This window comes from Cherax quadricarinatus, chromosome 14 (genome assembly GCF_038502225.1).
Source record: "Cherax quadricarinatus isolate ZL_2023a chromosome 14, ASM3850222v1, whole genome shotgun sequence".
In the NCBI taxonomy this organism is placed as follows: domain Eukaryota; kingdom Metazoa; phylum Arthropoda; class Malacostraca; order Decapoda; family Parastacidae; genus Cherax; species Cherax quadricarinatus.
This window is the reverse complement of record NC_091305.1, coordinates 12708527-12852705: the sequence shown is the minus strand read 5'-3', so window position 1 is coordinate 12852705 and position 144179 is coordinate 12708527. Positions and strand designations below refer to the sequence as shown.

At 42.3% G+C, this 144179-nt stretch overlaps 1 protein-coding gene across 3 annotated transcripts; it reads right to left on the bottom strand.

The window, feature by feature from the left end:
• Positions 1–71723: 71723 nt before the first annotated feature.
• On the bottom strand, positions 71724–104869 carry Sbp2 (SECIS-binding protein 2). Of its 3 annotated transcripts, none has more exons than XM_070084861.1 (9): positions 104664–104805; positions 95196–97586; positions 94866–94973; positions 87104–87236; positions 76568–77240; positions 75897–76013; positions 75119–75216; positions 72711–72865; positions 71724–72233 (listed from the first exon to the last, which is right to left on the bottom strand). In XM_070084861.1, the coding sequence occupies exons 2-9, from the start codon at positions 97581–97583 to the stop codon at positions 72039–72041; spliced, it is 3867 nt and encodes a 1288-aa protein (XP_069940962.1). In that variant the 5' UTR covers positions 97584–97586; positions 104664–104805; the 3' UTR covers positions 71724–72038. The 3 variants fall into 3 exon arrangements, with proteins under 3 accessions (XP_069940962.1, XP_069940964.1, XP_069940963.1); XM_070084863.1 differs by lacking the exon at positions 104664–104805 and adding an exon at positions 104829–104869 and having other exon boundaries at positions 71897–72233; XM_070084862.1 differs by having other exon boundaries at positions 71897–72233; positions 104762–104857.
• Between the last annotated feature and the right edge of the window lie 39310 nt (positions 104870–144179).

The following is a 144179-nucleotide window of genomic DNA, read 5'->3' as shown; positions in this document are numbered from 1 at the left end:
TGCCACTTCTCCGACCACTGCATCAGTCTATTCAAATCTTCCTGGAGTGCTCGAATGTCCTCGTCAGAATGAATTCGACGGCCTATTTTGGTGTCATCGGCAAACTTGCCGATGTCGCTCTTTATGCCCTCATCTATGTCGTTTATGTAGATTGTGAACAGCAGGGGGCCCAACACTGACCCCTGTGGAACACCTCTCGTGACGCTTCCCCACTCTGATTTCTCCCCATTTATGCAAACTCTCTGCTGCCTATTTGTCAACCATGCCTCTATCCAGGAAAAAATTTCTCCTCCTATTCCATGTGCTTTAATTTTCCTCAACAGAAACAGCAAACAGACTCAATGATTTCTTCTCCTCTATAGGACAAAACCTTGCCCATAAAATCCCAAGCTCAGATACCCCACCAAATAACTACCTCACCGGCAACTACCCGAACACACTGTTCCTAGCTCCGACTAACCCATACGAAGTCTCCCTTATTATCAATGCACTAAAAAACAAGGCAGGAGATTTAAGTACCTTACCACCCTTTATATATAAAAAAGTGTCACAAGTGCTATCTCCAATCATTGCAACACTCTTTAACAAATCCATTGAATCCTCCACCTTCCCTACAGTACTCAAAATAGCAAGGGTCACCCCGATCCACAAAGGAGGAGACCAAACAGAGTTGAATAACTATAGGCCAATATCCAACTTACACCCTCTCTCAAAAATCTTTGAAAAACTAATTCATAAACGAATCTACTCCTACCTTATCTCCCAGAACATACTCAACCCCTGCCAATTTGGATTCAGGCCTAATAAAAATACTAATGATGCTATTATACACATGCTAGAACATATATACACTGCAATAGAGAAAAAAGAAGTCCCACTGGGGATCTTCATTGACTTACGTAAAGCTTTTGATACAGTTGACCATGACTTGCTCCACGTAAAATTGTCACACTATGGTATAAGAGGGCACTCCCTCAATTACCTCAAGTCATACCTCAGCAACAGAAGCCAATATGTGTACGCAAATGGGGCAAACTCTTCTGCGCAACCAATTACAGTTGGTGTCCCACAGGGAAGTGTCCTTGGCCCTCTTCTCTTTCTCCTATACATAAATGACCTTCCAAATGCTTCGCAATTACTCAAACCCACACTATTTGCAGATGACACTACATACGTCTTCTCTCACCCGAGCCCAGTCACACTAGCCAATACTGTAAATACCGAATTACAGAAAATATCTACCTGGATGAGGACTAACAAACTTACACTAAACATTGACAAAACCTACTTCATTCAGTTTGGTAACAGAGCTACAGATGTCCCTCTTAACATAATGATAAACGGATCACCTATCACAAAGCTAACAGAGGGAAAATTCTTAGGAATCCACCTTGATAATAGACTCAAATTTCATACACATATACAACAAATTTCTAAGAAAATTTCCAAGACTGTAGGCATACTATCGAAGATACGGTACTATGTTCCACAGTCAGCCCTCCTGGCCCTATATCACTCTCTTATTTACCCCTATCTCACCTATGGAATTTGTGCATGGGGCTCAACAACAGTTAACCATCTCAGACCACTAATTACCCAACAAAAGGCTGCAGTTAGAATGATAACAAATTCTCACTACAGGCAGCACACTCCACCAATATTCAATACACTAAACCTACTCACCATACAAAACATCCATACTTATTACTGCACCTATTACATACATAGAACACTTAACTCTGATATTAACCCTCCCCTCAAACATCTCCTTGCCAACCTCAACAGAACACATGACCATAACACAAGGCACAGATCACTCTTTGATGTTCCTCGTGTTCATCTCACACTATGCAAAAACTCAATGCACATAAAAGGCCCTAAAATCTGGAATTCATTACCTGTAAATATAAAAGAAACACTACCTGTTTATAAATTCAAGTCTCTACTCAAAGATCACTTACTCACCCAAAACCAAATAAATACTGAATAACTGAACCTTATAAATTGTATATCTTAAATGTTTCTCACAATTATATCACATAAATGTTAAACCTAAAACCCAATCTAACTTTATTATTTTTTAAATACACTACCTAACAGAATCCTTCATATGACCTGTCTTTGTAATACTCACTTGTGCTTTATAGTAATCTGTTTACATTAATGTTTTATCACTGACTTCATCATTGCTTAATTAATCTTAAGTTAATTTTAAGCCAGCCCGTAATGCTATGCATAGTATAAGTGGCTTTGGCATACTGCTCTTATCTGTATTTTTTTGTACCTCTGTATGTGTGCACAAATTTATAATAAATAAATAAATAAATAAATAAATAAATAAATAAATAGTCTCTGATGTGGGACCCTGTCAAAAGCCTTACTGAAGTCCATATACACAATATCATATTCATTACCATGATCTACCTCTTCAAATGCTAAGGCTTAGTGAAAAAAGTTAATAAATTCGTAAGGCAGGAACGCCCCTTTGTAAAACCACGCTGAGATTCGTTGATTAATTTATGCTTTTCAAGGTGGCTACGAACTGCCTCGGCAATTATTGATTCCATAAATTTTCCCACTATGAAGGTTAGGCTTATTGGTCTATAGTTCGAAGCTAAGGACCTGTCACCTGCTATGAAAATAGGTATCACATTTGCCATTTTCCACTTATATCGCACTATGCCAGTTTGTAGTGATATGTTGAAAAGATTATCCAAAGGTTTGCTAAGCTCCTCTTTACATTCCTTTAGAACCCTTGCATACAGTTCATCAGGGCCTGGGGATTTGTTAGGTTTTAATTTATCTATTTGCCTAAGGACCATGTCACTTGTGACCCTAATCGTGCACAGTTTATTATCGTCCTGTTCTACATAATTTATCATTTCTGGAATATCGCTGGTATCCTCCTGTGTAAAAACTGAGAGGAAGTATGTATTAAAAATTCTACACATTTCCTTATCACTGTCAGTGAGCTGACCCGAGGAACTTTTGAGTGGGCCTGTCTTGTCCCTGATCTTACTTCTGTATACCTGAAAGAATCCTTTTGGGTTAGTCTTCGATTCTATATATATATATATACATATATATATATATATATATATATATATATATATATATATATATATATATATATATATATATATATATATATATATATATATATATATATATATATATATGTATGTATATATATATATATATATATATATATATATATATATATATATATATATATATATATATATATATATATATATATATATATATATATATATATATATATATTAACACATCGGCCGTTTCCCACCGAGGCAGGGTGACCCAAAAAGAAAGAAAAAACTTTTATTATCATTCAACACTTTCACCATCACTCATACATTATCAGTGTCTTTGCAGAGGAGCTCAGATACGACAGTTCATACATCCCACCAAACTGCCAATATTCTAAACCCATCCTTTAAAGTGCAGGCATTGTACTTCCTATATCCAGGACTCAAGTCCGGCTAACCAGTTTCCTTGAATCCTTTCATAAAATATTACCCTGCTCACACTCCAACAGCTCGTCAGGTCCCCATTCGTCTCCATTCACTCCTATTTAACACGCTCACACACTCTTGCTGGAAGTCCAAGCACCTGGCCCAAAAAAAAACCTCCTTTACCCCATCCCTCCAATCTTTTCGGGGCCGGCCCCTACCCCGCCTTCCTTTCCCAATAGATTTATACGCTCTCCAAGTCATTCTACTTTGTTCCATTCTCTCTAAATGACCAAACGACCTCAATATCCCCTCTTCAGCCTTCTAGCTAATACTTTTAGTAACTCCACACCTCCTCTTAATTTCCACACTACGAATTCTCTGCATAATGTTTACACCACACATTGCACTTAAACACATCACTGCCTCCAGCCGCCTCCTCGGTGCAGCATTTACAACCCAAGCTTCACTCTCATATAAGAGTGTTGGTACCACTATACTCTCTTACATTCCCTTCTTTGCCTCCATGGATAACGTTCTTTGTCTCCACAGATACCTCAATGCACCACTCACCTTTTCTCCTTCGTCAATTCTATGGTTTACCTCATCCTTCATAAACCCATCCACTGACAAATTAACTCCCAAGTATCTGGAAACAGTCACTTCTTCTATACTCCCCCCCCTCCCAATTTTGCTTTATCTAAATCGTTTGATACCCTCATCACCTTACTCTTATCTATATTCACTTTCAGCTTTCTACCTGTACACACCCTCCCAAACTCGTCCACTAATCTTTGAAACTTTTCTTTAGAATCTCCCAAAAGCACAGTATCATCAGCAAAAAGTAAGTGTCAATTCCCATTTTGTATTTGATATATTTACATATATATATATATATATATATATATATATATATATATATATATATATATATATATATATATATATATATATATATATATATATATATATATATAAATGCTTTTTATGCTAATGTTTTCTTCATTAGCAGTTTTATATAACTTATAAAGTATATTAATTGCTGTATAGACTCTTGTAATTAATATATTTCGTGACACGACAAGACACGGAATATTAAAAACAAATTAAGCCAAAAAATGATAAAACAAAAAAAAAAAGGCATAACTTTCCTTAAAAGGCTATTTGAGAATTGAAATGAGTGAGACGCATCTTTGAAGATGGTCAGATCTCCCTTCTAATTTTCAGGAACCTTCAGATATTACTTCATCAGCAGTGAAGCGTAGAGTGATGACCCTCTAGCCGCTCCCACACCACCTGCTGTCTGTCTCTCTCTCTCTCTCTCTCTCCCACCACCAAGGGCACCTCGTCCTTCCCTCTCCCCCTTCCTCCTCCCTCTTCCCTCCCCCACACACCGCTACCCCTCCCCCACGCACCCCCTCCTCCCTCCACCTAACCAAGGAGCAAAAACTCTCACAATTGTCATTCCAACTTGTGTGGCAGCAGCACCACGTTTAGGCAGATTGTCCCCGGCCAAGTTTCCTGCTTACCCGAATCCTCCTTTACCCCCCCCCACCTTCCTTCTTCCTTCCTCTCTTATCCGGACTCGTCGTTATCCGAAATCTCCGTCATCTGAACCCTGTCCTATGGCGGGGGAAGGTGGCGGGGGAAGGTGGCGGGGGGCGGTTCCCCCTACCTCCCGATACTTCAAACCTTCCGTTATCCGAACACTCCGCTTGAGACTTAGTACAAGTGGCCGATTACCACTAAACCCACAAGGGAAGAGAGACACCCATACCTAGCCTGGGGAACTGGAGGTAACCAGGTTCGATCCGAGGAAGGGAAAGGGTAGCTCCATCTCAAGCGTTCTTCTTGGCAAATCTCTTCCAAGCCTCCGGTAATCACCATCCTCTGTTACCCGTCTGTCCCTATTATCCGGATATCCTGCTATCCGAGTGCTCTTCCAGCTTTCCCATCACCCAGGCCTTCTTGTGTTATCCTGTTGCTATGTGTCAGGATTCCCCGCTATTCTGATCTGTTATCCACATCCCTTGTATACCGAATTTCTTGTTATCCAGTCGTCCCTATTATCTGTTTCCCAATAGATTGGTTAATGGGTGCACCTTTAGTATTAGTCTCTCTCTCTCTCTCTCTCTCTCTCTCTCTCTCTCTCTCTCTCTCTCTCTCTCTCTCCATTCATTGCAGTGTTCCTTCCTTCCCCTGCCTCCTACACACTGTTTCTCACGTCTGGTTTAATTAACCGGGTTATCCTGGGGTTTAATTAACCGGGTTATCCTGGGGTTTAGTCAACATAATGTGCCATTTCATTACAGTTAATTGCCCTCAGAACCATTGACAATGTTTTGTACATTAAGGTCGCAACATCTAAATAAAAGTTTTTGCCTCTCTCCGTGTCCCTCATTTCTCACATATCTTTTTCTCCCTCGTATTCACAAAACCGTTATCATTATCTTTAATACCACCATCAATTTCTTTTACACCACCATCAACACCTTTAACACTACCACCAATACCTTTTACACCACCATCAATACCTTTAATACCACCATCAATACCTTTTGCACCACCAACACCTTTAACACTACCACCAATACATTTAAGACCACCATCAACACCTCCTTTAACACCATCAACACCTCCCTCAACACTTCCCCTCGCTCCCTCCAGCATCACCTACTTCCCTAATCTCAACACTTGCCTACTTCTTACATTCGTCGTCAAACTCTCTCTCTGTCTCGTATCATTTCAATCTCTTCCTCGTTTTTTCCTTCCTTTTTCTCCTCCCTTCTTTCCTCACAAATATCCCATTTCTCGCCCCTCCCCAAATATGGACCACCCTTCTAAGCACCTCGAATCCTTTCCCTTATCCCTTCTCATTACTCTTCTGTCTCCTTTCTCCCTTCATTCCTCCCTGCCCTCTTCCCACTCTCTCTCTCTCTCTCTCTCTCTCTCTCTCTCTCTCTCTCTCTCTCTCTCTCTCTCTCTCTCTCTCTCTCTCTCTCTCTCTCTCTCTCTCTCTCTCTCTCCTCCCTACCCCCTCCTCACTGACCCTTCGTCACCCCTCCTCCTCCTCCTCAATCCCTCTCTCCTTCCTGTCTCTTGCTTATGAGAGTGTTTGCAGTGGAGGGGATGGGGGAATCCCTCTTCCAGTGGAACGAGGCTCCCTTTTCCTTTCCATGTCGGGATGTGGACTTCCCACTTGTATTGTGAACTGAGTGTAAGATCCTGGCTCAGGTAATGCCACTGTTAAACGTTCGAGGCATGTTTCTCCTCATGCTTCCAGGATCCAGGTCTTTACTGGCGGGTCGATAAGCGATGGTGAGAGTGAGTTTTGCGGTGATCATTAATGAGGACTCATATTGTTGCCGGTCACTAGCACACTCTGCCGACGGTGTCATAGGGAAGACACACATTGCAGAAGCTTTTTATTAGGACAGTGTTTAGCTCTCTTACGGCTTTATCGCGAGTCAATTAAGCTTTTTCGTGAGTGAATAAAGCTTTATCATGATTCAGTAGTTTTATCGTGAGTCATTAAGGCTTTAACATGAAACGACGTCCTAATGAAAGCTTGTTTAGTAATGTGTCTTTCCTTCACTACAGTCTTCGGTGCTCATTGTAGCGTTTCAACCTTCTTTTGTCCTGGTCGCCAATCACCGCCGATTTCTGGTCGCCAACCACTGCTGTTTTCTAGTCGCCCACCACTGCTGTTTTCGAGTCTCTGTTCAAACTCATAGAGTCCTATGTTAGCTCTGGCTCAATATACTCTAGTTCGCCCTGTCATTCAGAACCTCCAGTAGTGGCTTCCAGATCTTCCCTGCCAGGAAGACGAAAGTGCAGTCCTACAGGCAAATGTGGAAACATGTAGAGCACTGTTCAACAACTGACTACTTGTTAACAACCCAGCGGACCCTGCAGACAAGAAATAAGTTGTATGCCTTGTCAGGACCTGTTTGTTTGACTCACTATCTCGAAAGTCATCATAGTATGACTAGGACACATGCTTGTAATGCATTTTAATAATGATAACATCTTTATTTCTACAAGTACATGTACAAGGTAAACAGACCTAGCTGACATCGCTTGTTATACAGAGCATTTCGGGTAAATTAGGTCGGTTTTATCCCAGGATGCGACCCACACCAGTTGACTAACACCCAGGTACCCATTTTACTGATGGGGAACATGACCAACCGGTGTAAGGAAACATCCCGTGTTTCTACCCTCGCCGGGAAACGAACCCGGACAATCACCGTGTGAAGCGAGAGCTTTAGCCACAAGGCTGTTATTCCTTTCATTTAAATTTTAGTGGAGACTTTAGGACTGCTTGGGTACCTGCAGGGACCTCAACGAAGTTTCAGGAAAATCTTTTAAGTCAATCAGTTGATAAGTTTTTAATTGATGCAAGATACTTAGTGTTAAGGGTATTTATATTTTTCTTGAGTACATGTATTATTGGTTTACATTGTGAAGGTTTAATTTTAACTTGTTAGTGTTTAATGCACGCGACTGTATATACTATTTTATCAGCAAGTGCTGATCTTATAGGCCCAAGTGCATTATAAATATCAAAATGACCATCCCCACTGACCATTCATTCCTCCCTCCTCCCTCAAGTCTACTCCTTTCCCCCCTCACCCCTCTCAGCTCCCTCCCTCTCTCCCTCCCCTCCCTTTTCCCTGCCCCGACACTCCCGTAGCGGTGGGGGGGCGGGATCTCACTTCGCCCTTAGGGACACTTTAATGCAATTGAATTTTCGCGCGCCACCGAACACGACTGATGCTGCCGCGTCTTTTGTGACGGGGCCAATCTGGCCCCGTGCCTGAGTTGCTGTGTGGGGGAGGACGATGCTCCTTGCCCCCACCCCTCACATGCTGTGTGGGGGAGGACGATTCGCCTTGCCCCCTCCCCCTCATCCTGCCAGAGTTTCTGCGTGGAGGGAGGGAGGAAGGGGAGGGGAGACGCCTTATTTATCCGTTTGTCACGCAGGGACCCGCCTCTTTTGTTTTTGGGAAGTGTAGAAGATAGAGAAAGAGAGGTAGTGGAATAAAAAAGGATGGAATTGGATAGTTTTATAGTCGTATATATGCATCTCGTCCCCAGTCTATGGTCAGCGGGAAAAAAACGTTAGAGACATATAATGGGACGAGGGTCCCCCCAAAAAAAGAACATACGTAGGAGAAACTTGAAGAACAGGAGAAGAATGAGGTAATCAGTCCCTCAACCTTGAGTCGATGTGTTCAGTCCATCAATCTTGATGGACTGAAGTTTCTCCTAAGTATGGACTGATGAAGCCACTGTGTGGCGAAACGTTTCCTCAATAAAGATACCCAAGAGTTGCACATGTGTCTAATTTATCAACATGTCGGTTCTCTGAACCATTCATCTACAAAAAAGAACACTTTAGCCAGGGGATGGCTCATTGGCAGCGCCTTCGCTTCACAACTAAAGACCCAGGTTGTGGCAGTGGTAGTGCCAGAACCTCGGCCAGTTTGTTTGGCTTTCAGGTTGGGTTCCTATGATTTTTTACACACGATGATAAAAGATTGTTTGTAGTTTAAACTTACCTTCTCTCTCTCTCTCTCTGTCTCTCTCTCTGTCTCTCTCTCTCTCTCTCTCTCTCTCTCTCTCTCTCTCTCTCTCTCTCTCTCTCTCTCTCTCTCTCTCTCTCTCTCTCTCTCTCTATCTATCTATCCATTTTTCTATCTATCTATCTCTATCTCTCTCTCTCTCTCTCTCTCTCTCTCTCTCTCTCTCTCTCTCTCTCTCTCTCTCTCTCTCTCTCTCTCTCTCTCTCTCTCTCTCTCTCTCTCTCTCTCTCTCTCTGTCTGTCTCTCTCTCTCTGTCTGTCTGTCTGTCTGTCTCTCTCTCTCTCTCTCTCTCTCTCTCTCTCTCTCTCTCTCTCTCTCTCTCTCTCTCTCTCTCTCTCTCTCTCTCTCTCTGTCTCTCTTTCTCATTCTCCTTTCTTTCTTTTTTTTTTTTACACAGGGTTTGACAAGGTTAAGGATCCCTAGCTTTATTGACAAGCTATTTACAGGTTAAGGATTCCTAACTTTGTTGACAAGCTAAGAGCTGTTACCTACATCAGCTCATTTGAAAGCATTTTTATTGTTATGAGACATACAAGTAGGGAACAGGATGAAGTTGGAGCCATCTGTGGGCCAGCATTTTCATCTGATCAACTGACTTTATCTCATTGACATCATAATGCTGTACGAATGTGTTCCATACTCGAGTCATCCTGGGAATAAATGATCTCAGATGAAGTGATGTTCTGGAGAAGGGTACAGCCGGAGTGAAGTTGCTGCTTTCTGCCCGTCTTGTGGTATAGAAACTTGCTTCACGCTGTCCTCGAAGTAGATCCAAGTGTGGGACTTTTACAATATTTTCCTTGTACATAACAGTAAGGCCACCCACATCCCTCCTGTCTTGAAGGCTCTGCTGAAATGACAGATCTATCCAGGATTGGTCCAGGCGAGAGATGAGACTTCTTGCTCTGCTCTCTACTCTGTCAAGTAGTCGCAGATGAGAAGGGGGCAGGCAAACCAAGAAAGTGGAGCATACTCAAGGTGTGAGCGTACTTGTGCCTCGTACGGCGAGGTGCTGTAAGCTTCCTGGCTGCCTTGTTTGCAAGATTTACAACGTGGTTTTTCATGGTCAGTTTGGACTCAAATTTCACCCCAAGGATATCAGCTTCTTCCCCAGGTGCCAACACCCTCCCATTCATCCTTACTACTGCACCGGCATTACCGTCTTGGTGCTTAGAGATCATCATTTGTGTTTTCTCAGGTGCAAATGTTACTTTGCCATCTATTTCCCCAAGCTAATATAGCTCTGAGCTGGTGATTGATGTAGCTTAGAGCAGCTGGCATTTCTTCTCTTGGATAAGTGAATGTCAGTGTACAGTCATCTGCATATGCATGGGATTTTTGGGTGAGGGACTGAGACTCTCTCTCTCTCTCTCTCTCTCTCTCTCTCTCTCTCTCTCTCTCTCTCTCTCTCTCTCTCTCTCTCTCTCTCTCTCTCTCTCTCTCTCTAAATCTAGCCGTCTGGAGACTTGCAGTCTGCTTCTTGTTGGTCGCTTCTTCCCTACACCTTCGCATCGCCAGTAAGAAAACTGAGAGAGCCGGAAGTTCAGGACGGTGTGTGTGTGTGTGTGTGTGTGTGTGTGTGTGTGTGTGTGTGTGTGTGTGTGTGTGTGTGTGTGTGTGTGTGTGTGTGTGTGTGTGTGTGTGTGTTATGGATTTAGATATTTGCCACATAAGCTGCTAGTTTCTTATACACCCAGATGTATCCATCGTGTGCAAATATGGATACACAAAGGCCCAGGTGTCACCAGGAGTACAGTTGGATATGTATTCACGATTTATGATCATCTTCTGCGAGGAAACTTGGGTTATTTTCGTAATATGTTTAGTATTTAATTTTAATATCTAGATATATCACAGGTTATTATACTGTCTGTATTCCTCAATTAATGGACGTTCATGACGTCACTAACATAGTCAGCAGCATCAGCCAGGTGACGTCAGTTGTGTTATTAACGGGTTTAGCCACTCTCCCTCCACCAGTCATCTTCCCATGAGCCATAGTGATGACGTCACGCATGTCGAGGAAGAGGGTACTCCCGCTGATTGGAGGCCGAAGTGGTGACGTCACGTGTGTAAACAAGAGTGACCCCACCCCTACCGCTGGTCATGGTGATGACGCAACACTTGTAAATACAGGCAAGGCTTCGCCCATAACAACTATGACACTACATTTTGATTAATTATTTTTGATTAATTATGAAATTTGTAACTTTAATACATATAATTTAATATATATATATATATATATATATATATATATATATATATATATATATATATATATATATATATATGTATATTTCGCCTGCTCTTGCGAATTCCTTGCATTGCTAATATCTCTAGTAAGGCTGATGCATGCAGGGGATGAGATGAAAAGCTGTAAGCCTTCTCCATGAAAGCTGGCTGCCTTGGATCAAAAGTCTAGTGCAAGCTGGATTCCAAGTGGCTTTGGCATGCTGCTCTTACCTGTATTTTTTTTGTACCTCTGTATGTATGCTCAAATTACTAAATAAATAAATAAATAAATAAACAAGGTATTGGTCCAGTGTGGGTAGATTGGTAAAGCACTGCGTACCTTGTTCCAAGGTTCGTAGGTTCGAGTCTCCTTCAGCCAGAGATCAGTGTTTGTTTTATATATATATATATATATATATATATATATATATATATATATATATATATATATATATTTAACTACAACCAGGCACTTTAAACTAAGCTTTACGTTGTATAATTATAGTTGTTTGCCATATTTTGTCTACGTCATTTAACGCGGATTGAAACGCAAACTTTGATTTATATTTTCAGGTACTTTTTTTTCGCTTTAAAAAAAATATTCCATTGCACCTGGCTGAAAGTGCCGTTCCGTCATCAAGATAATAATGCCTATTATAGCAAAATGTTCCAACGAATGGGTATATTTTCAAGATTACCTCGTTGAACTGTTGCACATCCTCGTTGAGCCGAAATGTTCAGGTACCGTGCGATGATTCCTTTAAAAAAGCAGTTAGGATTTATTTCTATTTAAGCACATTTAAATGCTCAACGTTTTTATATTTCTGGTGATTTATTCATTGGCTGATTGACCCCTTCAAAGGGGAAGGGGACCCACGTTGTTGCCAGCGAGGGGCTCTTCATGCACGGAACTGGAGCCATCCTCCCCTTCCACGCATGTATCTTAGTTTTGTGTACTTACACAAACATATTTCACGTTTTCTACAAATTTCAATCAAAGAATATTGGGTGTTACAGGTGTCCAAAAATATTTAAGTTTCGACACTCTTACTCGAAGAAAACATGGGCTATAAAACCAGTCTGTAGACACGAATGAAACCCAACTGACTCAAGAAATCGTAATGACACGATTGCAAATAAACCATACCCCCGGCCGGGATTGAACCCGCGGTCATAGAGTCTCAAAACTCCAGCCCGTCGCGTTAGCCACTAGACCAGCTAGCCACAATAAGATTCATCCAACTAGATATATTTCTACACCATAGGAAAGTTAGCACAGGCACCTCTGTGACCACAAATGCAAGTTTTTACAGACGAATCTCCAGCTAGCGTGGCCGTGACGAACTCTAGCTCAAGTCCCTTCACTGCCGTCAACATGAAGGGACTTGAGCTAGAGTTCGTCACGGCCACGCTAGCTGTAGATTCGTCTGTAAAAACTTGCATTTGTGGTCACAGAGGTGCCTGTGCTAACTTTCCTATGGTGTAGAAATATATCTAGTTGGATGAATCTTATTGTGGCTAGCTGGTCTAGTGGCTAATGCGACGGGCTGGAGTTTTGAGACTCTATGACCGCGGGTTCAATCCCGGCCGGGGGTATGGTTTAATGAAACCCAAGTCAGTATACGTCTCTCTCTCTCTCACTCTCACTCTCACTCTCTCTCTCTCTCTCTCTCTCTCTCTCTCTCTCTCTCTCTCTCTCTCTCTCTCTCTCTCTCTCTCTCTCTCTGTGCTGCTGCCAAACATGGTTGAGGTTGCTTGGAACAAGCAACTAGAGCTGCTCTCCTTCCTGGACTCGGATCTGACTTTCTTCCATTCCTCCTAGCTCTGTTTCACCACCTGCGGGCTCAGCGCTTCTTCCTCAATGGGTATTGAATGGTCTTTGATTTTGTGAGAGATCTGGAGACCTCCAGACAGCAAGCTAGAAACCAGCAGTCCTCCCATTTCCCCCATCCTAGGAAACACCATCAGACAAGCTGGGACCCAGCAGTCTTCCCAGCTCCACCATCCTAGGAAGCACCATCAGACAAGCTGAGACCCAGCAGTCTTCCCAGCTCCACCATCCTAGGAAGCACCATCAGACAAGCTGGGACCCAACTGTCTTCCCAGCTCCATCGTAAGGAACACCAACAGCTCCTAGGAAATACCATCAAACAAGCTAGCAGTCTTCCCAGCTACCTCTGGAATCATTCAGTCTCTCTTCTCTCTCTTCCCGTTAGCTCTGAGACTAGTCTTGTTATAAACTTCTGTGTTTTTTTTCTTTCCAGTTTGACGTGCTTTATATCTGTCTCATATAGTCTCGTGATTGACTGTTGAGAATTCCTGAAGGCTAATGTTAAATTTGCCAAATTCGCGTTAGTTGCGAAGGTTGTTCAGCCAGGTGATGTATTCGGTACTACGTTCACCCCGAGATCCTCCTTGAATGAGGTTCTCACCATCTGAGAGGGAATTTAGAAGTCCCACTCAGATAAACCATATCACAGGCGGGGATAGAACCCGCGATCAGCCATAAAACTCCAGACCGACGCGCTAGCGGGTTCTGTCCCCGCCCCTGGTATGGTTTGTTTGCAATCGTGTCATTACGATTTCGTGAGTCCCACTCAGATTACTACACAGGTAACCCAAACTTCACAACACAGTCGGGTAACGCTACTAAGTGATGCCGTGACGAGTTGTAAACAAAATGTCTCTACGCTCATTGGTGTCTTCAGCGATGACGTCACGCATGTAAACACAGGCAGCGGCCCCGCCCCCTGAATGGGTGACATTTCGTTCACGTTTACCATTAACGAACCACATCATCCGTAGCTGACTCTTGCTCAGCAAGTATTAATCAGGAGGCGGACCTAGAATGATCTCATTTTTTTCCCCGTTGTGTCGCTTTGATTCTCATTTTTTGAGATCAAAGAAAATATTAGCAGTTACATTTTTTTTTAAGCCTCGCTTGTACAACATCTGCCAATTTTATTTGTAGACGCTTCGCCGTCCAGTGGCTTTATCAATACAAAATCAAGGAGATAATGGGAAGACTGTAGAAATATGACTTAAGACGCTTCACTAAACTAATATTCCTCTGAGTGACGTTAAACAGGACTGTATTACACTTGTTTTCTTGTCTTTGAAACTCAACAACGTTAGAAGTAAACAAGAAGATACACTACATTAGTCACACCAGAAAAACACAACGACGCTGCAAAAACTAAACACCACAAACAATATAGCTTTTCTTCCTCCTTCCTGACCGGATAATCTCCTTTGTGTGTTGTGGGTGGGGGGATGTGGGGAGGGGTAAGTGGGGAGGGGGAGTGGGGAGCGGGAGGTGGGGTGGGGGACTAAGGGAGTAGGATAAGACAAATCCATGCCTGTTCTAGCCCCTTCTTCAGCTTTCTGTCACTTGTGTGTGTGTGTGTGTGTGTGTGTTTGTGTGTGTGTGTGTGTGTGCGTGTGTGTGTGTGTGTATGTACTCACCTGCTTGTGGTTGCAGGGGTCGATTCACAGCTCCTGGCCCCAGTGTGTGTGTGTGTGTGTGTGTGTGTGTACTCACCTAATTGTGGTTGCAGGGGTTGAGACTCAGCTCCTGGCCCCGCCTCTTCACTGATCGCTATTAGATCCTCTCTCTCTGCTCCCTGAGTTTTGTCATACCTCGTCTTAAAGCTATGTATGGTTCCTGCCTCCACTACATCACTTGCTAGACTATTCCACTTCCTGACGACTCTATGACTAAAGAAATACTTCCTAACTTCCCTGTGACTCGTCTGAGTCTTCAGCTTCCAATTGTGACCCCTTGTTTCTGTGCTCCCTCTCTGGAACATCCTGTCTCTGTCCACCTTCTCTATTCCCCGCAGTATTTTGTATGTCGTTATGTCTCCCCTGACCCTCCTGTCCTCCAGTGTCGTCAGGCCGATTTCCCTCAACCTTTCTTCGTAGGACATTCCCCTGAGCTCCGGAACTAGCCTTGTTGCAAACCTTTGTACTTTTTCTAATTTCTTGAGGTGCTTGACCATGTGTGGGTTCCAAACTGGTGCTGCATACTCCAGTATGGGCCTGACGTACACAGTGTACAGTCTTGAACGATTCCTTACTAAGGTATCGGAGCGCTATTCTCAGGTTTGCCAGGTGCCCATATGCTGCAGAAGTTATCTGGTTGATGTGTGCCTCCGGAGACGTGCTCGGTGTTATGGTTACCTCAACATCTTTCTCCTTGAGTGAGGTTTGCAGTCTTTGCCTACCTAGCCTATACTCTGTCTGCGGTCTTCTTTGCCCTTCCCCAATCTTCATGACTTTGCATTTGGCGAGGTTGAATTCGAGAAGCCAGTTGCTGGACCAGGTGTCCAGTCTGTCCAGGTCTCTTCGTAGTTCTGCCTGATCCTCATCTGATTTAATTCTCCTCATTCACTTCACATCATCTGCGAACAGGGACGCTTCAGAGTCTATCCCTTCCATCATGTCATTCACATATACCAAAAATAGCACTGGTCCTAGGACTGACCCCTGTGGGACCCCGCTCGTCACAGGCGCCCACTGTGATACCTCATCACGGACCATGACTCGTTCTTGCCTCCCTGTCAGGTATTCTCTGATCAGCTGCAGAGCCCTCCCTGTTATATGCGCCTGATCCTCCAGCTTCTGCACAAATCTCTTGTGAGGAACTGTGTCAAAGGCCTTCTGCAGTCCTGGAAAATGCAATCAATCCACCCCTCTCTCTCGTGTCTTACTTCTGTTACTTTGTCATGTGTGTGTGTGTACTCACCTAGTTGTACTCACCTAGTTGTGGTTGCAGGGGTCGATTCACAGCTCCTGGCCGCGCCTCTTCACTGGCTGCTGTGTGCGTGCGTGCGTGCGTGCGTGCGTGCGTGCGTGCGTGTTTGTAGGTGTGTGCGTGTGCCTGTGTACATAGCAAACTCCACTAGCGCCCCATTTATGTAACCTTGGATAACGCTACAGTGTAGCAAACATTGCCAGTTAACGCTACAGTATAGCAAGCCTCGCTACCGAGCGCTAAATACAAGCAATGATTCGCTCAATGGTAATGTTTTTGCTCAATGGTAATGTTTGCACTTTTCTCGTTCCATGTTCATCATGTTGACTCATTTTGCAACTTTCTCCTTCAGTCCTCTCAGCTGCTGTGTCTGACCAGTTAGTTGAGAGACTCTAACAATTCCGGTGTTTCCTGCTATTGTGAATATAATTAAGTGTGTGGCCTTGTAAGTGTGCAAATATTGATATGCACAAGAACTGATTGAAAAAAAAAATAATCATTTTAAAGTCTCTCTCTCTCTCTCTCTCTCTCTCTCTCTCTCTCTCTCTCTCTCTCTCTCTCTCTCTCTCTCTCTCTCTCTCTCTCTCTCTCTCTCTCTCTCTCTCCATACTCTCCCACCCTTAAACTGGAAGGAATTAGATACTTTATATATTGGGCTTTACATCAGGGCTGCTGCCAGACTTACGAGCTGACGTAAACTCTGCCAACAATTCCCGAAAGAGGATTTAGAAAAAAGAAACAAAAAGAATAACAGATCGACAACAGCAGCAACAACGTCCTTTCTCTCGCCGTTAACTCCAACAGTTTGGATTACACGTTATTGACGCTGTTGATAACGGTGGGGGTGTGGAGGGGGAGCTGATAAAAGGGAGGGGACGGGAGGGGGGTATGAGGGGGGTTACGTGTGTGTGTGTGTGTGTGTGTGTGTGTACTCATCTGTATGTGGATGCAAGGGCTGAGTCTCAGCTCCTGGCCCCAACTTTTCTCTGGTCGCCACTAGGTTCACTCTCCTATGACTTCGAAAGATTTATCGTACCTCCATCATAAAGCTGTGTACGAATCCTGCCTCAACCACATCGTTATAAAAGTTGTTTAACTTCCTGACTACTCTAAGGCTGAAGAAATACTTCCTAACGTTCGTGTAACTTATCTTCGTTTTCAATATCCAGGTGACAGATGTACCCTCGTGTTCCCGCTTCACATCTCTCAAACAGTCTCTCCTTATTCACCCTATATTTTGTACGTTGTTATAATCCTTCTCTCCTTCAGTGACATCAAGCTGAGAGTGTGAGAGAGAGGGGGTGATGAGGCGAACCACTGAACTATCTCCAGCTTCCTGATGTGTTTGGCTAACCGTGGGCTTCACACTGGTGCTGCACACTCTAGCGTTTGTCTTACATTCGTGGGATTAATATTTTGAAAGATTCCCTACCCAAGTTCCGGCAGTAAAGTCTTATATTTGTCCCCAAGAGTGTAGTTCGTAGTTCAGGAGTTGTGTTCCGCTCACAGTTGAAAACATCACAGATAAATCCTTGGCAAAGCAAGATGGATGGGAAGGTATCCTATCACCTGCTGCCCCTCTTCACCAAGCAGTAAGTACCATAGTTACCTATAAAACAGTTAGTTGACAGTTTTGGATATATATAAGAACATAAGAACATAAGAATGGAGGAACACTGCAGAAGGCCTACTGGCCCATGCGAGGCAGGTCCTTATCAAAACGACTACTGTGATGAATGGTTTGAAAAACCGACAAGTTGAAGATTGAGACACTTATGCAGCATATGGCAACCTTTATTCAGGAAACGTTTCGCCACACAGTGGCTTCATCAGTCCAATACAAAGAGGAAGGCGTAAGGAGAGGAGGAGTATGAGGTAATCAGTCCCTCAGCCTGGAGTCGATGTGTTCAGTCCATCAATCTTGTAGAATGTACAGCATAGGGCCGTAGACGTGGCTTATATACTGTAGTGAGGTGAGGTGAAGCAGGCGGAGGCGGGGTCATAGTGGTACCATCCACTAGTCGAAGTAGGTCTTCGTCCAAAGGTAGAACAAGTGTTGAAGAATTCTTTGTAACAAGATCCCATGATGCTGCAGTGTCTGACAGTTGTGATGAATGGTTTGAAAAACCGACAAGTTGAAGATTGAGACACTTATGCAGCATATGGCAATCTTTATTCAGGAAACGTTTCGCCACACAGTGGCTTCATCAGTCCAATACAAAGAGGAAGGCGTAAGGAGAGGAGGAGTATGAGGTAATCAGTCCCTCAGCCTGGAGTCGATGTGTTCAGTCCATCAATCTTGTAGAATGTACAGCATAGGGCCGTAGACGTGGCTTATATACTGTAGTGAGGTGAGGTGAAGCAGGCGGAGGCGGGGTCATAGTGGTACCATCCACTAGTCGAAGTAGGTCTTCGTCCAAAGGTAGAACAAGTGTTGAAGAATTCTTTGTAACAAAATCCCATGATGCTGCAGTGTCTGACAGTTGTGATGAATGGTTTGAAAAACCGACAAGTTGAAGATTGAGACACTTATGCAGCATATGGCAATCTTTATTCAGGAAACGTTTCGCCACACAGTGGCTTCATCAGTCCAATACAAAGAGGAAGGCGTAAGGAGAGGAGGAGTATGAGGTAATCAGTCCCTCAGCCTGGAGTCGATGTGTTCAGTCCATCAATCTTGTAGAATGTACAGCATAGGAACGAACGAACGAACGAAAGTTCAGGTAAGATCCCAAATGGGATGAGCGGGGAAGACGGGACAGACGAAGTATAGTGTTGGAGAGGAGTGTTCTTAGTCGTAGAAATAGAGCCAGGGCTTAACCCAGCAGCAAAGGCGATCGTGGGACAGATATTGAAAAGAGAAATTCAGGTTCTTCTGTTGGGACTCCGGTGGGGTGAGCTGGGAGTAAGGGACATGCGACGTTTAGAGCTAGAGAGGAGTGCAGAACTGAGTCATGTCTTAACCCAAAAATGCTAAGGCTAACGTGGGTCAGAGAATGGTACCTGTCTTAGAAGGTACCTGTCAGCGGAAATAAGGTTATTTGTAAGTAGGGTTAGGAGCAGGATCATGCAAGGAGTAGAAAAGGTTGTGTTGGTTTGTGGGTCTGCGAATGTCTTCGTCAAGGAGAGAGGTCCAGTAGTCATGTCGTGTCTCAAGTTTGTCTATCTGTCTGTCACTGAGCGTCTTCCAGTACAGATTCAGCGCAGGGACGTCTAACTGGGCATGGAGAGACTCGCTTGTGGCGAAGTCCTCCCATCTGACATCAAGCACCCAGCGCAGCGCCTTGTTCTGGACACGCTGCAGTTTAAGTAAGTTTGTTTTTGCTGCAAGAGAGAGGGCTAGAGGAGAGTAAGTTATCAGAGGACGTATTAGGGATTTGTAGAGGTGTAGTTTGGTGCGTTGAGAGGCATGTTTCAGCTTGTAGAGGCCCGCAAGGGCCTTACTAGCTATTGCATGCCTTGAGTGAATGTGTCCGTGTAAACGAAGAAGGTAGTCAAGATTAACGCCAAGGACAGTGACAGATTGTGTGATGGGGATGTAAGTGCGGGTGTCAGCTGTCAGGTAATGGAGGATCACGTTTCCTGTAGTTAAAATACGTAATGCTGGATTTTGCTGCATTGGTTTTGATCCTCCATTTTTGTTCCCAGATGGCTATCCTGTCAACCTCATTTTGTGTTTTGTGTGTGAGTGTATCTATATTGGCATGAGTGATAAGTTGTGTAATGTCGTCTGCATAGGCTAGTGTGATGGAGTTGTGGTATACAGGTGTTGGAATGTCGTTAGTGTATAAAATGTAGAGGGTAGGGGAAAGGACAGATCCCTGGGGTACTCCAACCGTTCTCACTAGATTTGAGAGGGGCCTGACCTCCCAACATCTGCGTTCTACTAGTGACCTACGTCTCACCTCCTGGCGCTATATAAGGCTCCATCCTGTCACTTCAACTCCATATTGTTTTAAACTTTGGAACAATGCTCTTCTCCAGACTGAGGGACTGACCACCTCAAAACTTTAAGGGTGATGGACTGATTACATCGTCTTCAAGTCTCTTCTGCTTCTATCAACTTTTCTGTACTCGACTGAAGAAGCCTACTGTGTAGGCGAAACGTTTCGAAATAAAGATACCTAACTGTTGCATATGTGTCTTACCTAACACATATGCAGTATAATGTGATCCTTTATTGACTACGTTTCGCCCACACATTGGGCTTTTTCAAGTCACAAACAGAACTACCTGGGGTGGAAGGAACGCGAGTATTTATAGTCAGGTTCAGAATGCTGAGGTCAGGTGGAGAATGCTGCATCTGATGATGTACCGAGTGGGGTTATAGAGTCTATAACCCCACTCGGTACATTAGAACCTGTCACACTAGCACTTGTCACACTAGCACCTGCCACACTAGCACCTCTCACACTAGTACCTGTCACACTAGCACCTGTCACACTAGCCCCTGTCACACTAGTACCTCTCACACTAGAACCTGTCACACTAGCACCTGTCACACTAGCACCTGTCATACTAGTACCTCTCACACTAGCACCTCTCACACTAGCACCTGTCACACTAGCACCTCTCACATTAGCACCTGTCACACTAGCACCTGTCACAAGTACCTGTCACACTAGCACCTGTCACATTAGTACCTGTCACACTAACACCTGTAACACTAGCACCTGTCACACTAGCACCTGTCACACTAGCACCTGTCACACTAGCACACATCACACTAGCACCTGTCACACTAGCACCTGTCACACTAACACCTGTCACACTAGCACCTGTCACACTAACACTTGTCACACTAGCACCTGTCACACTAGCACCTGTCACACTAGCACCTCTCACACTAGCACCTGTCACACTAGCACCTGTCACACTAGCACCTCACACTAGCACCTGTCACACTAGCACCTGTCACACTAGCACCTGTCACACTAGTACCTGTCACACTAGCACCTGTCACACTAGTACATGTCACACTAGCACCTGTCACACTAGTGCCTGTCACACTAGCACCTGTCACACTAGCACCTGTCACACAAGTACCTGCCACACTAGTACCTGTCACACTAGCACCTGTCACACTAGCACCTGTCACACTAGCACCTGCCACACTAGTACCTGTCATACTAGCACCTGTCACACTAGCACCTGTCACACTAGCACCTGTCACACTAGCACCTGTCACACTAGCACCTGCCACACTAACACCTGTCACACTAGCACCTGTCACAGTAGCACCTGTCACACTAGTACCTGTCACACTAGCATCTGTCACACTAGCACCTGTCACACTAGCACCTGTCACACTAGCACCTGTCACACTAGCACCTGTCACACTAACACCTGTCACACTAGCACCTGTCACAGTAGCACCTGTCACACTAGTACCTGTCACACTAGCATCTGTCACACTAGCACCTGTCATACTAGCACCTGTCACACTAGCACCTGTCATACTAGTACCTCTCACACTAGCACCTGTCACACTAGCATCTGTCACACTAGCACCTGTCACACTAGCACCTGTCACACTAGCACCTGTCACATTAGCACCTGTCACACTAACACCTGTTACACTAGCACCTGTCACACTAGCACCTGTCACACTAGCACCTGTCACACTAGCACCTGTCACACTAGCACTTGTCACACTAGTCTCAGTAGTAGTAACCAGTTACCAGTAACCAGTGTACCAGTAGTTGACTCACTACCAACCGTCTCTGCCTGAGTCACTGTCTATTCATATTGTGCTGACCACAGCAGTATTCAAAGACCCCCTTACATATGGGTACTGTGGGCGGCCAGTCAGTGTTACGAGAGTGAGCAAGGAGACAAGGTTACGGCTGTTAGGGCGCTCCCCACATTATCCGTAATTATACATACTTCCAGCCTACGTGAGTATTACTTTACCCTATCCACGTGTTTGAACTCCCACATGATAAATGGTGGCAGCGGTGGGATGCGTGGATTTATTTTACGGGTAATTCAAGACGTTAGAAGACTGTTTGTGAGTAGCCGGCAGGGTCAAAGGTGAACCGTTTCACCCACCAGCTACTCGCTCCCCTTCACAACCTGTAGCCTGCAAGCCTGTTGCAGCCGTTTCAAGCTTCCTGGCTTAGTTCGTGTGCTAATTGCTTCAATCTCCGAGGGGTTGACCCGGATTTTGCAATTAAGCCAGTCAGTAAGCCAGACTGTGGAAGTGAACGCCAGTCAGCCTATCATCCAGCCTGTCTTCTGTCATCCACCTGCTCCTCCGTGCTCTGTGCATCGTTACACATCTTCCAGTCAGCCATTCTCGTGGGGTAAGCCAGTCAGCCAACCCAGCTTCTAACCCAGCTGAGAGAGAGAAGTAAGCCACGCAAGTTCAGAGCCTCTGAAGTATCGTCTCATGTATCGCTTTGTGCTCCCAGTTGGATGCTAAGCGTGGTTTCACCATTCCTGTGGCATAGTGGCTTATCAAGCCACCTTCGTGGGTAGAGTGGAGTGCACGCCAGAGCGCCAGCGAGAGTCATCTCACCCACCGCTATACCCTCTCCCTCCACCAACCACCCACCACCAGCCACCCACCTCATCTACCTGTGGCTGTTTGCACCCTTGTACCGGGTCCTAATACTGTTTTGGCTCACATAATTGGTCAAGAGATGTAGCTGAGCGCCGACGATAAAGCCAATTATGCGAGGAGTTCACCGAGAAAGCGCATTTCACGACGACAGTGTGAGTGTCGGCGTCATCACCGCGCAGGACAACCTTCCTCATCACCAGTCATCCTGTCTACTACTCCAGCCTTCAGCGATAATTTTCTGTTTAGAGACATTTTTCTTGCATTTAAAGACATTTGCGTGTGTGAGACATTTATAGTGAATTTCTTGTGTACTCTAAACCTTGTGTTTTCAGTATAGACTCAGTGTTTCTTTGACTCGTTATTTTTACAATATTTTTCAGTGTTATCGCTCATCTTATATTTTTTTTTATCTGTGTTTTTTTTTTACTCTCTGTCTGTAATAAGTATAAGGTTAGAGAGATTAGTACTGGTCAGTATAAAGAATCGCATTTAGATCATATGAAGTTAGTATGTGATGATAATGATGTTCCAACCCAGACTAATGTGACAGACTCTAACAATCCTCCTGATCCTGTACTCTCTTCCTCTGATACTCAATCAGACGATCAACCTGAATGTCGTTATTCCCTACGTACACGACAGGTATTGAGAAATCCTCAAGTATCATTTGTTACTTCCAATTCAGATTTGCCTCAAATACAGCATGAGTTAGCCAATGCTACAGAGTTTGATCCTCCCAGAGATGACACCCATTCTGCATATGTCAATCTTACCCTAGCAGAGTTGGGGTTAAATGTAAATAACCTGTATAGATGAATAATTACAGTATCAACTTATCAGTATTCAAGAATTTTTTTTTGTTTTCATGTTCTCTCCGCATTCTGAGAGTTAACAGTCTAGATTTGAGTGCACCGAATCTGCCTTTCTGTTAAACCTTCTTTGTATATATTCCTTCCTCAGAATTTGAAGATCACATGAATACAGATCGATCGATCAAATTTTTTTTATCACTTCCACTGTGTAATCCCAACGTTGAGTTTCATTCGATGAGTTGTGCTATATTATACCTTGTATTGCATTACAGTTTCAGTTACGTAAGCTTCCATTCCAATGTTCTACTTATGTATGTTATAATGTTTAATTGTTGTGTACTTTGACATTGTATAGAATCAGCCCAAGCCGTACACCTGCCATCTCTAGTTTGTATTAGTTGTATGTCGGGACGACATACGTTAGCGTCACCGAGCTCTCAGTAGTAGTAACCAGTTACCAGTAACCAGTGTACCAGTAGTTGACTCACTACCAACCGTCTCTGCCTGAGTCACTGTTTATTCATATTGTGCTGACCACAGCAGTATTCAAAGACCCCCTCACATATGGGTACTGTGGGCGGCCAGTCAGTGTTACGAGAGTGAGCAAGGAGACAAGGTTACGGCTGTTAGGGCGCTCCCCACATTATCCGTAATTATACGTACTTCCAGCCTACGTGAGTATTACTTTACCCTATCCACGTGTTCGAACGCCCACATGATACTAGCACCTGTCACACTAGCACCTGTCACACTAGCACCTGTCACACTAGCACCTGTCACACTAGCACCTGTCACACTAACACCTGTTACACTAGCACCTGTCACACTAGCACCTGTCACACTAGCACCTGTCACACTAGCACCTGTCACACTAGCACCTGTCACACTAGCACCTGTCACACTAGCACCTGTCACACTAGCACCTGTCACACTAGCACCCGTCCATCAAGTTTCTAAAGCGACCTTAAGTAAGTTCGAATAACATTTAATGACAATACTTTACTTTTAATCCCTCATGATAGGATACTATTAGGAGGCCTGGTCACAGACCGGGCCGCGGGGGCGTTGACCCCCGGAACTCTATCCAGGTAAACTCCAGGTAAACTATATGACAGGTTGGCACGATAGACGAGTTTTCACTTTCATTGCGCGACAGTATGTCAGTTCACCAGTACAGAACAATAATCTATGTTAACCTCCTCATGGAATAGGTTATTAGGGTTATTGATGTTATTTACTTGCGTAGCTTTAAAAGTTAAACAAATAATTGAGAAGGTACTGATGAATGTGAACGGGACTTATGTAATGTTCTCATGTAATATTAAGAACAACTTCATCCCTTAAATAAATATTATGTATCAAGGATGGATTTAGTGTTTTCCTGGAAATATAAAACCTACCAGTAAGATATTAAATACTCGGTGGTGTATCACGTCACGAATCAGAACAAGGAATTTGATAATTTGATAATTCTGTACAACATCCATAACTCGCCCGTCACCCACACACTGACGGGACACCAGTGGTAGATTTCAACACTGTTTACGAAACCCATTGTATGTGATGTATAATAAGAGAACAAAACAATTAGCTTTAATTCTCACTGTGTAACTACCATACAGGATACAGAAGCAGAACATTGTGGATGTAGCCAATTTTGCTTACTAAAACAAGAACTTAGACAAACATTTGCACACAAACACACACACACACGCAGGCCAGGAGCTAGGACTCGGTCCCTGCAACCTCAACTAGATGAGTACAGACGAAGAAAGGTTAAGGGAAATCGGCCTGACGACGCTGGAGGACAGGAGGGTTAGGGGAGACATGATAACGACATACAAAATACTTCATGAAACAGACAAGGTGGACAGAGACAGGATGTTCTAGAGATGGGACATAGAAACAAGGGGTCACAATTGGAAGTTGAAGACCCAGATGAGTCAAAGGGATGTTAGGAAGCATTTCTTCAGTCATAGAGTTGTCAGGAAGTGGAATAGCCTAGCAAGTGATGTAGTGGAGGCAGGATCCATACATAGCTTTAAGATGAGGTATAATAAAGTTCATGGAGCAGGGAGAGACAGGACCTAGTAGCACTCAGTGAAGAGGCGGGGCCAGGAGCTGAGTCTCGACCCCTGTAACCACAATTAGGGGAGTTAGGTGAGTACACACACACACACACACACACACACACACACACACACACACACACACACACACACACACACACACACACACACACACACACACACACACACACACACACACACACACACACACACACACACACACACACACACACACACACACACATACACACACACACACACACACACATACACACACACACACACACACACACACACACACACACACACACACACACACACACACATACACACACACACACACACACACACACACACACACACACACACACACACACACATACACACACACACACACACACACATACACACACACACACACACACACACACACACACACACACACACACACACACACACACACACACACACACACACACACACACACACACACACAAGAATCACAGTGATGTCATGAAGTATTTCTTCAGTTATAGAGTTGTCAGGAAGTAGAACAATCTGGAGAGTGATGTACTGGAGGCAGGATCCATACAGAGTTTTCAGGAGAGATACGGTAAAGCTCACGGAGAGTGGACCGAGTAGCAACCAGCTAAGGGGCGGGGCCAGGAGCTGTGAATCGACCCCTGCAACCAAAAACATGAGTAAAAATAGGTGATATACAAACATACATTCATACTACTACTACTACTACTACTACTACTACTACTACTACTACTACTACTACTACTACTATTATTACTACTACTACTACTACTACTACTACTACTACTACTACTACTACTACTACTACTACTACTACTACTACTACTACTACTACTACTACTACCACTACTGCTACTAGTGCTGCTGCTGCTGCTGCTGCACGGACCAGTTAAGGTTCTTCAATTCTAATGATTTTTTGCCTCGTATTGCTATGTATACGTATCCTCTATTTCCGTGTATTATTAACTATATGTATCCTCTATGTCCGTGTATTATTAACTATATGTATCCTCTATTTCCGTGTATTATTAACTATATGTATCCTCTATGTCCGTGTATTAACTATATGTACCCTCTATGTCCGTGTATTATTAACTATATGTATCCTCTATGTCCGTGTATTATTAACTATATGTATCCTCTATGTCCGTGTATTATTAACTATATGTATCCTCTGTGTCCGTGTATTATTAACTATATGTGTCCTCTGTGCCCGTGTATTATTAACTATATGCATCCTCTGTGTCCGTGTATTATTAACTATATGTATCCACTGAGTCCGTGTATTATAAACTATATGTATCCTCTGTGTCCGTGTATTATTAACTATATGTATCCTCTGTGTCCGTGTATTATTAACTATATGTGTCCTCTGTGTCCGTGTATTATTAAATATATGTGTCCTCTGTGCCCGTGTATTATTAATTATATGTATCCTCTGTGTCCGTGTATTATTAACTATATGTGTCCTCTGTGCCCGTGTATTATTAACTATATGTATCCTCTGTGTCCGTGTATTATTAACTATATGTATCCTCTGTGTCCGTGTATTAACTATATGTATCCTCTGTGTCCGTGTATTATTAACTATATGTATCCTCTGTGTCCGTGTATTATTAACTATATGTATCCTCTGTGTCCGTGTATTATTAACTATATGTATCCTCTGTGTCCGTGTATTATTAACTATATGTATCCTCTGTGTCCATGTATTATTAACTATATGTATCCTCTGTGTCCGTGTATTATAAACCATATGTATCATCTGTGTCCGTGTATTATTAACTATATGTATCCTCTGTGTCCGTGTATTATTACCTATATGTATCCTCTGTGTCCGAGTATTATTACCTATATGTATCCTCTGTGTCCGTGTATTATTAACTATATGTATCCTCTGTGTCCGTGTATTATTAACTATATGTATCTTCTGTGTCCGTGTATTATTACCTATATGTATCCTCTGTGTCCGAGTATTATTAACTATATGTATCCTCTGTGTACGTGTATTAACTATATGTATCCTCTGTGTCCGTGTATTATTACCTATATGTATCCTCTGTGTCCGTGTATTATTACCTATAGGTATCCTCTGTGTCCGTGTATTATTACCTGTATGTATCCTCTGTGTCCGTGTATTATTGCCTATATGTATCCTCTGTGTCCGTGTATTATTACCTGTATGTATCCTCTGTGTCCGTGTATTATTACCTATATGTATCCTCTGTGTCCGTGTATTATTACCTATATGTATCCTTTGTGTCCGTTTATTATTAACTATATGTGTCCTCTGTGTCCGAGTATTATTAACTATATGTATCCTCTGTGTCCGTGTATTATTACCTATATGTATCCTCTGTGTCCGTGTATTATTACCTATATGTATCCTCTGTGTCCGTGTATTATTATCTATATGTATCCTCTGTGTTCGTGTATTATTAACTATATGTATCCTCTGTGTCCGTGTATTATTAACTATATGTGTCCTTTGTGTCCGAGTACTATTAACTATACGTATCCTCTGCGTCCTTGTATTATTAACTATATATCCTCTGTGTCCGTGTATTATTACCTATATGTATCCTCTGTGTCCGTGTATTAACTATATGTATCCTCTGTGTCCGTGTATTATTAACTATATGTATCCTCTGTGTCCGTGTATTATTAACTATATGTATCCTCTGTGTCCGTGTATTATTAACTATATGTATCCTCTGTGTCCGTGTATTATTAACTATATGTATCCTCTGTGTCCGTGTATTATTAACTATGTGTATCCTCTGTGTCCATGTATTATTAGCTATATGTATCCTCTGTGTCCGTGTATTATAAACCATATGTATCATCTGTGTCCGTGTATTATTAACTATATGTATCCTCTGTGTCCGTGTATTATTACCTATATGTATCCTCTGTGTCCGTGTATTATTACCTATATGTATCCTCTGTGTCCGTGTATTATTAACTATATGTATCCTCTGTGTCCGTGTATTATTAACTATTTGTATCTTCTGTGTCCGTGTATTATTACCTATATGTATCCTCTGTGTCCGAGTATTATTAACTATATGTATCCTCTGTGTACGTGTATTAACTATATGTATCCTCTGTGTCCGTGTATTATTACCTATATGTATCCTCTGTGTCCGTGTATTATTACCTATAGGTATCCTCTGTGTTCGTGTATTATTACCTGTATGTATCCTCTGTGTCCGTGTATTATTGCCTATATGTATCCTCTGTGTCCGTGTATTATTACCTGTATGTATCCTCTGTGTCCGTGTATTATTACCTATATGTATCCTCTGTGTCCGTGTATTATTACCTATATGTATCCTTTGTGTCCGTGTATTATTAACTATATGTGTCCTCTGTGTCCGAGTATTATTAACTATATGTATCCTCTGTGTCCGTGTATTATTACCTATATGTATCCTCTGTGTCCGTGTATTATTACCTATATGTATCCTCTGTGTCCGTGTATTATTATCTATATGTATCCTCTGTGTTCGTGTATTATTAACTATATGTATCCTCTGTGTCCGTGTATTATTAACTATATGTGTCCTTTGTGTCCGAGTACTATTAACTATACGTATCCTCTGCGTCCTTGTATTATTAACTATATATCCTCTGTGTCCGTGTATTATTACCTATATGTATCCTCTGTGTCCGTGTATTATTACCTATATGCATCCTCTGTGTCCGTGTATTAACTATATGTATCCTCTGTGCCCGTGTATTATTACCTATATGTATCCTCTGTGTCCGTGTATTATTACCTGTATGTATCCTCTGTGTCCGTGCATTATTAACTATATGTATCCTCTGTGTCCGAGTATTATTAACTATATGTATCCTCTGTGTCCGTGTATTATTACCTATATGTATCCTCTGTGTCCGTGTATTATTACTTATATGTATCCTCTGTGTCCGTGTATTATTACCTATATGTATCCTGTGTCCGTGTATTATTACCTGTATGTATCCTCTGTGTCCGTGTATTATTACCTGTATGTATCCTCTGTGTCTGTGTATTATTACCTGTATGTATCCTCTGTGTCCGTGTATTATTACCTGTATGTATCCTCTGTGTCCGTGTATTATTACCTGTGTGTATCCTGTGTCCGTGTATTATTACCTGTATGTATCCTCTGTATCCGTGTATTATTACCTGTATGTATCCTCTGTGTCCGTGTATTATTACCTATATGTATCCTCTGTGTCCGAGTATTATTACCTATATGTATCCTCTGTGTCCGAGTATTATTAACTAGATGTATCCTCTGTGTCCGAGTATTATTACCTGTATGTATCCTCTGTGTCCGTGTATTATTACCTATATGTATCCTCTGTGTCCGTGTATTATTAACTAGATGTATCCTCTGTGTCCTAGTATTATTAACTAGATGTATCCTCTGTGTCCGAGTATTATTAACTAGATGTATCCTCTGTGTACGTGTATTAACTATAAGTATCCTCCTTGTCCGTGTATTGTTTGTAATAACTTGACAAAGCTCTGGAACGTTTTTCTGTAACTGTACATTCATGCATTTACGTTTCGCTCAACACTGAGCAATACGTAGTGACAGTAAACACCTCTTATTTTTCGTATTGTGTCTTAAAATCCAGACGCACAGTGATGATGTGTTGGTCTGTTGGTGATCCTTCTCTCTTTACTGTCTCCTCAAGATCACTTCCTCTGACACAACATGTAGAGCACTTTCCATGGAGCCTGTGTGTACTGTCCATGGAGCCTGTGTGTACTGTCCATGGAGCCTGTGTCTACTGTCCATGGAGCCTGTGTGTACTGTCCATGGAGCCTGTGTGTACTTTCACCCATCTACACCTGACAATTGTACACTCTACATTCCATCATTCATGATCTATTCCATTTGTTCAATCCTTATAAATCTTTTTTTCACGTTTAGTCGTTTTAGCATATATTTCACTTACAATACACAAATAACCCTCACGTAGTAGAGAGAGAAGTCTACAACGACGTTTCGGTCCGACTTGTACCATTTACAAAGTCACACTAACTACTTTCTACTACCACTACTACTTTTACTACAACTACTACCACTACCAGCATTACCACTACCACTACTTTTTCTTCCTCTCTCGGTCCCGTCCTCTATGTGTGTGTGTGTGTGTGTGTGTGTGTGTGTGTGTGTGTGTGTGTGTGTGTGTGTGTGTGTGTGTGTGTGTGTGTGTCAGTGTGACTTTCCAAATGGTCCAAGTCGGTCCGAAACGTCATAGTAAGCTCCTTTCACCTATCTGTGGGTTATTTGTACTCACCTAGTTGTGGTTGTAGGGGTCGATTCACAGCTCCTGCTCCCTCCTCTTCACTGGTCGCTACTAGGTCACTCTTCCTGCTCCATGAGCTTTATCATACCTCTTTGTGTGTTGTTCCACTAGGAGTATTGTGCCGTTTTGATTTTTATATTTTAGTTAATCTGTTAAATAAAATTTTATCCAATAACTTTATTCATTATTCCTATAAATCTTTATTTCCTCTTGGAATTTTTTGTTTAACAGATTTAAAGAATTTTTGGTGCAACTGCTGATTTATGTGTTGTCTTACAGGTGACACTGCCCCATGACACTGATACTTGTGTCATACCACTAGTAACACTGCCCCATGACACTGATACTTGTGTCATACCACTAGTAACACTGCCCCATGACACTGATACTTGTGTCATACCACTAGTAACACTGCCCCATGACACTGATACTTGTGTCATACCACTAGTGACACTGCCCCATGACACTGATACTTGTGTCATACCACTAGTGACACTGCCCCATGACAGATAGCTGTCATACCACTTAGGTGACACTGCCCCCTGACCACGATTGTATGACACTGACACTGCCCCATGACACTGATACTTGTGTCATACCACTAGTAACACTGCCCCATGACACTGATACTTGTGTCATACCACTAGTGACACTGTCCCATGACACTGATACTTGTGTCATACCACTAGTGGCACTGCCCCATGACACTGATACTTGTGTCATACCACTAGTGACACTGCCCCATGACACTGATACTTGTGTCATACCACTAGTGACACTGCCCCATGACACTGATACTTGTGTCATACCACTAGTGACACAGCCCCATGACACTGATACTTGTGTCATACCACTAGTGACACTGTCCCATCTTATCTTCTTCATCAAGTGGCAAGTGTCTTAGTGGACCTGGTAGTTGTGCTCCGGCCGCTGCAACTGATTAATAATAATAATATCTAATGTTTTCCAGGCGTACCGGAGGAGGCTCGAACTCCGGACCTGAGTGTGTGAGGTGAGTGCGCTAGCGACCGAGCTACGGCACACCTAGCACTGGAAGTAAAAATTTAGTTGCAGTTTTGTCTTGGTTGATTTATTCAAGAACTGGAGATGAAGTTGTTGTTTGTGAGAGACGAGACTGAGATGACAGCTGAAGGTGTTACCTCCCTCTCTGACTCTCTCCCTCCTTGACGACACCCCCACTCCCTCCCTCACTCTAACTCTCTTTCTCTCTCCCCCGGTCTGACTCTCTCTCCCTCAGTCTAATTCCCTCCCTCAGTCTAACTCTCTCCCTCCCAGTCTAACTCTCTCCCTCAGTCTAATTCCGTCTCACAGTCTAACTCTCTCTCTCTCAATCTAACTCTCTCCCTCAGTCTAACTCCCTCCCTCAATCTAACTATTTTCCTCTCAGTTTAACTCTCTCCCTCCCAGTCTAACTCTCTCTCAGTCTAATTCCCGCCCTCAGTCTAACTCTCTCCATCAACTTAATTCCCTCCCTCAGTCTAACTCCCTCCCAATCTAACTCCCTCAGTCTAACTCTCTCCTAGTCTGTCCTTTTTCTTTATTCTCTTCCCTCCCTTTCTTATCTCTTTCACTTTCACTTCCTCCGTTTATAGTTTCTTTGGTATTCCACCTATAGTTATAGCGGCATTTTCTTTCTCTCTTACCTATGCCCCTCCAGTCTTTTTTTCCTCATTCTTACATTTCTCATCTTTCACTTGTTCCACATCCCTCTTATTTCTAGTCTCACTCTCCGTTTTTCCCCCTCCCCTCACTTCTAGACTCTTTTCCATCTCCCTCACCTTTCCATCCCTCCCACTCAACCTCTACGATCTCTCTCTCTCTCTCTCTCTCTCTCTCTCTCTCTCTCTCTCTCTCTCTCTCTCTCTCTCTCTCTCTCTCTCTCTCTCTCTCTCTCTCTCTCTCTCTCTCTCTCTCTCTCTCTCTCTCTCTCTCTCTCTCTCTCTCTCTCTCTCTCTCTCTCTCTCTCTCTCAGGTCTTCCCTGGTGTCTCAGTTTTGCCTCTCCAGTTGTCACCTTCCTGCTGAGATATATGCCTAGAGAGGGTCACTCTTCACCCGACACTGAAAGCTACATACCTCTGCTCTGGCTATAAGGAAGCGAGCGAGCGAGGGAGAGAAAGAGAGAGAGAGAGAGGTAAAGAGAGATGAAAGGGACGACCAAGAAGGGATAACACCCTGCAAATCTTTCTTAATAAAAACTTTTATTTTTTTTATTGCCCCGGATAGATTAAAAAAAAAAAAGAAGCGAGATAAGATCTGTCCCACGCAACCAAACCTGGGACCTGGTCTGGGACCAAGTAGCCCGGGTCAAGGGCGCTGAGTAGAGGGGGTGCTGACCACGGGAAGCATCCTTCAGATAACCTTCCTCACAGCAATATACACACATGTCTAATATATACACACGTGTCTACAATATACACACGTGTTTAACATATACACTTGTCTGATATATACACGTGTATAATTCATAAAGGTCAGGTGTGCAATCAGAGCACCAAAGGTCAAAATTACTTTCCATTTCCCACCTTCTTTATAGGTTTAGCACTCTGACAGGATTCACTCTCCCATGATACACTCTCCCATGATACACTCTCCCATGATTCACTCTCCCATGATTCACTCTCCCATGATACACTCTCCCATGATACACTCTCCCATGATACACTCTCCCATGATACACTCTCCCATGATTCACTCTCCAATGATTCACTCTCCCATGATACACTCTCCCATGATTCACTCACCCATGATTCACTCTCCCATGATTCACTCTCCCATGATTCACTCTCCCATGATACACTCTCCCATGATTCACTCTCCCGTGATAAACTCTCCCATGATACACTCTCCCATGATTCACTCTCCCATGATACACTCTCCCATGATTCACTCTCCCATGATTCACTCTCCCATGATACACTCTCCCATGATACACTCTCCCATGATTCACTCTCCCATGATACACTCTCCCATGATTCACTCTCCCGTGATACACTCTCCCATGATACACTCTCCCATGATTCACTCTCCCATGATACACTCTCCCATGATACACTCTCCCATGATTCACTCTCCCATGATACACTCTCCCATGATACACTCTCCCATGATTCACTCTCCCATGATTCACTCTCCCATGATACACTCTCCCATGATTCACTCTCCCATGATACACTCTCCCATGATACACTCTCCCATGATTCACTCTCCCATGATTCACTCTCCCATGATACACTCTCCCATGATTCACTCTCCCATGATTCACTCTCCCATGATTCACTCTCCCATGATTCACTCTCCCATGATACACTCTCCCATGATTCACTCTCCCATGATACACTCTCCCATGATTCACTCTCCCATGATTCACTCTCCCATGATACACTCTCCCATGATTCACTCTCCCATGATACACTCTCCCATGATACACTCTCCCATGATTCACTTTCCCACGATACACTCTCCCATGATACACTCTCCCATGATACACTCTCCCATGATACACTCTCCCATGATTCACTCTCCCATGATTCACTCTCCCATGATACACTCTCCCATGATTCACTCTCCCATGATTCACTCTCCCATGATTCACTCTCCCATGATACACTCTCCCATGATTCACTCTCCCATGATACACTCTCCCATGATACACTCTCCCATGATTCACTCTCCCATGATACACTCTCCCATGATTCACTCTCCCATGATACACTCTCCCATGATTCACTCTCCCATGATTCACTCTCCCATGATTCACTTTCCCATGATACACTCTCCCATGATTCACTCTCCCATGATACACTCTCCCATGATTCACTCTCCCATGATTCACTCTCCCATGATACACTCTCCCATGATACACTCTCCCATGATTCACTCTCCCATGATACACTCTCCCATAATTTACTCTCCCATGATTCACTCTCCCATGATTCACTCTCCCATGATACACTCTCCCATGATACACTCTCCCATGATTCACTCTCCCATGATACACTCTCCCATGATACACTCTCCCATGATACACTCTCCCATGATACACTCTCCCATGATTCACTCTCCCATGATTCACTCTCCCATGATACACTCTCCTATGATTCACTCTCCCATGATACACTCTCCCATGATACACTCTCCCATGATTCACTCTCCCATGATACACTCTCCCATGATTCACTCTCCCATGATACACTCTCCCATGATACACTCTCCCATGATTCACTTTCCCATGATACACTCTCCCATGATACACTCTCCCATGATACACTCTCCCATGATTCACTCTCCCATGATACACTCTCCCATGATACACTCTCCCATGATTCACTTTCCCATGATACACTCTCCCATGATACACTCTCCCATGATACACTCTCCCATGATACACTCTCCCATGATTCACTCTCCCATGATTCACTCTCCCATGATACACTCTCCCATGATTCACTCTCCCATGATTCACTCTCCCATGATTCACTCTCCCATGATTCACTCTCCCATGATACACTCTCCCATGATTCACTCTCCCATGATACACTCTCCCATGATTCACTCTCCCATGATTCACTCTCCCATGATTCACTCTCCCATGATTCACTCTCCCATGATTCACTCTCCCAAGATACACTCTCCCAATTCACTCTCCCATGATACACTCTCCCATGATTCACTCTCCCATGATTCACTCTCCCATGATACACTCTCCCATGATTCACTCTCCCATGATTCACTCTCCCATGATTCACTCTCCCATGATACACTCTCCCATGATTCACTCTCCCATGATACACTCTCCCATGATTCACTCTCCCATGATTCACTCTCCCATGATACACTCTCCCATGATTCACTCTCCCATGATTCACTCTCCCATGATTCACTCTCCCATGGTACACTCTCCCATGATACACTCTCCCATGATTCACTCTCCCATGATTCACTCTCCCATGATTCACTCTCCCATGATACACTCTCCCATGATTCACTCTCCCATGATACACTCTCCCATGATACACTCTCCCATGATTCACTCTCCCATGATTCACTCTCCCATGATACACTCTCCCATGATTCACTCTCCCATGATACACTCTCCCATGATTCACTCTCCCATGATTCACTCTCCCATGATACACTCTACAATGATTCACTCTCCCATGATTCACTCTCCCATGATTCACTCTCCCATGATTCACTCTCCCATGATTCAGTCTCCCATGATTCACTCTCCCATGATACACTCTCCCATGATTCATTCTCCCATGATTCACTCTCCCATGATACACTCTCCCATGATTCACTCTCCCATGATTCACTCTCCCATGATACATTCTCCCATGATTCACTCTCCCATGATTCACTCTCCCATGATACACTCTCCCATGATTCACTCTCCCATGATACACTCTCCCATGATTCACTCTCCCATGATTCACTCTCCCATGATACACTCTCCCATGATTCACTCTCCCATGATTCACTCTCCCATGATTCATTCTCCCATGATTCAATCCATGATTCTCATATATCCCCCAATGCACCAAAAGTTACATATCCTCGTATATCCCCCCAGAGCACCAAAGGTCACATATCCTAATATATCCCCCAGAGCACCAAAGGTCACACATTCTCGTATATCCCCCAAAGCACCAAAGGTCACATATCCTCATATATCCCCCCAGAGCACCAAAGGTCACATATCACCGTATATCCCCCCAGAGCACCGAAGGTTACATATCCTCGTATATCCCCCAGAGCACCAAAGGTCACACATCCTCGTATATCCCCCAGAGCACCAAAGGTCACATATTTTCGTATACCCCCAGAGCACCAATGGTCACATATCCTCGTATATTCCCCCAGAGCACCAAAGGTCATATATCTTCGCATATCCCCCAGAGCACCAAAGGTCACATGTTCTCGTATATCCCCCCAGAGCACCGAAGGTCACATATTCTCGTATATGCCCCCAGAGCACCAAAGGTCACATATCCTCGTATTTCCCCCAGAGCACCAAAGGTCACATATCCTCATATATCCCCCCAGAGCACCAAAGGTCACATATTCTCGTATATTTCCCCAGACCACCAAAGGTCACATATTTTCGTATATTCCCCCAGAGCACCAAAGGTCACATATTCTCGTTTATCCCCCCAGAGCACCAAAGGTCACATATTCTCGTATATTCCCCCAGAGCACTAAAGGTCACATATTCTCGTATATTCCCTCAGAGAACCAAAGCTCACATATTCTCGTTTATCCCCTCAGAGCACCAAAGGTCACATATCCTCGTATATCCCCCAGAGCACCATAGGTCACATATCCTCATATATCCCCCCAGAGCACCGAAGGTCACATATCCTCATATATCCCCCAGAGCACCAAAGGTCACATATCCTCATATATCCCCCCAAGGCCCCAAAGGTCACATATCCTCATATATCCTCCCCAGAGCACCAAAGGTCACATATCCTCATATATCTCCCCAGAGCATTAAGGTCACATATCCTCATATATCCCCCAGAGCACCAAAGGTCACATATCCTCATATATCCCCCCAGGGCCCCAAAGGTCACATATCCTCATATATCCTCATATATCCTCCCCAAAGCACCAAAGTCACATATCCTCATATATCCCCCCCAGAGCACCAAAGGTTACATATCCTCATATATCCACCCAGAGCACCAAAGGTCATATATCCTCATATATCCCCCAGAGCACCAAAGGTCACATATCCTCATATATCCCCCCCAGAGCACCAAAGTTCACATATCCTCATATATCCCCCAGAGCACCAAAGGTCACATATCCTCATATATTCCCCCAGAGCACCAAAGGTCACATATCCTCATATAGCCCCCCAGAGCACCAATATCACATATCCTCATATATCCCCCCAGAGCACCAAAGGTCACATATCCTCATATATCCCCCCAGGGCCCCAAAGGTCACATATCCTCATATATCCTCATATATCCTCCCCAGAGCACCAAAGGTCACATATCCTCATATATCTCCCCAGAGCATTAAGGTCACATATCCTCATATATCCCCCCAAAGCACCAAAGTCACATATCCTCATATATCCCCCCCAGAGCACCAAAGGTTACATATCCTCATATATCCACCCAGAGCACCAAAGGTCACATATCCTCATATATCCCCCAGAGCACCAAAGGTCACATATCCTCATATATCCCCCCCAGAGCACCAAAGTTCACATATCCTCATATATCCCCCAGAGCACCAAAGGTCACATATCCTCATATATTCCCCCAGAGCACCAAAGGTCACATATCCTCATATATCCCCCCAGAGCACCAATATCACATATCCTCATATATCCCCCCAGAGCACCAAAGGTCACATATCCTCATATATCCCCCCACAGCACCAAAGGTCACATATCCTCATATATCTCCCCCAGAGCACCAAAGGTCACATATCCTCATATATCCCCCCAAAGCACCAAAGGTCACATATCCTCCTATATCTCCCCCAGAGCAACAAAGGTCACATATCCTCATATACCCCCCAGAGCACCAAAGGTCACATATCCTCATATACCCCCCAGAGCACCAAAGGTCACATATCCTCATATATCCCCCCAAGAGCACCAAAGGTCACATATCCTCATATACCCCCAGAGCACCAAAGGTCACATATCCTCACATACTCCCCAGAGCACCAAAGGTCACATATCCTCATATACCCCCCAGAGCACCAAAGGTCACATATCCTCATATATCCCCCCAGAGCACCAAAGGTCACATATCCTCATATATCCCCCAGAGCACCAAAGGTCACATATCCTCATATACCCTCCAGAGCACCAAAGGTCGCATATCCTCATATACCCCCAGAGCACCAAAGGTCACATATCCTCATATACCCCCCAGGGCACCAAATGTCACATATCCTCATATACCCCCCAGAGCACCAAAGGTCACATATCCTCATATACCCCCAGAGCACCAAAGGTCACATATCCTCATATACCCCCCAGAGCACCAAAGGTCACATATCCTCACATACCCCCCAGAGCACCAAAGGTCACATATCCTCGTATACCCCCCAGAGCACCAAAGGTCACATATCCTCATATACCCCCAGAGCACCAAAGGTCACATATCCTCATATATCCCCCAGAGCACCAAAGGTCACATATCCTCATATATCCCCCCAGAGCACCAAAGGTCACATATCCTCATATATAAACCCAGAGCACCAAAGGTCACATATCCTCATATATCCTGCCAGAGCACCAGAGGTCACATATCCTCATATATCCCCGCCAGAGCACCAAAGCTCACATATCCTCATACATCCTCCCAGAGCACCAAAAGTCACATATCCTCATATATCCCCCCAGAGCACCAAAGGTCACATATCCTCATATACCCCCCAGAGCACCAAAGGTCACATATCCTCATATACCCCCCAGAGCACCAAAGGTCACATATCCTCATATACCCCCCAGAGCACCAAAGGTCACATATCCTCATATACCCCCCAGAGCACCAAAGGTCACATATCCTCATATACCCCCAGAGCACCAAACGTCACATATCCTCATATACCCCCCAGAGCACCAAAGGTCACATATCCACATATACCCCCAGAGCACCAAAGGTCACGTATCCTCATTTATCCCCCAGAGCACCAAAGATCACATATCCTCATATATCCCCCCAGAGCACCAAAGGTCACATATCCTCATATATCCCCCACAGAGCACCAAAGGTCACATATCCTCATATACTCCCCAGAGCACCAAAGGTCACATATCCTCATACACCCCCAGAGCACCAAAGGTCACATATCCTCATATACCCCCAGAGCACCAAAGGTCATATATCCTCATATATCCCCCCCAGAGCACCAAAGGTCACATATCCTCATATATCCCCCAGAGCACCAAAGGTCACATATCCTCATATACACCCCAGAGCACCAAAGGTCACATATCCTCATTTACCCCCCCAGAGCACCAAAGGTCACATATCCTCATATACCCCCCCAGAGCACCAAACGTCACATATCCTCATATACCCCCCAGAGCACGAAAGGTCACATATCCTCATATATCCCCCGAGAGCACCAAAGGTCACATATCCTCATATATCCCCCCCAGAGCACCAAAGGTCACATATCCTCATATATCAACCCAGAGCACCAAAGGTCACATATCCTCATATATCCCCCCAGAGCACCAAAGGTCACATATCCTCATATATCCCCCCAGAGCACCAAAGGTCACATATCCTCATATATCACCCCAGAGCACCAAAGGTCACATATCCTCATATATCCCCCCATAGCACCAAAGATCATATATCCTCATATACCCCCCCAGAGCACCAAAGGTCACATATCCTCATATACCCCCCAGAGCACCAAAGGTCACATATTCTCATATACCCCCCAGAGCACAAAAGATCACATATCCTCATATACCCCCCAGAGCACCAAAGGTCACATATCCTCATATACCCCCCAGAGCACCAAAGGTCACATATCCTCATATATCCCCCCAAAGCACCAAAGATCACATATCCTCATATATCCCCCCAGAGCACCAAAGGTCACATATCCTCATATATCCCAGAAGAGCACCAAAGGTCACATATCCTCATATATCCCCCCAGAGCACCAAAGGTCACATATTCTCGTATATTTCCCCAGACCACCAAAGGTCACATGTTTTCGTATATTCCCCCAGAGCACCAAAGGTCACATATCCTCATATATCCCCCAGAGCACCAAAGGTCACATATCCTCATATATCCCCCAGAGCACCAAAGGTCAAATATCCTCATATATCTCCCCCAGAGCATTAAGGTCACATATCCTCATATATCCCCCCAAAGCACCAAAGGTCACATATCCTCATATATCCCCCCAGAGCACCAAAGGTCACATATCCTCATATATTCTCCCAGAGCACCAAAGGTCACATATCCTCATATATCCCCCAGAGCACCAAAGGTCACATATCCTCATATATCTCCCCCAGAGCACCAAAGGTCACATATCCTCATATATCCCCCCAGAGCACCAAAGGTCACATATCCTCATATATTCCCCCCAGAGCACCATAGGTCACATATCCTCATATATCCCCCCAGAGCACCAAATGTCACATATCCTCATATATCTCCCCAGAGCACCAAAGGTCACATATCCTCATATATCCCCCCAGAGCACCAAAAGTCACATATCCTCATATATCCCCCCAGAGCACCAAAGGTCACATATCCTCATATATCCCCCCAGAGCACCATAGGTCACATATCCTCATATATCCCCCCAGAGCACCAAAGGTCACATATCCTCATATATCCCCCCAGAACACCAAAGGTCACATATCCTCATATATCCCCCCCAGAGCACCAAAGGTCACATATCCTCATATATCCCCCCAGAACACCAAAGGTCACATATCCTCATATATCCCCCCCAGAGCACCAAAGGTCACATATCCTCATATATCCCCCCCAGAGCACCAAAGGTCGCATATCCTCATATATCTCCCCCAGCGCACCAAAGTTCACATATCCTCATATATCCCCCCAGAGCACCAAAGGTCACATATCCTCATATATCCCCCAGAGCACCAAAGGTCACATATCCTCGTATATCCCCCAGAGCACCAAAGGTCACATATCCTCATATATCCCCCCAGAGCCCCAAAGGTCACATATCCTCATATATCCACCCCAGAGCACCAAAGGTCACATATCCTCATATATCCCCCAGAGCACCAAAGGTCACATATCCTCATATATCCCCCAGAGCACCAAAGGTCAAATATCCTCATATATCTCCCCCAGAGCATTAAGGTCACATATCCTCATATATCCCCCCAAAGCACCAAAGGTCACATATCCTCATATATCCCCCCAGAGCACCAAAGGTCACATATCCTCATATATTCTCCCAGAGCACCAAAGGTCACATATCCTCATATATCCCCCAGAGCACCAAAGGTCACATATCCTCATATATCTCCCCCAGAGCACCAAAGGTCACATATCCTCATATATCCCCCCAGAGCACCAAAGGTCACATATCCTCATATATTCCCCCCAGAGCACCATAGGTCACATATCCTCATATATCCCCCCAGAGCACCAAATGTCACATATCCTCATATATCTCCCCAGAGCACCAAAGGTCACATATCCTCATATATCCCCCCAGAGCACCAAAGGTCACATATCCTCATATATCCCCCCAGAGCACCAAAGGTCACATATCCTCATATATTCTCCCAGAGCACCAAAGGTCACATATCCTCATATATCCCCCAGAGCACCAAAGGTCACATATCCTCATATATCTCCCCCAGAGCACCAAAGGTCACATATCCTCATATATCCCCCCAGAGCACCAAAGGTCACATATCCTCATATATTCCCCCCAGAGCACCATAGGTCACATATCCTCATATATCCCCCCAGAGCACCAAATGTCACATATCCTCATATATCTCCCCAGAGCACCAAAGGTCACATATCCTCATATATCCCCCCTGAGCACCAAAGGTCACATATCCTCATATATCCCCCCAGAGCACCAAAGGTCACATATTCTCATATATCCCCCAGAGCACCAAAGGTCACATATCCTCATATATCCCCCCAGAGCACCAAAGGTCACATATTCTCATATATCCCCCCAGAGCACCGATGGTCACATATCCTCATATATCCCCCCAGAGCACCAAAGGTCACATATCCTCATATATCCCCCCAGAGCACCAAAGGTCACATATCCTCATATACCCCCCAGAGCACCAAAGATCACATATCCTCATATACCCCCCAGAGCACCAAAGGTCACATATCCTCATATACCCCCCCAGAGCACCAAAGGTCACATATCCTCATATATCCCTCAAGAGCACCAAAGGTCACATATCCTAATATACCCCCCAGAGCACCAAAGGTCACATATCCTCATATATCCCCCCAGAGCACCAAAGGTCACATATCCTCATATATCCTCCCCAGAGCACCAAAGGTCACATATCCTCATATACCCCCCAGAGTACCAAAGGTCACATATCCTCATATACCCCCCCAGAGCACCAAATGTCACATATCCTAATATACCCCCAGAGCACCAAAGGTCACATATCCTCATATATCCCCCCAGAGCACCAAAGGTCACATATCCTCATATATCCTCCCCAGAGCACCAAAGGTCACATATCCTCATATACCCCCCAGAGCACCAAAGGTCACATATCCTCATATACCCCCCAGAGCACCAAAGGTCACATATCCTCATATATCCCCCCCCCCGGCCATGACAACAACACGGTACGATACTCATTCAGTTATCCGGTTTTCTTACGAGAACTTTTTTAATGAAAAATTTATATATTTCATTAAATGGTTCTCAGCAGGAGCAGCAGCTGAGCCAGTCCGGCTCAGCAGGAGCAGCAGCTGAGCCAGTCCGGCTCAGCAGGAGCAGCAGCTGAGCCAGTCCGGCTCAGCAGGAGCAGCAGCTGAGCCAGTCTGGCTCAGCAGGAGCAGCAGCTGAGCCAGTCCGGCTCACCAGGAGCAAGGTGGCTGGGTCTCACAGTTCAGTTAGGTTCTCACCAACATTATCCTTCATTGATGGTTCTGTGACTAGTATATGTTCCGCTAAAACGCATTCCGCTGGTTGTAACTGACCTGCTTCTTACTGACCTGGTTGTTACTGGCCTGCTTGTTACTTGGCTGCTTGTTACTGACCTGCTTGTTACTGACCTTGTTGTTACTGACCTAGTTGTTACTGACCTAGTTGTTACTGGCCTGCTTGTTACTGACCTTGTTGTTACTGACCTAGTTGTTACTGACCTAGTTGTTACTGGCCTGCTTGTTACTGACCTACTTGTTACTGACCTTGTTGTTACTGACCTAGTTGTTACTGACCTAGTTGTTACTGGCCTGCTTGTTACTGACCTTGTTGTTACTGACCTAGTTGTTACTGACCTAGTTGTTACTGGCCTGCTTGTTACTGACCTACTTGTTACTGACCTGCTTGTTACTGACCTTGTTGTTACTGACCTTGTTGTTACTGACCTAGTTGTTACTGACCTAGTTGTTACTGACCTGCTTGTTACTGACCTCCTCTTACTGACCTACTTGCTACTGACCTCCTTGTTACTGACCACCTTGTTACTGACCTTGTTTTTACTGACCGAGTTGTTACTGACCTCCTTGTTACTGACCTCCTTGTTACTGACCTCCTTGTTACTGACCCTGGTTTTCAGTACTCGCTGTCCGTCGGTGAGCTGCGACGGGTAAGTCCACTTACTTTACCTTGCAAACTTTACCAATCGATAAACAATTAGTAATGTAGCAGCAATAAGAGGCATTATAAAGTGGCTATTACACAGGCTAGAAACACGGACATAAAGATGTAAACAGAAGATGTTTTACAAGGAAAAACTGGTGTGTTTGTCTCACCTTGTACCAGGACCGGGAGCAAGGTCCTAGTAACACCTGTAAAAATTACTAAAATGACTAAGGAAAACATTTTAATGGTGGGCTGTTTGAATGTGCGTGAATGTTGTATGAATGTAAAATAAAAATTATTCATTATGAATGTTATGAATGAAAAGAAGCTGGATGTTCTGGTTCTAAGCGTCACGAAGATAAAGGGGGCAGGAGAATTTCAGTGGGGAGGTGTAAATGAGATTATGTCAGGTGTATCTGAGAGAATCAGAACTAAGGAAGAAGCAGCGGCAATATTAAATCATCTGTTATGGAAAGAAGAGAGAATGTAAGTGTATAAATGCAAGAATTATGTGGAATGAAATAAGGGTGGGATGTGAGAAGTGGGAAGTAGTAAGCGTTTATTTAATTGAGGACGAGAGAAGTGTAGAGGAGAGAGAGAGAGAGATTCTGGGAGAGGTTGAGTGTTTAAGAAGTTTTGAACCAAGTGGCAAAGTAATTGTGATAGGGACCTAAATACTTAAGCTGAAGAAACTGTTGTACAGGTGTAGTAGGGAAATTTGGAGCGTCGAGGGTAAAAGTTTATTGGGAGCCTCTAATTGAACTATGTATAGAAAGAGGAAAAGGATAAATAAATATAAGAGATACGATGCAAGCCTGAGAGTTATAACTCAACCCTTCCTCTCACCGAAGTCCAGGAACTGGTTTAATCCTAGAAAGTAGAGAGTAGCTCCAGTTCCTTGGGTCAAGATCCCTTCACTAGCATCAATGTACCCCTTTAAACGGATAAAACGAGATCGTTATTATTATTAGATTTATGAGAAGCGCTAAATTTGTATGTCATACAGCGCCTGGGTAATGAGAGGCAATCAATTTCGATCCGAGGAAGAGGGCAAATCTAGTTCTTTGGAAGGATATCTGATAAGAATGGAAGAGGCTAATCACTAAAGTTGAAATTCGCCTACATTACTGGATCAGGTAGAATACCTCAATTACTACACCAGGTTTGTGGTCTACAGACGTCTGAGTGACGCCCAAAGCTCAACTGAACGTACAGTGTCCAGGCCAGCTCTCTACACGGTAACTTCTCTTATTAACCTGTGTTGCAGCTCCTAGACGTGGGCAACAAGAGCCATGGAAACACGACTGTAAGAAAAACATTACAAGGAGGAGGGCAAGAGAAGAGGGAGGAACGAAGAAAGAAAGGAGCAAGAGAAGGATGGAGGGAGGTAGTTGGAAAGAAAGGAAAGAATTGGGGAGGAGGGAAGGAAAGAAGGAAGGAAGAAATGAGGGAAGGAGAAAGGAAGGATTAATGGAGGGAGGGAGGGAGGATTGCAGCAGCTGGTGCTCAACGGGACATGAGTAATACCTTGTACCGTCACAGCGCTACTCTCACCACATCCATCTTAACCATTAATAATATATATTATTTATATATTTATATACGTCAGCGTGAAGCTCCTTCACCCCCCCCCCTCCTCAAAGGAGGTTCCTTGACGCTGGTGAGGGGCTCTTGATCTAAGAAATTTGATCTGTGCTCCAGTTCCCTGAATTGCTTGTGAATACCTTCCATCCCTCCCCTACAGGCGCTGTATAATCCTTACGGGTTTAGCGCTCCCCATAATAATAATAATAATAATAATAATAATCCTTCACCCACCATTGGTGGGGGAAGGAAAGATTATGAGGGCACAGAGTAGCTAGGAAAAGGGAGAGTAGGTATGAGGTAAGGAAGAGAGAAAGGAAAAAATAAGAGGGAGGATAAGGAGAGAATGTTCACACACGAAGAAGAAGGAAGCAATGTGCTGGAGAGAGATGGTAAAGGTACTCTAGATGATAAAGGAAGGAAGGAGTAAAGAAGGAACGAAGAGAGTGCAGAAAGGTTGACCCCGGCAGAAGTGGCGACGGAAAGGTCGGTAATGGCTGTCAAGAGAGACGATCTTCCTACGGAGGCTGGAGTGTTGGGTGTCGGACCCCGGCTCCGATGACCATTACCCTGGCATTTCTGTAATGGATTACCCGACCACCTGACACACCTCTCCTGCGCCACCAGGCATACCATTTCTGCCTTCGGGAATACTTCTCAGTGACTCCAGATCCACAAGAAACCATGTATACCTCTTGTGGCTCGGTTAGTAACACTCGCCTCACACACTGAATGTCCGTGGTTCTATCCCGGCACGGGTGGAAACGTTGGGCATGTTTCCTTACACCTGTTTCCTCTGTTCACCTAGCAGTTAGTAGGTACCTGGGTGTTAGTCAGCTGTTCTGGGGACAAGATTGAAGGACCAAAGTGGAAATAAGACAGACAGTCCTCGATGTCGCACTAATTGTCATGGGTTATCCTGAGTGGCTAACCCTCTTGGGTTAAAAATCCAAGCAAATCATATCTTATCTTGCCACCGGGTCACTCCTGACAACTAGGCAAACTATAAACCCTGTTGGGTTTTATATTTTGAGCGTAGGTGAGAAAACTCATGTCATGTAACCTAACAGTGAGAGACGACCGCCAGGTGTACTGTCTTGACATGTCTGGTCTCGTTTACTTTGTGTTATTCCCGACGATCTCATTGAATAAAGCGACTTTATTCTGATTATTCACTCCAAGCTGGAAGTTATTAAACATTCATAAGGAAGCACTAAACCCGTAAGGTTTAGTGCTGCCTCAAAGGGAAGCAGTCGGATTTGATACGAGGAAGGAGAGGGTAGCTCAATTTCCTTTTATCAAGAGCCTTTCACTGTGACAGCATCCATACTCCTTCGTGAAGGGACCCCTGGAGAACATTACGTATCCCTCGACCAGGGATACCTATAAAGTCAAACAGTTTTCCTACAAGAATTTTGTGAGATAACTTGAGAAAGCCTCGTCTGATCGGCTTCACAATTTCAACACTGGTGTATCTCAGAGTAAAGTTTGTATTATTATTGCCTAGTGTAGGTGGCAGTAGGTGCTACTCGGTATTCATTTATAGAAAACCGAGTAGCAGTTCTCATGAGATAACATGAGAATGTTTTTTTTTTTCTGAAAGGTTTCAAAGTTACACTTCCGGTGTAGTGAGCCCACATATAGGTTCAGTTCAGCTTCAGTTTGTGTAGGTGCAAAGTCGTCAATTTTAAACCGATTTAAAAAAGTGAGAGTTACCTGGAGTATACCTGGAGGGTGTTTCAAGGGTCAGTGCCCCCCCTGGGTTCGATCAATGACCAGGCCTCGTGGTGGATCAAAGTCTGATCAACCAATCTGTTACTGTTAGCCGCACGTAAGCCGACGTACGAACCACAGCCCGGCTGGTCGAGTACTGACTTTAGATAATTGTCCAGCTCCCTCTTGAAGACAATCAGGGGTCTATTGGTAATCCCCCTCATGTGCAATAACAGGAGAACGTTTAAACTTCTGATGTTAGGTTATTTTACTCAAAGAAAGAATCGCATCGTTATCATATTACAAATCTTAATAAACAATCTGGGATATTGATTTATAAGGGATAACTATATTAACAGTAGTAATACTAAATCTTTATTTCCACAAGTACATGTACAAGGTAGTCATAGCTGACATCAATAACATGCTACTGTATAGAAAGCCGCTTGTTATGCTGAGCATTTCGGGCAAATTAGGTCAGTTTTGTCCCGGGATGCCACCCACACCAGTCGACTAACACCCGGGTACCTATTTTACTGAAAGGTGAACATGATCAGCAGGTGTCTTAAGGAAACACGTTCTAATGCTTCCACTCGTACCGGGGATCGAACCATGGACCTCAATGTGTCAGCCGAGTGCGCTACCAACCGAGCTACGGGACACCTCAGAATAACCTGTTAGCTTATTGATGCCGTTGTATCTTTAATGGAATGTTAAAATTAGTTGTGGACTTTAATGGGCGCCAATTTTCCAGTTTTATTGAATAAACTGGGATATTGATTTACTGGGAAATGCCTTTTCATATTGGTTTCAAACTTTCAACACTGGTTAGTGCTCTTTACAAATATATTTAAGAGGAAGCGCTAAACCCAGTAGGGGTCACACAGCGCCTGGGAAATGGAAAGTAGTTTATGTTTTATCCGGAGAAATTGTCAGATTGAGGAGCTCTAAACTCGTAGGGGCTCATGCAACGCCTGAGGGAAAGGGAGGTCATCAGGTTCACTCCAGGGAAGGCGAGTCTAGGTCCAACTCCTCGGATCAAGAGCACCTGACCGGAGTTTTATACAAAAAATAGTAGTGTTATCGTGGCTGAAAATCGAGTCATCGACCTTAACACGGAACATCATTATGATAATGATGATGCGAGGCGGCGGAGGTGACTCAGCCGCCGGGGACGGTAAGCAGGTTCGATCCAAGGGAAGGGTGGGATCAAGAGCCCCTCACCAGCATCAAGGACCCTCCCTCTAGATGTGTCTTCCTCAACGAGACTTTCTCCTCGGCCTTTAAGGGAAACATTAATTTTTATTTAAAATCTTTAAACAAATTTTTAAAAAATTAAGCCTAAATCTTTTTTTCTTTTTTTTTTGCAATGTTATGCTCTAAAATGTCCTCCGCCCCATATAATTATTGTTATTATTATTATTATTATTATTATTATTATTATTATTATTATTATTATTATTATTATTATTATTATTATTATTATTAAGCAATTTAAACATTACTCTAATATTTTACGGGTGAGTGCTAAATCCATAGGGATTATATAGCACTTGAGGAGAGGCACTCGATTTCCATCCAAGACAAAATAGTTCCAAATCCTTTGATCAAGAACCCTTCACTGGTATCTAAGCCTCTATCTCCTTGGGTCCTCACCTTATAGAATAATAAACACTGAGTTTCCTAGAGATCAATCTGCTGGTTTCTGTGGTCAATCAAGTGGTTTCCATGGTGATCAATTAAGCAGTATCTATGGTATGGCAGCAAGACTTCCCTTCCCGTCTTACGTGAAAAAAGAATTGTCAGGCTGCGTGTGACGTCCTGAGTTAAACTCGACGGACTTGACCAACCAAGTTTCATTTGGTAAGTCTGTATTGACTTGGATTATTATATTCATGGGCGAGCACTAAATCAGAAAGCGGGAGGCATTTATGTTTGATCCAAGGAATTAAAGCACAGGTTCGATTTCTGGTTTGACCTCTAGCTCCTGGGACTGTTTGAAGGTGTTGATCTACAGTTCTTGGACTTCTTGATCAAAGTGTTGGTCTTTAGCATCTGGAGTTCTTGAACGAGATGAGCTACAGCTCCTGTGCCTCTTCAGAGCTTTGAAATATTATATTTATGAAGAAGCGTTAAACCCGAAGGGGTTGTGCAGTGGCTTGGAAATATGTAATGAGAGAATCAGGTTTAACCAAAGTTGCTTCTTACTTCTTACACTCGTGGTGGAGCACTTAACCCACAGGGGTGATGAGTGCTGGGGAATAGGAGGCATTCAGGTTCGATCCAAGGAAGTAGAGGGTAGCTTTAATTCAATGGATCAAGAGCCCTTCACAAGCAACAAAACACCTATTTATTTGTCTTCTAATCAGGGGGAAGCCACTACCCGGAGTATATCTGGAGGGGGATTTTGGGGTCAACGCCCCCGCTGCCCCGTCCATGACCAGGACCTGAACAACCAGGCTGTTATTGTTGGCCGCACGTAAACCGACGTACGAACCACAGCCCGGCTGGTCGGGTACTGACTTTAGGTGCCTGTCCAGCGTCTTCTTGAAGACAGTCAGGGGTCTATTGGTAATCCTCCTTATGTATGCTGGGAGGCAGTTGAATAATCTTGGGCCCCTGACACTCATTGTTTAGTCTCTTAGTGTACTCGTGGCGCCTCTGCTTTTCACTCGGGGATATGGCATCTCCTGAAAAGTCTTATGCTTTCGTAGGGAGTGATTTTCGTGTGCAGATTTGGGACTACTCCCTCTAGGATTTTCCAAATGTATTATGATCATGTATCTTTCTCGCCTGCATTCCAGGGAGTACAAATCAAAGGACTTCAACTGTTCCCAGTAATTTAGGTGCTTTACTGTGTTTGTATGTGCCATGAAAGCTCTCTGTATATTCTCAAAGTCTACAATTTCGCCTGCCTTGAAAGAGGCCGTTAATGTACAGCAATATTCCAGCTTAGAGAGAACAAGCGATTTGAAGAGAATCAAGGGCTTGGAAACTCTAGTTTTGAAGGTTCTCATTATCCATCCTATCATTTTCCTAGCAGATATGGTAGATAGTGTTGTGACCTTTGAAAGGGAGATTCTCTGACATTATCACTCCCAGGTCCGGTTCTTCGCTCTCTTGTGTGGTTGGAATTTGTTTTATACTCCAATACAGTTTGAATTTCCTCAAGTTTTCCATGGTGGAGTAATTGAAACTTGACTTCATTGAACTTCATATTGTCTGCGGCTCACTTAAAAATATTGTTGATACATGCTTGGAGATTTGCAGTGTTTTCGATGGATGACTGTCATGCAAATTCGGGTGTCGTCAGCAAATAAGGACATGGTGCTGTGGCTTACATCTCTATGTCAAATATGAGGATGAGGAACAGGATGAGAGCAAGTACTGTACCTTGTGTAACAGAGCTTTTCACTGTAGCCGCCCCTGAAGTACTGTGTTTACTATTAATCTGTGTTCTATTTGTTTAGAAGTTATAGATCCATCTACCCACTTTTCCTGTTATTCCTTTATCACGCATTTTGTGTGCTATTACACCATCATCGCACTTACTGGAGGCTTTCGCAAAGTCTGTGCATACTACATCTCCATTTTATTTTTCCTCCAGAGCATCCAAGACCCTGCCATAGATAGTGGTCCAGTAGTTGGGATAGGCAGGAGCGACCTGTTCTAAACCCATGCTGCCCTAGGTTGTGCTACTGATGGGTATCTAAGTGGGCTGGCGATCTTGCTTCTTAGAACCCTTTCAAAGATTTTTATGATGTGGAACGTTAGTGGTAACGGTCTAATTTTTTTGCAGTTGCTTTACTGCCACCTGTATGAAGTGGAGCTTTGTCTATTGTTTTTAGCAATTGTGGGATGGCCCATGTCCATGTTCCCTCTCCATAGAATACTTAAGGCACGTGAAAGGGTTTCTTGCAGTTTTTGATGAACACAGAGCTACAAGAGTCTGGGCCTGGGGCAGAATGCATGTCATTTACTGATTTTTCAAAGTCTTGTAGTGTTAGAATAATTGAAAATTTTGAGTCTCACTCATAAAAAATCCATTCAGATTGTCGATCCTTAGTCTGATTATTATTATTATTATTATTATTATTATCAAAGAAAGCCCTAAACTAACAAGGGTCATGCAAGCCTTAGTCTGATTAACGGAACCTCTGTATCTCACTCGTTGCTTTACTGTCATCTGTGTAAGTCCTGTCTTACTTAAGCAGGGGTCTAATACTGGTTGCTTTTGCCCTAGATTTGGCATAAGAAAAGAAATATTTTTTTTTAATTTCATTTATGGCTTTAAGTTCTTCCTGTGTTTCTTGTCTCCTGTATGATTCCTGAAGCTTAAGTTCGATATTTGCTATTTCTCTGTCCAGTCCCTCTTTTCGTATTTCAGATTACTCGCCCCTTTCAGCAGCTCTGTGATTCTTCGCCTTCTCCTGTATAGGGAGCGTCTCTTTTTAGTTTATTTTAGTTTACATCTTCTCTTTTTCTTAAAGGAATGTGCCTTAAGCATACCTCATGTGCCACATTATTATTATTATTACAATCAAGGGGGAAGCGCTAAACCCGGAGGATTATACAGCGCCTGGGGGGGGGGGATGTGGAAGGCATTCAGGCTTAATTTGGGGAACTGGAGCACAGATCCAATTCCCTAAATCAAGAGCCCCTCACCAACATCAAGGAACCTTCCTTGAGGGGTCATGTGCCACAGAGTTAATTCTTTCTAGGCAAAGGTTCGGATCCGTGTTGTTTAGGATATCTTCCCAGGACATGCTTTGATCCCACTGTATGTTTTTGTTATTGAAGTTGAATTTCGTGAAGGCATCCCTCATAACTGACCTTATACTGATCCGGACCCCTGTGCATATGTCTAACTCTTATTATGTTATGATCCAAGTGTATTGTCTTTGATACTGTTATATTTAGTACCAGGTTATCATTATTAGTGAAGATGAGGTCGAGTGCATTTTCCTTGTTGGCTCCACTATTTGCTGGCTTTGGGTGAATTTTTTGCAGCGATTTAATAGCTCGTGTGTGAATTTTCATCGGAACAGTGTCCTGGGGTTATTTCTACTACATTTTTTTAAATCACCCAGCAGCAAGAAGTTTGAGGGAGGAGTTAGATTTTCTAGACAGTGGTCACTTTTCAAAAGCTGTTCCTGGAATTGTGAGGAAGTTGCATGAGGAGGCCAATATACAACCACAAGACAAGGTTTTGGTTTTCAATCTTTACTGACAAAACTTCAACATTATTTGTGTTATTTAGCAATTCTGAGCAAATGAGCGACTCTGTGACATACAGGCCAACTTGCGTTTTTTTCTGTCGCATCTGAACAAGTTATAACCTGGGATCCATATTTCCTTGTCAAAGTTATCCTTTATGTGGGTATCTTTGAAAGCTGTAAACACTGCATTTGACTCTGTGAGCAGTCCATTGATGAAATGTATTTCGTTGTTTGTTAAATTATTATTATAATCAAAAAGAAGCGCTAAGCCACAAGGGCTATACAACATTGTTTGTTAAAGGCTTTAGACCTTTGTATGTCTGCAAAGATAAATGTTGTCATATTGATGGTATATAGTGAAGCTTTGTTTGCTGGCACTTATATCTTTGTTCTGGAGTGGAGGCCACTGACTGTGTTCCCACTCCAGCAGTGATCAGAGGTGTAGTATTTCAATAAACTCTGAGGGGTCATACAGTGAATTATTTAGAAAAAGTGCTAAACCCATAGGGATCATACAGCACCTGGGTAATGCGAGACAGTCAAGCTCAATTCAAGGACGGAAAGGCAAGGCTAATTCCTCAGATCAAGAGCTCCTCACCAACATCAAAGAACCTCCCTCGAAAGGAAGCAAAGCAACTAGGCCTCTTATGTGGGTTGAAGTATGGGGAAATTGGGGATATATGATATAGGGGTATACAGCTTTTGGATCACACCAACCTCATCATAGAAGCATCACATTAATTCTAGCAAGGGCAGGCTCAGTTGCTAAGCTAGTCTGGCGGAGTGGTGGGTAGAGAGGGAGGTGTAAACGGAAGGACACTGGCTGAGAGGATGGCAGTTACAATTTATGAATCAAATCAAACGATGTCAGCACCAAAGAAACTCCTCATCCATTACCACCAATGGATGTACTTTTGTGACATGATGATGATGCCATGGGGGCGATGACCTCAGGAACATCCTTCAGGTATTCCACACAATGCTTTTACTCCATAATTACCATGTCAAATGCTTAATTAACTTAATTAACCTTCACCCTGACTATTACAAATCCTAATTATGGACATAAGGGAATGCTAAACCCATAAGGGTCAATGCCTGGTGAATGAAACAATCAGGTTTAATCCCAGGATGGGAGCAGCAGTCCTAAATATGTATGTACTTGCAAAAAAAAAAAAAACAATCAAGTGCGTACTGACATACAACAATCAAGTAACTACCTTCCTGAAACACAATTAGGTACATACATACCTTTTTGACACATAATATTCAGATACAAACCTTTCTGACACAAAACAAAAAACTACCTACATTCCTGACACAACAATCAGGCACCAACCTTCCTGACACAACTAGGTGCCAAGCTGACATAACAGTCAGGTAGCAACCTTCTGGACACAGTTACCAGGTTGAAAAAAACCAGCTCAAACTCAAATTTTTAATTGATACATTGTACAAAGCACAATGCTGTGCAGTACTCGCATTAAAGTGCTTATACCTTTATACCCTTGATGCTGAAGGGCATTTGATCTAAGGAATTTGAACTGCCCTGCCCCTTCCTTGAATCAAGCATGATCATTTCCCATTACCCAGGACCTTTATGAACTAGAAGTTTAGTGCTTCCCCTTGAATATAATATTAATATGAAGTTATTCTAATATTTCATTTAACTTACAATTAATAATACATAATGTTAATAATGGGTTAATAATACCACTACAGTAAAATGAATTCTGTACAACTCTCTTTACACCTGTACCATACTCTTCCATACAGACGTGCAGAACTTTAATATAAATCTGTACAGTTACCCTTCATAACTTATAAAAAGTACCATACAAAAAATTCATACAAGACATTTACATCAGCAATACGAAGTACTGAAAATATTTAAAGTTTATACAAATTCAATATTAAGAAGATTGTAATGCTTGCAAATGAATTCCTGATTTCAACATGACACTATTTCCCTTCTGTACTCAATATTATGTGACTTAAATTTAGGTTTTCATTTCCAAAAAGAGGTGCACCCATTTCCACTAAGGCACGTGGGAGCAGAATTCATTTCCATTAAGGGGCAGCAAGGTAGGCAGGTCTGAGACCTCCCCAATACACATTAGGCAACTCTATTGTCTTAACACTGAAGGGGAGGGTGTAACGGAAGGTAATGGGATGTAAACAAACCTGTAACCCATGCAGGTCGGTGTATCTGGATGAGTACAGTATGATTTTAACTCGGTGAATACTGCTCAGTTTTTCCATCTTTTCATCACTCCATCTCGTCTCTAGATACTTATCATGGCTTCCAAATGAAGTGCAGGTGAAGCAAGATAGAATATTAACCCTTTCAGGGTCGCCAGGCCGTCTCCGAGACTTGTTCTCAGGGTCATCAAATTTTCAAAAAAAATTATTTTTTCTTATGAAAAGATAGAGAATCTTTTCCCCATCATAATGACACCAAAAGTATGAAATTTGATGGAAAACTTACGGAATTATGCTCTCGCGAAGTTAGCGGTCTCAACGATGTTTACGCATCGGCGATTTTGCCCACTTTGAGCCCTATTGTCGGCCAATTCCAGTGTACTAGTCGACAAAAATCATAACTATTTCAATAGAACTCCATTTTTTCTATCGAATGGGTACAAGAAACCACCCATTTACCGATTTCAACCATCCAATACAGTGGTCAGAATTTAACAATTTTGCCAATTTCACACAAATTTAAAAAGATGCAAATTTCCAAATAGGGTCCAGAATAAACAAGAAAGACATTCCTGGCACTAAAATAACATTTCCTCTGTTCATTAGTCACGTCCACACGCCCCTCTTACATTCTTTTGCTTTCCACTTTGAATTTTTATTCTCACAAAAAATAGAAGATTTACTGTTATGCAGACTACTGCATTAGTGTAGAAATGGTATAAATAATATCGGCGCACTTGTGAAAGAATATTAGACTCACCAGTTGACGTGTATTGGACGCGTGACATGATTTGTTTACTTTTGAACTTTGGTAAAAATCGAACATTTCTGCTACTTTGAGCTCAATTTCAAGGTACTTTTCATTGTAAAACCCATCAAAATCATCTCAATTTCTGTAATATGTCTTCCATTCTATAAAATGAGACCAGGAAAACTAGAATACAACAATAAATACAATACGAAAATGCAGTGCAAAGTCGCTGTTTTAATCCAAAAACACGGTCAGTTTTTTTTTCTCATTACGCTTGCAGGATTTTTTTTTATACTACGCACACTGACCACATAGACCCATTCTTTCATATGTAAGCCTACCAGCTTTCTCTCACTAGATTTGAGGGCGCTAGAATTTAGGCGATTTGGTATGTCAAAAACCCTGGTGCGTAAGCCGTACTAGTACGTCGGAAACCCTGAAAGGGTTAAGAGTGAAACTATTATCTATTACAAAAGAATTGGAAGTATTTGAGATGAAGGGTGGTACATACAACACGGAGATGGCACGAGTGTATGGTGTTAGAGAATCAATGATTTGGTCAGTTTGACACAATGAGGCAGAAACAAGGGCTTGTGCAATGAACAATCCTAGGTGTGACACAGTGAAAAGAATAAGGAATAGGTCCTCACCCACCCTTTTCACACACTGCAACATGTTAAGCATCCTGAATTCAACTTGAAGGTAACAAATAATATGCAATATTAATGCACCCATTTTTTAGTTAATGTACTTTCTTTTAAGTACATATCTAAAGCCCACTAGAGTTCAGGTATTTCATAGAACATCATCAACAGTGTAAGATAAGAAAGTTATTACTTTTATGACACTTAAAAAATTTGTTATAGCTCTCTTAGAGGTTTGAAGAATGCATCCCTATTTTTCCCATATGTTTTCCAGTCTGTAAGTTGCAGAAATCATTATTAGCACAGTTTTCAGGAACGTAACCTGTGCAAATTATGATTGTCCACTGTATAACAAAAAACTTTGTACATATAGTGCATGGGAGATTTGTATAATAAATGTTTGCAAGGAATGACCCAATAAAATTCCACTTTACTATTTCATATACAGAATAACACATACCTAACATTAAAAACTTTACAAATCTTCCATATTTACAATGCCTACAAGCCATACTGAGGAGTCATACCCAAAAACCAAAATTCCACTTCACTAGAAAAGTTGACATATGAAAAAGTTGCTATAATACTCGTCATTAAATAATAACACCCTGGTAGATAAGTCAGCAAGACAAAAAAATTCATGCTGGCCTTTCAACCCAAAGCAGAATATCTCAGGATTCTCCAGGGATACTGTCTGTATCTTAAGTGCCTTCTAGGCTTGTGTGGTGGACAGTTTTGGGTCCATGGTACCCCTGAGCCTTGTGATCTTGACGGCTGAGTTTTTTGGACAATTTTGTCTATTAGCAAATATAGGCAGGAGTAAGTCACTAACACAAGAGACAACTGCAAAGATCATCAAATTACATAAGGAAATAGAAGAAGCCACCAATGTGTGTGAGCATTCAGTGAGTATCTGGTTGTGTCAGTTCCTTGAGGACAGTGTGAATGACACAGCAAAAGCACGTCCAGGAAAGCCTGCAATAACGTACCTAGAAATGAGGCACCAAGAAGAAAACAGACACTTTCCAGTGAGCAAAAATTGTGTTTTCTATAACAAAAATTTCATCATTTAAGCATCATATACTACAACATTTAGAATAACGAGTTTGTCACTTTTACCCTGCCGTTTTCCATTCAAAATAAAGTGATGTTTGCCCGTCATGCCCAAAAATTTATTTGACTCCCAAGAAAACGCACAAACTCGGCATGCCAGCTTAAAGCTCATTAAATTTGCTTTAAAATGAGCCCATTTTCATCAAAACTGTATGACTGGTTATCACAAACATGTTCCAAAAGTTTACAGGTGATTTTCTCGAGTGACATTTGGTGAATTCATTGGTTTTCTTCTCAGTGCCTCAATTGCTCTGTTATCATTTGTCCAAATGTTTCACAGTGTGGTACAAGGTTTTTAAGCAAGACAGTGCTCCTTGCCAAACAGCAAAATCTGTTGTTCAGTTGCCTTGTGCCTGCAAGGTATCCTTCTTCAGTGACTGGCCAGGATGCCATCCACAAGTTGTGGAGGAATTTACCCCATGAAACAATGAGGAATGAGTGTTAATCACTTCCTAAATGGATGAAGGATGAATTGAATAGCAAGTGATTTCCTATTGTGTTCCTGGTTTTAGAGAGGGCCAGCATACTTTAATGACAAGTACTGTGGTCACATACACAAAATATCTTTATCGTATCTAGGTACAGTACAGCCTCTCCTCACTTAGTGATGTACTCGTTTACCGACAACTTGGACTTACGATGGGCTCTCTGACAAGTACACATACCTAAATACAATGGACCCCGCATACCACTGGCATCACATAACATTAAATCCGCATACCGATACATTTTATCGCTAAGATTTTGCCTCGCATACCGCTAAAAAACCCGCTCAACGCTATTCGTCTGAGACGCGTCTAATGTGTGGCCTGAGCCAGCCTCACATGTTCCGCCGGTGGCATTGTTTACCAGCCAGCCTCCGCGGTAACATCCAAGCATACAATCGGAACATTTCGTATTATTACAGTGTTTTTGGTGATTTTATCTGCAAAATAAGTGACCATGGGCCCCAAGAAAGCTTCTAGTGCCAACCCTACAGGAATAAGGGTGAGAATTACTATAGAGATGAAGAAAGAGATCATTGCTAAGTATGAAAGTGGAGTGCGTGTCTCCGAGCTGGCCAGGTTGTATAGTAAACCCCAATCAACCATCGCTACTATTGTGTCCAAGAAAACAGCAATCAAGGAAGCTGTTCTTGCCAAAGGTTCAACTGTGTTTTCGAAACAGAGATCGCAAGTGATGGAAGATGTTGAGAGACTCTTATTGGTGTGAATAAATGAAAAACAGTTAGCAGGAGATAGCATCTCTCAAGTGATCATAAGTGAAAAGGCTAGGAAGTTGCATGAGGATTTAATTAAGAAAATGCCTGCAACTAGTGATGATGTGAGTGAATTTAAGACCAGCAAAGGTTGGTTTGAGAGATTTAAGAAGCATAGTGGCATACATAGTGTGATAAGGCATGGTGAGGCTGCCAGTTCGGACCACAAAGCAGCTGAAAAATATGTGCAGGAATTCAAGGAGTACATAGACAGTGAAGGACTGAAACCTGAACAAGTGTTTAATTGTGATGAAACAGGCCTGTTTTGGAAGAAAATGCCAAGCAGGACCTACATTACTCAGGAGGAAAAGACACTCCCAGGACATAAGCCTATGAAAGGCAGGCTTACTCTGTTGATGTGTTCCAATGCTAGTGGTGATTGCAAAATGAAGCCTTTATTAGTGTATCACTCAGAAACTCCCAGAGCGTTCAGGCAAAAGAATATCCTCAAGGTTAATTTGTGTGTGCTGTGGAGGGCAAACAGTAAGGCATGGGTCACTAGGGACTTTTTCTATGACTGGTTACACCAAGCATTTGCCCCCAATGTGAAAAATTACCTAACTGAAAAGAAATTAGACCTTAAGTACCTCCTGGTGTTAGACAATGCCCCTGGTCATCCTACAGACGTGGCAGAGCGACTTTATGGGGACATGAGCTTCATTAAGGTGAAGTTTTTGCCTCCTAATACCACTCCTCTCCTGCAGCCCATGGACCAGCAGGTTATTGCAAACTTCAAAAAACTGTACACAAAAGCTCTGTTTGAAAGGTGCTTTGTAGTGACCTCAGAAACTCAATTGACTCTAAGAGAGTTTTGGAGAGAGCACTTTAATATCCTCAATTGTGTAAACCTTATAGGTAAGGCTTGGGAGGGAGTGACTAAGAGGACCTTGAACTCTGCTTGGAAGAAACTGTGGCCAGAATGTGTAGACCAAAGGGATTTTGAAGGGTTTGAGGCTAACCCTGGGAATCCTATGCCAGCTGAGGAATCCATTGTGGCATTGGGAAAGTCCTTGGGGTTGGAGGTTAGTGGGGATGATGTGGAAGAGTTGGTGGAGGAGGACAATGAAGAACTAACCACTGATGAGCTGCTAGATCATCTTCATCAGCATGAGGCCAGACCTGAGGAAACTGCTTCGGAGGAGGGGGGAGAGAAATTGAAGAAGTTGCCTACTTCAAAGATTAAGGAAATGTGTGGAATGTGGCTTAAAGTGCAAACCTTTTTTGATGACACTCACCCTAACACAGCTATTGCAAGCTGTGCTGGTGACTATTACACTGACAATGTTGTGAACCACTTTAGGAAAGTCATAAAGGAACGGGAGGTACAGACCTCTATGGACAGATATGTTGTGCGACAGAAGTCCAGTGATTCTGAAGCTGGTCCTAGTGGCATTAAAAGAAGAAGGGAAGTAACCCCAGAAAAGGACTTGACACCTCAAGTCTTAATGGAAGGGGATTCCCCTTCTAAACACTAAGACTCTCTCCTCCTCCCATCCCATCAATCATCACCAGATCTTCAATAAAGGTAAGTGTCATGTAACTGTGCATGTCTTTTTCAGTTTGTGTGTATTAAAATTAATATTTCATGTGGTAAAAATTTTTTTTTTCATACTTTGGGGTGTCTTGCACAGATTAATTTGATTTCCATTATTTCTTATGGGGAAAATTCATTCGCATAACGATAATTTCGCATAACAATGAGCTCTCAGGAACGGATTAATATCGTTATGCGGGGTCCACTGTAATGTATATTAGAGCTGATTTCCTCTATTCTGTTTATTACAGTACAGAGTATACTACTCTATAAACATTTAAAAATATACTAAATATGTTATAAATGGTGCAAAAGTAACATAAAAACAATATCAAAGATGGTTGACACAAATCCACTACCATTATAGTATGTTCCTTGCTTAGCGGAAAATTCATTTACCGACGTGGTCTTAGGAACGGAATTACGTCATTAAGCGAGGAGAGGCAGTACTAATGAACATAAAAAAATCAACGTGGAAAATTTTACTGTCTTTATAAAAACTAGTCCATCACTAAAAATATTTCACTACGATATATTACAGTATAAAGGCAAAGGGGATAAAAGAGAGTGCAAAAATTATAGGGGGATAAGTCTGTTGAGTATACCTGGTAAAGTGTATGGTAGAGTTATTATTGAAAGAATTAGGAGTAAGACGGAGAATAGGATAGCAGATGAACAAGGAGGCTTTAGGAAAGGTAGGGGGTGTGTGGACCAGGTGTTTACAGTGAAATATATAAGTGAACAGTATTTAGATAAGGCTAAAGAGGTCTTTGTGGCATTTATGGATTTGGAAAAGGCGTATGACAGGGTGGATAGGGGGGCAATGTGGCAGATGTTGCAGGTGTATGGTGTAGGAGGTAGGTCACTGAAAGCAGTGAAGAGCTTTTACGAGAAAAGTGAGGCTCAAGTTAGAGTATGTAGGAAAGAGGGAAATTATTTCCCAGTAAAAGTAGGCCTTAGACAAGGATGTGTGATGTCACCGTGGTTGTTTAATATATTTATAGATGGGGTTGTAAGAGAAGTAAATGCGAGGGTCTTGGCAAGAGGCGTGGAGTTAAAAGATAAAGAATCACACATAAAGTGGGAGTTGTCACAGTTGCTCTTTGCTGATGACACTGTGCTCTTGGGAGATTCTGAAGAGAAGTTGCAGAGATTGGTGGATGAATTTGGTAGGGTGTGCAAAAGAAGAAAATTGAAAGTGAATACAGGAAAGAGTAAGGTTATGAGGATAACAAAAAGATTAGGTGATGAAAGATTGGATATCAGATTGGAGGGAGAGAGTATGGAGGAGGTGAATGTATTCAGATATTTGGGAGTGGACGTGTCAGCGGATGGGTCTATGAAAGATGAGGTGAATCATAGAATTGATGAGGGGAAAAGGGTGAGTGGTGCACTTAGGAGTCTGTGGAGACAAAGAACTTTGTCCTTGGAGGCAAAGAGAGGAATGTATGAGAGTATAGTTTTACCAACGCTCTTATATGGGTGTGAAGCATGGGTGATGAATGTTGCAGCGAGGAGAAGGCTGGAGGCAGTGGAGATGTCATGTCTGAGAGCAATGTGTGGTGTGAATATAATGCAGAGAATTCGTAGTTTGGAAGTTAGGAGGAGGTGCGGGATTACCAAAACTGTTGTCCAGAGGGCTGAGGAAGGGTTGTTGAGGTGGTTCAGACATGTGGAGAGAATGGAGCGAAACAGAATAACTTCAAGAGTGTATCAGTCTGTAGTGGAAGGAAGGCGGGGTAGGGGTCGGCCTAGGAAAGGTTGGAGGGAGGGGGTAAAGGAGGTTTTGTGTGCGAGGGGCTTGGACTTCCAGCAGGCATGCGTGAGCGTGTTTGATAGGAGTGAATGGAGACAAATGGTTTTTAATACTTGACGTGCTGTTGGAGTGTGAGCAAAGTAACATTTATGAAGGGGTTCAGGGAAACCGGCAGGCCGGACTTGAGTCCTGGAGATGGGAGGTGCGGTGCCTGCACTCTGAAGGAGGGGTGTTAATGTTGCAGTTTAAAAACTGTAGTGTAGAGCACCCTTCTGGCAAGACAGTGATGGAGTGAATGATGGTGAAAGTTTTTCTTTTTCGGGCCACCCTGCCTTGGTGGGAGTCGGCCGGTGTGATAAAAAAAAAAAAAAATTACAGCATGATGCTGTGAATCAGAAAACAAAGAGTGCACAAGTCTGCATGTGTTTACAGATGAAAAATGTTTACAGTAGCAACTAATTACAATAGAGGTAACCCCCTCTTAGTGACAGTGATGTACAGTGGACCCCCGGTTTACGATATTCTTTCATTCCAGAAGTATGTTCAGGTGCCAGTACTGAACGAATTTGTTCCCATAAGGAATATTGTGAATTAGATTAGTCCATTTCAGACCCCAAACATACACGTACAAACGCACCTACATAAATACACTTACATAATTGGTTGCACTGGGAGGTGATCGTAAACCGGGGGTCCACTGTATTTTGAAAAAATCTCATTTTAACAGTCTCCCAATATAACTGGAGATTTGTACTTGAATAAACTTCAGTACACTTTTTATTATTAAAACAATGAGACTGTCATATATGCACCAGTGGTAAGATATACGTATAACAAATACATAGCATAAAGCCTCCTCCTCCTCCTCTCTCCTCAATAAATTAACTAAGGACACTCACTAACAATCTTCAGTCACATCATTGACATAATTAGATGTAAAAAGTATTCTTCTTCCTTTTATCATATTTTTAAGATTATGCAGTGAAGCATGTAGAATTTCAATATTAACTTATTTAGTGCTATTTAGGGAAATAAGGCCGTGTGAACTTTTATTCTGCTCTTCACACTATAAAATAAAATCCAGCCATAGAATGTTCCTAAAAACAGGTTTAATGAATTTCTTAGATCAACCCTACACTCTTGTCTTAACCCTTTAAACTACTGATGACGTAAATTTATGCCAACCGGAAAATTACAGATGCCGTAAATTTACACCAACTAAGAATCTACAAATGACATAAATTTATGCTAACCGGGAAGCTAGATGACATAAATTTAAGTCTAAATTCTAGCACCTCCAAAATGGCTACTATTGGCCAGGTTAGGCCTACATCTAAGAATATGGGTTTGCATCATGGGTGTGTGTAGAGATTGTGGGAGCTGGTGGAAACCATTACATTGTTTACCATGTCATGCTGTCATGAAGTGTTCACTCGAAGCAGGATTAACCACATAATTGACTTATGAGTTTAATACTCATGTGGGTGAAAATGACACTGGAAATGTCTTTAGTAATGACCCAAATGCTAACAACCACATGCCTTCCAGCTCTGGAGTCCCCCAACCAGCAACCAACCAACAACAATGCAAGCAGAAATTGCCCAATATCTAAGTACAGTGGAACCTCAAAAATCAAACTTAATCCGTTAAAGGAGCTAGTTCTAAATTCGAAAAGTCTGAAATTCAAAGCAATATTTCCCATAAGAAATAATGGAAATATAATTAATCCGTTCCAGAAACCCAAAAATATTCACACAAAAAATACATTTTATAGAGATTAATTACAGTTTTACATACAACAAATACTATAGTTTATAATTATGTATAGTAATACATATAAAATAACATTTTTACTTACCTTTATTGAAGATTGGTGATGGCATCTGGAAGATAGGGAGGAGGAGAGAGGGAGTTGGGGTTAGTGTTTGGAAGGAGAATCCCCCTCCATGAGGACTTCAGGTAAAGCCCTCTCTGGGGTTACTTCCCTTCTCTGTCTTTTAATGCCACTAGGACCAGCTTGAGAGTCACTGGACCCCTGTCTCACAAAATAACTGTCCACAGTTCTCTGTTTCTGGCGCCTCTTTAATATTTCCCTAAAATGGGACATGGTCCTGTCACTGAACTTGTTGCAAAGATGGCTTGTTTCAGCTTGCTCAGGGTGGTACTTCTGCACAAACATTTGGACATCATTCCACTTGGCAGAAATCTCCTTAATCTTTGAAGAAGGCACCTCATCCACTCCCTATATTAACACCTTTCACATCAGCTTCCTTGATTTGTTCTTTCTTTGACAGGATAGAACCGATGGTCGACTTGTTTTTCCCATACATCCTGGCAAGCTCAACAAGTCTCACACCACTCTCATACTTCTGTATTATTTCCTTCTTCACATCTATGGTGTTTCTCACTTTCTTTACCAAAGGGGTACCACTAGCAAGTTTCTTTGGGCCCATGGCAGCTTATTTCACAGTCCCACAAGCACTAAACACAACGAAATAATCGTAAAATGCATGAATGAGAGCGCAGGTTAGTGTTCACTCAAGCATAAACAAAGCTAGACTGCTCACGGCGCCTGCGCGGGGACGCGGACAGAGTGGGCGGCAGACAGGTCCCGTACCCGGCGGTCCGAAAATAGGGGCACGTTCGATAATAGGGACACAGTTTGCCTGAAAAAATGGTCCTGTTTTCGAAACGTTCGATATGTGATACGTTCAATTTTTGAGGTTCCACTGTAGTGAGGACGAGTGCAGTGGCGAGAACTACTGTGCTGTTGAGGTGAACGATGATTCCAGAGAGAATGACATGCAACATTCACCAGTGAACCAGAAATGTGTGTGGTAATGTACCAGGTTGGAAAGTGCACAACATGCCTTACCCAGTACACAGTTGCCATGCACTTCACAACCATATAACAGCAGCTGCAGCTACAGCTGCTCCACAGTCACCCCCACCAGAAAGACAGCACAGTTGTTTCCATTCCATGTCATATTGATGACACAAACAGTGAAATAAAACCACACCGTACTTTGACCAAGCACTCTCACAAACTTACTTTCTTTGAATTGTTCTTTGATAATGCCCTGATGCAGCTTACTATGCAGTAAACAAATGATATCACAGGTATACAGTGGCAAATACAAATGCTTCAACATGATCGCACCTGCATGAATGAAAAGATACTACTGTGGCAGAAATGATTCTGTTCTTTGCCACAATCATGCTCATTCCACGTACATGAGAATAATTTTTTTTTCTTTTTTTTTTTTCAACAAGTCGGCCATCTCCCACTGAGGCAGGGTAACCCAAAAAGAAAGAAAATCCCCAAAAAGAAAATACTTTCAACATCATTCAACACTTTCACCTCACTCACACATAATCACTGTTTTTGCAGAGGTGCTCAGAATACAACAGTTTAGAAGTATATATGCATAAAGATACACAACATATCCCTCCAAACTGCCAATATCCTAAACCCCTCCTTTAAAGTGCAGGCATTGTACTTCCCATTTCCAGGACTCAAGTCCGGCTATATAAAATAACCGGTTTCCCTGAATCCCTTCACTAAAAATAAGAATAATATTGCTAAACATTACACAACAACTCATACATACTCCAGCATTTGTTGACCTTATTCCTCAAAACAGATTCCTGTTGCTGTTGTGTATATTGCAATTCTCTTACAGGGCAAATTCTGTTCAAAATCAGCAAAATTTTCATGTATAGCCTCTCCTCACTCAGCGATGTACTCGTTTACCAACGCCTTCGACTTACGATGGGCTCTCTGACCAGTATTTATATCTAAATAATGTATATTAGAGCTGATTTCCTCTATTCTGTTTATTTCAATATACAGTACACTATTGTACAAACATTTAAAAATATACCAGAAATGTTATAAATGGTGCAAAGGTGACATTAAAACAATATCAAAGATGGTTGACACAAACCCACTGCCATTATAGTATGCTCAACATATGGTGTGGTCTCAGGAACGGAACTCCATCTTTAAGAGAGGAGAGGCTGTATTTGAAAAACAAGTTCTGTGAGTTTTTTTCGCCCTTTCAGAAATTTTGTGATTAACAAGTCTTTGATACTGTTCAAAGGATAACTATCTTTCAAACAGTACATATTAAGCAACTAAAATCACTCTGTTTTCAAATTGTTCATCATGAGTGATTGCGAGTGGGGCATTGTCAGTGATCCGATTTTCTTCATAGGGCGGACAATAGTAAAAAAAATACCCAAAAATTTCTCAGGATCTCTGGTGATGTAATCAAGAAACTGATGGAGCTGTACATTGGTAAAGAACATACATGTACACTGTTCATTGATAGCTGGCACACAAGCCCTTTACTCTGTAATTACCTGCAAGCAAATGATATGGATGTTTGTGGTTTAGTTCAAAGATCAAGGAAGCATATGCCCAAATTCTATGTGCTTACCTAGGAAAAATCAGGTGCAAGCTTTTGCTGACAACATTTCAGGTGCATGATAAGCGGGATGTGACTATGTTGACCACCATTCACCCGAATGAAATGCAACATACCGCCAAGACAGAGAGAGGGAGAGAGTTGAACCCATTGTGAAGCCAATTGCTGTGATTGATTTACACTTACATGCATTTGGTGGACAAATGTGGCATGCAAATTGGTTTTTATGAACTGTGTGAGTGGACATGTCAAGTGGTACATCAAACTGCTTTTCCACCTTGTCAATATTGCCATGCTCAATGCATAAACTGTAATAAACAGGGTAACAACCGGCAAGAGACCAACCTATGAGCAATTCAAGTTAACCATTATCAGCCAAATCACTCCTAAATACCAGGTTTTACCAAATGTACCACAGCACCACCACATTGACAGCCATACATATTCATCTGTAACCTGTTAAACACTACCTAACAACAATTCCAGCCAAGAGAATAAAGCTACATGCCCAGTAGAGGTATTGTGAGTGTGCTAAGCTGACGAAAAGACCACCAACATGCTGGGACAAAAGATAAGTATGGGCAGACTGTGAAACACCATGCTGCATAAAACTCTGTTTTTAGGAATTTCTTCAGCTTCTTCACTTCTAACATCTTAGTGAACAGTATATATATCTAGTGTACATAGACTATAAGCAGTGAAAGAACAGACAAGAGTGCACTCAGCTCACATAATGAGTGTCCATGGTTCAATCCCTGGCAAGGGTGGAAACACTGAGCATGTTTCCTTACACCTGGGGACAGCAATGAACCTTCTTTTATACCTCTATCTGTACATCAGAGAAAAGGTTTGGCCGCTAATCAGCTGCAGCTCCAGAGGTAGGCTCAACTTCAAGAGAAGCAGAAACAAAAATTCCATGCAAACACATGGGAGCAGCACTCTATAAGTCTCTGTAGCCATGACTGCACTCCCACAGGAAGCACCATTCAGTATGACCCACAGCATCAATGGAGACCTGAATCCCCAACATGAACAGTGCCTAGTGGAAAACATCTGTAATAAGTAGTGCATAACAATCATCAATCTGAGAGTTTCGACTGTAACCTCAATCTTTAACATACTGACCAAAAACCAAGATTTATCTGAATGCAAATCCTCCAGCGAGGAGGCGGTTGGAGGCAGTGGAGATGTCCTGTCTAAGGGCAATTTGTGGTGTGAATATTATGCAGAAAATTCGGAGTGTGGAAATTAGAAGGTGTGGAGTTAATAAAAGTATTAGTCAGAGGACTGAAGAGGGATTGTTGAGGTGGTTTGGTCATTTACAGAGAATGGATCAGAGTAGAATGACATGGAGAGTGTATAAGTCTGTAGGGGAAGGAAGACAGGGTAGGGGTCGTCCTCGAAAAGGTTGGAGGGAGGGGGTACAGGAGGTTTGGTGGGCAAGGGGCTTGGACTTCCAGCAAGTGTGCATGAGCATGTTAGATAGAAGTGAATGGAGACGTACAGTATTTGGGACCTGACGAGCTGTTGAAGTGTGAGCAGGGTAATATTTAGTGAAGGGATTCAGGGAAACTGGTTATTTTTATATAGCTGGACTTGAGTCCTGGAAATGGGAAGTACAATGCCTACACTTTAAAGGAGGGGTTTGGGATATTGGCAGTTTGGAGGGATATGTTGTGTATCGTTATACATATATGCTTCTATACTGTTGTATTCTGAGCACCTCTGCAAAAACAGTAATTATGTGTGAGTGAGGTGAAAGTGTTGAATGATGAAAGTATTTTCTTTTTGGGGATTTTTTCTTTCTTTTTGGGTCACCCTGCCTCAGTGGAAGATGGCCGACTTGAGAAAAAAAAAAATGTAGAAACCTAGGCAGTAGGTTGGTAGACAGCAACCACCCAGGGAGGTGCTACTGTCCTGCCAAGTGAGTGTGAAACGGAAGCCTGTAATTGTTTTACATGATGGTAGGATTGCTGGTATCTTTTTTCTGTCTCATAAACATGCAAGATTTCAAGTATGTCTTGCTGCTTCTACTTACACTTAGGTCACACTGCACATGCATAGACAAGTATATACATGTATATACACACATGCCCCTCTGGGTTTTCTTCTATTTCCTTACTAGTTTTTTATTTCCTCTTCTCCATGGGGAAAGTGGAACAGAATTCTTCCTCCACGAGCCATGCATGTCGTAAGAGGCAACAAAAATGCCAGGATCAAGGAGCTAGTAACCCTTTCTTAGGGATTTTCTTTCTTTTTGGGGTCACCCTGCCTTGGTGGGAGACAGCCGACTTGTTTTAAAAAAAAAAACTTTCATTTTTCCTTTTGGGCCATCCTGCCTTGGTGGGATATGGCCAATTTGTTGAAAGATAATGTAGAAACCACAACATGCCTAACATTTTGGAAAATGCTTCCATAACTGTGATTTACTAAAAGATTTCCCACTTCTACTTAGCCACTGTGTTCTCAATAAATGTAACAAAAACACTGATAGATAGGTATAGATGTTTAAAAATGATGGGCATATACAGTATTCCAAAAATACAAAAAAAAATATTTAACATTTGATGAGCACACTTCCACCTTTCATTTACCATTCATACAAGAAATAACTGTGAAGACATAAATGGTTACAGGAAGAGTGACAAGATGTCTGAGCAATCATTTTAAATAAGAAATCAAGTTATGCAAAAGTTTGCCAGAGCTGAAGTACATACTCAATTTGAATATTTTTCTATACTGCACAACTTTTATGGGTGTCGGCAATTACCAGTGATGATCATAATAAATATTTACTAATTCATTTCAGCACTGCATAATGTATTTCAGCCTCAAGAAAATTCAGAATGGTAACTTATCTCTCAAAATAATTTCACATAATACTTAAGTCTAAATTGGTCTTGAGCAACCTTAAATGAGGTATTTATAAGTAATTTAGGAAACATTTCAAGATATACTAACATAAATACAGTAAATACTGTAAACTACAAGTTAGTGATTGACTTAAAAAAAAATTTCATTATAATGTTACTGTTAGAATAATACTTCTATATGAAAGAAGAAGATGCATAAATTATATTTTTCAAATGTTTAAATTACCAGGGATAGCAAATTATGCAAATTATATAATTAAAATTACAAATTAAAAAATTTTCCATCGAACCAGCCACCTCCCACCAAGGTAGGAGACTCCCAAAAAAAGAAGGAACACATTCTTCATCCATCATTCAGTTTTGATCAAATTTTATGTACTGACATCATGCCTCAAATAATTCCTCCTTTCCCAAAACTGCAACATCTGAATGGTGATGATAGCAACGGAATGAACGTTGGTGAATGTCTTTCCTCTTTTCTTGGGCCACCCTACATTGGTGGGAGACAGCCACTGTGTTAAAAAATAACTCTTAATTTTGTTTATATAATCTTGCATAATTTGCTTGGATAAATAAGTTACATTGCTCCCCAGCTAAATCTTAAGCTCTTGGAAAATGTACATTAGTGGCATAATTATAACCTCGTGTACACTTCGTAATTATGTTAAAAATACTGTGCTACAGCATGCAAACTTTGCAGTGCAAACTGAACCTCATTGATAACATTAATAAAAACATGTATATTTAGTGTTGTAAGTATTTGCTGAGGCTTAACATGGTTTAACACACATTCACTTTTATCTCAGTTACCCCTTACAAGCATACAAAATTTCTTATAATATTCTTCCTACTCCTTTCCCCAAGTACTAAATGTAGCTAAATTACTGAATTATTCAGTATATCACCATTTTAATTTATACTATACAGCTTATATGAAGTGGCTTCTCCAAACAGAAAGTTCCATCACTCAGCCTCTGTTTAACAAAAAATTATAAAATATTCTTAAATGTATAAAGTAGCATTTCATGTGCTACTTCAAAGAAACTCAATGTAAAATGCCACTGCAAATATGCAGTATTTAAAACCCATTCTATTCCATAACAGTAAGATAAACAAATACACTAAATGTTTTATGACAATGATAGTGGCATCATTACATTTCCATGACGAGCAACGTCCATCTTAGTCTCTCAAGGCAGAGCAACATTTTCACTGCTCTTGCTGGATGATGTAACAGATATAATTACCTCTGTTTTCTTTTCATATATAGGTAGCATTTTAAATGAAAAGAAAAATGTCCATGATGCAGGTATATGCATGGCAGAGCTAGAGTTAGGTATCTGCATCCCCTAAGCACTCGCTCTTCATCGGCAGAGAGTATAAAGCCCAATATTCACAACACTTTAAATTCACATTGTTATAGCATCTCAGGTCTCCAAATATCAAGGGAAATCAATCTGGGTAAGGAATTTTTGTTTAGAATAATTTTTTCTCTAACAAAATTATGTTTTAATCTGAAACATTATTTTCCATACCATAGCATCCATAGTATGGGTGGAAACAAGTCACTTACTTTGCTAATTATTCTAGCATTTTTATTTACTTTATCACTGGTACATTTATACATGTACTCTGCAGACCATTAACACACAGTATTTGCCCAAAGCTAAGACAGTCAAATGGGTGACTGTTTTAACAAGCCTTAACAGTGATTGTCTGACATATGTTTTTCTAGTGTGCCTTTATCTTCTATTTTACTGGATGGCATTGTCAAATGTCACAATTAATTAATATTACTGATAGAGGATAATCTAACCTAACTAAACTTAACCTAAACAAGAAAAATAAAAACAATTTGATGCAAACACTATGTAGGAAATCCACAAAGATAGGCTGGTACTCTGACAAAAGGTAGATTTTTAGTTTAATCAAAGCAGATTACTATGTTAGATTTACCAGTTTACGTTTTAGTTACCTATGAATTTTTGGCGTGCCCTAAACTTTTCAATAGGCCTTTGATAATGTGATCTACCGTAGGCGTTGTGCCTTTTGTGCTCAATGGATAATGCAGCAGTGAAGTGCAGGGCAAAACAAACTAAAAGATTTTTTCAAATACTTAAATTATTAGACAAATATATAGGTACTTATTTAAATTTTGTATTAAACAGCCCATGTAAACAATTAGTCCTAAATTTCAATGAAATACAACACAGCAAAATGAAATAAATCTATAATACAATAAATGACATTAAAAGTTAGCTTTACTTTTCAACTGGCAAAATATTTTTGTTACATTCACAGCAAGTTTGGTGTAGATATAATTATCATCAGTACATCATCAGGAGTTTGCAATGTTGCAGAAACAGACTAGAAAATCCAGGTAAATTCTGGATAAAGTAATTTCCCTGAATCAATCTGCCTGAATTTCCTGTTTCTGCAACTTTGCAAACTCCTGATGTGTTGACTGCAACATGAAAGGCCTATCACTCAACTCCCTGGTGGTTATTTTGCATCTTTTATCACCTGTTCGCAATTATTGCATTTAATTATCGTTAAATATTCTAAATCCTGACTACTACTACTAATACTACTACTACCATCCAATCTGCAAAACAATGAAAATTCACCAGCAGGCCTAAATTACAAAAGAATTCTTAATGCTGGTTTGTTATGAACAGGAAACAAATATATTACCCCAAGCCTCCATTAAGACTCGGGAAGCGTCAAAACAAGTAGTGAAATATTAAAGATATGAAATGTGTTTTAAGAAAATATACACAATAAAACAGTGCACTGTCATTCTTCAATAATAGAAGAAATAATTGCAGAAGTTTTAGCAATTACTTCTTGTGTAACATCTAATTTTGCTGGTTCAGTCTCACTGTTCAGCTCCTCGTCATCCACCGGGACCGACCGACTGCCACATGCAATCAATTCTTGATACTTTTTCCTGGCTTCTGGCACCAACTGCATCAACATTTGGAATTTGTCCTTAAATACAGAAAGAAGAAAAGATGAATAGAAATGTCAATGTTGAAAACTTTTTTTTAATTACACTGATAAATATGCCGCTCAATTACTTCTTTGTGTAAACTCCTTCATTGAGAAATAATCCAAACTACATACTGGTACACATTACAAAATATCAATCTAATACAAATATACCTCCCTCATTTGATAGTAATTTACACCTTTAACAAGCTTGTGCTAGTTATAAAAATCAGCTAATTATATAAGAATAAATAACTGCCACATTTATCTGAAGTGTTTTTGTAAGGTCTGGTGATTGTAACAAAGTACTCCGAGAAATATTTAGAAATATACAAGATTAGTACAAGTACCAGTAACAAAAGCACACTCCTCATGCACACAAATACAATGTAAAAAATCAGGCAATATCCCTAACTCATAAAATTATAAGACACAGCACTACATTTTAAAATGGGAAAAACTTCCATTAAAATTTACCTGAGCACCATGATAGCTGATTATGCCAAAACAGCTCACAGGGACCTTCTTCAGACAAAGTCTACCTAGGCGTTTACAGGAAAGAGCAAATATGACAGGGACACCATGACTATGAGCTTGGCCAAGCATCTTCTCAACAACCTCATCCAAGGCACCTGGTATGTAACAATCCATGAGTAAATTATTAAGGTATGTTTTTCAAACCACAGGAATATCTTATAAAATGTATCCAGAACAATATTCTAACCTACAGTTACAGATTAGTCGATACAGAGACTGCACATAAAGTATACTACACATTGCTTAGATTAATTAGTAGCTACATGTATATCTAAAATTCTTTGCTTCCTCTGTAGACTACATTAGGATTACTTTCAAAATATTACTAAATACATGCAACAGGATTGAATTCAGCATTTCTTCTGGAAAATATGTCATTATGGTGCCATCTGACATGTCAAGCCTTGTTGCAGATATGCAAAAAGTTTACTAAATATGAACGCCATCTTATGGAATTCATTTCATTGTTACTTGTTTGACACCAAAATGGGTAAAGGTTGTGAAGATACAGGTGACCATAGATTAGCACGGTAGTTATGTTCCTGATAATAGAATGTAAAAAACAATTGTGTAAGACGAGCTGAAGAACATATAGGAAAAACAGGGTTATATTCCTCAACACCCCAAAAAGGGTAATTTTTTCTTTAGGCCTTATAACTGTAAAAAAAGTGATAATAATGTAATGGTAGTTTGATGTAGTGATGTATTATATTTAATAAAATACCATTTACAGCTACAAAGCCTACAAAAATATTATTTCTTACCTTAAATTCTGGTTACTGGTGTATGTCAATTATTTTGAAACAAGTGGAGAGGGATGGTCTGGCCCTACAGGGCTGAGGTGGAAGGTTACAGATTATTGGCTGAGGTGGATGGATGAGGTTCGTACACTGATGCCGATGCAGTGTTGTCATTTGGTGATAGTTGTACTGAGGTATTCTGTATTGCATCTTTGGTCTATTTACTGAGCAGTATTTTATACTGTTGATGGTAAGGCATCATCAGTTGCTCCAGACCCCCACTTCAGAGTAGTGTTTCTGGATGCGTCAGGATCTTGTTAAGCAAAAAAGTATGCTAGATTAGCAGCAACATGGAACTACTCACATAACTGTGGCAGTGTTAATTTTTGTTTTTTTTCAGTCTCTTCCTTATTTTCATCTCTTGTCTGCCTCCCTAGTATATGGGCATTGATCTCTGCCAACATTTCCTCTGGACTTCTTTCTCCCTTATCTTCTAAGACAATAGTAATAAAAATCCTTATTTTTACAAATAATTTCTGGGGTTAGGAGGTGCAAAAATAAGAAGTGACCTTAACATGTACTTACATGTCCTTATTTGGATTTTTTGTGAACGAGGAGGAAAGTCTTGTGCACTGCAGGTGCCCACTTATTTGGGATCTAGTAGCTTAGAAGCAGTGTCAAATATATCACCAAATGTGTTCTCACTTCATATGTTGTGTAGTTGTGATTTGCTCCTTAAGCAGGCTCTTTTTGAATTGTTTAAAATAATGAGGTTAAGAGTGAAAACTAGTTTTTCAATTTCTTGTTTAAATAAAGAGGAATATTTTAAATTTAGAATTTTATATGAAGGAAGGAAGGGGTGTGGAGATGAGACAAACTGCAATATAAGGCACAACCCAAAACAGGTTAAGAACCACTGTTCTAAGAGCTCACTTACATCTAGCATATCTTCAAAGCCCTCACCTGGATATCTCCTTGCCAGTTTAACAATTTACTAGACCTGACTCTCAACAGAGGAAAAGTCTGTGAGGTTATTCATCACACACCAGACTACAATTCTCCCCAGCCTGTATTTAATCCCCATTGGGGCACTCCAAGCACTGAGTCAAGTGTCCATCGCTCCAATGAGTTCCCACATCACTTTTTCATCTGTACAGACGGGCCCCACTTTACAGCACTTCACTTTACAGCATTTTGTTAATGCAGCAGTTTTCAATTATACCCATTCTTCACTTATTCAGACTTCCTACAATAAATATATTCGCCACTCACTATAAGCTAAGGATGAAAATATTTTAGGGTGAATAATTTGTGCAATCTATGTACATTTTTTAGACCTAGTTCTACTGCTCTCTTAATACATGATAGTGTAAACATGTTATCAGGTTTCTATGTGCATTTGAAAGTGAAAAAGACCGTTACATTGATTTTCGCTTTACACCAGTAGCCCAGAACCTTACCTGCTGTATAAGCAGGACTCTCCTGTAGATGCACTTATTTGTCTTAACAAGTCCTCAATTGTTTGGTGGTGAAAACACAACCTTTAAATGTGGGTGCACATCTTCCAAGAGTTTTGGGTGAGCACAAGAATTAAAGATACTAATTTACCTGGTCCTTTGCTTCTTTGAATGTCAGGCGCTACGATGATACATGACATTTTCCCCATCAGTTTGGTTGTTTCCTTAAGACCACATACAAATCTTCGTCTGAAATTTGTTTAATTAAAGAAAAAGAAAGATATTAGAATAAAATTAGACAAATACTTGAAAATTAAATGTGTGGAATGACTGCAATAAGGGTTCTGAATGATTATGAATTTTCAACAGATCATTATAAACCACAAAGGAAGTGTTCATTAAGCTCCTTAATGAGTAACAAACCAGCCATTATAAATTAGTACAAATAAGTCATTTTGGATAGCTTTTTGGGGTTATCCAGGGTAATTTACACACGTTAGACTAATTTTTTAATTTATACGCTGGGCATTTCCCACCGAGGCAGTGACCCAAAAAAGAAGAAACACTTTTATCATCACTTATTACATCACTGACTTGCCAGAAACATGCATACACTATAATTCAAAAGCTGCAACATATCTCCACTCCTCTTCAGAGCACAGGCACTGTACCTCCCAGGACTCAAGTCCAGCTAACTAACTGCAAGTTAATTTATTTCGTTCCAGCCTATCTACATGTCTGAACCAACTTAACAATCCCTCCTCAGCCCTCTAGATAATACCTTTAGAAATCCTGCATCTCCTTCTAATCTCCAAGCTACAGATTCTTTGCATAATATTCACACCACATATTGCCCTCAGTATGTATGATAATTGTACTTATGTGTACCTGTACCTAAATAAACTTTCTAACAATAAAGGTTAACTTACCTAATACGAGCTTTAGTTGGATCTCGTTTATAATGACGCTCCTGGAACTTCACTAAACTTTCCACCAACTGCTGAGTAACCCGATCTACATCTTCAGTGATAACATGATCACAGTACCTAGAAATAAAAATTACAATATTTTATTATTATTATTGCATTCATCGCAAGCACTGAAACCTTAAGGAACATACAGCACATGGAAAACAAAAAGTAATCAGTTCTTCCAATTCAAAAACAACAGACAAAGTTTGTTTTTCTCTGAATTGTCCTTTACTGTTACAAATGGGTCATAACAATCTCCTCTTTATTTACCACAACTGTAATTATCAGCTACCAACCTCTTCCCCCGGCCTTCCTATTAGTCCATTAAATCAAAGGTTTAATGTACTTCCAGTCAGGATTACCTGACTCAACTGTTATTAACCCTTAAACGGTCCAAACGCATATATACGTTTTTTCAACATCTGAAATTATGTAAAAAAATGTAGATCTTCTTTTTTGTTTTACATTTGAAAACATGTAAAAAACTTTTATCTACATTTTTTTTGCTATATTTGAAAATATGTAAAAAAAAGTAGATCTACTTTTGTAGCAATACGAATTTGAACGTCAATCTCTTTGGACCGGTTAAGGGTTAATAAAAAATAAATGATTTTCAAAATACTACTTACTCTCTAAATTTTTTCTTATGAATAGGGTTTTGCAGTGCTTTTAACTCTTCTGCAAGACTAGATAACTTTTTAGATGTCTCTGGATCACTATGACTGTCAATAATATTCCCTACTGGAACAACTGGTTCATTAGTCTCTGTTTTTTCATGATCTTGCACAGCTTTTTCTACCTCAGCAGTGTCTATAATTTGTGCTGTTGCTGAAGATTCTGTCACTTTTGTAGTGTCTTTCATAGTAGTCAGATCTGAGTCTAGTTTCTGTTTGTCTGTCTGAGTCATGTCTGTTGTCACTATCATTTCAGCATTTTCCTTCACTTCATCCTGTGTTTCTGGCTCACATTTTCCATTTAGCATTTCTTCAGCGAGTTCACACACACCTATTACAACTTTTCCACCTCCACTGTCACTCTTTTCATTATAACTTAATTCAGAAGACATAGCCTTTGAGCACTTCTCTTTCTGCTCATCATTATTATCTACATTGCTTTCTGCACCATTTTTATCCAATTTATCTTGTTCACTTATGAATGTTCCTTCATTGCTAGCTATATCTAATGCAGAAGCCATTCTTCTCAATTCCTTGTTGGTCTCCAAGCACATTACTTCTGGCTCTGGAAGAGTTTGTGAAAGCGTAATTTCCTGTTTATCTGCTCTTTCTTGAGCTCTCTTGGCTTCTGAAAAGGGAAAAATATTACAGATAGAATTTGAGTACAAAATGTGTTAAGAAGTAGACCATTGATTATCCAGCCCCTTCTGGGTAGGTAAAGATTTTCAACATTTGAAGATCAAATAATTTTTTTATACAGTGGAACCTTGGTTTTCGTTTTCCCTAGTTTTCGTTGAATTTGGTTTTTGACAACCTTTTTCGTAAAAATTTTGTCCCAGTTTTCATTTATCACCTCGGTTTTCATCAGTCTGCCGTACCGAACATGTCTTCCTTCCTGTGCCCACACAAAGCATCCCACGCATTCTGAGTCAGTTTGGTTTTATTTCCCATCGAGTGAGCATTCCCCTGCACGTTCATCCGAAACATTTCGTAACAATTCATTTTTGTTTGTGTTTGTTTATTGAGTGCGACTGCCAAATAAGCCACCATGGGGCCAAAGAAAGTTCCAAGTGCCAGCCCTGTGATAAAGAAGGCGAGAAACACAACAGAATTCAAAAAAGAACTTGTAGCAAAGTACAGGGTTGGATGTGAGTGGCCAGGATGTGGAAGAGTTGGTGGACGACCACAGGGAAGAGCATGTGTGCAAAGTGGAGTGAGTTGCAAAGTTTTGTGGAGATATATCACCCTAACAAAGCTGTTGCATGCTGTGTCTGCAACATGTTCAATGACAATGCCTTGTCCCATTTTAGGCAAATCTTAAAGAGATGCCAGAAACAGACCTCTCTGGACAGATTTTTTGTGTGACAGGGGTCCAGTGAGAGTAAAAGACAAATCAGGGAAGTAACCCCGGATACGGACTTGATACCTGAAGTCCTTATGGAGGGGGATTCCCCTTCCAACTAATTATCTCTCCTCCCTCTCCCCTTCTTGCATCTTCCATACACCAACAAGTCTTCAATACAGGTAAAAGTGATATTAAATGTTCATTTATTCATTTCATTAGTTCTTTATATTTATTTCTTATTGTTTTCTTTATGTAAAACTATATTCTCTATAAAATGTATTTTTTGTTAATACTTTTGGGTGTCTGGAACGGATTAGGATTTACATTACAGCCTCTCCTCACTTAGCGACGTATTCGTTTACCAACGCCTCAGACTTACAATGGGCTCTCTGACCGGTATTTATACCTAAATAATGTATATTAGAGCCGATTTCCTTATTCTATATAATTCAATATACAGTACACTACTGTATAAATATTTAAAAATATACCAGAAATGTTATAAATGGTGCAAAGGTGACATTACAACAATATCAAAGATGGTTGACACAAACTCACTACAATTATAGTATGCTCCTCACTTAGTGATAAATTCGTTTAACGACATGGTCTTAGTAATGGAACTCCGTCATTAAGTGAGGAGAGGCTGTATTTCTTACGGGAAATATTGGTTCAGTTTTTGTCGAATTCGGTTTTCGTCACTTTCTGGAACGAATTAATGACGAAAACCAAGGTTCCATTGTAGTTCATTTGTTTTGTGCATTTTTTTTTTTTTTTGTATAATTTGCTAGACTGAACAAGACCACCATATAATGATCAAAGTCAAACAACCAACTGCCAGATAACTGATGACCTGTAATTATAACTTCAATATTTATGCAGTAATCCCTCCAAATTCATGGGGATACATTCATAAGATCTCGCAGAATCAAGAATCCTAAAACACCATCAAATGAACTTCAAATACTATCAAACTGATTTTTTTCATGACTGGTTTTAAGCTAAATGCATCCCTTTTCTACAAATGATCATTTTGTATATGTGTTAACTTTTTTTAAATAAGTCAAGAAATGTGGATCGTTTTTATTTATTCTAGCACTGTGCTATATAGAGGATGGTTTACAAGAAATGCAGTATCAGCAAGATTGACAGCCAATCTTTTATTCCTTTTGTGTTTGTATTGAAGATTTTTAAATCCTTAAATAACTCTCTATTCTCCACTGTAATCTTTTACTCCCTCTTTTTACACCCAAACCCAAATAAGGCCGATAAGTTCTATTATGAATGTCGGTATCACCATACCTTGTACACCCATGGTGCATGTTTCCTTTTTCTGAGGTCACACTGCCTTGCTGGGAGGTAATCAAGGAGACTAAAAGAAATATTAAATATTTTTTCTCAATTATTTTCTGAACCAAATGAATTCTTTTTTTCCTTTTTTTCATATGATCATTATGTGAATGTATGGTATGCTCATGTTTGTTTATATAAAATATATCAAGAAATGCATTTTTTATACTGGCAAAGTACTGGTATCAATATTTTGCCAGCACAAAAATGCATTTCACATGAAAATTATTTATAAACAGCTGTTATTGTTAGAAATTCATTGCAAGGTCATTTATAAGAAAATGCCACAAACTGCTGAAATTTGTCAATGCAGTTGCTGCAAATTTAGAGGGATTGCTCTATCTTGATATGACAAATCCATGTTACAAAGAACACAAGAGATTCTGAAATATTATTCACATGGTCTGCATATGACAGGTATAACAAAGTACAGTACAGTATTTACTTTATATGTGAAAAATTAAGAACTGTGCAGTGGCGGCTCGTGTAAAGGCACTGCAGAACTGCAGCACCCCCTTTTTTCACTCAATATAATCAATAACATTCAACATAATGAGTCTTTTTTTTCTATAATTCTTTCTTTTTTTTTTTAACAAGTCGGCCATCTCCCATCAAGGCAAGGTGACCCAAAAAGAAAGAAAATTCCCAAAAAGAAAATACTTTCATCATCATTCAACACTTTCACCTCACTCATACATAATCACTGTCTTAGCAGAGGTGCCCAGATACAACAGTTCAGAAGTATATATAAAGATATATAACATATCCCTCCAAACTGCCAATATCCCAAACCCCTCCTTTAAAGTGCAGGCATTGTACTTCCCATTTCCAGTACTCAAGTCAGACTATATATTTATACTTGTACATTACATAATTCTTAAGCTTAATGTCAGTTGCCATCTCCTAGTACATGAAAAAATTGCAAAAATCCTTGTATGGAACTGTGCGGTTCACAGTTCCAGTAACTCAGTGTTTGGTTGTTGTGAGCATGTAAACATGTCAGAGATAAGATGCTGCACACTAGGTAGAGAGAGCACTGTCACTGATGCAGTGCCAACCCTGTTGTGCAAGTGTAAGGTAGTGTTTCTTTTTGACTCAGCGACATGTGTTGCGCTTAAAAACTATGTACCATATTCTTAAATGTGATAGAAGTGTAGAATTAGATGATTATTATGCTTCCAGCTATTTTGTTTAATTCATAGTTTTTTCGGTTCTTTTATTTCACACAATATTAAAACAATGGCTAAAAATTTTCTGAAGCAGCATCTCCACTAATTTTAGTCACGAGCCGCCACTGGAACTGTGTATAGGACACTGCAATTTGGGGTATGACGGCGCAAAATATTTTACAAAAAAAAAAATTACCCTCAGAAACAGTGCTACAGTTTAGAATAAAATTAAATAAATCAACAGGAAAATGGGAGGTACTCTGCAAGGTGACTATTCCCAGAGCAACACTACAGTACTAGCAGTAGCTGCTTTCAAATGATTACATCCTATCATGCACTAAAAAGCCATAGCAATGTTACTTTGGATAACATTATGGCAATCCACTGAGATACAAGATTAATGTGTCTTACACGATGGCTCGCAACATGAAAACTTGTATTATGGAAACATATTTAACCCTATTTTCCACGTTAAAAATGTTGAAGTGTGTTTTAAGTCAAAAATTACCTCAACTTCATGTCATTTCACCCTAAATCAGACAGTTTTAGAGTCAAAAGTGTTCCAAAATGGTCAAAACAGCATTACAAAAACAAAAAACACAATACAAAAGGAGTAATAACTCTTAGTTAACTACCAATTGTACGTATGCTGTTAGTACATGTAGTTTGTTTACATTCAATAATTTGTGATGGCAGTGTACAGAAGCATACTGTACCAAAATGACAAGTAGGCAATGAGAGGTCTCATGTCGCACATAACAGCTGGTGTACAGAGTGCCCAGTTTAACCCTTTGACTGTTCTGGTCGTATATATACGTCTTACGAGCCACTGTTTTTGACGTATATATACTCATAAATTCTAGCGGCTTCAAATCAAGCAGGAGAAAGCTGGTATGCCCACATGTGAAAGAATGGGTCTGTGTGGTCAGTGTGCACCATATAAAAAAAATCCTGCAGCACGCAGTGCATAATGAGAAAAAAAACTGACCATTTTTTTTAATTAAAATGCCGACTTTGTGGTCTATTTTCGTATAGTATTTATATTTGGGAGTGGACGTGTCAGTGGATGGGTCTATGAAAGATGAGGTGAATCATAGAATTGATGAGGGGAAAAGGGTGAGTCGTGCACTTAGGAGTCTGTGGAGACAAAGAACTTTGTCCTTGGAGGCAAAGAGGGGAATGTATGAGAGTATAGTTTTACCAACGCTCTTATATGGGTGTGAAGCATGGGTGATGAATGTTGCAGCAAGGAGAAGGCTGGAGGCAGTGGAGATGTCATGTCTGAGAGCAATGTGTGGTGTGAATATAATGCAGAGAATTCGTAGTTTGGAAGTTAGGAGGAGGTGCAGGATTACCAAAACTGTTGTCCAGAGGGCTGAGGAAGGGTTGTTGAGGTGGTTCGGACAAGTGGAGAGAATGGAGCGAAACAGAATAACTTCAAGAGTGTATCAGTCTGTAGTGGAAGGAAGGCGGGGTAGGGGTCGGCCTAGGAAAGGTTGGAGGGAGGGGGTAAAGGAGGTTTTGTGTGCGAGGGGCTTGGACTTCCAGCAGGCATGCGTGAGCGTGTTTGATAGGAGTGAATGGAGACAAATGGTTTTTAATACTTGACGTGCTGTTGGAGTGTGAGCAAAGTAACATTTATGAAGGGGTTCAGGGAAACCGGCAGGCCGGACTTGAGTCCTAGAGATGGGAAGTACAGTGCCTGCACTCTGAAGGAGGGGTGTTAATGTTGCAGTTTAAAAACTGTAGTGTAAAGCACCCTTCTGGCAAGACAGTGATGGAGTGAATGATGGTGAAAGTTTTTCTTTTTCGGGCCACCCTGCCTTGGTGGGAATCGGCCAGTGTGATAATAAATAAATAAAATTTATGGTTGAATTCTTGTTTTCTTGGTCTCATTTGATAGAATGGAAAACATATAGAAATAGAGGTGATTTTGATTGGTTCTACTATGAAAAAGAACCTTGAAATGGAGCTCAAAGTAGGGGAAATGTTTGATTTTTGCTGATGTTCAAAAGTAAACAAATGATGTCATTTTCCAATAAATGTCCAAGTAGCCATTCGAATATGCAGTCATGAATGGGTTGACATTATTTATACAATTATTACAATACTGCAGTAGTCTGCATAACAGTAAATCTTCTATTTTTTGTTTGAATAAAAAATCAAAATAGAAAGCAAGAGTAATATCAGAGGGGCCTGGAGACGTGACTGATGAACAAAGAAAATGTTATTTTAGAGCCAGGAATGTCTGCATTGTTCATTCTGGACCCTATTTTGAAATGGGCATATTTTTTAATTCTCGTCAAATAGGCCAAATTGCAAATTTCTGACCATGTTATTGGGTAGTTGAAATTGGTAAATGGGCAGTTTCTTGTACTTAATCGATAGAAAAAATGGAGTTCTAAAGAAATAGCTATGAGTTTGGTCGACTGGAACAATGGAATTAGCCGAAAATAGCTCTCAAAGTGGGCAAAATCGTCTATTCGTAAATATCGCCAAGGTAGCTAACTTCGCAATAGCGTAATTCCGTCAGTTTTCCATCAAATTTTGTTCTTTTTATGTCATTACAATCAGGAAAAGATTCTTTATCATTTTATAAGAAAAATTTTTTTTTTTTTTTGGAAATTCTGCGACACCAGGAGACACCTCAGGATTTGGGGTTGCGACAGTCAAGGGGTTAAACACTGATGTTTACACAAAAACACTATTGTTGTTCCACCACCAGCTTCCTACCAGCAAACAGGGTGTGGAAGTTGCACAAGGATGACTTATTCATTCCAAATTTATTACAATTTCATGATACTAAACGTCAAATTCAGCCACAAAGCACACTAAGTGTATTGAACCCAGGATAACCCAGTAAAGTCAATGTGAATAATTTCCATGTTTTGAGGAGTATTACACTCCAAAACAATTGTAATACATGTATTATAAATACTGTATTCATTTTACATTGCTTTAGAAGACCAAAATAGTAAAAAATATAAAGTAAAAAAATCAGTTATACAGTACAGTAGGGCCCCGCTTTATGGCATTTCATCTTACAGCATTCCGCTAATGTGGACATTTCAAATTATGACCAAAACTTGCTATATGGCTCCCCCTACCCGACTTTCTAATATGGTCACCACACGCCACCTGGTTTGTCTACATTCTCCGTGAGCACATCTCTCCATTATGTCTGGAAACTTTCCAAAATTTCAAGTGTTTTAACCCATTCAGGGTTGGTGCCATACTAGTACGGCTTGCATGCCAGGGTTGGTGCCGTACTAGTACGCATAAATTCTAGCTTCTTCAAATCTAGCGAGGGAGAGCTGGCAGCTCTACATATAAAAGAATGGGTCTATGTGGTCAGTGTGCACAGTATAAAAAAATTCTGCAGTACACAGTGCATAATGAGAAAAAAAAAACTTTGACCATGTTTTAGGTTTAAAACAGCAACTTTGCACTGTATTTTCGTATGGTATGTATGGTTGTATTGTAGTTTTCCTGGTCTCATTTTATAGAATGGAAGACATCTTACAGAAATTGAGATGATTTTGATTGGTTTCACAAAGAAAAGTGCCTTGAAATTGAGCTCAAAGTAGCAGACATGTTCGATTTTTGCCAAAGTTCAAAAGTAAACAAATCATGCCACACGTCCAATACACATCAACTGGCGAGTCTAATATTCTTTCACAAGTGCGCTAATATTATTTATACCATTTCTACACTAATGCAGAAGTCTGCATAACAGTAAATCTTCTATTTTTTTGTGAGAATAAGCAAAAGGAATGTAAGAGAGGCATGGGGACATGACTAATGAACAGAAAAATTGTTATTTTAGTGCCAGGAATGCTTGTCTTGCTTATTCTGGACCATATTTGGGAATTAGCATCTTTTGAAATTTGTGTGAAATTGGCAAAATTGCCAATTTCTGACCACTTTACTGGATAGTTGAAATCGGTAAATGGATGGTTTCTTGTACTCATTCGATAGAACAAATGGAGTTCTAGTGAAATAGTTATTTTTTTTGTCGACTGGTACATTGGAATTGGCCCAAAATAGAACTCAAAGTGGCCGAAATCGCCGAAGCGTAAACATCAAGACGGCTAACTTCGCAAGAGCATAATTCGGTAAGTTTTCCATCAAATTTCATACTTTTGGTGTCATTATGATTGGGAAAAGGTTCTCTACCATTTCATAAGAATTTTTTTTTTTTTTTTTCGAAAAATTTTCGACCCTGAAAACAAGTTTAGGAGAGGGCCTGCCGACCCTGAAAGGGTTAAAGTTATTGCATATTTTATATGAACGTACTCTGATAATTATGTACAGATTTCCCTCCACATTCACAAGGATTAGGGGATCAAGAACCTTGTGAATGTTGAAAAATCACAAATGTCTGGTGCACAAACAGATTGTAGGGAAATATAATAATACCATTTACTTAGCCTAACAATACTGCTTCCTTAACCTACTGAACTATGAACAATCATAAAACACATGAAAACATTGTAAAATATTGTACTAGTGCCAGCCCTTTGGTAAAGGTGAGAAAGACTATAGAATTTAAGAAAGAACTCATAGCAGAGTACCAAAGTGGAGGAAGAGAGAGGGGAGAATGTGCCTTCTTCAGTGATTCAGTGATTCTACAATATGTACCATACTAAAGCAGCATGAGTCGATAAAGGCTACAGCGCCAGCCAGCGATAAAGTGTAGGATTAACAGTGTAGCAAGTAAGTTAAACTATTATTCGATAGAAAAAGGACACCATGAACCTAACTCCTCCAATGTTGTTAGAGTTATATAGGGCAACTGAGAACACCTCCATCTCTACCGCCTCTGCTGCCGCCATCACCACCACTATGTAAGGCTTATGCTCTCAGTGGCCCTTACACACCCAATAACACCAACACAGCAACACTCGTGATGTACTAAATGACATATTTTATTCATTCTAGAGTATATGATATGTTTCTATGTTATTAATATTGTTTATTATGTCATATTAGATGAATTGTGATAGATAAATAAACTGTAGAGCTGATATTAGCGTCGTATTGAAGGACTATCTTGTCCTATTTCCAAACAAACTCTGCCACCGCCACAATTCCTAACATACGAAATGACATACTGTATTTTAAATACAGTGGTCCCTCGTTTTTCGTAATTAATCTGTTCCTGAAGGAGCTACTATAAACGAAATTTACAATTTGCGAATCAATTTTCCCCATAAGAAATAATGTAAATACAATTAATCCGTTTCTGACACTCAGAAGTATTAAAACAAAAAAATTTTTACATGAAATATACATGTAGTACATAAACAATATAATGGGAAATGATGAATGAAACATTAACAGCATAACACTTACCGTACTTTTCTCCAACTATCAGAGCCACCAATGCTCCTATGATGACCTAGTTACAAGCAAAACTGCACTACCCAACGTAGCACCCAGAATGACCAAAGATTACCAACAGTGAAACCTACAAATCGAAAATATTAGAGATCAAAGGAAGACTGCCCACAAACCGAAAGCAACACCCTGCTGCCAGCCGAACAACGTAACCCTAAGCTTTGTATAACTACAACTTCTTAACTACAACAATTCCTGTAGTATTATGAGGCGCAATCTAAGAGGAAACAGCACCAAGGCCAGCAAGAAAACACCGAAAAATCAACTATTCAACAAGTGTAGCCAGGAGGACGCCGGCCCAGCAACCACCCCACTCACCACCGCTCAAGGCGACACCACAACAATAACAACAAACATGGCTGCCACCAGCCCATCCTCCCCTCTCTTCCCCGGATTCAACCTACCAAGTAGTCTCTCAGGTATGACCAACGATCCAGATACCTTAAAGACATGCATCTCCAACTTAGTTATTGAAAATATGAATCTTCGAGAGACACTAACAAAACAAGACACCAGGATGACACAACTCGAGAACAAAATCCTCAGTCTTGAACAAAAGTTATCAACATCTCTATCTATATCTATCTCTATATCTATCTATCTATCTCTATCTATATCTATCTCTATATCTATCTATATATCTATCTATAGCTATCTATATCTATCTCTCTCTCTCTCTCTCTCTCTCTCTCTCACACATGCACACACACACACACACACACACACACACACACACACACACACACACACACACACACACACACACATGTAGTGGAGGCAGGATCCATACATAGCTTTAAGCAGAGGTATGATAAAGCTCACGGTTCAGGGAGAGTGACCTAGTAGCGATCAGTGAAGAGGCGGGGCCAGGAGCTCGGACTCGACCCCCGCAACCTCAACTAGGTGAGTACAACTAGGTGAGTACACACACACACACACACACACACACACACACACACACACACACACACACACACACACACACACACACACACACAAAGAATTTTTTTCCAGGGATCCCACAGTTTAACCCTTAAACGGTCCAAACAGATCAACGTTCAAATCCATAGTGCTCCAAAAGTAGATCTACATATTTTCAAATATAACAAAAAAAAATGTAGATAAAATATTTTTTTACACATTTTCAAATGTAAAACAAGAAAGAAGATCTACATTTTTTTACATACTTTCACATTAAGGGTTAAAGGTTAACAATTAATAACTCACCCTGAAGTATAGATAAGAGTGCCTCCACCTCCATTTGACGGGCTCTCTGCATGCATTTCTTTAGGCATGATATTTTTTTCTTTTGCTTGCCTTCTTTTTGCTTTCCACGTTTTACAGGTGTAGCTCCTTTTGCCTGGAACAGGACTCAAGACTCAGTATGTGGATAAAATACTGTAATTGTAAGTGAAAGTTAATGAACAAATGATAATAGAAAGAGAGTCACAGTTGGTAACAAATTAAAGGACATAATCATGCAAAATACTATACATGGGCTTTTTACAGACATACCTGTATACATATGCAAAATAACTGATGTGAAATGGGGGTGTTAGGAGATAAATGTGAGATACAGTACTTAAATAGTACACAGATATTACAACTTTGGATTAACAATTTGTGTACAGAGTAAAAACCTAGATTTTTTTTTTTAACAAGTCGGCCATTTCGCACCGAGGCAAGGTGACCCAAAACGAAAGAAAAAACTTTCATCATTCAAAACATTCACCTAGATATACACAGCATTTTGGGCATGACTAGCTCTCAGTATTCTTTAGAGAAAAACAGCTTAGAGCATGCAGTCATAGCTCCTAAAGCATGCATCCATAAATCATGCAACCTTAAAGCAGGCAGCCTTAGCTCCTTTGCACAAGGAAGGTAGTAGAGCACAAGCCAAAAATTACAAACCAGTAGCCCTAACATCCCACATCGTAAGTCTTCAAATTACAAACTTTATGGAACAGCACAATCTGCACAACCCAAGCCACCACAGCTCTAAAACTGGAAGATCATGCTTGCCACAACTGCTAAACCACTACAACAGAATTACGGAGGTACTGAAAGAAAAACCAAAACACAGATGTCATTGCTACGGTTTTTAGTCATTCACACAGACTTCTCAGGTCTTAATTTTAAACTTCCATAGCCCAAAATCGTTTCTAAGTCCTGTTAAAATAAGAGGGACTGTAACCACCCCTTTGAAATCATCAGGTTCACTATATATTACCAGGTCGGGGAAAAAAAAATTAAAACGCACCAGCCATCTCCCATCGAAGCAGAGTAACCTAAAACAGAAAAATGAAAGTTTTTCTTTTTACATGTAGTAATACAGGAGAGGGGGTTACTATCCTCTTACTCCTGGCACAGCAAGGTCTAGGGGTAATTTTAAAACACATTATTATTACCATGAAAATACGTAGGTTAAAGCATATATAAAAATCAATTTTATATCCTATAAAAATATATGTACACAAATCCCCTTTCCTACAGCTCCAGATACACAACAAGACTATCAATTTCACAATTCACTGGACTATCCTTAAAAAATCCAGCCTAAGACCCAGTATAAACACTACCACATTTTTAAACAAATCCTCTCCCAGATGCCTCGTACAGGGTCTTTATATACTGGAAATATAAACACATATGCAGTATAATGTGATCCTTTATTGACTACGTTTCGCCCACACAGTGGGCTTTTTCAAGTCACAAACAGATCTACCTGGGGTGGAAGGGACGCGAGTATTTATAGTCAGGTTCAGAATGCTGAGGTCAGGTGGAGAATGCTGCATCTGATGATGTACCGAGTGGGGTTATAGAGTCTAAAATTTTGGGTAGCTTGGAAAGGAGATTGGATAAGCTTGTGAGCAGACCTTCTACAGTGTTCTTCCATTCCTGTGTTCTTATGTAGGTCTGCTCACAAACTTATCCAATCTCCTTTCCAAGCTACCCAAGATTTTAGACTCTAACCCCACTCGGTACATCATCAGATGCAGCATTCTCCACCTTACCTCAGCATTCTGAACCTGACTATAAATACTCGCATCCCTTCCACCCCAGGTAGATCTGTTTGTGACTTGAAAAAGCCCACTGTGTGGGCAAAATGTAGTCAATAAAGGATCACATTATACTGCATATGTGTTCATATTTCCATTGTGTCGGTATTTTATACCATTTATTTCCGTCTTTATATACTACAGCAACTTTGGGGGTAACTTTAGTGTACTCAAACATACAAACAAAATCTACTTCCTTGGAAAACTTCAAAAAAAATCTTCCCAGCAGTCACAGAGGTGGTCACCCAGCTTCACCAGCAAACTAGAGGGATGGGGGAAGAACAGTAGGGGAGAGAGAGAGAGAGAGAGAGAGAGAGAGAGAGAGAGAGAGAGAGAGAGAGAGAGAGAGAGAGAGAGAGAGAGAGAGAGAGAGAGAGAGAGAGAGAGAGAGAGAGAGAGAGAGAGAGAGAGAGAGAGAGAGAGAGAGAGAGAGAGAGAGAGAGAGAGAGAGAGAGAGAGAGAGAGAAAGAGAGAGAGAGAGAGAGAGAGAGAGAGAGAGAGAGAAAGAGAGAGAGAGAGAGAGAGAGAGAGAAAGAGAGAGAGAGAGAGAGAGAGAGAGAGAGAGAGAGAGAGAGAGAGAGAGAGAGAGAGAGAGAGAGAGAGAGAGAGAGAGAGAGAGAGAGAGAGAGAGAGAGAGAGAGAGAGAGAGAGAGAGAGAGAGAGAGAGAGAGAGAGAGAGAGAGAGAGAGAGAAAGAGAGAGAGAGAGAGAGAAAGAGAGAGAGAGAGAGAAAGAGAGAGAGAGAGAAAGAGAGAGAGAGGAGGACCAGTGTCGGAAGAAAAAGGAACTTGACAGACAGGGCCACCTGTTTAGAGACCTGTTCTCAGAACAAACCAGCAGGATCTCTGAATTGGTAAACACTCTCACACGTCACTCACTCAGCTACTCCTATCCCAGCCCAGCAGGTGGGATTGGGCCTTATACAAGACCACAGACCTACATCCCTGCAGCTGCCTCAGTACCCTACCTCTCTCAAGGGCAGGCACCTTACATTCCTACACACGCACCACCTCAAGCTGACCACTTCATCATGAGAAGCCAGTCTATCAGCATCCTGTCGGCCAACATTAGAGGTTTCATTACTAATGTTGGAGAGCTCACATAGCTTTGTGAACACTCGGACGTCCCGACATGATAGCTGTTGTTGAAACATTTTTGGATGACAGGACTCCAGAAAATTTTGCAAGAATTGCTGGCTACACCTCATGGATGAGAAGAGACAGGCAAGGGCAAGGAGGTGGTGTTGCTGTGTGCTTCTCTAAAAGTGTTCATGCCCAGCACATAGATGTTGCCACCCTACACATCTTGAAATGATGTTCTTCAAGCTCTGTATAAACACTAGTACCTCTGTACTAGCATGTGCAATGTACAGACCTCAGTGGCAACATGCAGACCCTATCAACTTCCTAATGGAAAATATTGACTCCCTTCTGCTACAACACAACTGTCAACATATTATAATTGTTGGTGACCTCAACCAGCACCTTATACAGAGGGACTTTGATGACCTTCTTGCAGTGTTTGACATGAGAAACTTTGTTGATTTCCCTACTCATATCTCTGGCTCCTCCCTTGACCCAGTAGTGAGTGATCTGGCAGAAGGCATAGTCACTTGTCAACCCCTCGGGTACGTTGGATCGCCTGACCACAAGGCTGTTTTTACCACACTTAAGATCCCAACAGAACGAGGTGAGGAGTCCACACGCACAACCTGGCTATGGGAAAGAGGTAATTGGCCAGCCCTTTGCTCTGAGCTCGCCACCACCGACTGGAATGCTCTTCTCCGGGGATGTTGACAACCAAGTGAAAGCCTTCACTGGACACATCCTTAATCTGCAACAAGAACACATTCCTCACCGGCAATATGTGACAAAGCCTACAGATCAGCCTTGGTTTGGCTTTCGTTGTAGAGAGGCTGCTACTGCTAAGTACAAAACATGGCGAAGGTATAAGAGACATCCTACCACCTATAACAGGAACTTGCACATGCAAGCCTGTAGGCATATGGGTGATGTTCAAAAGTGGGCCATTGCTAAATGGGAGTTGGACACTAAAAGAAAGTTAGCATCAGGTAGGGTAGGCTCCAAAACCTGGTGGTCCCTGGTCAAGGACAGACAAGGTTATCTGCCTGATGAACTTATTCCACCTCTAAATCGACAGGATGGGACCACCTCTACTAGTAGTCAAGAGAAAGCGGACCTCTTTGCTGAACACTTTGCTACCAAAATGCAAGTTCCTGATCCAGCAAGGGACCCTCCTTGGCTAGCTGCAAGAACTGTATCAAAACTGTCAGGGGTGACAATAAGGCAGGAGGAGGTGCATTTCCTTCTTAAATCACTTGACCAAGAAAAGGCTGTGGGCCCAGACAAGTTGAGCCCAAGATTGTTGAGAAGATGTGCAGACCAGCTAGCAGCACCTCTAACTCGCATCTTTCAGCACTGCCTAGTACAGTGCAAATGGCCCTCTCCATGGAAAGAGGCAAATGTAGTCCCTGTTCACAAAAAAGAAGAGCAGAGCAGAAATCAGCAACTACAGACCAGTGTCACTCCTGTCAATCACTGGTAAGATCCTTGAGACAATAATCTCAAGACAAATGACAGATTTTTTTGACTACCACTCACTACTTTGTGATCGTCAATATGGCTTCAGGAAAGGTTACTCTGCTGATGATCTGTTGTTAAACCTCTCCACTAAGTGGCACCAGTCACTGGATGAATCCAAAGTCAGCTGTGTGGTAGCACTGGACATTGCTGGCGCTTTTCGGCCGGGGGTGTGGCACCAGGGCCTCTTAGCAAAACTTCAAGCACTGGGAATTGCAGGCTCTACGCTATGTCTCCTCAGTGATTACCTTCATGGTAGATCTCTAAGTGTAGTCCTCAATGGAGCGGAATCAGCAAGACATCCTATTGGGGCAAGCGCCCACAAGGAAGTGTGCTGGGTCCACTGTTATGGAATGTCTACTTCAACGACCTTCTTCATCTCATCCCAGAATCACATGCATATGCAGGATCGACTGTACACTGACATTCACTTATCCAAGAGAAGAAATGCCAGCTGCTCTAAGCTACATCAATCACCAGCTGAGAGCTATATCAGCTTGGGGAAATAGATGGCAAGTAACATTTGCACCTGAGAAAACGCAAATGATGATCGTCTCTAGGCACCATGATGGTAATGCTGGTGCAGTAGTAAGGATGAATGGGAGGATGTTGGCACCTGGAGAAGAAGTTGATATCCTTGGGGTGAAATTTGACTCAAACTAACCATGAAGAACCATGTTGTAAATCTTGCAAACAAGGCAGCCAGGAAGCTTACAGCACTTGCGTATCTCGCATCTGCTTGACAGTAGGGGTTGCAAGATACTGTACGAGGCACAAGCACGCTCACACCTTGAGTATGCTCCACTTTCTTGGTTTGCCTGTCCCCCTCTCATCTGCGACTGCTTGACAGAGTAGAGAACAGAGCAAGACGCCTCATCTCTCGCCTGGACCCATCCTGGATGGATCTGTCATTTCAGCAGAGCCTTCAACATAGGAGGGATGTGGGTGGCCTTACTGTTATGTACAAGGCCAATATTGTCAAAATACCACACTTGGATCCACTTCGAGGACAGCGCGAAACAAGCTTTTATGCCACAAGACGGGCAGAAAGCAGCAACTTCACTCTGGCTGTACCCTTCTCCAGAACATCACTCCATCTGAGATCATACATACCCAGGATGACTCGAGTATGGAACACATTAGTTCAGCATAATGATGTCAACGAGATAACGTCAGTTGATCAAATGAAAATGCTGGCCCACAGATGGCTCCAACTTCATCCTGTTCCCTACTTGTATGTCTCATAACAATAAAAATGCTTTCAAATGAGCTGATGTAGGTAACAGCTCTTAGCTTGTCAATAAAGTTAGGAAACCTTAACCTGTAAATAGCTTGTCAATAAAGCTAGGGATCCTTAACCTTGTCAAACCATGTGTAGAGAGAGAGAGAGAGAGAGAGAGAGAGAGAGAGAGAGAGAGAGAGAGAGAGAGAGAGAGAGAGAGAGAGAGAGAGAGAGAGAGAGAGAGAGAGAGAGAGAGAGAGAGAGAGAGAGAGAGAGAGAGAGAGAGAGAGAGAGAGAGAGAGAGAGAGAGAGAGAGAGAGAGAGAGAGAGAGAGAGAGAGAGAGAGAGAGAGAGAGAGAGAGAGAGAGAGAGAGAGAGAGAGAGAGAGAGAGAGAGAGAGAGAGAGAGAGAGAGAGAGAGAGAGAGAGAGAGATAGAGAGAGAGAAAGAGAGAGAGAGAGGAGAGAGAGAGAAAGAGAGAGAGAAAGACAGAGAGAGAGAGAAACACAGAGAGAGAGAGAAACACAGAGAGAGAGAGAAAGACAGAGAGAGAGAGAAAGACAGAGAGAGAGAGAAAGACAGAGAGAGAGAGAAAGACAGAGAGACAGACAGCCAGAGACAGAGAGACAGAGAGACAGACAGACAGAGACAAACAGAGACAGAGAGAGACAGAGACAGGCAGACAGACAGAAAATATAAGAAAGAAATAGCACTGCAGCAGGCCTACTGGCCCATGCTAGGCAAGTCCAAGATGCCTACAAAAAACATAAACACCATTTATTATTGTGGACTGTCAGTATATAAATGGATTAAATCCCATGAAAATACAAGATAAACATACCTTGACAGTCCACAACAACCCAAGTTATTATAAACTATTTAAGTGTTAGAACACAAATAGTTAATTCATGCACTAATAATACCAATCCATACAAATCAGCCAGAACTCTGCTGGTATCCACATAAATGATATAAAAAGATTTTGCAAAGCTGTTCAATAAATGTGATCATGGGGTGATTACACACAAAATGCAGGCCACAGGCATAACAGGAAAGGTAGGCAGATGGATTTTCAAGCTTCTAACAAACAGAACACAAAGAACAAAAAAGGCAAAATACCATGACTGGAGCAATACACAAATAACCCGCACATCTGAGAGGAGCTTACGACGACATTTCAGTCCGACTATTTGTCAATGCCTTTAATAATCTGGCCCCTTCCATTTAAAGCTGAATGAGAATCTAACTTTTTGCTTCCTTTCCTTGATGTTCATGTCCACAACTCGAATATGGGTGTTGCCTTTTCCGTGTATCAAGCCTATGCACAGTGGCATGTGCATTCACTACTTTTCTTATCATGCTTCCTCTGTCAAGAAAAGTGTTCTTATTTCTCTCTCTGTGCTCTCCACATTTGTGACCCTCAGTTCCTTGAACTGGAAATTTTCACTTTTCGTAATTCATTCTCTCATCTTCGCTACCCTTCCCATTTCATAAACTCTGCCTTCTCACGTGGTAATGGACCTTCTTCTCTCCCAAACTCTCTACTCCTGGGAAATCTCCTGTTCTCTGCCTTCCCTATATTTCCTTAGACATCAAACTTACTTTTTGCCAGACTAACACTGATTGCAACAATCTAGTTTGTACTTCCCCTCCCCTCTCACTAGGCCTCCAGCCTGGTGTTGGGCTACCCCTAACACACTGCCTGTACCATATACCCAATAAACCTTAGGCTTGCCTCCAAATGCGAATACCAATGCATATGCCAAAAGTCTATTATTATTATTTATGCATCAAGCTCTTGCACTCAACATGATGCAACATTATTAATGTTTGATACTAATGATTCACATGAAAAGCTTGATACAAGTGCACGGGAACACAAATGAGGACAGTAAAAGACCTTTGCCTATGGGCTGCAGATGGCAGAACTTGCAATCCTACAATACCACTCCTTGTTTCTTGACCTATTGTAACACAGTCCAGGAGGGATGCTCAAAGTGAAATTACAAATTCAGTGGTCGGAGATATACACCACTTTGTGATCTTAATTAAAAAGAGAGATAATATCAACACTTTGTGATCTTAATTAAAAAGGAGATAATATCTTTACCTTTGTAGGAAGAGATGGTGCAGTTGCTCCTCGTGCATTTTTGCTAGGAGAGCCAACATGTCTGTTTGAAGTTGCCGAATGTTTCCAGGTTACATTATCTGTTGTAGCCTGGACAAATATTCACAGAATAAGATAAAATTAATAACTAATTAAATTCTTTAACCAGATATACAAATACAATATACATGTACATACAAGTAAAAAAATTATTTTTAATTAGTAATTTATTTATTTTATGAATAGAAAAAATGTCACAATACCATAGCTGGTACCTGACTGGTAAATTCAACAAGCTATTAATTAAGATATATACAAAGTCAATTTTCTTACCTCTTCTGTGTCAACTAGATCTCGCCTTTTATTTTTCTTTGATTGCAAAGCAACAGCCATTAAATCCAATTCAATAAGGTCCCTGGTCTTCACCTTTTTCTTCTGAACTGCAGCACAACTGGTTTCTGAGGTACCGTCATTTATCCCTTCTTCAGAAGATAGTTTTATAACCACAACCTTTTTAGAGGGTGCTAAAAGTGCACCACTGTAGCTAGGAACTTCTGGTGATGAAGCACAATCACTCTCTTCACTGCTTTCCTCTTCCAACACCTCAGTGGACTGTGCAGACCACATACATGAATCTAATTTCAAACAAGCACCCTTGGATTTAGTTAAGGCATTTGTACGCTTTTTGATTGCCACTGAAGCTTTCTTCTTTGTACTTTCACAAGATAATGTTCTAGGAGTAATGACACTTTGGTGAGAGAGACTAGGATATTCTTCACTGGATAATAGCAAGCCTGGAAGACGAGAAACTGATGATTTGGCCGAGCGCTTATTACTGGCATTACCAGCAAGAGTAGATTCCAGGAAATCTTTTGTTATAACTCTTACTTTTGAATCCGATTTCATTAAATCCTGAGCCTTTTTAAGTTTCTGTTCCTTTCTCCTCATTTTTTCTTCCTTTCGCTTTTTCCTTAATTCTAAAATTGTTTGCCTAGTGTGCTCACTTTGTAAAGTAGAATCTTTTGTACTTTCTGCTGCAACTGATATTTCATTATTGCTACCATGCCCTGAAACTGATGAACATTTGCCCTGAACATCCTTTTGCACCTCTTCACATTCAGTCTGGCTCACCTTTCTGCTAAACATTTGCAGAGGAGCTTGTCTAGCTGCATCATCAGAATATTTAAGAATTTCTTTCTTTTCTTTATTTTCTCTTCGTCTATGAAATTTATCTGTACTAAACTTTTTTATCTGCAATGCATCCTTTTCATTTTCACTTTTGTCCTTTCCAAATCCTTCTAATTCCCTCTTTCTAACACTGAATCCCAAATTATTTAGTTGCTTAGAATTTCTGTCTCTTTTACTGTCAGCCTTTAAGATTTTTTTCTTTGTGGGCACTGTAGCCCTATCTGCTCGATCACCAGAGTCTTTACTTTTTGTTTGTTTCTTTCTTTCACCCTTTACCTGCCACTGAAAAGGATCAGTTCCTTCAACTTCTGGATTAGGGACATTACCTGTATTTTTATCCTCAGGATTTGCAGAGCTATCCAGGGTAGCCTTTCTTTTTGTGTTAGGTTCTGTTTCTTCGTGTGAAGCTTTTATATTACTAGAAGACAAATTCTGCTCATCCTTGTACTTAATATTAGGCAAATTTTGTTTGTGATCAACAACTTTTGTATTATTGAATTGATCCTTACTCTGCATCTGTTGGCTGCTTGTATCAGAATTTATGTCTATTTCCACCTTCCCCCAATTATCCCATTCCAAAACTTTTTCTTTAATTTCTTTCTCATTAACAACACGAGAGGTAAGTCTCTCCTCATCAGGTTTATGTAGCACTATGACATTCCATGCATTTTTATTTTGAGAATTTTTATCTGAAATGCCATTCATTTTCAATGCCCCACCATTATTTTCTTTTGGGAAATTACCTGAATGAAAATCACTCTTTATCTGGGACGTGGCTTGGGAACGAGTACTACCAAGTGTGGGCCACTGGTCTTCCCGAAACAAGCCCACTTCTGACGGGGTTTGTGATTCTGACTTGCATAATCCACTTACACTACTGTTGCCCTGTAGTACTTTTCCATAGCTGACATTAGCACTGTGCTTAAATGTGGGCAGTACATGAGGACGATGCTTCTCAACTTGCACCGTCAAACGTGTATTGTTCCCCGTTTTACATTCACTACTAGGAGTTACTGGTGATCCACCTCTTCCTTTCTGTACATCATGCTTTTGCTGATAACTATTTTCAGGACGTGCATTTCCTTGAAAAAATCTCATATTAGTTTTTTTATTCCTGTACGTGTTTTGTGTGATTTTATCTGGTGAACTATTGTTAGACCTCCAGTTTTGCTGCCACTTGTCAGCTCCATGGCTGGTATAGCCACCGCTATTTCCCGATTTTATCACCTCTCCACTATTATTACCTTTTTTCTTATATCCATGTCTGTTTAAATTAGGCCTTTCATATACTTCATTTCTTCCCTTAGATGGTGCATTTGTGGATGCAAGCCTCCAACTAAGGGGTTCATCACTTGAACGAGACTGCCCTCTGGAACATTTTGGCAAGCTGCGTGAATAATTTGGCCTTTGCCGGAGTTGTGCCAAATCACGTGCTTGGACACAAGTTTTGCCTTTTAAGCTCTCTCCACCAGCATCTGCATTTGTAGTTTGGATTCCTCTGGGAATAAATTCAGGAACATCCGGAGACAGCATTGTCTGTTGAGGAATATAAATGATTAGTCATACAGGTATTAAAGTCTCTACAGTGATGGTTTTCATTCATCTACAAAGTTGGTATTCCTTACCATTTTTGCAATTTGCCCAGTTTTCCAATTATTAAGATGTGATTTTCTGTTTCTTTTCAATTAACCCAGTACCATACAGTACTATAGCATTATAGAGTAATAAAATATTTAACTTAATAATAGAACTTTTATAATACAGGTACCATCCGACTTACGACCGAGCTTGGTTCCGACCAACCGGTCATAAGTCGAAATGGATGCAAGTCGAATCTTACTACTGAATATCAACATCACATTTTTGTAATGACTTTATTTTATTGTTTTATTTTGGTATTTCATTTTTTACTTTACTTTTCATGCTGTTAGTACTGTATTTTATACTGTAAGGTTTAGGATAAACACTGTGTACAACACAAACAGTTGCTTATTTCTCAGAAATTTGGCATAAAAAACACGGTCGTAAGTAAAGTGGTCGTAAGTCGAGCAGGTCGTAAGTCGGATGGTAGGTGTATACTGTTTCAATACAACCTCTGACACACCACAATATATGAGTAATAATCACAAGTCCATTAAATCAGAAATAAAAATTATATCTGTTTTCTACCTGAGGACAGAATCACCCATGACCTGGCTCTGACCGGGTCTCTCGATTAATAGCCTGGTAATTCAGGTGGGTGGTGCTCACAACATACAGATCAATATTGACACCCCAGTCTGGCTAATAAAGAATTTTATGGAAGGACTTATCATGTTGCCTTTTGAATACAGTTAAATATCTGTTGGTAAGTCCTCTTATAACCTAAGGCAAGATTTTGAAAATTCTTGGACCCTTTATACTAATAATATTGGGCAATCTCTCTGTGTGCCTATCACATCTCCACTTAAGAGCCAGGGAATTTTGCAACATCTGCTATGCTATGATTTTAAGTATTCTCATTAATGTAAATTTGACTGAACTGATACAGGCACTGAAATTTCTCTGAGCATTCTCATGATCTTCAACTTTACCCATTAGAGATTGATGCTCTAACCTAGGGAGCTGCATTCTGTGGACCAAAAGGTGTAGAGACCTGGGACTAGGAGAGGATAGTACAGACAGAGAAAACTGTCAGTAATGAGTACAACCAGTTGAGGATGAAGATGAAAGAGAATGAGTGGAGGGTCTGGAACATCATGAAAAACTCACCTGCAAGGACAGAGATGGATGGATCCAGTAACCAGGTTTGATAGAGGGAAAGTTTAGGAAGAAAGCAGCAGAAGTGGTGGAGGGTGGAGAGAAGATTGGAGAACAGTCATTGTAAATTGAGAAAGAGGAATCATAAGTATTGAAAAATGGATGTCTTTGTCTGGGCATAGGCAAGGTCCAGGTGCAAGCAACCCTCCAAATCCATCCAAGGGGGTATGGGGAAGTGATGGGGCAAAGGGAGGTGAAATAGTAGGGAGAGAAAGGAGAGTGAAGAGGCAACAGGCCTGAAAAAGAAAACCAAGGTGTGTCAGGCAGGGGATGGGGAAAGATAAGGAACCCCTGAAAAAGGGAGAAAGAGGTGACCCTGAGCAGCAATGAGAGATGGTGAAGCTGAAGAGAGTCCTATACTTGCCATGTCAGTGATAGGGAAATTACCCCATTTCAGCCTGCAATGCTTCAACTGAAGTGCAAGAAAATGCTTCCAGAGCCACTAGGAGGGCTATATTCTACAGGACCTCTAGAAAGCATATGGAGTGATAAGAGCTATATACCTCACTTGTAAAAATGGAGGAGGAGGAAGAGATCACACTCTGTGCCCCTAAGTAGAGCCAGGTGCTGGATGGTGCCTCTGGAAGAATGGATAATACCAAAGATGCCCTGGAAGGTAGCAGAGGGAGAGGGGTAAATTCTGACTAGATGAAGTCAGCAACAACCTCTGCTTTACCCAGAGCCAAAAGTGTCACTTGACCCATCCCTTGAGGAGGAAAGGACTGTATCGCACCACAGTCAAGCATGGAGTGGAAAAAATTCCAGGCTCAGCTGGTAGATAAGAATGACAGGAAGGAACAATAGGAGACCAAGGAAGAGCATCACACCTGCAAGAGTGTCTGGTGACATACTACATCTACTGCATGGTACTGGAGTTGAAGAGACCAGGAAAGGGAGAATTGCCAGCAGGGCTAGAGGTGCCTGTGTGTACCCAATGTCTCTTGACAAGCATCTGACGACCAGGACACACAGGAGAAGGGAAAGAGAAGCAATACATTTATATGTGGCTGACCTACTAAATAAAGAAACCCTGGGTTGTTAGACCAAAGGTGTACTGTATACTGCATTTATTTACTGTTAAGTAAGTAAATAAGTTATTATTTAGAGCTCATACATACAGTAATTTTAAACTTTTAAATTTGCTTAATGTGGTACATGTAGAAATTAACCTAAGATAACCCTGTAGTCAAGCTAAGTAACTTATCTTTTAGGGTCTTGGAAAGTAAGTTTATTTAGGCACAGATATACATAAGTACAGTTACACAAATTTAGGTGACTACAATTATCATACACAGCAACATGTGTAAATTAAATAGGATAACCCAAAAATTAAGGTGACTTATTTCCAGTGGGGTCCTTGTAATATCTTATTATTTAAAGCCTAGCTGTAAGATACAATAGAAATCAAATCAGGATTATAATCTGAAAAATTTAAACAGCTAAGTATGTAACTCAACTATGTGAAAATCAGTTACAGTATAACGAGGCACAATAAGAATAGTGAACCAAGAGAGGATCGGCCTACAATAATAGGTACACAAATGTTAATTATACAATAAATCACTCTCCTCCCTTTCTGTAGCTTCATTCATTAGATACCTTTTAGCCCTCTTCCTAAGCTGGCTCATACTAAGACAGGCTTTGACATGCTCAGATAACCCATTCCACTCCTTTATTGCTGTATAATAAAAGGTATTTGAGGCCTGACCACCTACTGTAGGTGGTCACTTTCCCTAGTACCATATTGGCTTTGGTTGCAAACCTTAAACTTCACAGCAAGATATTCTGGACATTGCTTGTGATTAATTATACAAACATGATTTAACTTCAGTTGTTTTACTCTGTCTTCAACATTCAGCATATCCAGTTGTAATTCATCCTGGCCTACATGCTCTCTTAGACCCAGGCCGAGGATGAATCTCACCATTTTGTTCAGGGTGATTTGTAGATTTTTTTTTTCTCTTTTTTTCTTTTTTTTCTTTTTGTTAAAGAGTACCATAAAGAACATGAATAATCTACATGACATTCTATAAAAGCTAGACATAGGGTCCTGTCTGCCTCAGTAGGCAGACACTGTGCCTGTTTATAGAGAAACTTTAGCCTGGCATTCACTTTTGTACTACACTATTCACTATCAATTCTCCTGACATGCTTGGGTCAAAGGAAACTTCAAGATATTTCAATAAAATTACTGAAGTGATGGGTTCCCCATTACACTGGATATTAAAATGAATTACCCTTTTCGGCTAATTTTTCATGCCGAAGAGTATGGCATCTGTTTTCTTGAGGTATGATAGTTTGCTGTCTACTAACCATTTACTGTAAGACTCTAGTTCCAGTGATATTATGTTAGCTATATCCTGCGGGTCTTTACCTGAGACTAGCAGAGCACTGTCATTTGCATAGAACAGAAGCTTAGCACTTAACACTGATGGGCATGTCATTTAAATAATGTAAAAATAGTCAGGGACCCAGAATACTACCTCGAGGAACCTAACAGGAAGTATTCTGGGTCCTTTACTATTCATATGCTTTTAACGACATGCTCATCAGTGTCAAGTGTATGCAATGGTTGTATGCAGATGACATAGACACATAAGATATAGCTAATGTCTAGCCCAAATAAATTCAGAGCAACAAATATATACTGATATGTTGGCTTCATTTTCAAAGTGACTGTACTCAGGTTAAGGTTTCATAATTAGATAAAAATTCTTTATTCAGGTAATGTTGAGAATATCTATTGTTTTATTTGGTTTGTTTCGTGGGAAAAAGTGTTATTACTTTCATGGCTACGGTGGCACAATCATAACACGAATTCTGTATTTAAGCACTAAAAGCTTCATTAACTTTTATAACATGAGATGTTATCTTGCTGCAACACATACACATCATCTTGCTGCATCACACACACATCATCTTGCTGCATGACACACACGTCATCTTGCTGCATCACACACTTATCATCTTGTTGCATCACACACGTCATCTTGTTGCATCACACACACGTCATCTTGTTGCATCACACACACACGTCATCTTGTTGCATCACACACATGTCATCTTGCTGCATCACACACACGTCATCTTGCAGCATCACATACACGTCATCTTGCTGCATCACGTACACGTCATCTTGCTGCATAACATACACGTCATCTTGCTGCTTCACATACATGTCATCTTGCTGCATCACATACACGTCATCCTGCTGCATCACATACACGTCATCTTGCTGCATCACATACACGTCATCTTGCTGCATCACATACACATCATCTTGCTGCATCACATACACATCATCTTGCTGCATCACATACATGTCATCTTGCTGCATCACATACATGTCATCTTGCTGCATCACATACACGTCATCTTGCTGCATCACATACATCAAGACTGGACCTGTGTTCACCCTGAGCACATCACATATGAAAGGCCCCTTGGAGCTAGTGACCACATGGTTCTGAGCATTGAATACATCGTGGAGCTAAAAGTGGAGAGGGTAACAGGAATAGAAAGGGAAAAGACAAACTATAAAAGGGGGACTACACAAGAATGAGAACCTAACTGCAGGAGGTTCAGTGGGAACAGGAGTTGGTAGGAAAATCAGTAAACGAAATGATGAACTTCGTAACAACAAAATGCAAGGAGGCAGAGGAAAGGTTTGTTCCCAACGGTAACAGAAATAATGGGAAGGACAGAATGAGCCCTTGGTTTATCCGAAGGTGCAGGGGGGCAAAAACTAAGTGCACTAGAGAATGGAAAAAGTACAGAAGGCAAAGGACTCAGGAAAATAAAGAGATTAGTCGACGAGCCAGAAACAAGTGTGCACAGATAAGGAGGGAGGTCCAGCGGTAGTATGAAAACGACATAGCATTGAAAGTCAAGTCTGACCCAAAACTGCTTTACAGCCACATCAGGAGGAAGATAACAGTCAAGGACCACATAATCAGGCTGAGGAAAGAAGGTGGGAAGCTCACAAGAAATGACCAAGAAGTATGTGAGGAGCTCAACATGAGATTTCAGGAAGTATTTACAGTGGAGACTGAAAGGACATTGGGAAGACAAAACAGTGGGGTACACTAACAAGGGACATACCAACAAGTGTTGGATGAATTACACACAACTGAGGAGGAGGTGGAGAAGCTCCTAAGTGACCTTGATACCTCAAAGGCAGTGGGACCAGACATCTCTCCGTGGGTCCTTAGATAGGGAGCAGAGACACTATGTGTGCCACTAACCAAAATCTTCAACACTTCCCTTGAAACTGGGTAACTACTTGAAGTATGGAAGAAGGCAAATGTAGCCCCCATCTTTAAGAAAGGAGACAGAAATGAAGCACTAAACTATAGACCAGTGTCACTGATGTGTATAGTATGCAAAGTCATGGAGAAGATTATCAGGAGGAGAGTGGTGGAGCACCTGGAACAGAACAAGATTATAAACGACAGCCAGTACAGATTCATGGAAGGCAAATCCTGTGTCACAAACCAACTAGTTTTATGACAAGGTAACTGAAGTAAGAAATGAGAGGGAGGGGTGGGTTGATTGCATTTTCTTGGACTGTAAGAAGGCCTTCGACACAGTTCTTCACAAGAGATTAGTACAGAAGCTAGAGGATCAGGCACATATAACAGGAAGGGCACTGCAATGGATCAGAGAATACCTAACAGGGAGGCAACAGCGAGTCATGGTCCATGATGAGGTATCACAGTGGGCGCCTGTGACGAACGGGGTCCCACAGGGGTCAGTCCTGGGACCAGTGCTATTCTTGGTATATGTGAATGACATGGTGGAAGGGATAGACTCAGAAGTGTCCCTGTTTGCAGATGATGTGAAGTTAATGAGGAGAATTAAATCAGATGCGGATCAGACAGGTCTACAAAGAGACCTGGACAGACTGGATGTGTGGTCCAGTAACTGGCTCCTGGAATTTAACCCCGCCAAATGCAAAGTCATGAAGATCGGAGAAGGGCAAAGAAGACTGCAGACAGAGTATAGGCTAGGAGGCCAAAGACTGCAAACCTCACTCAAGGAGAAAGATCTAGGAGTGAGTATAATACCAAGTACATCGCCAGAAGCACACATTAACTAGATAACTGCTGTGGCATATGGGTGCCTGGCAAACCTGAGAATAGCATTCCGGTACCTCAGTAAGGAATCGTTTAAGACTTTATACACTGTTCAGCACCAGTGTGGAACCCACACCTGGTCAAACATGTCAAGACATTAAAGAAAGTATAAAGGTTTGCAACAAGGCTAGTTCTGTAGCTCAGGGGAATGTCCTATGAAGAAAGGTTAAGGGAAATCAGTCTGACGACACTGGAGGACAGGAGGGTTAAGGGAGACATGATAACGACATACAAAATATTGCGTGGAATAGACAAGGTGGACAGAGACAGGATGTTCCAGAGAGGGGACACAGGGACAAGGGGTCACAACTGGAAGCTGAAGACTCAGATGAGTCACAGGGATGTTAGGAAGTATTTCTTCAGCCACAGAGTTGTCAGGAAGTGGAATAGTCTGGCAAGCGATGTAGTGGAGGCAGGAACAATACATAGTTTTAAGACGAGGTTTGATAAAGCTCAGGGAGCAGGGAGAGAGGACCTAGTAGCAACCAGTGAAGAGGCGGGGCCAGGAGCTGAGTCTCGACCCCTGCAACCAGAATTAGGTGAATTAGGTGAGTACATCATCTTCCTGCATTACACACGTCATCTTCCTGTATCACACACATATGTTCCTGCATCAGAGCAACATGTCATCTTGCTGCATCATGCAACAACAGCTTAAAAACATTACTGAAGTGCTGACCCAGGTGTCGTCGTCGTCTCCAAGACGTGGTGACTACCAGAGAACGACACGACGGCCATCACAAGTTCCACCTTCAACCCACAGTAACCTTATTCTACCTCCTTAACAACAGTCTTCGTATTAACTATAAGGTAGTGAGGAGCTTCACTCTTCCCTGAAGCTTACGTCTCAGCACTACTGCTGCTGCTGCTGCTGCTGCTGCTGCTCGTCATCAAAACACTGATGACGTCATGAATCCAGCCTGGGCTTCACGAACGATATACCTTTAAGTATTTTTAATAATAATAATAATGAGGCATATACAGTATGTGAGGTGTACATGAGATACATGTCTAGTACATACTGTTACGTATTCGTCACTGGAGACCTGGAGTTTACCTGGAGAGAGTTCCGGGGGTCAACGCCCCCGCGGCCCGGTCTGTGACCAGGCCTCCTGGTGGATCAGCGCCTGATCAACCAGGCTGTTGCTGCTGGCTGCACGCAAACCAACGTACGAGCCACAGCCCGGCTGATCAGGAACTGACTTTAGGTGCTTGTCCAGTGCCAGCTTGAAGACTGCCAGGGGTCTGTTGGTAATCCCCCTTATGTGTGCTGGGAGGCAGTTGAACAGTCTCGGGCCCCTGACACTTATTGTATGGTCTCTTAACGTGCTAGTGACACCCCTGCTTTTCATTGGGGGGATGGTGCATCGTCTGCCAAGTCTTTTGCTTTCGTAGTGAGTGATTTTCGTGTGCAAGTTCGGTACTAGTCCCTCTAGGATTTTCCAGGTGTATATAATCATGTATCTCTCCCTCCTGCGTTCCAGGGAATACAGGTTTAGAAACCTCAAGCGCTCCCAGTAATTGAGGTGTTTTATCTCCGTTATGCGCGCCGTGAAAGTTCTCTGTACATTTTCTAGGTCGGCAATTTCACCTGCCTTGAAAGGTGCTGTTAGAGTGCAGCAATATTCCAGCCTAGATAGAACAAGTGACCTGAAGAGTTCATCATGGGCTTGGCCACTGATTATATTTATAGTGGGTTATAATTATAGTTAGGATCCTCTCCAAGATACGATACTACGTGCCGCAAAATGCCCTTCTCACACTATACCACTCACTTATTTATCCATACCTCACCTATGCTATTTGTGCTTGGGGATCTACTGCAGCAACACACCTAAAGCCAATAATAACCCAACAAAAAGCTGCAGTAAGAATAATCACTAAATCCCATCCCTGGCAACACCCCCCCCCCACTCTTCATAGATCTAAACTTACTCCCTGTTCAGTACATCCACACTTACTACTGTGCAATCTACATCTACAGGACCTTAAACTCCAATATCAACCTTGACCTAAAACGCTTTCTTGATAGTTGTGACAGAACCCACAGGCATAACACCAGACACAAACATCTCTACGACATTCCCCGTGTCCGACTAAACCTTTACAAAAATTCAATGTATGTCAAAGGCCCTAAAATCTGGAACACCCTACCTGAGAACTCTAGAACTGCAGACACATTCATCACCTTCAAAACTACCAATAGAAAACATCTTATCTCCCTGATAAACCCCATCAACTAACTACACGAATACCACCTGGTGGTTCACACTTACACTCACTCACCCATTTGACCATAAACAGAAATATTAATCTCAGTCTTAAAATAATGAATCCTATGATACTCCAATACTGAAACTATGTACTGTGCCAAAACAAAAGCATTCACATTGCTAAACTCACAAACTAGTATTTAGTCACGTAGCCATAATACCAACTTACCTCATAATTTGTAATATTTTAAAATAAAGAATTAAACTAAGTCTGCTCGAAATGCCTAGCCATGCTAGGCGTTCTAGTGGTACACTCTGTAATCATTATTTAACTACATGTAAACCACACAACAACCAAATTCTGTAAATTCAACATTGTAATCTTTATAGAGAATAAACTTTGAATTGAATTGTAAATACAAAATCTCAATGTACTATTAGCAAAGGCATAAAATAAATAAATAAATAAATAAATAAATAAAAGCTTCTCAGAGCTGGGGTGCGTGCCCAAGATACAGCAGGCATTACCTCTCTGAACACCAGCGCTGAGTCGCTGGAACAGACAACTAGCTGTTCTGGGATCCCTAGTTACCCTGATAAATCCTTTGCCTAGCTCCTTAGGGAACTTAGTTGCACCCTTTTCCCATGAGCCAAGGGTCTCTGAGCCTATGGGAACAAACATATAATAATGGGCAAGTTCTCCGTATTTTCTAGACTTTTGGGACTCCCTGAAGCTGGCAGCTGTTCCTCCTTCCCTGATGTATTGGAGATAGGTATCAGCCGAGGTAGTAGTCCCACACCACCTGCTTGAAGGGTGATACCGTCTGGACACTTTAGGCTGTTGTGGAAAATTTTATAGGGGTGATTATTTGTACATACCTCAACATTACATACATACAAGTAATCTCATTGGGAGACAACCCTATATTGTTTACCGTAGTCACCCCGTGTAGATATGTGAGAAAACTTCACCACCTCTGGTCGCTGGAAGTGGGCCTTCGACCTCACAATCTTATCCATATCTATCCGAGACCAGTATAGATTGGATAGCACCCACAATTATGGTGCTACTAATTAATTGTGGACTGTATAGATTATATTAGTGTAACTGAATGAAGTGGGGGGGGTAGGTTACACATGGATATATCCATCAAGGAAAAACACTTGTACATAATCCCACCACTTACCAGATATTCTCTGGTGGTCACTTGATGTGGCTGGATCACCCATAACCTATCCAATTAAAACATACCTAATTGGCCAGTATCAGTCTGCTATAACTAGAAGGGTTACTTAACTGTGGGTGATTGATACTCCTTATTTCCTCCATTCACCATCTCATTTCGATGTCCCGCTACCCCGACATGGTTCTTATTCCAGCAGGACGAGGTATCCGTTGGTTTGTCCCGATTTAGAAGTCGTGACTCAATGAACTTCACTTTCCTCGTGACGGGAACAACGTGGTCTAGCGTGTTCACTCGGAGCAAGGCGACTTATTTCACTTCACGCATTCTCTTAACTTAGCGTTATTATCATTAATCACATTACAATTCACATGACGATTTAATGTCTCATCATTATTATACACATTAGAGATCACTCCATTAAGATCTGAGACCGATGAGTGATGATTAAACCAAGGGTAATTTTCCCCGGGACACAGTCCATGGTGACGCACCAGTCACCCGGTCTTACCCTTATTCATTCATTTTACCACTCTATTACGGTGGTCCCGTAAATCACGTTCCCTTACTCTCCACTAGGAACAGTTACGACACTTCCTATTATGAAATGAGGCCTATATTAATCATTAGGCCGCCGTGAACGCCAATTTCCTGGTTCCATGCTTTCCCAGCCTCCTCACTACATTCAAAACACTCCTGCCTCTCCCATGCCCCAAGTCGACCTCTACCCCCGCACATCCGCGCTTGCGCAAAGGGAACACTTGGTTCTATCCTATTGTCAAATACATTTTTGACTCATATCGACACATTAAACACCTATTAGGCACTATAGCTTCGGAAAATTAAAATATTTTCCACAGCTGTCATCAGATCTGAATAGTTGGGGTGGCTCTTTTATTGCTGGGCATCCGGCTGTTCTGAGGCTCCTCTTGATAATGTTATTAACATTTTTATGTCTTGCAATCTTTCCCTCAGATTTATGACACACAAGACTATGGTACCCGAATCGGTCTGCTGCTTCACTGCCACAAATACACCTGTGTTCGGCGAGAATAGGGGCGGCAAGTCGAAGGGCAACACGAATGCAGATGGTCTGTGGGTCGAGGAGTGTACCAAGGCTGGAGCTAGGAGCAGCCAGCAGAAAGTCCCCCGCATGAGGAGTTCTCACTGCCAGGAGGGGGGCTCTATCCTTCCCCGACACACTCTGAATCATTGTTGAGGCTATATTGGGTAATCCCCGTGTGACTGTTCGTAGTTGTTGGGGGTTGCAGGTCTAGTTTCAGAGCCCGTTAGATTAACCCAGATCATGGCTCTGACAATAAATGAGTATATATAGTGGCGAGAGTCAGGTGGTAAGTTGTGAGTAGTAGTGGTAGTAGTAGTAGTAGTAGTAGTACTAATAGTAGTAGTAGTAGTAGTGGTAATAGCACTAGAGGCCCCCAATGGAAATAAGTCACTGTTTGACTTTTTGGGGGTTCTCCTAGGTTCTTTACACATATGCTGCTATGGATGATAATCTTTGTAACTTTCTGTGTATTCCTGAATAAACTTACAGCAGTAGTAGTACTAGTAAATGAAAATGAAAATGTTTATTTCCTTGCAAAGCTTACATTGTGTGGTTTACATATTATAAGATATTAATTACAAAGAAAGTAGTAGTAATGGTGGTGGTTGTAGTGATGGTAGTGGTGGTAGTAGTAGTAGTAGTAGTAGTAGTAGTAATAGTGGTGGTGGTAGTAGTAATAGTAGTAACAGTAGCAGAAGTAGTAGTAGTAGTAGTAGTAGCAACAGTAGTAGTAGCAGTAGTAGTAGTAATAACAGTAGTAGTAGTAACAATAGCAACAGCAACAGCAGCCGCAGCAGCAGCAACAACAGCAGCAGCATTAGCAGTAAAAGTAATAATAGCAGTAGCAGTAGTAATCGTGGTAAGACAAGCTGATGGAGTTCAAAATCACTCCCATTTTTAAGTAAAATAGAAAATGAGGGCATTAGTAACCATAACCCTTTGCTCTTCATGGTACTCCTTAACAAAAAAAAATGAAAGACTATAAATCAGCCAGAATAAAATACATTACAACTGGATATGTTGAATGTTGAAGGCAGAGTAAAACAACTGAAGTTAAATGACGTTTATAAAATTCCTCATAAGCAGAGACCAGAATATATTGCTGTTAGGTTTGTCAAGGTTAGGAAACCAAAACAAGCATAATACTAGGGGAGGGGAACACTACTTTGTAGTACCCAAAGTAAATGGTCAGACTTCAAATATCTTTTATTGTACAGCAATTAAGTATGAACCAGTTCAGAAAGAGAGCTAAAAGGTACCTAATGAATAAAGCTACAGGAAGGGAGGAAAGTGATTTCCTGTAAAGCTAACATACATGTAGCTATTACTGTAACATTCATATACTTATTACTGTGATCTGATCCTCTCTTTTTTGTTATTGTAAATAATTCAGTTTACCTTATTCCTTGTATACCTGGAGTTTACCTGGAGAGAGTTCCGGGGGTCAACGCCCCCGCGGCCCGGTCTGTGACCAGGCCTCCTGGTGGATCAGAGCCCGATCAACCAGGCTGTTGCTGCTGGCTGCACGCAAACCAACGTACGAGCCACAGCCCGGCTGGTCAGGAACCGACTTCAGGTGCTTGTCCAGTGCCAGCTTGAAGACTGCCAGGGGTCTATTGGTAATCCCCCTTATGTATGCTGGGAGGCAGTTGAACAGTCTCGGGCCCCTGACACTTATTGTATGGTCTCTTAACGTGCTAGTGACACCCCTGCTTTTCATTGGGGGGGATGTTGCATCGTCTGCCAAGTCTTTTGCTTTCGTAGTGAGTGATTTTCGTGTGCAAGTTCGGTACTAGTCCCTCTAGGATTTTCCAGGTGTATAAAATCATGTATCTCTCCCGCCTGCGTTCCAGGGAATACAGGTTTAGGAACCTCAAGCGCTCCCAGTAATTGAGGTGTTTTATCTCTGTTATGCGCGCCGTGAAAGTTCTCTGTACATTTTCTAGGTCGGCAATTTCACCTGCCTTGAAAGGTGCTGTTAGTGTGCAGCAATATTCCAGCCTAGATAGAACAAGTGACCTGAAGAGTGTCATCATGGGCTTGGCCTCCCTAGTTTTGAAGGTTCTCATTATCCATCCTGTCATTTTTCTAGCAGATGCGATTGATACAATGTTATGGTCCTTGAAGGTGAGATCCTCCGACATGATCACTCCCAGGTCTTTGACGTTGGTGTTTCGCTCTATTTTGTGGCCAGAATTTGTTTTGTACTCTGATGAAGATTTAATTTCCTCGTGTTTACCATATCTGAGTAATTGAAATTTCTCATCGTTGAGCTTCATATTGTTTTCTGCAGCCCACTGAAAGATTCGGTTGATGTCCGCCTGGAGCCTTGCAGTGTTTGCAATGGAAGACACTGTCATGCAGATTAGGGTGTCATCTGCAAAGGAAGACACGGTGCTGTGGCTGACATCCTTGTCTATGTCGGATATGAGGATGAGGAACAAGATGGGAGCGAGTACTGTGCCTTGTGGAACAGAGCTTTTCACCGTAGCTGCCTCGGACTTTACTCTATTGACGACTACTCTCTGTGTTCTGTTAGTGAGGAAATTATAGATCCATCGACCGACTTTTCCTGTTATTCCTTTAGCACGCATTTTGTGCGCTATTACGCCATGGTCACACTTGTCGAAGGCTTTTTCAAAGTCTGTATATATTACATCTGCATTCTTTTTATCTTCTAGTGCATTTAGGACCTTGTCATAGTGATCCAATAGTTGAGACAGACAGGAGCGACCTGTTCTAAACCCATGTTGCCCTGGGTTGTGTAACTGATGGGTTTCTAGATGGGTGGTGATCTTGCTTCTTAGGACCCTTTCAAAGATTTTTATGATATGGGATGTTAGTGCTATCGGTCTGTAGTTCTTTGCTGTTGCTTTACTGCCCCCTTTGTGGAGTGGGGCTATGTCTGTTGTTTTTAGTAACTGAGGGACGACCCCCGTGTCCATGCTCCCTCTCCATAGGATGGAAAAGGCTCGTGATAGGGGCTTCTTGCAGTTCTTGATGAACACGGAGTTCCATGAGTCTGGCCCTGGGGCAGAGTGCATGGGCATGTCATTTATCGCCTGTTCGAAGTCATTTGGCGTCAGGATAACATCGGATAGGCTTGTGTTAACCAAATTTTGTTGCTCTCTCATAAAAAATTCATTTTGATCTTCGACTCTCAGTCTGGTTAGCGGCTTGCTAAAAACTGAGTCATATTGGGACTTGAGTAGCTCACTCATTTCCTTGCTGTCATCTGTGTAGGACCCATCTTGTTTAAGTAGGGGCCCAATACTGGACGTTGTTCTCGACTTTGATTTGGCATAGGAGAAGAAATACTTTGGGTTTCTTTCGATTTCATTTATGGCTTTTAGTTCTTCCCGCGATTCCTGACTCCTAAAGGATTCTTTTAGCTTAAGTTCGATGCTTGCTATTTCTCTGACGAGTGTCTCCCTACGCATTTCAGATATGTTGACCTCTTTTAGCCGCTCTGTTATTCTTTTCCGTCGCCTGTAAAGGGAGCGCCTGTCTCTTTCTATTTTACATCTACTCCTCCTTTTACTTAGAGGAATAAGCCTTGTGCATACATCGAGTGCCACCAAGTTAATCTGTTCTAGGCATAAGTTGGGGTCTGTGTTGCATAGTATATCTTCAGCTTATATCGGTTAGGACTTGGTTTACTTGGTCCCACTTTATGTTTTTGTTATTGAAGTTGAATTTGGTGAATGCTCCCTCGTGACTAGTCTCATTATGTCGGTCTGGGGCTCCACGCATACATGTCTGAACCTCAATTATGTTGTGATCTGAGTATATTGTTTTTGATATGGTGACATTTCTTATCAGATCATCATTGTTAGTGAAGATGAGGTCTAGTGTATTCTCCAGTCTAGTAGGCTCTATTATTTGCTGGCTTAAATCGAATTTTGTGCAGAGATTTAAAAGCTCGTGTGAGTGTGAGTTTTCATCAGAGCTGCCTCCTGGTGTTATTACTGCAACAATATTATTTGCTATATTCCCCCATTTTAGGTGCCTTAAGTTGAAATCCCCCAGGAGCAAGATGTTGGGTGCAGGAGCTGGAAGATTTTCCAGACAGTGGTCAATTTTTAGCAGCTGTTCCTGGAATTGCTGGGATGTTGCATCCGGAGGCTTGTAGACTACCACAATGACTAGGTTTTGGTTCTCGACCTTTTCTGCTAAAACTTCCACTACATCATTTGAGGCATTTAGCAGTTCTGTGCAAACAAGTGACTCTGCAATGTACAGGCCAACCCATCCCCCTTTTGCCTGTTCACTCTGTCACATCTGTATAGGTTGTAACCTGGGATCCATATTTCGTTGTCCAAGTGATCCTTTATGTGGGTCTCAGTGAAAGCCGCGAACATTGCCTTTGCCTCTGCAAGCAGTCCACGGATGAAAGGTATTTTGTTGTATATCTCATATTATTGTAACTGCTTTTAACACAGTTGAGTTAATTAGCAGTTTTAACTTTTAAAGTTCAAATAATAAGTTATTACAAGAACCCCAGTGGAAATAAATCACTTTGTCTAACTTTTTGGGTTTTTCTAGGAATCTACACATAATATATTTAATTCTACAAGTACAAAATATACAGGCCTAATTGACATCAATGACATACTACTATATAGAAAGCCGCTTGTTATGCAGAACATAAGCCTATTGACTACCCAATGGTCATTAAGCCTGTATGTTACCTGTTCACTACCAATCAAGAATACTTCAATCCCTAAAATATGGATTAACGTAAATTTCTGATGTATATACACTAAATGTTAGTTCAATATTTTTATTATGCACCCAGTACCCAGGGACCGGGCTGCAAAGTTATAATAGTTAAACAAGTTACAGTCGTAATGAACTATTTACATATTTGTATTTGGTTACAATCACAATGAGTTATTTATGTAGACATGAAGTGTTTGTGCGTAATTTACAGTGGAGCAAAGACAAGGTATTTTTCCAGGATGGTTGGTAATATACCACTGTGGATAAAGTATTTTGACATTTCTTGAGCATTCCTGAGTCAGTTGTTTCTGAATTCATTAATTTTGTCGCGTTCCAACACATGATGACGCGAGGTGTGACAATTGTCCATCTGGCAAATTATTATTATTATTATAATCAAGGGGGAAGAGCTAAACCCGGAGGATTATACAGCGCCTGGGGGGGGGATGTGGAAGGCATTCAGGCTTAATTCGGGGAACTGGAGCACAGATCCAATTCCCTAAATCAAGAGCCCCTCACCAACATCAAGGAACCTTCCTTGAGGGGTCCATCTGGCAAAGTATTACAAAGAATTTGGGTTTTCTTTCACAATATACGTAACAGAAAATATTTACTTTAAGGGTAACAACACTAAAGAGTATTGAGAATTTTATTGGTTGAATGCTTACTTTATTTAGGTTGGAGATGAATGGTATAAAATACTGACACGATGGAAAAATGAACACAAATGCAATACATTGCGATCCTTTACTGACAACGTTTCGCCCACACAGTGGACTTTATCAAGTCACAAACAGATCTACCTGGGCAGAGTAGTTGCCTATATATAATAATAATACTCTATCTCTACAAGTACCTGTGCAGGGTATACAGTTCTAGCTGAAATCAATGAAATACTACTATATAGAAACCCCCTTGTTATGCAGAGCATTTTGGGAAAATTAGGTCAATTTTGTCCCAGGATGCGACCCACACCAGTCGACTAACACCCAGGTACCCATTATTAAAGCTAGGTGAGCATGGACAGCAGGTGTCTTAAGGAAACACGTCCCATTGTTTCCACTCATAACAGGGATCAAACCACGGACTTCAGTGTGTGACCTAAGTGCGCTACCAACCGAGCTACAGGATATGTACCCTCTGTTCAGATAGATATGTTTGTGACTTGATAAAACCCACTGTATCTGAGAAACCTAATCAATAAAACATCGCATTATACCGCATATGTCTACTTTTGCATTCATGTGGGTTATATATAAATATATAAATATATATATATATATATATATATATATATATATATATATATATATATATATATATATATATATATATATATATATATATATATATATATATATATATATATATATATATATATATATATATATATATATATATATATATATATATATACCGATATTTTCATTATCTTTCGTGCTTGCATCAAACGTGATATTATCATAAGCATACAGTAGTGATACCTGGAAAATAAGCGAGTAATCTCGTAAATTTTGTGAAGATTGTGACGCAAGGTTCAGGACTCCACTGTTTGATTTTATTGGGTTGTCCGAGGTTAAAGCTATATAATGTACTTTCATGTACCCATAACATCTGCGTGCCTTCAACACCACTGAAAACAATATTTATATGCTATGTATATATAAGGGTGACACCGTGGCCTGGCTGGTAAAGCTCTCGCTTCACACAGGGTGGGCTCGGGTTCGATTCCCGGCGGGATAGAAACATTCCGACACGTTTCCTTACACCTATCCTGTTCACCTAGCAGCACATAGGTACATGGGTGTTAGTCGACTGGTGTGGGTGACATCCTGGGGAACAAGATTGAGGACCCCAATGGAAATAAGACAGACAGTCCTCGGTGACGCACTGACTTTCCTGGGTTATCCTGGGTAACTAACCCTCCCGGGTTTAAAATCCGAACGAAATCTTATCTTGTCTTAAATCTTAACCTAAACTGAAACCTATCCAGTATGGTACTAGGAAAAGTGAACACAATTTTGCAGTTAGTTTATTTAGGTACAGGTACACATATGTACAATTATCATACATAGTAACATGTGCCTAATAATTCGCAAAGAGGAGAAATTATTTACAAATATTATCTCTTCAGTCCACAGAAGGAGTCGAACCTGCACATTCTGGAAACATTCGGGGGTGTTTCATTAAGACACCAGCTTTCCCTGTTCACCTAGTAGTAGATAGGTACCCGGGTGTTAGCCGACTGGTGTGGGTCGCATCCTGGGGGGCAAAATTTATCTAATTGGCCCAAAATGCTCTGCATAACAAGCGGCTTTCTATATAGTAGTATGTCACTGATGTCAGCTAGGACTGTATACCTTGTACATGTACTTGTATAAATAAATATTATTATTATTATTATTGTTGTTGTTGTTGTTGTTGTTGTTGTTGTTGTTGTTGTTGTTGTTGTTGTTGTTGTTGTTGTTGTTGTTGTTGTTGTTGTTGTTGTTGCTGTTGTTAAACCACTCAGCCAGATCCCAGATCTGGGATTTGTGTGGGTTCGATCCTGCTGCGAACTGAAAGGTAACGTTTTTAGACAGTAACATATGTGTACATTACCCAGAGTAATCCCCAAGAAAAGTCAAACGATGTAACTAATTTCCACTGAGTTCCTTGAACTTATTTCCAGCCAGACCACAAACACTTTATTACACAGTGATAAAGGACTGGAATGTATTACCTCATGTAAAGCAAATGTTAATATGAAACATTTAAGGACTGTATGAAACTTTAGAAAGGGAAACTAGGTAAGTATTTTTTTCTTCAGGTTTATTACACAAATTTAGCTTTTAACAATATCACACATGTAATATCATGTGTAAGTTTACCTAGATTACCAATGAAGTCAAACATTGTTATATTACATGTCCCTGAAGAGGGACTAAATCTTTTTCCCTTCCCCCACTTATAACTCCAGAACACCTTATCCAATCGGCTTCAAATTTTCAACACCTGTGTACGGTAACGAGGACCAAATTCTTGGAACACTTGGCATGTTCACGTGTCCTAGAACCAATGTTCTTGAACTCATTCCCAACATCCAGAAATGGCTTGGATAACTTCCCAAACTTTTATTGGCACTTCTTCCAATATTCAAAAACTGGATAAAAGTAAATTTATTAAAGTAGTAAAATATTTAAAAAGAAAAAAATATGGAATCGTTATAATTCATTCCATAACTGAAGAATGACTCATCTGAACGGCTTTAAATTTTCACCACTGATGTGGTTTCCTGAACACGAGACTCACACTGCTGTTGGCTGGCATATTGAGTAAGTAGCGTTAGTCATTTTTTATTTAATAACTTGGAATCGTTGGAATCAGATCGTAGTTGACTTCAAACTTTTATCATTGATGGTATAACACAGATTATCACTCTGAGATGTGTAATTTTCAATTTGTTAGTTTTATTAAGCAAATCGTTTCCCATATAACTAGAGAATGCCTCTTCTGCTCAGCTTCAAACCCTATATGGAGGTGTATCTTAATAAGACGTACTATTTGTATATCAATTTTGAGCTGTGTTGATGCAAATATCTCATCTTTTTTCTGTTAGTTTCATCAAACTGGATTTTTTAAACAATCAAAATCAAATATTTTTCCAAGATTCTAGAAAATTTTAATTAAAAATGCAAATAAGAAAAGAAATTTAAAAAAAAAAAGTCGCTGTTTTATGGTGTTTAACGATGGGAAACTTCACAGTTTTTCGAAAATTCTTATCAACATTTTCCTTTGCCTTCTCAGAGGATGGCTTCTCCGCTGGATTAAAGGCTACCTGTCCAACAGAAAATCGTCTGTGTTGTTCCAGGGACATAGAAGTGTTTACCTGGAGTTTACCTGGAGAGAGTTTCGGGGGTCAACGCCCCCGCGGCCCGGTCCGTGACCAGGCCTCCTGGTGGATCAGCGCCTGATCAACCAGGCTGTTGCTGCTGGCTGCACGCAAACCAACGTACGAGCCACAGCCCGGCTGATCAGGAACTGACTTTAGGTGCTTGTCCAGTGCCAGCTTGAAGACTGCCAGGGGTCTGTTGGTAATCCCCCTTATGTGTGCTGGGAGGCAGTTGAACAGTCTCGGGCCCCTGACACTTATTGTATGGTCTCTTAACGTGCTAGTGACACCCCTGCTTTTCATTGGGGGGATGGTGCATCGTCTGCCAAGTCTTTTGCTTTCGTAGTGAGTGATTTTCGTGTGCAAGTTCGGTACTAGTCCCTCTAGGATTTTCCAGGTGTATATAATCATGTATCTCTCCCTCCTGCGTTCCAGGGAATACAGGTTTAGAAACCTCAAGCGCTCCCAGTAATTGAGGTGTTTTATCTCCGTTATGCGCGCCGTGAAAGTTCTCTGTACATTTTCTAGGTCGGCAATTTCACCTGCCTTGAAAGGTGCTGTTAGAGTGCAGCAATATTCCAGCCTAGATAGAACAAGTGACCTGAAGAGTGTCATCATGGGCTTGGCCTCCCTAGTTTTGAAGGTTCTCATTATCCATCCTGTCATTTTCCTAGCAGATGCGATTGATACAATGTTATGGTCCTTGAAGGTGAGATCCTCCGACATAATCACTCCCAGGTCTTTGACGTTGGTGTTTCGCTCTATTTTGTGGCCAGAATTTGTTTTGTACTCTGATGAAGATTTAATTTCCTCATGTTTACCATATCTGAGTAATTGAAATTTCTCATCGTTGAACTTCATATTGTTTTCTGCAGCCCACTGAAAGATTTGGTTGATGTCCGCCGGAGCCTTGCAGTGTCTGCAATGGAAGACACTGTCATGCAGATTCGGGTGTCATCTGCAAAGGAAGACACGGTGCTGTGGCTGACATCCTTGTCTATGTCGGATATGAGGATGAGGAACAAGATGGGAGCTAGTACTGTGCCTTGTGGAACAGAGCTTTTCACCGTAGCTGCCTCGGACTTTACTCTGTTGACGACTACTCTCTGTGTTCTGTTAGTGAGGAAATTATAGATCCATCGACCGACTTTTCCTGTTATTCCTTTAGCGCGCATTTTGTGCGCTATTACGCCATGGTCACACTTGTCGAAGGCTTTTGCAAAGTCTGTATATATTACATCTGCATTCTTTTTGTCTTCTAGTGCATTTAGGACCTTGTCGTAGTGATCCAGTAGTTGAGACAGACAGGAGCGACCTGTTCTAAACCCATGTTGCCCTGGGTTGTGTAACTGATGGGTTTCTAGATGGGTGGTGATCTTGCTTCTTAGGACCCTTTCAAAGATTTTTATGATATGGGATGTTAGTGCTATTGGTCTGTAGTTCTTTGCTGTTGCTTTACTGCCCCCTTTGTGGAGTGGGGCTATGTCTGTTGTTTTTAGTAACTGAGGGACGACCCCCGTGTCCATGCTCCCTCTCCATAGGATGGAAAAGGCTCGTGATAGGGGCTTCTTGCAGTTCTTGATGAACACAGAGTTCCATGAGTCTGGCCCTGGGGCAGAGTGCATGGGCATGTCATTTATCGCCTGTTCGAAGTCATTTGGCGTCAGGATAACATCGGATAGGCTTGTGTTAATCAAATTTTGTGGCTCTCTCATAAAAAATTCATTTTGATCTTCGACTCTCAGTCTGGTTAGCGGCTTGCTAAAAACTGAGTCATATTGGGACTTGAGTAGCTCACTCATTTCCTTGCTGTCATCTGTGTAGGACCCCACAGGGAGGTGTGCTCAGTCCCACACTGTTCAATATTCTAATTAATGCATTACTTAATGCTATGCCTAGTCAGCCCCATAATTATGTGATTAGTTTTGCTGATGATATAATGATTCACACCACCGGATTCTCCAACACCCAAAACGTTCTTAATCATGTACTAGCCTCGTGTCAGGACCTGGGGTTGATAATCTCTACTGATAAAACAAAGATACTCAATAGGCGTCCTCCTCGACAGAGAGGCACAGTTCGTCAGATCCAATAGCATGATGGGTCTCTTCTAGAATATGTAAGCAGATACAGGTATCTAGGCTTTGAGGTTCCACTACTTGGACCTGTTGTAACAAGACTTTGTCGCCAATACAAAGAACGACTGAGAGCACTTAGAGTTGTGGCAGGGCTTCACCCCAGGTATGGTGCTAATGTTAAAATTGTGAAAATGATGTATCTTGCTTATATTAGATCATTGGTTGATTATGCTGCGCCACTACTTGCTCTTGTGTCTGACTGGAAGCTTGGAGGGCTGGAAAAACTGCAGAACGAAGCAATGAGGATCATCCTAGGATGCCCTCGTACTGCCAAAATTTTAAATATGCAAAAAGAACTTGATATTCCAAGCATCAGAGATCGTGTTACTGAAAGAAATATCCTAATTGGGGTTAATATGCTCAGGCAAGCTCATTCAAACCCCTGCACAGAAGCCCTCCAAACTTTCCTCAGCACTGGTGAACACTCCTCCAGATGGATCGAAAAGACTGGAACCGACCTCGGCATGAATCAGATACATGATCTATGTCAAGTAAGGCAACAGCGGCACTTCTCCGCTCCATGGAATATTACCCCATTCCAAACTACCTTTCCTCCATTTCCCCCCAAACTACTTCTTAAATCACAACCAAAACTTCGCCTTGAAGCCAAACATGAGGCCTTAAGCTGTATTGATAACTTAGTCACACAGCACACACTCTCGCAAATTATTTACGTTGATGGTTCTGTTCACCAATCCACTGGTGCAGCTGGTAGTGCTGCTGTTGTCGTACAGAGTGATGGCTCTCTTAAAGAAATTGGAGCACGCATCAATAATTGGGCCTCTACCCTTCAGACAGAACTGTTTGCCATACTCCTTGCACTGAAATGCATCTATGTATCAAAGATTGACAGTTTAATTGTAACTGATTCTCTGTCATCCATAAATGCTCTCAACTCATTAAGCATAAATTGTGGCATGCTTGTGTCAGAAGCCAGACACAGGTATGGTAGGATTGTGGACAGTGGAGTCAGAGTGCACATGCTGTGGATTCCATCTCACATTGGTCTTCAGATGCATGATAGAACTGATAAATTGGCTAAGCTGTATGCTTTCAAAGAGGGAGTAGATTACAATCTTGGCTTGTCAGGTAGTAGTTTGAGAACAATAATACGAAAAGAACTTCAGCTGAATTTTATGGACTTAAGGCTCAGGGAGATTGACACCAGTGAGTCCATCTATCATCATTCTATCATGCAGGAGGAGCCACATGTCTATGGTGCATCCAACAAAATAAGCAGACTCTTGGATGTCACTACCGCCCGGCTCCGGCTGGGTTACAAGTATCTTTGGCAGGTTAAATCACCACCACCAGATGTAGACCAAACGAAATGTAAACTTTGCCAGATGGATTATTGTCACACCTTGCGTCATTATGTACTGGAGTGTGATAAAATTAATGAATTTAGAAACAACTCACTCAGAAGTGTTCAAGAAATGGCTAAGTATTTTATCCACAGTGGTATATTACAGACCATTCTGGAGAAATACCCTGACTTTGCTAGCTGTAAATAAAGCATTACCACATATGTGCATGCGTGTGTGTGTGTGTGTGTGTGTGTGTGTGTGTGTGTGTGTGTGTGTGTGTGTGTGTGTGTGTGTGTGTGTGTGTGTGTGTGTGTGTGTGTGTGTGTGTGTGTGTGTGTTTGTGTGTGTGTGTGTGTGTGTGTTTGTGTGTATGTGTGTGAGTGTGTGAGTGTGTGTGTGTGTGTGTGTGTGTGTGTGTGTGTGTGTGTGTGTGTGTGTGTGTGTGTATGAGTGTGTGTGTGTGTATGAGTGTGTGTGTGTGAGTGTGTGTGTATGAGTGTGTGTGCGTGTGTGTGTATGAGTGTGTGTGTGTGTGTGTGTGTGTGTGTTTATGTGTGTGTGTGTGTATGAATTTGTATGTGTGTGTGTGTGTGTGAGAGAGACTTAGCAATCAACATTTGCACCAATAACTCACTACAGTTGTGACCGGGTGTGGAAGTGTGAATTGCTCATTACTCTAAAATTTGTTCATGATTGCAGCCATGTATAAACGTAAGTAACCATTCTTACAGTATTCATTACCTTTGTAACTTGTGAGTTCATTACCTTTGTAACTTGTGAGTTCATTACCTTGTACCTAGTTCAGCCATCAAAACTTTGGAGCCCGGTCCCTGGACCCATTGTGTACCTCTGTAATCTGTAAATACCTTTGTAACTTGTCATGATTGTGACTAGACCTACCTGGAGTTCATTACCTTTGTAAATTGTGAGTTCATTACCTTTGTAAATTGTGAGTTCATTGCCTCTGTGACTTGCTCAGCTATCAAAACTTTGAGGCCCAGTCCCTGGACCAATTATGTACCTCTGTAATCTTTTGACTACCGCCCACAGGATGGGTATGGGGTGCATAATAAACATATTAAACTAACTAACTTCTCACAAATTGTGGCTCATTACTCGAGAACGTCTTAATCGATCTGCTTCAAGTTTTCACTGCTTATGTGATGTATCTTGGGAAAGATTCATGGTAATATATACATGCGTGGGTGACTTGTGCACAATTTTGCATATGCCATCCCAATTTTCTGTTTCCGTGTGATAGATGGAGACAGTCTCCTCTGATCGATGTCAAAATTTCAACACTGGTATATCTTAGAAGGTTGGTATATTTAATTATATGTAGACGCCATTTTGTTGCCTTAATCTCGGAATAGTGTAGCATTATTTTACTTTATTGCATTTTGCCTCGATGCTGGGGAGGGGCTTTTGATCCAAGGAAACTGACTTATTTTCCCATTTTCTAGATCGGATTAGAATGCTTCGCTTTCCACAGGCGCTATATGACCCTTTGTGGTTTAGAGATTTTATTCTATTAAAATGTATCATCAATCGGCATCAATGGTTGACGCATCGCATGAAATGGACGGATGGACCAGTTGATGGAGTCTAAAAAATAACTGGAAAACAAATTTTCTGGTCAACCTGGAACTTTGTGTTGATTATTTTTCCCCTCAAAGGAAACAATCTTCTAATGTTAGATTGTGTAAGTTATCATGAGTCACTTTCATTAATCGAACTGATTTCCGAAATACTTGGAAAATAAACGAGGATGGAGTGTGGAAGTCCCACCACTGACCTACACTGTTTGTTATCATGTTATTACTATTTCGTCACTTATGATCAGTAAATGTTTCTTGGTATAAGAAATGAGTCACAGTGTTTGACTTCATTTGGTTTTCCTGGGTTATGTGAACGTCATGTTCTTTTGTGTGCTTATAACATCTGTGTGCCATGGGGCTTACCTGGGGTTTACCTGGAGAGGGTTTCTAGGATCAATGCTCCCTCGGCCCGGTCTGAGACCAGGCTTCGTGGTGGATCAGGGTCTGATTAACCAGGCTGTTACTGCTGGCAGCACGTAAGCCGACGTACGAACCACAGTCCGGCTGGTCAGGTACTGACTTAAGGTGCCTGTCCAGCGCCTTCTTGAAGACAGACAGGGGTCTATTAGAGGCAGGTGAACAGTCTTGGACCCCTGACACTTATTATGTTGTCTCTTAGTGCACTTGTGGCCCCCCTGCTTCTCACTGAAGGAATGTTGCATCTCCTGCCGAGTCTTTAGCTTTCATAGGGAGTGATTTTCGTATGTAAGTCTGATACTAATCCCTCTAGGATTTTCCAATAGTATTCTCTACCCTTCCTCGGCAAAATCATCATTAATTGAATATTCCTGCCACTTTAAGCCCCCATTAAACTTGCATAAAACTTACTTGCTCGGTTACTTAAACGCAAGTCAGTCTTACCTAGAGAAAATTTTGAATTGATTTTGACCTGTATAGGTGCCTATTATTTTTTTAAGAAACTGGAAAAACTGAAATACTGTGTTTCATGTGATCATTTCTGGGTGTCGCTTCTGATTAGCTTCAACTCTTGTACGCTAGTTACTTGACAACGCAACACCTGGATAACTGAAAGCTTAATGTGCTTGTATACTTTAGGATATTTCTCGCTTGTCTCTGTGAGACATGCTAATTAGATTTGGATTGTATATGTTCCAATTTACCATTATTGGAGAAATTTGGACATTAAGAGGCAAGGGTATACCAGAAGAAGAAGCAAGGGTATACCAGAAGAAGAAGCAAGGGTATACCAGAAGAAGAAGCAAGGGTATACCAGAAGAAGCAAGGGTATCCCACAAGAAGTAAGGGTATCAGAAAGAGTAATAGCAAATGAAGAATCAAGGTAAAAGAAGCAGAAACACCCGAAGAAGAAGAGAAGGAAGCAGATACAGTAACAGCAGAATATATAACAAGAGTAGCAGTAGCAGCAGCATAAGAAGAAGCAAAGGTAGCAGCAGCGCCAGCGGCAACTGCACCAGCGGCAGCAGCACCAGCGGCAGCAGCACCAGCGGCAGCAGCACCAGCGGCAGCAGCACCAGCGGCAGCAGCACCAGCGGCAGCAGCACCAGCGGCAGCAGCACCAGCGGCAGCAGCACCAGCGGCAGCAGCACCAGCGGCAGCTGCACCAGCGGCAGCTGCACCAGCGGCAGCAGCACCAGCGGCAGCTGCACCAGCGGCAGCAGCACCAGCGGCAGCTGCACCAGCGGCAGCTGCACCAGCGGCAGCTGCACCAGCGGCAGCTCCACCAGCGGCAGCAGCACCAGCGGCAGCTGCACCAGCGGCAGCTGCACCAGCGGCAGCAGCACCAGCGGCAGCTGCACCAGCGGCAGCTGCACCAGCCGCAGCTGCACCAGCGGCAGCAGCACCAGCGGCAGCAGCACCAGCGGCAGCTGCACCAGCGGCAGCTGCACCAGCGGCAGCAGCAGCAGCACCAGCGGCAGCTGCACCAGCGGCAGCTGCACCAGCGGCAGCAGCACCAGCGGCAGCTGCACCAGCGGCAGCTGCACCAGCGGCAGCAGCACCAGCGGCAGCTGCACCAGCGGCAGCTGCACCAGCGGCAGCAGCACCAGCGGCAGCTGCACCAGCGGCAGCTGCACCAGCGGCAGCAGCACCAGCGGCAGCTGCACCAGCGGCAGCTGCACCAGCGGCAGCAGGACCAGCGGCAGCAGCCCCAACGGCAGCTGCACCAGCGGCAGCAGGACCAGCGGCAGCAGCACCAGCGGCAGCAGGACCAGCGGCAGCAGCACCAGCGGCAGCAGCACCAGCGGCAGCAGGACCAGCGGCAGCAGCACCAGCGGCAGCAGGACCAGCGGCAGCAGCACCAGCGGCAGCAGGACCAGCGGCAGCAGCACCAGCGGCAGCAGCACCAGCGGCAGCAGGACCAGCGGCAGCAGCACCAGCGGCAGCAGGACCAGCGGCAGCAGCACCAGCGGCAGCAGGACCAGCGGCAGCAGCACCAGCGGCAGCTGCACCAGCGGCAGCAGCACCAGCGGCAGCTGCACCAGCGGCAGCAGCACCAGCGGCAGCAGGAGAGGCAAGGATAGCAGAAACAGTAACAGAATAAACAGCAAAAGAAGAAGGAGGGGTAACGGCAGCAAAAGTATTATTGGAAGAAGTAACTGTAAGAATGGCAGGAGCAGTAGTAACAGAAGCAAAATCATGAAAAGAAGCAACAGCCACAATAGCAGCAGTAGAAGTAGAAGCAGCTGTAGCAGCAGCAGCAGCAGCAGCTCACCATCAAGAGGAGAGGCAGCAGTGGCAGCCACGGCATCAACAACTGCACGAGGGACAAACTCACGTCATTGGCAGGTGATGGGCCGTATATGTTTATTGACAGGTGTCGTCTACAGGACACCAGGAACCTGTGGTATACCAGGCTCCTCTCTGCCACTTTTCCCTCGCCCTTACCTCTCTCACTTCTCTCATTCCCTCATGCTTTCCCTTCCTTTGCCGTTTTTTTCCCTGCCTTACGGCCCTACGTTAGCCATTCAGTGCCTCCCTACCTACCTTTCCCATCCCCCTCCTTCCCTATGTTCTTTTATTTTCATCCATTGTGCCTTCACTAGTCTGTTCTTCTTCTTCTCTCTCTCCCTCTATTTACTAAATTTTTACCCATCTCGAAAGTTCAGTCCCTCCCTCACATATTAGGCGACTTTTACTTTCCACTCGCCGTTTCCCAGGTGGGGGCCAAGAGCCTGATCTCAACCCCCGTAGCCTCAGGTGGATGAGTACAGGTCACAGGTGTCAGGGTCACTGTACCTTCACCAGGTCTTCTTCTCATCTACATTCTCTTGTGTTCACGTGTTGATAAACAAGGTCTCCTGGTGTGCGAAACACCTCAGACTTCGTGCTAATGCGCTTCAGTATTCTGTTCCTCTCTCGTAATTATACCAACAAATCACGATAACTTATACGACGATCACACAGCAAACTCAAGAAATTTTAAAAAATAAATAAGCGTACGTAATATATCTTATATTAAATGGATGGGAGAAAGTTGTAGCCACGCCGAGGTGTTGGGACGCACGGCAACACAAGACAGGAAGGGCCGGGAGTTCCCCTTCTCTGAGACGACATTACCGTACCTGTGTTGGCTAAGCCAGATCCAGCCCTACCCACCCCATCGACCGCTTCCTTCCATGGCGGGGAACGTGACTTAATGGAGGCAACACATTCACCATCACTCGTTCAACATATGTCTTGCTAGAAATGCCCGTAGATCACAGCTAACAACAACAAAAAAATCCCCTTGTTAATGATAAGCGCAGTTAAGCTGAAATGAGTTACTCGAGGTTTGTTATTGGCTGGTCAGTGAGGTTACCAACCCTCTCATGACCTGGTTCCACTCCAGGCTCGGGGAAGTTCCCGCTGGTTTGACTCTTGAGGGTAAATGTTCTCTAGAGTAAGTGGAGAAGTTTTTTATATTTGAGGAGCAGTAGAGAGTATTGTAGTGTGTACCAGAACAAGTTATTCAAGATTACGTATATATATATATATATATATATATATATATATATATATATATGTCGTGCCGAATATGTAAACCTGGTCAATTAGCAAGAACTCATTTAAAATTAAGTCCTTTCTAAAAATTTCTCTTATACGTTTAAAGATATATTTTTTTCATTAATGTTGATATAAAAATTTATAATTTTGCACCAAAAGGAACTTAGAAAACTTACCTAACCTTTTTATAACAAGAGCAATTTATTTTAGCCTAACCCAACTAAATATATTTTAGATTTGTTTACAATAATTTAATACTAAACAAACACAGTGAAATATGTTTTTTTCGTTAGGTTCAGAATGATTTTGGCGAAATTATTGCATACACAAATTTTCACTTGTCCTATATGGCAAGATGAGCGTTGCTATTTAAGCCAAGATCGCAAGTTCTGCCTATTCGGCACGACATATATATATATATATATATATATATATACATATATATATATATATATATATATATATATATATATATATATATATATATATATATATATATATATATATATATATATATATATATATATATATATATATATATATATATATATATGTCGTGCCGAATATGTAAAACTGGTCAATTAGCAAGAACTCATTTAAAATTAAGTCCTTTCTGAAATTTTCTCTTAAACGTTTAAAGATATATTTTTTTCATTAATGTTGATGTAAAAATTTATAATTTTGCACCAAAAGAATCTTAGAAAACTTACCTAACCTTATTACAACAACAACAGTTTATTTTAGCCTAACCCAACTAAATATATTTTAGATTTGTTTACAGTAATTTAATACTAAACAAACACAGTGAAATATGTTTTTTTCGTTAGGTTCAGAATGATTTTGGCGAAATTATTGCATACACAAATTTTCACTTGTCCTATATGGTAAGATGAGCGTTGCTATTTAAGCCAAGATCGCAAGTTCTGCCTATTCGGCACGACACACACACACACACACACACACACACATATATATATATATATATATATATATATATATATATATATATATATATATATATATATATATATATATATATATATATACATATATATATATATATTATCACACTGGCCGATTCCCACCAAGGCAGGGTGGCCCGAAAAAGAAAAACTTTCACCATCATTCACTCCATCACTGTCTTGCCAGAAGGGTGCTTTACACTACAGTTTTTAAACTGCAACATTAACACCCCTCCTTCAGAGTGCAGGCACTGTACTTCCCATCTCCAGGACTCAAGTCCGGCCTGCCGGTTTCCCTGAACCCTTCATAAATGTTACTTTGCTCACACTCCAACAACACGTCAAGTATTAAAAACCATTTGTCTCCATTCACTCCTATCAAACACGCTCACGCATGCCTGCTGGAAGTCCAAGCCCCTCGCACACAAAACCTCCTTTACCCCCTCCCTCCAACCTTTCCTAGGCCGACCCCTACCCCGCCTTCCTTCCACTACAGACTGATACACTCTTGAAGTCACTCTGTTTCGCTCCATTCTCTCTACATGTCCGAACCACCTCAACAACCCTTCCTCAGCCCTCTGGACAACAGTTTTGGTAATCCCGCACCTCCTCCTAACTTCCAAACTACGAATTCTCTGCATTATATTCACACCACACATTGCCCTCAGACATGACATCTCCACTGCCTCCAGCCTTCTCCTCGCTGCAACATTCATCACCCATGCTTCACACCCATATAAGAGCGTTGGTAAAACTATACTCTCATACATTCCCCTCTTTGCCTCCAAGGACAAAGTTCTTTGTCTCCACAGACTCCTAAGTGCACCACTCACCCTTTTCCCCTCATCAATTCTATGATTCACCTCATCTTTCATAGACCCATCCGCTGACACGTCCACTCCCAAATATCTGAATACATTCACCTCCTCCATACTCTCTCCCTCCAATCTGATATCCAATCTTTCATCACCTAATCTTTTTATTATCCTCATAACCTTACTCTTTCCTGTATTCACTTGTAATTTTCTTCTTTTGCATACCCTACCAAATTCATCCATCAATCTCTGCAACTTCTCTTCAGAATCTCCCAAGAGCACAGTGTCATCAGCAAAGAGCAACTGTGACAACTCCGACTTTATGTGTGATTCTTTATCTTTTAACTCCACGCCTCTTGCCAAGACCCTCGCATTTACTTCTCTTACAACCCCATCTATAAATATATTAACCACGGTGACATCACACATCCTTGTCTAAGGCCTACTTTTACTGGGAAATAATTTCCCTCTTTCCTACATACTCTAACTTGAGCCTCACTATCCTCGTAAAAACTCTTCACTGCTTTCAGTAACCTACCTCCTACACCATACACCTGCAACATCTGCCACATTGCCCCCCTATCCACCCTGTCATACGCCTTTTCCAAATCCATAAATGCCACAAAGACCTCTTTAGCCTTATCTAAATACTGTTCACTTATGTGTTTCACTGTAAACACCTGGTCCACACACCCCCTACCTTTCCTAAAGCCTCCTTGTTCATCTGCTATCCTATTCTCCATCTTACTCTTAATTCTTTCAATAATAACTCTACCATACACTTTACCAGGTATACTCAACAGACTTATTCCCCTATAATTTTTGCACTCTCTTTTGTCCCCTTTGCCTTTATACAAAGGAACTATGCATGCTCTCTGCCAATCCCTAGGTACCTTACCTTCTTCCATATATTTATTAAATAATTGCACCAACCACTCCAAAACTATATCCCCACCTGCTTTTAACATTTCTATCTTTATCCCATCAATCCCGGCTGCCTTAACCCCTTTCATTTTACCTACTGCCTCACGAACTTCCCCCACACTCACAACTGGCTCTTCCTCACTCCTACAAGATGTTATTCCTCCTTGCCCTATACACGAAATCACAGCTTCCCTATCTTCATCAACGTTTAACAATTCCTCGAAATATTCCCTCCATCTTCCCAATACCTCTAACTCTCCATTTAATAACTCTCCTCTCCTATTTTTAACTGACAAATCCATTTATTCTCTAGGCTTCCTTAACTTGTTAATCTCACTCCAAAACTTTTTCTTATTTTCAACAAAATTTTTTGATAACATCTCACCCACTCTCTCATTTGCTCTCTTTTTACATTGCTTCACCACTCTCTTAACCTCTCTCTTTTTCTCCATATACTCTTCCCTCCTTGCATCACTTCTACTTTGTAAAAACTTCTCATATGGTAACCTTTTCTCCCTTACTACTCTCTTTACATCATCATTCCACCAATTGCTCCTCTTCCCTCCCGCACCCACCTTCCTGTAACCACAAACTTCGGCTAAACACTCCAACACTACATTTTTAAACCTACCCCATACTTCTTCGACCCCATTGCCTATGCTCTCATTAGCCCATCTATCCTCCAATAGCTGTTTATATCTTACCCTAACTGCCTCCTCTTTTAGTTTATAAACCTTCACCTCTCTCTTCACTGATGCTTCTATTCTCCTTGTATCCCATCTACCTTTTACTCTCAGTGTAGCTACAACTAGAAAGTGATCTGATATATCTGTGGCCCCTCTATAAACATGTACATCCTGAAGTCTACTCAACAGTCTTTTATCTACCAATACATAATCCAACAAACTGCTGTCATTTCGCCCTACATCATATCTTGTATACTTATTTATCCTCTTTTTCTTAAAATATGTATTACCTATAACTAAACCCCTTTTTATACAAAGTTCAATCAAAGGGCTCCCATTTTCATTTACACCTGGCACCCCAAACTTACCTACCACACCCTCTCTAAAAGTTTCTCCTACTTTAGCATTCAGGTCCCCTACCACAATTACTCTCTCACTTGGTTCAAAGGCTCCTATACATTCACTTAACATCTCCCAAAATTTCTCTCTCTCCTCTACATTCCTCTCTTCTCCAGGTGCATACACACTTATTATGACCCACTTTTCGCATCCAACCTTTACTTTAATCCACATAATTCTTGAATTTACACATTCATATTCTCTTTTCTCCTTCCATAACTGATCCTTCAACATTACTGCTACCCCTTCCTTTGCTCTAACTCTCTCAGATACTCCAGATTTAATCCCATTTATTTCCCCCCACCGAAACTCCCCTACCCCCTGCAGCTTTGTTTCGCTTAGGGCCAGGACATCCAACTTCTTTTCATTCATAACATCAGCAATCATCTGTTTCTTGTCATCCGCACTACATCCACGCACATTTAAGCATCCCAGTTTTATAAAGTTTTTCTTCTTCTCTTTTTTAGTAAATGTCTACAGGAGAAGGGGTTACTAGCCCGTTGCTCCCGGCATTTTAGTCGCCTCATACGACACGCATGGCTTACGAAGGAAAGATTCTTTTCCACTTCCCCATGGACAATAGAAGAAATAAAGAAGAACAAGAGCTATTTAGAAAAAGGAGAAAAACCTAGATGTATGTATATATATATATATATGTGCGTGTCTGTGAAGTGTGACCAAAGTGTAAGTAGGAGTAGCAAGATATCCCTGTTATCTAGCGTGTTTATGAGACAGAAAAAGAAACCAGCAATCCTACCATCATGCAAAACAGTTACAGGTTTCTGTTTCACAGTCATCTGGCAGGACGGTAGTACTTCCCTGGGTGGTTGCTGGAGAGAGGGGGGGGTGGGATGTAAGGAGGGGTGTAGAGGGGATGTCTCCCGAGGTGAGTCAGCTCACAAATCCTAACTTCAAGATTACGTAATATATAATATATATATATATATATATATATATATATATATATATATATATATATATATATATATATATATATATATATATATATATATATATATATATATATATATATATATATATATATATATATATATATATATATATATATATATTACGTAATCTTGAAGTTAGGATTTGTGAGCTGACTCACCTCGGGAGACATCCCCTCTACACTCCTCCTTACATCCCTCCCCCCCTCTCTCCCTACGTCCCTCTTTCCTCCCTCATTCCCTCTCTCATTCCCTCCCCCCTCCCTCCCTCCGTCCGTCCGTCCCTCCCTCCCTCCCTCCCTCCCTCCCTCCCTCTCTCCCTCCCTCCCTCCCTCCAATATACCCCCTTGGAGACAGTAAATAAAGTTTATCTAGGTACAGGTACACATTAGTACAGTTACCTGGAGTTTACCTGGAGAGGGTTTCGGGGGTCAACGCCCCCCGCGGCCCGGTCTGAGAACAGGCCTCATGGTGGATCAGGGTCTGATCAACCAGGCTGTTACTTCTGGCCGCACGCAAGCTTAAGTACCAACCACAACCCGGATGGTCAGGTACTGACTTTAGGTGCCTCTCCAGTGCCTTCTTGAAGACAGCCAGGAGTCTATTGGTAATCCCCCTTATGTATGTTGGGAGGCAATTGAACAGTCTTGGGCCCCTGACACTTATTGTGTTGTCTCTCAGTGTACTCGTGGCATCCATGCTTTACATCGGGGGAATGTTGTATCTCCTGCCTAGTCTTTTGCTTTCATATGGAGTGATTTTCGTGTGCAGGTTTGGTACCAATATTCCCAGGACTTTCCAAGTGTATATTATGTATCTCTGTCGCCTGCGTTCGAGGGAATACAGATCAAGGACCTTCAATCGTTCCCAGTAGTTTAGGTGTCTTATCGCACTTATGTGTGCCGTGAAAGTTCTTTGTACAATCTCCAAGTCTGCAATGTCGCCAGCCTTGAAGGGGGCCGTTAGTGTACAGCAGTATTCCAGCCTAGAAAGCACAAACGATTTGAAGAGAATCATCATGGGCTTGGCGTCCCTAGTTTTGAAGGTTCTCATTATCCATCCTATCATTTTCCTAGTGGATGAGGTAGATACATTGTTGTGGTCTTTGAAGGTGAGATCCTCTGACATTATCACTCCCAGGTCCTTCACATTACTTTTCCGCTCTATTGTATGGTTAGAATTTGTGGTATACCCTGACACATTTCTAATTTCTTCAAGTTTTCCATATCTGAGTAGTTGAAATTTCTCCTCGTTGAACTTCATACATAATTTAACATATGTGTACATTACTAGGATAACCCAAAAATATTCAGTTCCCTGAAAACAAGACAGAGATTTAGTTCCCGAAGAATTTCTCAAATAGATAGATAGAGACAAAAGAGGCCTAAATGCGTGGATAACTGGAGACAAGAGAGGCCTAAATGCGTGGATAACTGGGGACAAGAGAGGCCTAAATGCGTGGATAACTGGGGACAAGAGAGGCCTAAATGCGTGGATAACTGGGGACAAGAGAAGCCTAAATGCGTGGATAACTGGGGACAAGAGAGGTCTAAATGCATGGATAACTGGGGACAAGAGAGGCCTAAATGCGTGGATAACTGGGGACAAGAGAGGCCTAAATTCTGGACGGACAGTAGAGATACTTCCGACTAGTTTAGCACGCGACAAAAAATGCAAAATCCCCACAGGGTGAGTGTAAATAATAGCTCTAGGACTTTCGTGGTGCAATCAGTACATCATCAGGAGCTTTCAGTGCTGCAAAAAATAGAACAGGAAATCCAGGAATATCCTGGACGATCCTAGATTTCCTTCTCTGTTTCTGCAACACTGCAACCTCCTGATGTGTTCATTGCAACACGAAACACCTAGAGGTAGTATTTGCTAGTTCGCGATTATTGCATATATATATATATATATATATATATATATATATATATATATATATATATATATATATATATATATATATATATATATATATATATATATATATATATATATATACATATATATATATATATATATATATATATATATATATATACACTGCTACAAGATGGAGTGACAGGAAACAATGGCCGGAAGAGCATCAGTCTATATATATCAGCTCTGTCACAAAGGATGGAGATAAGAGGCCTTGACGTTATTTTTTTTTTTTTCGTAAACTCAGTCCCTTCATTTGAGGTGTTCTAATTTCTTGATCCAAGGTACTGGAGCTGCCCTTCGTTTACTTAGATCAACCCTGATTACTCAACCTTCTCCAAGTGCTATCTGACTCGTACGGGTTTAGCGCTTCCCCACGATAATAATAATAATAATATTAATAATAATATTTATAATACTAATAATTATTATTATTAGTATTACAACAACAATGACAATATCAACAATAATAACAATAGCAACAACAGCTAAAACGAAAACAACATCAGTGTCAACAACAATGACAACAACAACGACAATAACGACACCAGCAACAGTAAACACAACAATAACAACAACAACAACAACAAAAAGAACCACAATAAACCACAGCAACGACAACAATAACAATCCGTCCTCATCCACAACATCTCTCAGACCAAACAAACACACCCACCAGAGACCAGTCAAAAACAAACAAAAAAAAAACATGGCCGTGACATCTCTTAACATAAACAAAAGCGAAGCCACAGTGTCGTCCTCCAAGGTGACACACTGACACCAACACACTGCAATAAATATACATTAAAACAATTCTAAGAACACTCTCTGCATGGTATAAATATTAATGGGATGACCACGTCCTGTGTCTGGTGTGGAATATCTTGTACAGTGACGAGGCAAACAGACGTGGATGAAAGGAAGTCTGTTAACGGGAGTGATGTCACAGCTGTAAACGAGTGATGTTACAGCTGTAAATGAGAGTGATGTCACAGCAGTAAACGAGTGATGTTACAGCTGTAAATGGGAGTGATGTCACAGCTGTAAACGAGTGATGTTACAGCTGTAAATGGGAGTGATGTCACAGCAGTAAAAGGGAGTGATGTCACAGCATTGTCGACATCATCTGGAGGTCAGAAGTGACCTTAACCTTGCATAGCTGTGACCTGAATTTTGGTCACTTTTTCCGAATGGGTCGTTGTGGTGTTTATCTTATGAGTGACCCCCGGGGGGGGGAAGCCTCGAAGACAGACTTATTTGTGCACAAAGACTTCAAAAGCGGGTTATTTGTGTGTTATTTATACACATGTGCACCTAGTCACTTGAATGCGTACATGTGTGTGCACATAATCACTTGAACACTTGCACTCATGTGCACCTAGCCATCTGTACACGTGAATGTGAATGAAAATGCTAGAGACAACTTCTAGATTTGCCCTCAACAGCACAGCCAGGATTTTAATCCAGGGGAGGGGGAGAGGACGAGAAGGGAGGAGAGGGGAAAAGAAAGAGAATGAGAGAGAAGGGGAGGGATTAAAAATCGTAAGATGCTGAGAGAACACACATACACACACACACACAAATTTAAACTTAAACTTAAACTTTCGACCAGAGCTTTGGTAAGATGGGTAAGGAAAAGGATGGGTAAGGAAGAAGGATGGGTAAGGAAGAAGGATGGGTATGGATAGAAATATGGGAGAAGGGTAGGAGGGGGAAGAGAGGTAGGATACGAAAGGGAAGTGACCCAACCACTATGGTACAATTTGAAATGTGTGTGTGTAATAATAGAAAATTGTTGAGAGGGGGTATAACACTCACCCATCAGAGTCACACAGATATAACAAGTATATAGGTGTGTGACTTTGAGTTAGTAAAGTAGAGTCTTTGAAAAAACTATATTATTTTTCAGTATTAAGTGGGGCTCCGTAAGCTATGTTGCTAACAGGCTGAAAATTGGCCATTAATTTACAAAAAAAAAAGTATTTGTATCTAAGGAGGTTTAAATTCCACTAGCCTCATCTTCATGGCTTCCCTATGTCTTCCCCATGGCTTCCCCGTGGCTTCCCCGTGACTTCCCCGTGGCTTCCCTGTGGCTTCCCCGTGGCTTCCCCGTGACTTCCCCGTGGCTTCCCTGTGGCTTCCCCGTGGCTTCCCCGTGGCTTCCCCGTGGCTTCCCTGTGGCTTCCCCGTGGCTTCCTCGTGGTTTCGCCACTACACGGGGCCTGAAACTACGGTATACAAGCTAGGCGTCAGAACTGAAAACCTTGAAGCTCACGTCCTGAAGAAGCACACGGTCGGGAGAGACATGATCGCGGCGTGCAAAATATTCAGGAAAGGACCAGGCTAGAATATACTATCATGAAAATAGACCAAAATAAGGGTAAGAGATTGAAACTGAACATTAGGAGTCACTAGGAAAGCACCTGGGTGTAGGATGACACTCTAAAACGAAGTTCAGCAGATTTCAAATTAAATAATAGTTATTTATACCAAGAAGACCCGCAGCCACACCGGTCAATTGAAACTAAAGGAACGGGGCCAGGAGCTTGAGTGCCACCCTGGCAGGTACAGATCTATGAGTACAACCCTGGGAATACATGCGTATCTACACGTGTACATGCATTCGTATGTGTACTCAAATATAGACACATAATTATATTCATATGTATACACGCACACATGCATGTATATGTACATGTGTCTTTACAAGTGCACGTGCACATATGTGTGCATAAAGTTAACAAAATAGAAAGAAAAAATCAAGATTAGACATGTGGGATATTAGACGACGTTACTGACCCACATGTGGGATATTAGACGACGTTATTGACCCACATGTGGGACATTAGACGACGTTATTGACCCATATGTGGGATATTAGACGACGTTATTGACCCATATGTGGGATATTAGACGACGTTATTGACCCATATGTTGGATATTAGACGACGTTACTGACCCACATGTGGGATATTAGACGACGTTACTGACCCACATGTGGGATATTAGACGACGTTATTGACCAATATGTGGGATATTAGACGACGTTATTGACCCATATGTGGGATATTAGACGACGTTATTGACCCATATGTGGGATATTAGACGACGTTACTGACCCACATGTGGGATATTAGACGACGTTACTGACCCACATGTGGGATATTAGACGACGTTATTGACCCATATGTGGGATATTAGACGACGTTACTGACCCACATGTGGGATATTAGACGACGTTACTGAGCCACATGTGAGATATTAGACGACGTTACTGACCCACATGTGAGATATTAGACGACGTTACTGACCCACATGTGAGATATTAGACGACGTTACTGACCCACATGTGGGATATTAGACGACGTTACTGACCCACATGTGGGATATTAGACGACGTTACTGACCCACATGTGGGATATTAGACGACGTTACTGACCCACATGTGAGATATTAGACGACGTTACTGACCCACATGTGGGATATTAGACGACGTTACTGACCCACATGTGAGATATTAGACGACGTTACTGACCCACATGTGGGATATTAGACGACGTTACCGTGTGTTTATCCATTTTTTATATACATGGGATAAAAAAAATTACCATCACATCTTATATGTGATTCTTAACTTTTTTCAGGGTGATCCGAAAAGCCAGCTTTGGAAAGCCTGGTTTAATGACCACAAACGTCCAGTGAGAGGTACTGGTGAGACAGCAAACCCATTGTGTACCCGTAAAACAGTCTGTGTCAGTGTGAGTTACAACAACAACAACAAACACAGTCTCGCCCCTGACACAGCCTCGCCCCTGACACAGCCTCGCCCCTGACACAGCCTCGACCCTGACACAGTCTCGCCCCTGACACAGTCTCGCTCCTGTCACAGTCTCGCCCCTGACACAGCCTCGCCCCTGACACAGCCTCGCCCCTGACACAGTCTCGCCCCTGTCACAGTCTCGCCCCTGACACAGTCTCGCCCCTGTCACAGTCTCGCCCCTGACACAGCCTCGCCCCTGACACAGCCTCGCCCCTGACACAGCGTCACCCCTGACAGCCTCGCCCCTGACACAGCCTTGCCCCTGACACAGCCTCGCCCCTGACAGCCTCGCCCCTAACACAACCTCGCCCCTGACACAGTCTCGCCCCTGACACAGCCTCGCCCCTGACACAGTCTCGCCCCTGACAGCCTCGTCCCTGACACAGTCTCGCCTCTGACAGCCTCGCCCCTGACACAGCCTCGCCCCTGACACAGCCTCGCCCCTGACACAGTCTCGCCCCTGACAGCCTCGCCCCTGACACAGCCTCGCCCCTGACACAGCCTCGCCCCTGACACAGCCTTGCCCCTGACACAGCCTTGCCCCTGACACAGCCTCGCCCCTGACACAGCCTCGCCCCTGACACAGTCTCGCCCCTGACACAGCCTCGCCCCTGACACAGCCTTGCCCCTGACACAGCCTCGCACCTGACAGCCTCGCCCCTGACACAACCTCGCCCCTGACACAGTCTCGCCCCTGACACAGCCTCGCCCCTGACACAGTCTCGCCCCTGACAGCCTCGCCCCTGACACAGTATCGCCCCTGACAGCCTCGCCTCTGACACAGCCTCGCCCCTGACACAGTCTCGCTACTGACACAGCCTCGCTCCTGACACAGCCTCGCCCCTGACACAGCCTCGCTCCTGACACAGCCTTGCCCCTGACACAGCTTCGCCCCTGACACAGTCTCGCCCCTGACACAGCCTCGCCCTGACACAGTCCCGCCCCTGACAGCCTCGCCCCTGACACATCCTCGCCTCTGACACAGCCTCGCTCCTTACACAGCCTCGCCCCTGACACAGCCCCGGCCCTGGCAGCCTCGCCCCTGACACATCCTCGCCTCTGACACAGCCTCGCTCCTTACACAGCCTCGCCCCTGACACAGCCTTGCCACTGACAGCCTCGCCCCTGACACATCCTCGCCTCTGACACAGCCTCGCTCCTTACACTGCCTCGCCCCTGACACAGCCTTGCCCCTGACACAGCCTCGCCCCTGACACAGCCTCGCCTCTGACACAGCCTCGCTCCTTACACAGCCTCGCTCCTGACACAGCCTTGCCCCTGACACAGCCTTGCTCCTGACACAGCCTTGCCCCTGACACAGCCTCGGCCCTGACACAGCCTTGCCCCTGACACAGCCTTGACCCTGACACAGCCTCGCCCCTGACACAGCCTTGCCCCTGACACAGCCTCGCCCCTGACACATCCTCGCCTCTGACACAACCTCGCTCCTTACACAGCCTCGCTCCTGACACAGCCTTGCCCCTGACACAGCCTTGCTCCTGACACAGCCTCGCCCCTGACACAGCCTCGGCCCTGACACAGCCTTGCCCCTGACACAGCCTTGCCCCTGACACAGCCTCGCCCCTGACACAGCCTTGCCCCTGACACAGCCTCGCCCCTGACACATCCTCGCCTCTGACACAACCTCGCTCCTTACACAGCCTTGCCCCTGACACAGCCTTGCCTCTGACACATCCTCGCCCCTGACACATCCTCGCCTCTAACACAGCCTCGCTCCTTACACAGCCTTGCCCCTGACACAGCCTCGGCCCTGACACAGCCTTGCCCCTGACACATCCTCGCCTCTGACACAGCCTCGCTCCTTACACAGCCTTGCCCCTGACACATCCTCGCCTCTGACACAGCCTCGCTCCTTACACAGCCTTGCCCCTGACACAGCCTTGCCCCTGACACAGCCTCGCCCCTGACACAGCTTCGCCCCTGACACAGCCTCGCCCCTGACACAGCCACGCCCCTGACACAGTCTCGCCCCTGTCACAGTCTCGCCCCTGACAGCCTCGCCCCTGACACAGCCTCGCCCCTGACACAGTCTCGCCCCTGACACAGCCTCGCCCCTGACACAGCCTCGCCCCTGACACAGCCTCGCCCCTGACACAGCCACGCCCCTGACACAGTCTCGCTCCTGTCACAGTCTCGCCCCTGACAGCCTCGCCCCTGACACAGCCTCGCCCCTGACACAGTCTCGCCCCTGACAGCCTCGCCCCTGACACAGCCTCGCCCCTGACACAGTCTCGCCCCTGTCACAGTCTCGCCCCTGACACAGTCTCGCCCCTGTCACAGTCTCGCCCCTGACACAGCCTCGCCCCTGACACAGCCTCGCCCCTGACACAGCCTCGCCCCTGACACAGCCTCGCCCCTGACACAGCCTTGCCCCTGACACAGCCTTGCCCCTGACAGCCTCGCCCCTAACACAACCTCGCCCCTGACACAGTCTCGCCCCTGACACAGTATCGCCCCTGACAGCCTCGCCTCTGACACAGCCTCGTCCCTGACACAGTCTCGCATCTGACAGCCTCGCCCCTGACACAGCCTCGCCCCTGACACAGCCTCGCCCCTGACACAGTCTCGCCCCTGACAACCTCGCCCCTGACAGCCTCACCCCTGACACAGCCTCGCCCCTGACACAGCCTCGCCCCTGACACAGCCTCGCCCCTGACACAGCCTCGCTCCTGACACAGCCTCGCCCCTGACACAGCCTCGCCCCTGACACAGCCTCGCCCCTGACACAGCCTCGCCCCTGACACAGCCTCGCCCCTGACACAGCCTCGCCTCTGACACAGCCTCGCTCCTTACACAGCCTTGCCCCTGACACATCCTCGCCCCTGACACAGCCTTGCCCCTGACACAGCCTCGCCCCTGACACAGCCTCGCCCCTGACACAGCCTCGCCCCTGACACAGCCTCGCCCCTGACACAGCCTTGCCCTTGACACAGCCTCGCCCCTGACACAGCCTCTCCCCTGACACAGCCTCGCCCCTGACACAGCCTCGCCCCTGACACAGCCTCGCCCCTGACACAGCCTCGCTCCTGACACAGCCTCGCCCCTGACACAGCCTCGCCCCTGACACAGCCTCGCCCCTGACACATTACCTGTGATAAAGTGAATAAAATTATAATCATTGTTTAAAGGTGTGGACGGGTAAGCCGGCGGAAGGCTTCGGTCAGATGACCACAAAAACTCCAGTGGTGGATCATTATATGGCTAAGACCAGAGTCAGGAAACACTTGTCCTGTTTCTTAACGAATCTTACCTAACCTCACCTAACATACCTGGAGTACTAACTCCAGTCACATGGGATCACACTGTGTGAATTTCATGTGTCGTGATACGTGACTTTGTTATGGAGATGCTTCCCCTCTAGCGACTTCTTCGGTATAGCTTCCATTAGGACTGACGAAGCCACTCGTGGCGAAACGTTCCCTTTAATAAACGTCACCCAACCATTTACTCTCGCCAGACTGTTTACCCTTCAACCAGGGTCTTCCTTGTTCTCTGTTGTGGTCGCCTGAGAGCTTCTTGCAGGAGTGTAAGGTGCTCGGTCAGTCTTGCTCAACTCTCTGTCTGCTTTATGATGTAAGCGGGTCAGTCACCACTGTTATGTTGTTCAGGTGACTGGCCTAACACAGGTGCCCATGCAGGTAACTCGCAATCTTCACTTGTTACTGTTTTATGCGTGTTTTACCTACGCTTTTGTGCTTTAAGTTGTGTTTTGTGTGTCAGTCGTATGGTTGCATGTTTTAGCTGTGTTTCGTGTTTAGCCGTGCATGCTTAAGCGTGTTTAACTAAGGTTTAGTGTGCTTAGCTGTGCTTTGTGTGTGTGTGTGTGTGTGTGTGTTTGTGTGTGTGTGTGTGTGTATGTGTGTATGTGCGTGTGTGTGTGTGTGTGTGTGTGTGTGTGTATGTGTGTACTCACCTAGTTGCACTCACCTAGTTGAGGTTGCGGGGGTCGAGTCCGAGCTCCTGGCCCCGCCTCTTCACTGATCGCTACTAGGTCACTCTCCCTGAGCCGTGAGCTTTATCATACCTCTGCTTAAAGCTATGTATGGATCCTGCCTCCACTACATCGCTTCCCAAACTATTCCACTTACTAACTACTCTGTGGCTGAAGAAATACTTCCTAACATCCCTGTGATTCATCTGTGTCTTCAACTTCCAACTGTGTCCCCTTGTTACTGTGTCCAATCTCTGGAACATCCTGTCTTTGTCCACCTTGTCAATTCCTCTCAGTATTTTGTATGTCGTTATCATGTCCCCCCTATCTCTCCTGTCCTCCAGTGTCGTCAGGTTGATTTCCCTTAACCTCTCCTCGTAGGACATACCTCTTAGCTCTGGGACTAGTCTTGTTGCAAACCTTTGCACTTTCTCTAGTTTCTTTACGTGCTTGGCTAGGTGTGGGTTCCAAACTGGTGCCGCATACTCCAATATGGGCCTAACGTAGACGGTGTACAGGGTCCTGAATGATTCCTTATTAAGATGTCGGAATGCTGTTCTGAGGTTTGCTAGGCGCCCATATGCTGCAGCAGTTATTTGGTTGATGTGCGCTTCAGAAATGTGCCTGGTGTTATACTCACCCCAAGATCTTTTTCCTTGAGTGAGGTTTGTAGTCTCTGGCCCCCTAGACTGTACTCCATCTGCGGTCTTCTTTGCCCTTCCCCAATCTTCATGACTTTGCACTTGGTGGGATTGAACTCCAGGAGCCAATTGCTGGACCAGGTCTGCAGCCTGTCCAGATCCCTTTGTAGTTCTGCCTGGTCTTCGATTGAGTGAATTCTTCTCATCAACTTCACGTCATCTGCAAACAGAGACACCTCAGAGTCTATTCCTTCCGTCATGTCGTTCACAAATACCAGAAACAGCACTGGTCCTAGGACTGACCCCTGTGGGACCCCGCTGGTCACAGGTGCCCACTCTGACACCTCGCCACGTACCATGACTCGCTCCTGTCTTCCTGACAAGTATTCCCTGATCCATTGTAGTGCCTTCCCTGTTATCCCTGCTTGGTCCTCCAGTTTTTGCACCAATCTCTTGTGTGGAACTGTGTCAAACGCCTTCTTGCAGTCCAAGAAAATGCAATCCACCCACCCCTCTCTCTCTTGTCTTACTGCTGTCACCACGTCATAGAACTCCAGTAGGTTTGTGACACAGGATTTCCCGTCCCTGAAACCATGTTGGCTGCTGTTGATGAGATCGTTCCTTTCTAGGTGTTCCACCACTCTTCTCCTGATAATCTTCTCCATGATTTTGCATACTATACATGTCAGTGACACTGGTCTGTAGTTTAATGCTTCATGTCTGTCTCCTTTTTTAAAGACTGGGACTACATTTGCTGTCTTCCATGCCTCAGGTAATCTCCCTGTTTCGATAGATGTATTGAATATTGTTGTTAGGGGTACACATAGCGCCTCTGCTCCCTCTCTCAATATCCATGGGGAGATGTTATCTGGCCCCATTGCCTTTGAGGTATCTAGCTCACTCAGAAGCCTCTTCACTTCTTCCTCGGTTGTGTGCACTGTGTCCAGCACATGGTGGTGTGCCCCACCTCTCCGTCTTTCTGGAGCTCCTTCTCTCTCCTCTGTGAACACTTCTTTGAATCTCTTGTTGAGTTCCTCACATACTTCACGGTCATTTCCTGTTGTCTCTCCTCCTTCCTTCCTTAGCCTGATTACCTGGTCCTTGACTGTTGTTTTCCTCCTGATGTGGCTGTACAACAGTTTCGGGTCAGATTTGGCTTTCGCTGCTATGTCGTTTTCATATTGTCTTTGGGCCTCCCTTCTTATCTGTGCATATTCGTTTCTGGCTCTACGACTGCTCTCCTTATTCTCCTGGGTCCTTTGCCTTCTATATTTCTTTCATTCCCCAGCACACTTGGTTTTTGCCTCCCTGCACCTTTGGGTGAACCATGGGCTCATCCTGGCTTTTTCATTATTCCTGTTACCCTTGGGTACAAACCTCTCCTCAGCCTCCCTGCATTTTGTTGCTACATATTCCATCATCTCATTAACTGGCTTCCCTGTCAGTTCTCTGTCCCACTGAACCCCGTTCAGGAAGTTCCTCATTCCTGTGTAGTCCCCTTTCTTGTAGTTTGGCTTCATTCGTGCTGGCCTTCCTGCTTCTCCCTCCATTTGTAGCTCTACTGTGTATTCGAAGCTTAAAACCACATGGTCACTGGTCACTGGCGTGTGTGTGTGTGTGTATGTGTGTGTGTGTGTGTGCGTGTGTGTGCGTGTGTGTGTGTGTGTGTGTGTATGTGTGTGTGTGTGTGTGTGTGTGTGTGTGTGTGTGTGTGTGTGTGTGTGTGTGTGTGTGTGAGTGTGTGCTTGACTGTTAAAGGTGAAGTCGCACCTTAAAAGAAAGTAAGGTCATCTGCCATCTGTTTGTCACTTAGATTCTTCTCTATCTTCTATTCTTTCTATTTTCCACTTCTTCTCTTTCACCCTCTTTTCCACACCTGAACTCTTCCCACCATTCGTCATTTTCAGTTTTCTCTCTACCTTCATTTTTCTACCCTCTTTTCACTGCCTCTTTCCTCCCTCCTTCCCTCCCTCTCTTCTTCACCCCCCCAGCCTCTTTTTCACCCCTTCCTCTCTCATCTCTCCCTCTCTCCTCCCTCTCTCCTTCTCTCCACCCCCCTCCCTCCCTCCTCAACATGTAACAGAGGAGGGGAAAAGTCCCGAAGAAATCGTCGACATATTTAAAGTTTTTTATTAGCACCATTATGTGCACCTTCTGCAACCTTTCATACAACACTCTCAGTATGCCCACCAGGCACTGCATTATTATTATATATATATATATATATATATATATATATATATATATATATATATATATATATATATATATATATATATATATATATATATATGTAGAACTGTCCTAGGGACCCTCATCCTCAGAGAAAAGAATAAACTTGCTTCAGGGAAAACTCAAGGTTCTCCCTGAAGCTGTTTGATAATTTTCTCCTACCACCCCCTATATTTCAAGTATGTTTTATTTAAAGACAAAATGCATTGGCCAAACATTCACAAAAATACAACAGAAAGTAAAACAACATAGGTAACTCAGAGCTACATCTCGAATACTTCGTCCAGCTCCCCTGCGGTGGGCTGCGTGCCCAGAATGCTGCAGATATAGTCAGCAGATTGTTTATATTATAAACAATCTGCTGATTCCTGCATGACTGCGGTTTTCTTACTCATTGGCTTATTATTTTCTCCACGGCTGCTACAAACAACAGTGGCCTAACACGGGTACGTATATTTAATACTACTAGGAGGGTCAGGGGCAACATGTAAGGAAACTTGCCCATACGTTTCGCCGGGTTGAGAACGAAACCGGGATGTTTAGGCTATAAGCTGAAAGGTGTCACTAATGAGGGACTGATGACGGGAGATGTGCTGTGTGGTGGGGGAGGTTATATTGGGGCCGGGATAGTGTGGTAGTGAGAGAGGGACGTGTGGCTATAACAAATTGCACCAAGTCTGCTGATTATAATGACCAGTATAAACCTGGATATGAAAAGTTTACGTCTTGTCACGTGAGTAAATGCTAGTTTGTCGAGTTCTTTTGGCTCCGAGATTAGTTTAATGTTGGCCATCTTCCAGGTAGTAGGGAGCGACCCTGTCCTCCAGGA

What these genes read in the sequence shown, in the direction of transcription:
- Sbp2 (XM_070084863.1), bottom strand. Translation starts at nt 97,583, where the DNA reads ATGCTGTCTCCGGATGTTCCTGAATTTATTCCCAGAGGAATCCAAACT. An exon ending in ATCTAGTTGACACAGAAGAG is followed by an intron (nt 94,974 to 95,195) that starts GTAAGAAAATTG and finishes ATATTTGTCCAG; the next exon opens with GCTACAACAGATAATGTAAC. An exon ending in ACTCTTATCTATACTTCAGG is followed by an intron (nt 77,241 to 87,103) that starts GTGAGTTATTAA and finishes TTCCCTTTTCAG; the next exon opens with AAGCCAAGAGAGCTCAAGAA.